The sequence below is a fragment of the Cololabis saira genome, chromosome 15 (genome assembly GCF_033807715.1).
Source record: "Cololabis saira isolate AMF1-May2022 chromosome 15, fColSai1.1, whole genome shotgun sequence".
Taxonomy (NCBI): domain Eukaryota; kingdom Metazoa; phylum Chordata; class Actinopteri; order Beloniformes; family Belonidae; genus Cololabis; species Cololabis saira.
Window position 1 is genome coordinate 19801851 of NC_084601.1, and position 107779 is coordinate 19909629.

At 42.5% G+C, this 107779-nt stretch overlaps 3 protein-coding genes across 3 annotated transcripts; 1 reads left to right on the forward strand and 2 right to left on the reverse strand.

Annotated features, from left to right (window-relative positions):
• Positions 1 to 22545: 22545 nt before the first annotated feature.
• Positions 22546 to 47009, reverse strand: tent4a (terminal nucleotidyltransferase 4A). The gene is made up of 13 exons (XM_061741053.1): positions 46351 to 47009; positions 38265 to 38388; positions 36657 to 36703; positions 36401 to 36521; positions 35480 to 35587; positions 32613 to 32741; positions 32177 to 32390; positions 27915 to 28041; positions 27732 to 27835; positions 27470 to 27651; positions 27241 to 27393; positions 25956 to 26135; positions 22546 to 23242 (listed from the first exon to the last, which is right to left on the reverse strand). The coding sequence occupies exons 1-13, from the start codon at positions 46980 to 46982 to the stop codon at positions 23084 to 23086; spliced, it is 2280 nt and encodes a 759-aa protein (XP_061597037.1). The 5' UTR covers positions 46983 to 47009; the 3' UTR covers positions 22546 to 23083.
• A 9687-nt stretch (positions 47010 to 56696) lies between these two features.
• srd5a1 (steroid-5-alpha-reductase, alpha polypeptide 1 (3-oxo-5 alpha-steroid delta 4-dehydrogenase alpha 1)) lies at positions 56697 to 64769 on the reverse strand. Its single transcript, XM_061741948.1, has 5 exons — positions 64414 to 64769; positions 63977 to 64143; positions 61349 to 61450; positions 59179 to 59329; positions 56697 to 59081 (listed from the first exon to the last, which is right to left on the reverse strand). Exons 1-5 carry the CDS (start codon positions 64719 to 64721, stop codon positions 59015 to 59017), a joined length of 795 nt encoding a protein of 264 aa, XP_061597932.1. The 5' UTR covers positions 64722 to 64769; the 3' UTR covers positions 56697 to 59014.
• A 1603-nt stretch (positions 64770 to 66372) lies between these two features.
• Positions 66373 to 90550, forward strand: nsun2 (NOP2/Sun RNA methyltransferase 2). Its single transcript, XM_061741056.1, has 19 exons — positions 66373 to 66587; positions 68629 to 68786; positions 69168 to 69272; positions 69351 to 69456; positions 71658 to 71729; positions 71846 to 71930; positions 72021 to 72213; positions 73433 to 73507; positions 73599 to 73729; positions 76772 to 76845; positions 76932 to 77062; positions 78444 to 78540; positions 78736 to 78926; positions 80239 to 80331; positions 80418 to 80553; positions 85300 to 85380; positions 87808 to 87946; positions 88937 to 88976; positions 89058 to 90550. Exons 1-19 carry the CDS (start codon positions 66390 to 66392, stop codon positions 89386 to 89388), a joined length of 2436 nt encoding a protein of 811 aa, XP_061597040.1. The 5' UTR covers positions 66373 to 66389; the 3' UTR covers positions 89389 to 90550.
• The last annotated feature ends 17229 nt before the right edge of the window (positions 90551 to 107779 follow it).

Here is a 107779-nt window from a genome sequence, read left to right on the forward strand (position 1 = left end):
ATGTGTGTGATGAATTAACACAAGCATGAATGGGCTAACTTGCCCATTGACCATCACCGGACACACATATGAGTGCCATCCATCCATCCATCCATCCATCCATCCATCCATCCATCCATCCATCCATCCATCCATCCATCCATCCATCCATCCATCCATCCGTCCATCATCTATCTATCTATCTATCTATCTATCTATCTATCTATCTATCTATCTATCTATCTATCTATCTATCTATCTATCTATCTATCTATCTATCTATCTATCTATCTATCTATCTATCTATCTATCTATCTATCTATCCATCCATCCATCCATCCATCCATCCATCCATCCGTCCATCATCTATCTATCTATCTATCTATCTATCTATCTATCTATCTATCTATCTATCTATCTATCTATCTATCTATCTATCTATCTATCTATCTATCTATCTATCTATCTATCTATCTATCTATCTATCCATCCATCCATCCATCCATCCATCCATCCATCCATCCATCCATCCATCCATCCATCCATCCATCCATCCATCCATTTTCCCCCTCTTTACTGTTGGGTTGGGTCGTGGGGGCAGTAGCCTAAGCAGGGAAGTCCAGACTTTCCTCTCCCCAGCCACTTTGTCTATCTCATCTGGGGGGGATCCTAAAGCATTCCCAGGCCAGCCGAGAGACATAGTCCCTTCAGTATGTCCTCAATCTTCTCTTTGGTCTCTTCCCAGCGGGATATGCCAGGAAAACCTCACCAGGGAGGCATCCAGGAGACATCTTGACCAGATGCCCAAGCCACCTCTCTTCTCTCAATGTGGAGGAGCAGCAGCTGTACTCTGAGCCCCTCCCTGGTGACCAAGCTTATCATCCTTTTTTTCTGACTGAGGATCATGGTTTCAGATTTAGAGGTGCTGCTTCTCATCCCAGCCGCTTCACATTCATCTGCAAACCACCCCAGAGAAAGTTGAAGGTGCTGGCCTGATGTAGCCAACAGAACCACATCATCTGCAAAAAGCAGAGACCCAATTTCTTAGGTCACCAAAGCGGAAACCCTCTGCTCCTCAGCTGTGCCTAGAAATTCCTTCAATAAAAGTAATGAACAAAATTGGTGACAAAGGGCAGACTTGGCAGAGGCAAACCCCCACGGGAAACAAGTTTGACTTACAGCAAACAATGTGGACCAAGCTCTGACACCGGATAGCCCGTATGAGGGAATTTGGCACCTCATACTCCAGGAGAACCCCCCACAGGAGTCCCAGAGGGACACTGCCAAAGCCTTTGTTGGGTTATATATTTTTGTATTTCATTGCTGAAAACTACATACAGTGATGTGCCTTTTATTGAGTGGGATGACCTGAAGAAGAAAGACAAGGTCAGAAGTACTCAGGTATGTGGTATGATGAGCTGATACAAAGGTCAGGTTAACAGAAGACAACTCCAGATTGAACATACACATAGCAGGGCTTGTATTGCAAGACTAACAGCATGAAGAGGTAAATTCATACCTAGAACAGAGCTGCTTGCAAGGGGAAACCAGTCAGAATCAGTTATGTCATTACAGGGGACAATGCAAATGGTATGAACGACTGATTTACAGAAAACTGTTTTTCCACTGTGGTCAGGTAAAAAGGTATTGTATATTGAAAGACGGAGTAGGTGTGTTCACTTCCAGAACAATGAAGTAAAAGAAGAAGAAGACGGGATGAGCCAGAAGCCAACGAAGAGAGAACTGAGCCTAAACCATGATCACTCCCCAACAGTTTAGTCTTGTCACATAATTTTATTATAATCTCTTCCCAGGCATCATACAGTATAAGACTGGTGTGTATTTCTTTGTTCTGGATCCACATCTGGGAGGTTGGGATCCAATTAATAACTTGCTGGTGTTACTAGTGTAAGCCATACAGTCGTGGATCCTTATAAATAAGCTTGCCTTTAAAGCTCAAATAAATTGTAAACCTGAGGAATATTCTTAATCATATCATCCCGGCTGCACAAGTCATGGATGTATTATAGAACTGGATGGTACACCGAAAATGGCCGCCCATTCATTTCAATGCATTTTGCTCAGCCAGCGCATATGCCGAAAACATTTCTGACTTCCGGGTTTACTTCCGCGTTTACGGGCCCATAGAGCATGCGCAGTTGAGTCACCTCCCATGATGCTCTGGGGCCTCCCATCATGCCCCGGGGCAATGACGCGAATATTAATATAATATGTATTAATATAATATATTAATTAATGTATATTATTACATGTATAGTATTACATATATTATTAATGTATTAATATAATATAATTACATAATATATATTAATATAATACATCCGTGGAATGCACAGACACGGCTGTGACGTCAGCCGTGACGTCACGCCCAGAAAAAAACTTTTCTTTGACTTTTCTGGCCGTTATAAAACATTTTTGACGGATATAAAGTCCATGACTTAAAAATATAGAATACAAAGATTAGTAATTGCGATTACAGCTGGAGGTGTCCTGTGAACAGTTTTAGAGGCTTCTCTTTTACTATTGCGGTCTATGGGGAAAAAAGCTTTCTGGGCCCCATGGGATTTTTTGTTGCAGTACCGCGGCTGGCCACTGGGAAAAATCGGCGTGCCTTCTGAGCGCGAGATTCGGGGGCTGGCACAAGTACATGTAGACTAGCTCATGACCCCTAGCTGGGGGGAATGATCAAAATGGGATTCAGCATCCTGGACATTCATCAAGGACATTTTGGCCTGTGATGGGAACTGAAGATTGATTTGGAGATCTTCCGGTTGGAGAGCAACCGACAATTATTACATTTGTTTTCCATACTCGCTTTGGTCCTGTTTGGGCTCACAGGGGTCTGCTGGAGCCCATCCCAGCTGTCACCTGGACAAGCTCACCTGGAGATAATAGTATGATAAATAAATAGGGGGTTATTATTAGATAAACACAGTGTTTTTGTGCATGCAGGCTGTCAGTCATGATGGATACATGTTCCCATTCTTCTGAGTTAGTGGAAATGTGCAGCCATGACGAAGTAAAGTACCCCTTCTCATATTTCTAAGATTGTAGATATCAGGACATTATTTTGGAAAAAAACAAAAACAAACAACATTTGGGTTCATTTGTTCATACACAGATGCTTAAAGGTCGTGCTACATTTGAGTTGGACTGATGGATGGACTTTGAGTCTTTGCAACATTCTCAGTTCTTTTCATTTCCATTCTGTTGTAGATTTGCTGCTGTGCTGGATACCTGTGTTATTTTGTGTGACCCAAGAGAAAAGTTCAAGGGTGACTCGGCATCTCTCCAAGGCGCTCAGGTCCTAAAGCTGCAGAGAAAAAAACTAAAAAAATGAGGTGTCCTGAGATGTAACACTATTGGTTACTATTCAGTGTCTCTGCACACAAGTACCTCTGAAAATGTATGGACAACGACTGACTCCATCCATGTCCGCATACAGAGTAGAAAGTGCTCAAAAAACATGAGTTTTTGTTTCCAGGAACAACTTTTGGTGTTATTTTTAAATACACAGATCAGTTCATCAGTTTGGGTAAATACCAAATTAAACTTCAGGCATTTGACAGGTGGGTGCCTCACAAGTACTTTGGGTTTTATATGAACGGCAATAAAAACTTGTCTTTAAACTGAATACTTGAATGAGTGTGAACAAATTGTCAAACTGCAATTACAAGATAGAGCTATAACACTGTAGGTTTAATCACAGCTACGCAAAGGTGATCAGGGTTTTGCGACATTCATCTTAAAGCTCTAAAATGAAGGTCTTGAATACTTTACATCATGAACTCAAAACCAACCACATCAAAAAGCTGCTGAACTGAGCAGGGTGAATATACTGTGTCCAGTTTCTCCTGTGGAAATATCAGCAGAGGAGAGTCATGCTCTCTGTGTCAATACCCTTGTGAATGTAAATTACCCTGCCTCCTTAGGCCAGCAGCGGTCCAAATATTTATTTAATAAGCAGGAGAGATAGCAGGAAGACAGAGAGAATGACTGATGAGAGGACTCACACATCATAATAACCCTTGACAGGCCGATAGCAGTATGACATTAAGTGTGATGCATTTACAACTGCTCAGTGTTGATCATTGTGCCTCGTGAAGCTGTGAGGCTGTGGCCCGGGAGAAATGGCCGTGAATCTGTTTCATTGTCATGTCAAATGTGCATCAAATCCGTTACCATCAAATTTCAGCAGTAACAGAGGCGGCGGACGAACTTGTGATGAATTCATGATCTGCCTGGTCTGGGGTCCACATCTGTTTTTCTCCCAGTATGGGTGTGCTTTCTGATTATGCTGAAACATATGCTGCCTTCTTGGTTAACTTGAAAAAAACCGGCCCGTCTGATCTAATTAGGCCTGCACTGACTCAGCAGAGGCAACATGCCTGAAGCTGGATGCAGATACAAGCACACACAATGAGACATGAGCCGCGGGTTTGATACCAAAATAAAAAGGTACATGACACTTCAGTTCAAAGGCATCTGGACAATGAAAGAGTTTTTTATGTGTTTGCCTTGGTTCACAACCACCATGGATTTTAAATAAAACAACCAACATATGATCAAAGTGTCAACTTTCAGCCTTAATTTAAGAGGTTTCACAAAAATATGAGATTTAACCTAAAGTAATTAGAGCCATTTTATTGTCAGAGGATCAATAGTATGGACAAGCAGTAATTCTTCAGGTGTGGTCCATTTCCTAGTTACCTCAAGACACATCAAGTAAATAAAAGGTCTGGTACCAGCGACTGAGTTGGTATCTGGCAACTGTTGGACTGGAGCTACCATCCACGGGGATGTCAATGCAACATGACAGATGTAACATCAGACTGAGTCTGACGGCGAGAAAGCAAATCCTCAGAGGTGCCCAAATATTCTTGAAGAGAAAGAAAACATTTTTATTGTCCAAACAACTGAGCAACGAACTGTGTTCGTCGTGGTTCCTGCTGCCGCTCCAGATAAACCATGGAACAAAAACCTGCCCTCTCGCCCACTGCTACTCAAGCAATGGGGATCATTAGCATGGATCTTTTCCATCCATCCATTTTCTATACCCGTTTTATCCTTCCCAGGATCACGAGGGTCACACACACACTCACACCTATGGGCAATTTAGAATCATCGATTAAACTACTATGCATGTTTTTGGACTGTGGGAGGAAGCCGGAGTACCTGGAGGGAACCCACACAAGCACGGGGAGAACATGCAAACTCCACACAGAAATGCCCTGCCGGGCCAGGGAGTCGAACCGGGAACCTTCTCGCTGTGAGGCAACAGTGCTAACCACTAAGCCTGGGCCGTGCTGCCCAGCATGGATGTTTTAAATAAATTACATATATGGATTAGTCTTTTTTTTTTGCTGATTTCTTCAACATTTTCCTCTTAGATAACTGAATCCTGCACAGTTCCACTAATCTGCCGAGAACTGTCTTCTGCACAAGCAGCCGTCGGTGTTCTGATTGTGCAATCAGTTTCCTGACACCTTTTTTTCCAAATTTCCAGTGTTGAATCAGTGCATTGATGGATTGTGGTGGGTTTGTGCGTCAGTAATATGTTGTAAAATTACTCTCATTTACATAACCGCACCATCTGGATGCAACAGTTTAACGCTGCGTTGTTTCCGACTCAAAATGCTTTGAAGGATAGCTTTTTATCGCATTAGTGGGTCTCCGAGGTGACCGAAATGACATTTTGGACACATTTCAGTTATTATGTAGGGGCTACATTCGGCTTGCTAAAAACAACAGCTTTTTGAATGACCGCTGTGGCAGGGTGGAGGAGCTGCAGCCACTCAGGCTGATTAGGGCACAGGTGGGCCCAATCAGCCTCTCCACTCTGCCAGCCTTCATAAGGCATGGCTGCCCAGCAGCAAAGGGGTCGGAGGAGCTGCTGTCATGCTGTGTGCTTTTGCACTGGGTTGGGGTGTTTTGTGTGACAAATAAAGGGTCTGCACGAAGCTCTGTGTCTCTCCATCCTTCGGTCGGGCCCCCGTGGCACGCACCCTGCCACATCTGGCTCCCAACGTGGGGCTTCGAGGGACAGACGGAGAGAGGCATGGAGCGGCCCTGGACGCGCTCGCCCAGGCCATGGCGGGCATGACGGCCATGTTCCGCGACCAGGGCGAGCGGCAGCTGGCCGCAGTGGAGGCGCTCGTGGCCGCGGGGAGACCCAGCCCTGCGCCAGCAGCGCGGGAGGAGATGCCAGCGCCGCAGCTAAGCGGCCGGGAGGCAGGAGCTGCGGGCCGCCAGGCGACGGCTCCCGAGACGGCGGGACCGACGGAGCGACCCATCCCTGCACCCCGTCTGAGGTTCGCCGCGGCAGCGCTGGTGGCGCAGCTTAGGGGCCGCAAGGCAGAAGCTGCGGGCCGCCAGACGACGGCTCCTGGGATGGAGTCAGCGGCGGAGACGGAGGGGGAGGCGGAGTTGGCTGGGGAGGCGGCTGCGGAGGCGCAGCCGCCAGCGACGGCGGGTCCCGCGGAGACGGGGGCGGACCAGCAGCCCGCGGAGGGCTGCGTCGCGGAGGCGGAGTTGGCGGGGGAGGCAGCTGCGGAGGCACAGCCGGCCGCGACGGCGGGTCCCGCGGAGACGGGGCCGGACCTGCGGCCAGAGCAGAGTGTGGGGGAAGAGGCGGTCCTGGAGGCGGACCAGCAGCCGGCGCAGGGCTGCGTCACAAAGGAGGGCGTGGTCCGGGGCGCACCAGCTCCAGAATGGGGCTGCGCCGTGAGGGAGGCGGTCGTGGACGCACCGTGTGGCCCGAGGCCACCATGGGCCCGGCCCCGAGAGCGTCTTCCACTAAAAACAGAAATGGTTTTAGTCTCCATAGCCAGATTTATCATCCGTGCCAACTGTGCAGGGGGGGGGATTTTTATGTACTTCAGTAAGATTATGTAATTTATGCATAATTACAAGTGTGTGGGTTTTTTTTTTAGCAACATATGCATCTTAATGTTAATGTATGACGTTAATGGCTACCTGTCATCACTTTAGCTACTAATGCCGAGCAATTTCTGTGAAGTTGACATTGGAACTGTGAATTAAGAGCTCCGACAGCTCAGTATAACTCTTATTTTAAAGTAAACATGCCTTGTTTTGGTCTTCATTAGCTGTCATCGCCTTCTCAGTTCTTAGCTCTGTTTCTGAGCGTAGCTTCTGAGCTGTGAATAAAGACTCGGCAGTGCAGAATCATTAAAATTCATCAGAGGATGCATTTGGTTGTGCTGTGAAGTTTACGAACGGACCGCTGTGCGGGCCGGGCTGCGGGCCGGGCTGGGGGCCGGGCTGGGGGCCGGGCTGGAAGGGTCTTAGGATGAACCAGCGGTGCTAACAGTGCCTCAGCTAAATCCCGCTGGCATTTCTGAGGACACCAACAAAGCTACATTTGCAGTGGGAGATCCCTTTAGGTGGACCTTTAGAGCCGAGATATACTCGCTGTTGGTGCTTGCGTTCGCGTCCATTCACGTCCGTTCCCGTGCACCACCAACCGCAACGTTGCTCGCGTAGTACGCAAGGAGAGCGCGTCGTACTACGTACGTAATATGCAAACAATTTTTTATATATATATATATGTAACGTGTGATTTTGCATCCTGCCTGTACCATAAGCAGAGCAATAGTTGGAAAAGTGATTAAATATTTAGTAGTAGCGGTAGTAGCAGCGATAGTAGCAGTAACAGATTAGAACAACAAACAAGTTAACATGACAATATTGGATGATGTAGGAGATTATAACATTGCTTTGGTTGCGATCTCGGCAAAGGAAATGGCGCCAGCGACCTCCGCGTCGTCACTTGTGTCCAGCTGGTATCTGACCCGGACCAGCTGGTATCTGACCCGGACCAGTGCCACTCACGGGCACAGCGAGAACTGCAGGTCGCGTACGCGCTCAGTGTCTTTTTGAGAACGTGCACGTCGACGCGTCAAATGAACGCAGGATACGCGTGGTGGCCATGATGCGTACGCAGTCTGAACTGCAAGTATATCTCCGGTCTTACTCAACACGGTCAAGGATGAAAAAATGAAAAAACGCCATCTCTCCCCTTTTCTTCTCCGATCATCACCGCCAACACTGAAAAAAGTGCACCAGTAATATGACTACAGTAAGGGATGATGGAGGATGTTCCCATGCTTAGGCTGCTGGACCACAACATGTCGACATGGCGACACAACCAGCGCACACAGGTTATTAATCCCTTTTTAAGCTTTGAATATTGTTCTGTTATTATATAGCCAGTTTATTTCTCAACACTTAAGTCTCTCCCAGACCCTTTAAGGGTAAAGGGGGGGCCCAATGATGGTTTAATCCCCACCGAAACTGCTTCCAGACCCAAGGGATGAGGCATGTTTATTTGGGACTTTCTAGCCTGAATTAATAATAAATTCATAAGGAGCGGTATGGCTCTCCTTTATGCCCCAGCTGCTTCCTGCCCTGGAGGAATCCCTAGGGGGGGGGGCACAGTAAATTAATAATAAATAAATATTATCCTTTGATTATTTATTTATATTATTATATGGCTTCAGAAACAGAAAAAAAGAAAAAAATCTGAGTCTTTTTTTTTTTTTTACTTGTCTGCACACGTATTAATGGTTAATACCATGCTGGTAAGAACCTAAGGCATATATATGTGCATTTTTAATACATTTATCTCATTAATATATATACATATATATACGCATACATATGCATACACAGACATATATATATATACACATACAAACCTTTTTTTTTTGGAAGGGGGGGCAAGCATGCAGGTGAACGAGCCGATGTATATGTCTGTACAATGTGTGTGTGTGTGTGTGTGTGTGTGTGTGTGTGTGTGTGTGTGTGTGTGTGTGTGTGTGTGTGTCCCCGTGTGGCTATATGTGTGTGTGGCTATGTGTGTGTATGTGTGTGTGTGTGTGTGTGTGTGTGTGTGTGTGTGTGTGTGTGTGTGTGTGTGTGTGTGTGTGTGTGTGTGTGTGTGTGTGTGTGTGTATATGTCTGTGTTGTGAGTCATTATGATGCACTGAAGCATTTAAACAGATTAGAAAAAACTAATTCTACTTTTTATTTTTCTAAATGATCATTCAATTTAATTGTTTGATGATTTGAAAAAGGAGGCTGAAAAATGTAGTTTAGTCTAACTTTACACTGATGCTTAGGGGCATTACAACAAACTTCCTGTAGACCTGAGGTCAGCTCCTTCAAATCAGGGCTAAAAACATTACTGTTTACTGAAGCGTACTCTTAAATTAAATACTTACCTATTGTACTCTACTGCCCATACTTTTTAACAACTTGTGCTTTTCATTATTTTACCTCTTTTCCTATCATTTTATTTCATGTTATTTGTTATTTACTGTTTAATTGTGTCTTACTGCTTTTAATGTTGATGTAAAGCACTTTGAATGACTTTGTGTTGAATTGTGCTATATAAATAAACTTGCCTTGCCTTGCCTTGCCTTGCCTTGCCATTATCAATAACATCGATCTTTAAAATGTCTGTTTTCCTCTGAGTATGTGCACAAACACAAACACAAACACACACACACACACACACACACACACACACACACACACACACACACACACACACACACACACACACACACACACACACACACACACACACACACCGTGCAGTGAAACCGCATCTCCAGGTTGTGTTCAAGGTGCTATAAATAGGCTCTTCTGCATAGGCTCTTATTGTCCTCCAGATTAGCAACAGGTGGATGTGTTGACCACCTGCTGCCCCCCTCCGACACACACACGCATGCGCAGTGCAGAAAATCAGCACCGTGACATACTGACGGTGTCAGGACGGAAGACGAGCACAATAAACGCTGATTGAAAGATGCCTTCACGGGCAGTAGAAATTCGTACTTCTATTATATACACAAACATGACTTCTTCATCCAGGTTTTCAGCTTATGTTCTTGTGAAATGAAATAATTTTAGACAAAATTGTCATCTTCTTAGGTAGATATGATCAGCTTGTAGTGGAAATGAAACAGTAGTCAGAATCAGAATCAGAATCAGAAAAGCTTTATTGCCAGGTCAGACATAAATCAGACGAGAGAACTTGACTCCGGTTTACACCGATGGCACCATTAATACGGACGCCATAGTAATATGGTGTTTCAAGATAGTATTTCGACTGTATTTAGCAACAAACCAGTTTATTTCTATGCTTGCTGAACATCCTTCAAAAATGCAATGTTTATTGATCTTACTAGGATGACATACACATTCACCAAACAGCATCCTGTTAATTCTCCATGTTGTTCACATGCTACACCGGGGCTGGTACACTGGATTAGATGAGCTCTGGAAATCCTAAACGCTTCTGTCTGAAATTACAGAACAGTGCATCTGCCTTGTGAGGAGAACTGGGTGTTTCCCCAGCGACCAATTTGTTTTGCTCTCCTGCGGTTTGAGTTGGTCGCTGCCTGTGGTTTTGTCAGTGTTCACGCTATGAATTTCCCCAAATTCAGCGTAAAAAATGTGCTTCTGAATGCAGCGTTGAGAAAGTCCTGCAGGCTCACCACATGGTTAACGTATCACATGTATCAAGTCCTCATCTCTCCTGCTCTGCCCTAATTGATTATGAAGTAAAAACATACCAAAACAGATCTGGATATGACTGTCACAGGATCTGGTTTTGGGTGATAGATCACCAGGTCACGCTCCATTACAGATCAGAAACTCTGGATTGTGGTGACAAGCAGAGGCAATGTCTTGAATCTCCAAATACTTGCGGTTTAGCCCCCGGTGAGGAACAGACAAGTCAGTGGATTAAGGTGAGCCCTCAGATTTCCAGTAAGGAAAGGATGAACGCTGCAACTCCAACAGAAGAAGAAAAAGAACAGAAGAACCTTAATGTGACAAGCTGTATTTAAGGAGAGGAGGATTTAAACCACGTCAGCCTGCAGAGACCCAGGACTCAGACGTGTGAGCGGTTCTGGAGTAACTTCATTAAGCTCGCAGGCCTGCTGAGAGAAGTTTGAAGTTTGTAACTTGTGCTTTGAATTTTTAAAAAAAAGCATGCTTTCATCTGTCTTGATCTTATTTGTGATGAAGAAGAAAACACTTGCAGGTATAGTATATTTTTTGACGATTAAGTTATTGATAAATGCGGATAACGACCCGAGACGTGGATGAGCACGAACAGCGCTAATTAGAGGAGGACTGAGGATGTGCTTGAAATAAACCCAATATTCCACCTTGATGAAGGATAAGTGGGCCTCAACGCTAACCTGGTCTCTCTCCACCCAGCAGTGATTAAAACACACCCACCTGACCTAGATAAGTGGCAATCAAGGCGGGGGAGAGGCAGCGTGATGGAGAAGAAGGAGATTCCACCTCCACCTCTGATTCCTCATTAACACACACGCTGAAATTCACTAAGCACTCGTGACGTTTTTCCTCAATCAAACACAGACCTCATAAGCACCTCACAAGCAGCTTTTATCTCTTAACAACATCACCTCATTGGAGAGATGCACTGTGTATTTGGAAGCTGACAGAATACAAAAGTTAACGCGGCTTTTAATTATGCCTAATTGGTGTTTTTATTTTTACAAGGCTTGTTAAAATGCTGTTTGGATGTTTCCCGCTGCAGAAAACCTCGAGGTGGTTGTTTAAAGATTCCCTGGGTAATCACTTAAGCTTCACGACGCCGCTGAACGCTGTTGATGAGGATCTCCCCGCAGTCAAACAGCTGAAAATAGAAACCTGATCCAAAACCATCTTCTCTGTCGTGTGATTGAAAACCCTGCAGCACACGCAGGGATGTTTTCGCTTGTGTCCACAGGTGGGACACTTATGTAGCGGAGTAAATAGTTATTATTTTATTGTTTATTGTTGTGATATTGTAAGTTACTGCATTGTGTGTGGCATGTTGGCTCTTGGGTGCCTCCTTCTTGACGCTGGCGTGGTGACGTCGTCAGCTGATAGACGTCAGTACGGGTCGATAAGTCTGAGCTAAGTCCAGTCCTTTTTAGCAGTCGGTATGTGAGAGTATTTTTAAGTTCATAAAGGTTCCTTCATTAAATGTTTCCATTTCCCTGTAGTATACGTGTGACCCGACTGAGTGCAACAGTGGCTGACCAGAATTCTCACGTTTTGTGCAGGATAGAATAAACGGCGAAATCAGACAAGTCTCAATATTATTCTTTTTTTTAAATTTTTTATATTTTTATTAGGGGTAAGGCACAGTAGAACAGGAATCAATGACACAGTTACATTGAGTATCACATTATTTCTGTATGGCAATTTACAATATATAGATAATGACACCACAAAAATACTGTGCATCTCGATGGGTTGAGAAAAAAGATATACAGTCTCCTCCTAGGATGTTTTTCTTAATTTATGGACGAAACATTACACAATTAAATGATTCAATAATAATAATGATGATAAATAAATAACTGAACATTCTATTAAGTAATAATTAAGTATTACAGCTACACAGTAGGCCTATAAATTAACAAATACCGTAAATAAATGAATAAAGAAGAAAGAAAAACAAAGAATAAGTAAATGAATAAATAAAAAGGAAGAAGAAAGAGAGAAAAGAGAGAGGGGGGGATCCGTTAATCAGGGGACAGGGACTGGAGAGAGTGGAAGAATGTAAGAAAGGGAAGCCACTTATTATAAAATTACAGCTACCTTTCACTGAATATCTGATCTTTTCCAGCTTCAGAAAAGACATGGTGTCGTTGAGCCACTGAGTACTAGAGGGAGCCTCAATATCATTCTTAAAACACAACGCAGGCTACTATCAGAGAGACAGAAGTGAACCTAGCAGTACCAAGTACTGGCATGGTTGCACTTAGACCACCTAAAGTTTTAGTTTAGGGAGTTTATTCTTCAAATCCCATTTTTTTTTTAAATTTCATGCCAATCGCATGAAATGTACATTCAGATTCAAATATCAAACTTAAAGAACAAACTCAGTGTGAGCACCGAGGAGAGATGGTGGTACAAGGTTAAGGCCAACATTTTTCACTTACATTCCACCTTAAAAGCTGCACTCCGACTACCAGTCTGACGTCAGAGTAACAGCATGCGAGACAAATGCCTCTAGTTAAAGTAATTGTAGGTGTGTTTGCCGAGGACGTAGATGATGATGAGTAGATCAGTAGCGTCTCGTAGGAGGAAATGAAGAGGTCGATGACGTAGCTGCTAAATCGATGAACCAATAAAACAAACATGCATAAACACAAATATTACACACATATTCAATCAGCCAATCGCAGAGCAGCAGCTCGGTGCTTTTGAACGATGAAGGTGACCCTCTGAAGCTCAGACTGAGCATCGGAGCGGGAAGGAAAGGTTATCTAAGCGTCATTGAACGTGACATCTTAATGGAACACTGAGTATTTCACAGGCAGTCAGATCTACTTGTGGCGCGTTTCCACAAGTACCTACTCAGCCCGACTCGACTCAACTTGCCCTCGTTTCTTTTCCATACCTGGATCAGAAGTAGGTGGGGTTGGAGCGAAGCTGCTGTGACGTACTCGATTGTGCAACACAGCTTGTGTCGGCACTGCTGAAAAGTGCGTTTGTAGCCCTGAGCAGACATGGACAGAGAAAGCTCCGGATATATATTTTCTCATTCCTCGTCGCCCCATCTTGCTATCTCTGAATATTTTCCTCAGGTTTAAGAACGTCTCCACCTCGGGATTAGACCACGGAACAGACTTTTGTGCTGCCGTTGTTCTTCAAAGAAGCGCCGAGACGCTCTTGAACTGATGTCACATCCCGACTCAGACATCTCATTGACCAACGCCGCGACCAAAAATATCTACTTGGCACGCTTGGCCCCTAGTGGAAAAGCACCAAACTGAGGCGAGGGGAGTCAGGCTGAGTAGGTACTAGTGGAAAAGCGCCATTGGATTTTCACACCTACCGGTAATCATGTTCAGAGAAGGGTCCTAAAAAGAAAGGAAATGTCCAGTGAGAACGGCCCAGTTGGTTGGAGATGATGGAGAGAGCAGGCGGGTTACTGCAGGACACGCTTGGTGCCACGTCTGCCGGCTATGAACTGGAAACCAGGACCCGGTTCACCTGAAGACTTCTGGTGTCATGCAGCTGCTGCTGCTGCTGCTGCTGCTGTAAAGGTGTGGGGGTCACTTCCTGGCACATTCCAAGGCTTTTAGTGCACATTAGGTATTATGTAAACACCACAGCCTACTTGAGCATCAACTTAACAGTTCACAAACAAACAAACAAACAAACACAGAGTACCTATCCATTGATGCAACTTCAGCAGAACCAAGTTCTGCAACTGTGTGATGTTTTCTCAGTATGGATCGAGATCTTTGAAGGGTGCTGCCAGCAACCTGTGACTCTGTGCTATCAAGAATTTAGGCATTTTAAAATAAAAATTAGGTCCAAGCTGGTTCTGGCTGAAACTTGAGACTAGAAAAAGGTTTAACCACCTATAACTTGGCATCTAATATCCAGTCATAAATGTCGTTAACCTGGGAAAAGGCAGTATGAGACCATGGGGGAGGATGATATGTGTGTATTAGGAATGGGCGATATTTTACCGTTCACGATTTACCGTCAAAAAAATTCCTCACGATAAGAATTTGTCATCTCGTGGTAAAAACGATAAAAGGAAGGAAGGAAGGGAAAAAAATGAAGGAAGGAAGGAAGGAACGAAGGATACAAGGAAAGGAGGAAGGAAGGGAAGGAAGGAAATGAGCCAGAAAGAAAGAAAGATAGATAAATTCCCGTTGTTTACGTTTTTGGTTAACAAACATGGCGGATCTGAGAGCGAGATAGATTTATAGTTGAAAAGGTGGAGTTGAATTGGTATTTTTTTATCGTCATTTTTATCGTTATCAGGATAAATGCCGGAAATTATCGTGATACATTTTTTAGTCCATACCGCCCATCCCTAGTGTGTGTATATATATATATATATATATATATATATATATATATATATATATATATATATATATATATATATATATATATATATATATATATATATATAAAGAGAGAGAGAGAGAGAGAAGAGGAGAACTAGTATTTTAAGGAGCACGGATGCACTCTCTTTATCCACAGCAATCTAAATGGGAGCAAATGTAAGTGTCATCTTTCCACATCTGGCTATACCTTTTCACATCTGAACAGGACAATCTGAAGCACTTGAGCCAGAACTGTCTCCTCTGATCTGCCTCCTCTCTGCTCTGCTTCTTCGGAGAGTCAAACCAAGGTGGAGGCAGCCGATCTCGTTTATTCACCATGTTTGAAGAGTTTCCACCCAGGAGCGGGTTCCCGTCAGAGCAGGCCTCGCTCCGTCACGTTGCGAGCCTGCTGATCCTCAGGAACACCAAAGCCACATATCCTTCTGGTGGGAAGTTTCCTCTCCAGCATAGCAATTATGAGGACTTTTGCGTTTGTTTACTTTGAGAGCACTAGAACTCTTAAAGATGAAAGAATAGGATCAATATAATCAACATCGTCATCAAGGAATAGCCCTTTACTTATCAGTGTCGTCTGTTCTTATCTGCGCCCGTAAAAGCACTCACATTACCCCCCAGGATGTCCTGGCTCTCTTCTGCTGCTCTTTCCCCCCTTTCATCCTTGTTTACATTTTTCCCTTTGCTTCACTTTGGCTTTAAACCCTCCTCTGCATGTCTTTCCCTCTCGCACCAGCAGCTGCTTTACAATTCAAATCCACTTAGAGCTGACACACCTTCTTCAATCAGCACCGACACATCTTTTCCAGCTCGCTGCAAAGTTCAGCTTTATTTTCTTTATTTTACTACACGACGGAGGGACAGAAAGACGGATCAGCACGGGGCCTGAAGCCTCCCGAGTATGTGTTTCAGATGTGGCCAAAATATAAATCACCGCCACAGACAGTACAACTAATCCAGCACAAATCTGCTCGAGTGCAGACAACTGATGCCCGTCGAGGCCCAACGTGAAGCCGGGGGACCAGATCTGGCAACGTGGGGCTGGCGCCTCTGAGAGTGGTTCCTGGGTTTGAGCCTGCTGAAAACACCAGGGAGCTCAGCAGTGCATGTGCACCACCCAGTGGATCAGAGAACCATCACAGTATTCACTCGTTTTTTTATCTTTATTTTTAAAAGCATGCAGATTTTTGGTGCCTTTGTCTAGGTTTTGTTGATCCTCAGAAGGGAATGCAACTTGTCAGGGATACAAATCTTAAAATACGCAACAAAACCTAAACATTTACTTCATACCAGGTTGTAGACTTATAGTTCTCAAGACCACTTTTTTGTAGTCTTGGTCTTGTTTCGGCCTCGACAGATTTTGGTCTTGGTCTTGGATCTCAGGTCTCTCAATCTCGCCAGGTCTCGGACTTGGATAACTGAGATGCCGTTGCACACCAAGGTGACAGAATCTGGTGATCACCAGTTCTTCCTGTTGTTAATGTACAGTTTTGTAAACTATCTGTATTTTGCATTTGATTTAATGTTTTGGTGCATGTATAGGGGTGCTCAGTGAGTATGGAGTTCGGGGCCCTCTATTAAGGGCTGTCCGGTCTCTGTATGATCGGACTTGTTCCCGGTGCATGTTGGACTCCGGCAGGGCTGCCCTTTGTCACCGGTCCTGTTCATAATTTTTATGGACAGGATTTCTAGGCGCAGCCAGGGGCCGGAGGGGATCCGGTTTGGGAACCTCAGGATTTCATCTCTGCTTTTTGATGATGTTGTCCTGTTGGCTTCATCGGACCGGGACTTTCAGCATGTGCTGGGGCGGTTTGAGGCCGAGTGCGACGCGGCAGGGATGAGAATCAGCACCTCCAAAACCGAGGCCATGGTTCTCCATCGGGAAAGGGTGGCGTGCCTTCTCCGGGTGGGTGGAGAAGTCCTGCCTCAGGTGGAGGAGTTCAAGTATCTCGGGGTCTTGTTCACGAGTGAGGGAACGATGGAGCGTGAGATTGACAGATGGATCGGTGCAGCGTCCGCAGTAATGCGGTCGATGTACCAGACCGTCGTGGTGAAGAAGGAGCTGAGTCGAAAGGCGAAGCTCTCGATTTACCGGTCAATCTACGCCCCTACCCTCACCTATGGTCATGAACTTTGGGTAGTGACCGAAAGGACAAGATCGCGGATACAAGTGGCTGAGATGAGTTTCCTCCGCAGGGTGGCTGGACGCTCCCTTAGAGAGAGGGTAAGGAGTTCGGTCACCCGGGAGGAGCTCAGAGTCGAGCCGCTGCTCCTTCACATTGAGACGAGTCAGCTGTGGCTTGAGCATCTGTACCGGATCCTCCTGGACGCCTCCCTAGGGAGGTGTTCCAGGCATGTCCCACCGGGAGGAGACCCCGGGGAAGACCCAGGACACGCTGGAGAGACTATGTCTCTCGGCTGGCCTGGGAACGCCTCGGACTCCCCTCGGAAGAGCTGGAGGAAGTGTCTGGGGTGAAGGAAGTCTGGGCATCCCTGTTGAGGCTGCTGCCCCCGTGACCCGGGAATGGATAAGCGGAAGAAGATGAGTGAGTGAGTGAGTTTTGGTGCATCTGCATATGTGTCTGTATTTAGTTACAGTTTTGTGTTTATAACGGCCTTGTTTGAATAAATATATGGTATAATTGGCTTTTGAATAATATTTGCATATTGTTGGGATTGATTAAGCATCAGGTCTATGCATTTCAGTGATGCTGATATATGGTGCAATCTGGCTATTATAATGGTAAATAATGTAATTTCAAGTCAATAATTGTTTGTATCTTTAATGTTTAAAATTCACGTTTCATCTCAAAAAAAGTCAAATTTAATGTTCAGTAACATTTACTATTCCTTACTTTTCTGAGGTGGAGGGGGGTGTTGGAGGCTGGTTATTCTGTTAGATGACTTGGGGACTAGTTAGTAGTTGTGTCAATCCTTAAAAGCACTGAAGTCAATGCAGAAATAACGGTAGTGCAGCCGCCACACATATCTGATCTCAGCTGATTGATGAAAACATTTCTAGTGAGTTCAACTTAAGACATCCACTTGTCTGTTATTGTGCTGCAGTTGAAAACAACCTCATATGGAAACTAGCTGAACCAGGATGGTGCTGATGCTCTACAACTGAAATAACTAGGTTTCTTTTTGGTCTTGGTCTTGATACTCATGGTCTTGGTAGTGTCTTGGTCTCGGTTTAGGTGGTCTTGACTAAAACTCTACCAGGTTGGGTTCAGAGGAAACGTTTCCATGGTGATTGACATAGGCTGTGCTGCTTACTGAGTTAATTTAACCAGGTAAGTCTCTTGATTGTCTTTGAAACAAATCCTCCCCCTAGTCTGGTCCGAGCCCCGCCACCTCACAGCTTTGTCAGTTCAAATCAGTTCCTGAGTTTCCAAACCACAAAGAGGTGAAATGTCTTAAATAACCGAGAAAAGGAAGTGCAGCTACTTATTCAAAACTAGATGCCTGAGAATCACCTGCTGGGGCTTGTATGGAGGGTTTTTTCTGGTTCGGTAGGCAGACTGCCTATTTTATTACACCTGTTATTATTTACATGAACAGCTAGAAATTAGTAAACAGATAGTAAATTAATTATAACACCTTGAAAAAATTGACCTTAAAAATTGAATGTTTTAAAAAAAATAACCAGAAGCATCGTTAATCAACTCAAAATAATGAAAAAGAAAAAGGCTCAAAAGCACACATCTGGGATTTGCACATTAATCTTGTATTCACCTGCAATAAGGTGCTTGTTTCATGGTTTTATTTGCAAAATGCAGAGCATAAAATGTAGGAATGAAAACCTATTCCATTTCAAGTAACCTCACACGTTTGTGATCAAAAGTACGAGCTGCTGTTGGTAAAGCAGATCAGGGGTTCAGATTACTTTTTTTAAACACGGTTTGAAGCTATATGTGACAAAATGCTGCTGTTATTTTGCCTTCACAAACAGCACCTGATAGAAAAAATTTTACTTTTCAGTTTCAGCAAACGTGTAACCACGTCTATAGGGGGAGTGATGAGGAATGACTTCCTGTGCTCCTCAACCGTTGTAAAGTTGCCCTCTTTGAAGTAGAAAGATGATTTATGAATGAATGAATGAATGAATTGTTTATTTCGGTTACATTACATTATGTGCAATTCAAACTGTGTGTGTGTAAATGACAAAACACTTTCATACAAGTTTACACTCATCAGTTTCACACAAAAAATAATAATAAACTCTGTAACCGAAAAAGGAATAGGCTGAAGCCAAAGCTTATATTTGCCTACCCTGTACTTTCCAACAGAAAACCCAGATTATCTGCAATATGAAAAGAAACAAAAAGAGAAATTTACCTTTAAATTGTTCTGCTTAACCAAATTATACTCCAATCATTTAGCATTGTAATCCTTAATTATTTTACTTTTCAATATTTTTTTAAAATTCAACAGAGATTCTATATTTAACATTAGTCCTCACACGACATCTTTCAAAAACCCACAGCCTTCTTAAATTATAATTTGTTTCTCTTAATTTAAAGAAATGCTGAAAACAAGCGGGAAGGCTATTATTCTCAACTCGAAACAAAATTTCTAATGTTTTTAAATATACAATATCTATGAATTTTAATATGCATGACTCTACAAATAATTTATTAGTAGTGTCACGATAAGAAACTTTATTTATTATTCTTACAGCTCTTTTCTGGAGTTTAACTATAGGGTCTATATAAGTTCTATACGTATTCCCCCAAACCTCCACACAATATGACATGTATGGCATGATAAGAGAGAAATACAGTATGTGCAGACATTTTTTATCCAACAGATCCCTTGTTTTGTAAATTATACCAATAGATTTAGACAATTTCTGCTTAATATAATCTATATGTGGCTTCCAACAAAGTTTATGATCTATAATTACTCCCAAAAATTTAGTTTCATATACTCTTTCAATTTCAACTCCACTTAGATTCAATTTAATTTCACAATTAGTTCTAGCACCACCGAACACCACAAAGTCATTTAAATGACTTTCACCAAGTTTCCACGACTCCAAAGCGAGTAATGGTCATACAATGTCCTCCGTGGTATCACACTGAAACAGATATACTGAGAACAAAAAAAAAAAACACACATACACAGATGGCAGTTTTAAAATATTTATTAAAAATAAAATAGAAAAAAATATATTTACATAAAAATGTCAAAGAAAAAAAGCTGGGCAGTGGTTGCCTCTGGCCACTGGGAGCCGAGCGTTTGGAGGGCCACCGCTCACATGAATCAGACAGGACAATGAGAGGCTGCCGCCTCTCTCCAAACAGAAGCCGTCACTTTAAAATCCCTCATTGTATTCCAGTGGGAGGAAGGGGTACTATTACATTGCATCTACTCCGAAATCACAGCGGTCCAAAACGCCTGCATGCTACCCTTTTCCTGGTTACTGTAACATCAATTCTGTCATTACCACCCCCCGCCCTCCCACACACACGCACTTTTGGGTTAGAGAAAGTAAGACATGAAGAAATGGTTGCATTGGACCGCTGAGATGCACAGAGATGGTAATCCATACAGGCTTCTAAAGATACTGCATTTAGGTTTTTCGCCTTATAGATACAGGCAACTCTAATCCCGCAAAGCACCTTCCAATTTCAGCCAATTTCATTTCCAGTTTTTTATTATTTCAGGATTTGGGGTTGGATGTGTTGGGTTACCCAGTTTTGCCAATTGCATTCACCTTGTCATCCAATTTATTTTGAGCCAGGATTGAGCATAACTGAGCATTTAATGCATCATCTTCATCACTTCCCCATAACTGGAGCATAATTGTCTATGTGGGGTAGAGAAAAAAAAAAAGAAAAAAAAGAAGGCAAGTGTTACATTTTTATGTCTGGAAACATCTCTAGACAACACCAGTGGTGCCAGTGATTCTCTCCTTTTTTCTTTTTTTTTGGGGGTCAAATAATGATAGAATAAAAACAAATCTAAGCTGGAAGTGATGATTAGCAGCACGACCTGCTTTGGCTGTAACTCTCCAGTCAGAACAGAAGAGTCCCGGTCTGGACTTGAGGGGGACACCGGTGCAGTTTGGACTGACGGATCAGAGTTGCCATGCTTTCGAAAACATGACAAAAACAGAAGAATAATCAACAATGGTGAAGGAGTCTCTGTAAAAAAAGTCAGGAATTGCTGATGGACATTTTGGCCCCTTCTGGAGCGAATCCCCAGAGTGCAAGTCGCTCCCTGGATGCACCCGCTCCCGAGCGCTCGGGTGTCCCGTTAAAAACCTCTGATGGCATCAGTGTCATACATTTTTCCACACACGTCACACTACACAGACCCTGAAACAACCACTGACATTAACACCCACCCGCCCGCCCGCCACCCGCCCCGAGTCCTTAGATTTCACTCACGGATGTAAAAAATTTGACGTGGAAACACATCCGGGCCTTCAAACAAATACAAATGGGTTTGGGGATGGGGTTGGAGATCACATGGGTTGGCGTTACTTAGGTCCAACAAGCAGTGATTGTTAACTGAAAATAATCCCAAAACTGAAAATACAAGAGTCCACACAATTGCATAGTGATAAAGTGTAGCGTTTCGTGGCGCGTCGCGGCCTCCGACAGTCCTGTCTGTTACAGAGTCTTTATGAGACCTAGCGTGCCCGCGAAAAACGTACACACACTCCAAGTAAACAACAGAAAAAGGCATTGCAAACATAGCGGAAGTACCTGGCAATCAAATATACACAAGATTCCCGAATGGAATCAAAATATAATTCCCTTTCACTAGGGTCCTTGGTTCAGGGAGAACCCCCACCCTCCCTCAGTGTTGGCCTGCACTGATTCCTGTCCCTCATCTAGGAGGAGCTGGGATGTGAGGAGGTCTCGGACCTGGAAGTGGCTTTCAACTTTCAGTCCTCTATTCCTATTTTCGATCTCCAGTTTCAAATCGGACAACCAGAAGATGCCTTGGCTCCGACTCTTGTACACAACAAGGAATAAATGGGGAAGAGCACAAATGTAATAAGAGAACAAGCCCTCTTCGGCCCAAGTCCTGCGCTGCATGAAAGCTTCTCTAACAGCTACCTCCAATGGAAAGAAAGACAGCTAGGGGCAAATACAGAAGGCTGCTGCCAGCCCCCCCCACCCCTCACTGACATAAATATGGCAATATACATTTCCATAAGGGAGAGGCACAAATACACACAATCTCCCGGTGGCACTGCAGGAGATCTCAGAGCCTAAGTTTGAATCACTCCGCTTCCCTCCATCCTGTCTTACCCCGACTGGGCCGAGGAACTCCATTCCACGGGGAATGTGTAGTTTACCTCGCCCACTTCGACAAGAAAAAAAAATTTAAATGGAAGCGATATTGCAGTATAAGCTTTCCCTTTTTACGAACCCTTCACCTAAAGAAGTTGGTCAATAACTTTAAATAGAGGAGAGGGGGTCTTTGACCCGGGGTCCTTGCCACCCCAATGACAAACAGGCGCACATGGGAACACAAACGGGTGACCGTTTACACTCGCCCAGGTGCTGCCCAGGGGAAGGTGGTAAACAAACTTTAAAACTCTACAAAAATAAAATAACTGTATAAAATGCCTTTATATATATATGTATATATATATATATATATATATATATATATATATATATACACACACAAAATTAAATAAGCATTTTACTTTAATTCCAAAAAAGAGAAAAGAAAAAAAAAGTATTGCACAAAATAACAAATTTGTTTTTAAGTGTACTGTAAAAAAAAAAAAAAAAAAAAAATTAAACAAAACCCCCCAAAAATCACCAAACCTCAAGCAGCTAGGCTGCAAGGGTCAAGATGAGGTCATCTGAAGCTGGCCATGCCACCACAGATCCCAAAAAATATAAAAGGTAAACACCAACAGACCTGAAAAGTAAATGTGGAAAACGATACCGAAAGAACAAAACTTGTGGGTGAAAAAAAAAAAAAAAAAAAAAAAAAAAAACATGCAAGAATAGAAAGGCAAAGATAGTAGGAGGAAGATGTAGAGTTGAGGGCTGCTGCTCCGTGTCACGGCAGCAGCCCCCACTAGTGAAAACTGCTGGTCCTGCTGGTCTCTGGTCTTCATCCCCGACCTCCTTCCACGGACAGAGAGCCAGGGTTTATAGCCAGAGGAAGGGGGGGGGGGGGGTTTCCTATCTGCTGAGGCTCACTGGCAGGCTGTCCCTCTTTCTGCGTCGCCACGAGTTACGATGGTACTGTGTGTGCGTGTGTGTGTGTCCGCGATTAACCAGAGCAGCGTTGTTGACCAGGGGTGGGTTGTGGAAGCCCTTCACGTTGAACTTTACACCATTCTGAAAACGGAGCAAGAGGGAAAATAATGAGAAAAAAAAATGTCATTTTCTTTTTACAGATGGGACAAAAGAGGGCACATTTTGCTGAGCTTGTTTGTTTGAAGGGAACTTTGCTTTGAATCCTGATGGTTCACATCTAGACTAACACCTGGGGCCTCAGTGAGTTACTGCCTGTTTTCAGATGACAGAACTGTGCAGGCAGAAAGGGAGGGAAAAGGAGGTCTGGGATATTTGGGAACAACCACTACCGTATTTTGCGGACCGTTAGGCGCACCGCATTATAAGACGTAATATCAATCAACGGGTCTGTTTTCATACATAAAAGGTGCACCGGGTTATAAGACGCATGATGAAACATATGCAAGTGAAAAAAACAGTCAGGTAAGTCGAACTCATTCACAATAACTCAGAATATCGTTCAGTTGTAACTAAAGCAGAAAAACACATTTTAAATGATTCATCTTCCACAAATAAAAGTGGCGGAGGTAAGCGTTGTACTACGTCCTGTTCTCTGATTGGTTCATCGTTCCCAGCGATAGCGGACACCTGAAGTTAGTGTGAGGCTGGAACAACGTTGTATTCCCACATTTGATGATGATACAGATTTGAAAATTGGGTTTATGCTAAAAACCTAACGCTGGCTTGACGTCTAATTACAGTAAGGAAACGTTGACCAGATGTTGGAAGATGGTTGCTAACGCTACATAAATAGTTATCTAACGTTGTCTGACATTGCAACCCGTATCCAACCAAGGACTTCTAATGTGTCAGCTGAACGGTCCGACCATCAATCAAGCAGAGCGGCTTCGTCGCTACCAAAGTCGAACTAAAACATTTTTTACAGATTTTGAGCGCGATGTACCACATAAAACTGGTCCAAGGTCAGTAAGCACAACAATATTCAGAGGTGGACAGAGTACTCGACCCCAGTACTTGAGTAAGAGTACAAATAAATACTACTGGTCAAAATTTACTCCGTTACAAGTAAAAGTAGCTCAGTCAAAATATTACTCGAGTAAGAGTAGAAAAGTACTTGCTTTTAAAGGTACTTAAGTATCCAAAAGTAAATGCTTTTAAATTTACTTTAAGTAAAAGTAAGAGTAAGAGTACATTTCTTATTTTCCACATCAGTAAATTACTATATTTTTTCTAAATTAATTTAAGGATCTTTTAACTCTTGTTTCTGAGAATTGCTGCTTCGGCAGACACAATAAACATTTGAAAATAAATGTCTGTGGTTTGTCTGTGCCCTCGTTTTTTACTCGTCGAACTCAAACATTGAGTTAAGATACGGCCAAGGGTTTTGTGAAAGTCCCTGCTCCGAGTCCGGCTCATTATCAGACTCAGACGACTCAGCGGATTGTCTTTCTTCTCCTGACGCAGGCGTAGCCATTGTTGCGGCTCTGTCTTGACAAACGCAGGCTACTTTGGCGGTATCGTTTTGAGGAGGCTTGACGTATTTCCGCTTTACGTACATCCCAGTGGAAAGCGTGCACTGTGATAGGTCTCATCCTTTGACAAAAACAGCTTGTGTCCAATAGGATTTTAGGGAAGAAGAAAAAAGAGCAGACCTGAAAGTAACAAGTACTTTTCAGCCTTCCTAGAAATTTACTCGAGTAAAAGTAAAAATATTTGTCTTGGAAATGTATTCAAGTAAGAGTAATAAGTACCAAAGAAATCTAATACTCAAGTAAAGTACAAATCCTCTGGATATGTACTTAAGTACAGTACTCAAGTAAATTTACTCCGTTACTGTCCACCACTGACAATATTACATAAGGCGCCACTGATTAAAGGGTGCACTGCCGATTTGGGATTTTAAGTGCTCCTTATAGTGCGTTAAATATGGTAAACTAAAATGCCAGGAACTTACTATATCAAGACTTTCAAACAACACAGCCTGAATCAGCTGAAGCTGAAGAGGAGAGGGTGCAGCCTGACTTCAGGTGCAACAGTAGGGGTCAGCACACCGACAGAAATGTGTTTGGAGCTGCTGCTCAGACCCAGCTCACCAACAAAACCCTCTAAAGTCAAACCACACAGAAGCTAGACATTTTTGAGGAACTTCTGTATTATTTTTCCTTTTTATGTCCCTTATGTACCGTGGAAAACGTTATGCAACAGATTCTTTTATATCCATCGGAAAAGCAGATCACCTTTAATTTAACTTTAAGGAGGAAGGCCCCTTCTTGGCTGTGACCACGCTTTCTACAGCTTCATGTGGAGCAGACCTAAGCTTTGTAGAGTGTGGTTGAAATGTTCCAGCAATCCACGAGTTAGGACCTCTATGAATTTAGCTGAAGCGTGACGCCAATTAAAACAACATGTTCAGACGTGGTCGCAATTAATGAAAAGGGCATCATATCTGAGAGGGAAAAAAAAAACTAGAACAGAATGTAACGTGCTCTTCTGTTTGACAGTTGAGAAACAGATGTGCACCAGATGTTGGGACATTATGAGCGCTAATAATACCATTATTGTCATTTACTAATTTATGGAGCAAAATTCATGGGAATTAAAATCCTTTTGAATCCTGTTACACAACTAAACAGCAGAATGTGTCAGTGAATACAGAAAAAAACTACAGTGAGACAGAAGAGACACCATGAGTGCTGAAGAGACAAAAATATGAGATGGACGAGTGTAAGCGTGTGAGACAAGCTTGCCTTGATTGTGCATTAGTGTGTGTGTGTGTGTGGGATCCAGCGCCTACCTTGTGTATGTGGCTGGAGTGGGGGCTGGGCAGAGGCTGGGGGCTGGAGGGGGCGGGGGCATGAGCATGAGCATGGGCTGGGGGGGGCATGTGGAAGAACGGGGAGAGCCCAGTATCCATACACACCTGTCTGCCAGGTATAGAGTGCATTGCTAGACCGCCGGGGAGTGAGACACGGGCCTGGAGGATGAGAAGGACAACTAAGTATTATTGGAAAGACAATTCATGCTTCTTTTCTTTTTCTTATATTTTTATCCCTGATTTTTTTCCCATTATATCACCCAGTGCTCCTACCCAAGTGTCAGCAGGCTTCTTTTCACCAGACAGGGTGGGGTTTCTCTGGCCGAACGTAGCGCGTGGAAGGATCACGTTATTCCGGCCAGATCCTCCCCACCCCTTCTGGCGCCCCGGTTGGCCAGAGGGGGCATGTATAGTAGGGCTGCACGATTAATCGTTAAAAAATTGCGATCTCGATTCATGCTTGAACGCAATCTCATTTCCAAATGACGACGATTTATTTATTTATTTTTATTTTTTTGGATGTTTGTTTTTATGTTCAATGTCAGCTGTTACAAAGTTGATGCCAGTCTTTTATCAGGCACCATCATATTTTTTGTAACGTTTACCTTTTGTATCGGCAGCTTCTTAATAGCAGCAAAAGGCAATGGGGGGTTCATCCCAGCCAGAGGAATAATTTGTTGCCTCAGAACTACAGGATCTGTTACAAGTCCCCTTTCTGAAAGGGTGTTCAACTCAGGGAGGAACAAATATTGTTCAAAATTGTTATTATTGTTTAAATTATTCAAAGGTTTGTGTAAAGAAGACAAGAGATGTTATTATATTTTTGTTCAGCTGTTGCAAAGTTAAAGTAATAAGTGCAATAAATTTTATATTGGAAAAAAATTGTGAGACAAATCGTGATCTCAATTCTAAGCAAAAAAATCATGATTCTCATTTTGTCCAGAATCGTGCAGCCCTAATGTATAGCCCAGGACTGTTGCATGTTTTTGTGAGGGTAGCTCACATTGCTACCCAAGGGAACACGGGGAGAACATGGAAACTCCACACAGAAAGGCCCTTTCGCCAACCCCACCCAGGGTGTGGGCACCGAAGTCATGCCAACACGCACTTCAGCGCCCACAGCGTCCCCGGCGGGAATCGAACCCAGGACCTTCTTGCTGTGAGACAGCTGCACTACCAGCTGCGCCACCGTGTCCCCAATTCATGCTTTTCAAAAACACTTTTCATGCATGGCTCATGCCTGCAGTGGTTCCGGTGTGGGTACCTGTGAAGGGAGGAGCAGGTGGTGTCCCCCCAGGCCGTGCTTCCCAGTGCCCATGTTGAGGCCCGGGTGCAACGCCAGGCCGAGCGGCGGGAACGACGGGTACGCCGGCAGGGGTTGTTGAGGGGGAGGACATGGCAACGCCGAATCAGAGTCCTGGACAATCAGAGGACACGACTGTGAGCAATTCATTCATTGGTGCGGGAAATCCTGCATATACGCGTTTCCGTACGTTGTCAGATCCAGACAGTGAGGAGACTGATGAGGCTGACGAGTGCTGCTGGGGGCTGGAGATGGACATGGGAGAGTCTGCGCTGTGGGGTGACGCCGAGTCCCTTTGCTGCTCTTCTGAACCCACGGTACCCGTTAGTACACACGACTCCTGCTCCGTCACCAGCTCTTTAGGAGGCGACACTGTAGAGACACCATCATTGATGATCAGGACCGTATCAGCTCGCTTAAACATAAACAACACATATCAAAGCTGCTGGTACCTCTGTTGTCCGTTCGCACTGAATCCCTGCCGCCCCACTTCTTAATGATCCATTCCCTGTAGTCGATCACTTCCTGGGTCAACCTGATGATCCTCCCCAACGTGCTGCAGGCACAGAAAAGGATCGTTTTGAAGAACCGAATCGCTGGATTAGAAAGCACTTCTGAACGGACCGAACTCTCACCTTTCACAGTCTTTGTTGGGATACGATCGTGCAAGTGGCGACACAGCATGACTCAGGACAGTGTAGGCGTAGTCAAACACCTGCTTGACGTGCATGGCACCGTAGGAGCCCCTCCCCACATCATTACCTGCATGAAAAGAAGGACAATTGGTCTGTTGAGTGTTGATTTTAAAACTTTTTTTTTTTTTACTAAAACTGTCACCTGCAATCATATTAAATGGAAGTTGATTAAAAAACACAAATATCGATCCTGTCACATCACAAGGGGAATGTTATTACGAAGCTACAACTACATTTGCCATCTACATGCTCAGAGCCCTTTTAAAAGTTGGTGGAAAACTGGTGCAGTGTGCGGTTTTTAACATTCAGGATTCCTGACATCATCCGATGATGCAAAAATAAAAATATTTCACATACTTTGCTTCTTTCAATGTTTTGGCTGGTGAACCCTAAAATGATTTTTATGCAACCTCTGTCAGAGAAGGAACTTTCCAAAGACAATGGCATTTGTGACTTGAATGTTGCGACATCCAGAGTTCTCGGTCCCTGTCCCCAAGGGACTATTTTTGCAGCCGTCTGTTATTCAACCATGGCCTAAAGACAAGTGAGGATTCAGCATGAAAGTATGTGGTGCGTGTGAGAGGAGGACGACAAGGTCCCTGCCTGTCCTGTACAGAAACGGAGCAGTGAGGCCATATCAGGCAGCTACAGTCACACACAATCTGACCACAGAGCCCCCTCTCCCCCTCCTGCAGGGGTTTAGAGAGATTTATTAGTGCATTGGAACACAACGTCTCCCAAACAATCAGAAAACACAGTTTTATCTCTCTGATTCACTGCTTTGTTGTTACAATCCCTGTCCCTCTTTTACTTCAGCTTCTAGTTAGTTCGGCTCCCACTGTCTCTGCCTCTCACCCATGCAGCCACATGCCCTCTTGCTTTATTGTCAGCCTTCGCTACCTCTAAATAAATGGCAGCCAGGGGGGGCAGCTCTCATACAGTAGATTTGGTTTTTTTCTTCTCCTTTCAAATCCTATCAATCTACAAAGATTGCATGAAAATACCTACACGCCACAATGAAAATTTGTGAAATCTGTTTTACAAAATCACTGTTGCAGCTAGGGCTGTTCGATTTTGCCCAAAAATAAAATCTCGATTTTTTTCTCTCAAAATCCGATTTTCGATTACGATTATTTTGTGAATTGACAAAAGGCAAAGAAATGATTTTAAATATGCTGTTTTTTTATTGAACATTTGCCCCATTGGGCTTTAAGTGCAAACTTTGCTCTTATTAAACCAAAAATGAATGAATAAAGTGCAAAACTTTAAGTTTTAAAAAATATAATAAAATATAAAGTTTTATCTCTGGAAAAAAAAAAAAAAAAAATCAGCAAATCAGCACTTGCAAACATACAATAAGTTATATTTCCAATTAAATAAAACAAGACATTTTCTAATTAAACTAAACTGGGTCTTTTACGATTTTCACGTTTTAACATTGTTCTAATTACATAATCGCGATTACGATTTAAAATCGATTAATCGAACAGCCCTAGTTACAGCCATAGAATACAAAAGACTGGCTTCAATGAATCCAGTGCACTTTGGTAAATACTTTCACCTGGAAGCCCTGGAAACCTGGGATTATTAACTGATAACACTCCTTTTTAAACGATACTCAACAATGTTTTCACTACATTCATCTTAATCCTTAAAAGCTACATGTGCCGTTTTGCTTGAGACCATTTGGAGTTTTATTATCTGGTGACGTTAAGTACAAAACTAAACTATTGAACATCTGAGTGATTTCCGCTTACAATATATCATTTTGAGTGTAGTGCCAGTGGTAGAATGGAAATATGTTCCCGGGGGTCGCTGCATGCACAGAATGCACTGGAAATCAAAACTGGGCTGAAGTTAAACAACTGTACATCAACTAGGAAAATCAAATTAATCAGTTGTGGAACCACAGCATACGAACGGGTCCATAAAGCAGCTGTTTACGCAACTTTACTTTTCACAGTTTGTAATTATTTTTGGCATTTAAAAGACTTTAGGCCTGGCTGGGACTTTGGTCGATCTGGTGCCCTGCCCGGGTCTACCGTTGGACAGAAAACACAGGAATGTGACACAGCTGGCATCTCTTCACACCACACAACCATTTACTTTTGTGCTGTAAAACCTGGTAACATTATGGGACAACTAGGAGACTCACATGATACCGAGCACCACGACACAGCAGCAAAAGCAATTAGGGAACCCCCCCCCCAAAAAGAAATTGAAATGTATTACATTAGCAGACCTAAGGCTCTGAAAACAACAGTGGAGGAAGACGCCCCATCGCCTTGTTTCCCTCGGGTCAATAGGATTTTATTAGTCCCTGAAGGGACATTATATCATTGCAGATAGTGAGTAAGAAACAAAATCACTCCACAAAGTCATTGGACAAGGTGACGGAGAGCAGGAATGACTTCCTGTATTGCAGCAAAGGCATTGACTAAAGATCTCCACTGTGTGCACGTTTGTCCATTATGTTCATATATTTTTATTATCTTTGAACATTATGGTAATATAATCACGATTCAAGGATAAGAGTATTGTACCCTGGGAGCAATTTGTTTTACAGATAGTAGAGACAAGACGACAAATGCAAGACAGCTAGAAAACAGCACTTTTGTTGAGCTGAATGTTCTCTGTGGCAGAACTTCAACAACGTGACGGAGTTGAGTTCAAGGTGAATTGAATATTGGAAGAATCTTTAAAACTTGGCAGATTTTAGCAGAAAGTCTGAGTAGACACAGTTGAATATTTGAAAAGCATATGTAGGAGTACTGGTAGATGAATTTAACTGAATGTTTTTTAATGTTTAAATGACACAAACTTGCTTTAGAATGTATGAAAAGCTTTTCGATTTACTGAAAAATCTGACGAAATCAGCAGAAACACTTTCAGTTACTATTTAAATGACGACATGTTAAAAATGTTTTTGAATACTGCTGACAAACCTTAATTTGATACACGTGAAAGATTTGAAGCTTTTATATGAAGTAACAATTCAAATCAATCAAAATATAAGAAAAAAATACACTTTTATTTTGGAAATCTGAGATATTTCACATGATTGTAAATCATAAGTTTAGCTGAGCCTCTTATTCTTTCTATCTTTTTATGATGATTAAAAACCACAAGATATTGCTAAAAACACACTAAAACGAAAAGAAAATTGAAAGAAAAGACAGAAAAGGTTCTTATTTAGAAAAGCCATAATATCTCACGTCTAGTTTAACTTTTGATGATGCAATATTTCTAAGTAATCTTAAACACTTATTGAAAGTTTCAGAGTTTTTATGTGAAAATATTACATAAAAGATATTCTTGTACGGATTAAGGGACTGTATAGTGAATTCAGTTGAACATCTCTTGCTTATCTCTTCTTTATGAGTTCTGATCCAAGATGATAAAATTATGTTTGCTGTCCAATATTGTTACTTTCAAAGCCTCAACCTTTCTCCAGTCACACATCCATCAGCATGCACACCAATAACAAGGAGAACGAGGATCACCATGGAGGTTTCTCACATTCACACAGATATCAAGAGGCTCACTTCGACTTGTTCTGAAGGCCAAAAGCAGCAGAAACAAATACATATTTAAGCCCACTGGTCCTCCACTACAATGCAATATCTCTGCAGCTGGTGGGAGGCAGCATCAACAACTGGATCAATAAGCCAGGACAGCACCGGTTTTCTTCAAGGTCCACACATTATAGAAGTAATTTAGATTGTTTAAGTTACATCTATAATAATAATAATAATAATAATAATAATAATAATAATAATAATAATAATAATACATTTTATTTATATAGCGCTTTTCAGGGCACTCAAAGACGCTTTACATTAAAACAAAACACATAATACAAATTACAATTATACATCTGTGATTAGATGGTAGTAATTACTGTGATGCTGTGCCTGTGTGTGGCTTCATATCACTAGACTGTAAATATCCATGATTACGCGCTACACACCCCAACTATCCCTTGGCTTGAACATATTTCATTTGGGCTTTTCACCTATCTTGTTAAAACCTCCAATATTATGATGATACATTTTTGCAAACTGATTGTTTCATGAATACAATAACATAAATCCGCTGCATTCTTCTTTTTTGGGACTGTTGTGTAAAGTTATCCTTATTATTTTAATGGAAACAGAGATATTTACTTCCTAATGGGGCTGTATAGTAGTAGACGAGCTTACCTTGAAGTAGTGGATCCTCTATGCAGAGCATGGATGGCCTGTATCCGTTGGGCATGGCCTTCATAATCTCCTCTTTGGCTACATATGCACCTCTGTTTGTGATGCGAATCCCTGTTTTCAAATAGTTGAAATTGCGGCCGTACAGCTCAAAGAACTCTATCAGCAACACGCCCAAGTTCCCACTGAGGTTTCTGGCATCAATACGAGGATGGAGCTAAAGGAAGGAAATGAAGGAGAGAATTTCAGGGAGAACGGACTTTACAATTGACATTGTTCATTGATAAAAAGGTTAGAATCTATTTCAGTCTGTTCATGAATGCCAATGTTACTGCTGCTGCTTACAACATCACTTTCCTAACTGTGGCTGCTTAATATTAACTAATAATGATACTACATGTATAGTAATGTACCATGTGGTGGGAATATGCGGGTTTACCTGCAGGAAACTGATAACCATGAGGATGAGGCTGTAAGAGCTGATGCCCCCAGTGAAGACTTCATTTAAGTCTCTCTGCAGCAGGAACTGCTTCAGTACAAAGATCAGGTAAGGCAACACAGGATACCTCTGAAAGCAGAGACACATGTAGAATCAGAATGACAAATTCAGCTGAACTCTGAAAGGAGTCTTTGGAATCTCTAAAAGAAGAAATATTGGCATTTACTATTTATCATGTTGAGTTGACACAGTGATTGACCATGCAAATAAATCCACCAGGAAAGATTTTACTGAGAATTTACTGAGCTTCCTACATTCTCAGTGGCACAGCCATTACAAATCCTTGTTGTGTGTGTTTTACATTAGTCGCACTGCACTGTTAGGATTTGAGTAAATGCTTTTCTAGAAACGCTACTGTTGAAGCTAGGATTGCTAACAAAACATATTTTTGATTTTATTAGCATTTCTTTATCTGGTCAAGTCAAATAAACCATTAAATTGTACAATAAAAGTGCCTGCTCCAACTTCTACCTGACCTAGGGCTGTTCGATTTTGCCCAAAAATAAAATCTCGATTTTTTTCTCTCAAAATCCGATTTTCGATTACGATTATTTTGTGAATTGACAAAAGGCAAAGAAATGATTTCAAATATGCTGTTTTTTTATTGAACATTTACCCCATTGGGCTTTAAGTGCAAACTTTGCTCTTATTAAACCAAAAATGAATGAATAAAGGGCAAAACTCTGTAAAATAAGATGAAAAAAACTTTTAAAAAATATAATAAAATATAAAGTTTTATCTCTGAAAAAAAAAAAAAAAAAAATCAGCAAATCAGCACTTGCAAACATACAGTAAGTTATATTTCCAATTAAATAAAACAAGACATTTTCTAATTAAACTAAACTGGGTCTTTGCATGCTAAATAATAATGCAACCCATGAAGGAGGTAGAGGTGTGTAATGTCAGTCATTACATTTGCTATTCACATTTGCAAGTTTTTTGCAAGGAACACGAGCCGGTCTACCGCATCTGGCTTGAGGGATGCCCGGTGGCATGTTACAACGCCCCCTCCTACACTAAAGAGCCTCTCCGATGGGGCACTTGTCGCAGGTATTGAGAGGTATTCCATCAATCATTAATATGGTATCAATCATTAATATGTGTGCAGACAAGGTAAAAAAAAAAAAAAAAAGTAAAAAATCGATTTTACGATTTTCACGTTTTAACATCGTTCTAATTACATAATCGCGATTACAATTTAAAATCGATTAATCGAACAGCCCTAACCTGACCACATTGATGCAGGCTTCCAAGTGAGCCCAACTAAGTGAAAAGATATCAATATAAAGAGCCTTTGAAAGTGCCAGGAGCTCAGGAATGGGAATTACAAAATTCATATTTTCTAATCAAAAGGCCGAGTGCAAACATGTCTGAACCGGAGGAGGAGCAGAGCTCTGTTTGCGTGCTTCCCCCGTGGAGAACGAGACTGTGATGCACGTTGCTCCAACCAGCTGCCTCAGAACCTGACGTGTGAGAAATTAACTTTGTGGCGGCCTGCTAATGACAAGACCACACTGGCATCTGTCACACCCACGCATTAACAACATCGACTATCACTGCATTAGTGCCGAGTGAAGTTGTCAGCAGCAGGATTTCAAGCTGGGACATGCGTTGCTAGAAAACCAGACTGCGGCCTGCAAGCCGGCAGACAAAAGAAACAATCTGACAGCCGGCTAGAACATCAGCTTCTGGAATTTCTTCACTGCATAACAACACACCTGAAACTAAAGCCGCTGAAGATCCACCTTCTACGAGGTTTTCTACAGAAGCAGTGAACAGACTTGGGTAGGGGCACCGTTGCTGGGGTCTGTTCCAGCCTCATTGAGTAAGTGAGGACCAATTCAACTCTGCAGTGGTGTGTAATCAGAGCCGCCTGGGAGATTTGCGAGGCCCTGTGCGAAATTTTTGAGTTTTTCGGGTCGGATTGAGTGTCTATATGTGCAATTTTAACTCTCCAATTAGCAAAATACTGGATACCTTCCGCTGCCTCATCATCATCTCTTGCCTCGACGCGGGGCCCCACGGCTGCTTGAGACCCGGTCGGATCGGTGATTTTTGTAACAAATTTATCAAACAAGCCTTTCAGAGAGGCATTAAACTCTTCCATTTTCTTTAGTTTTTTTCTTTTTTCATCCCCTGATGGAAATTTTCTGAATCTGTCTCGTTCTCTCGACATTGTGTGACAGTTTGTTCCAACTCCACCGTCTGGATCAGAGCAGCTTGTGTCTGCGCTTGGTCTGATCAGTTGTATGGAACAACAGACACACGCATCATTGCACATATTTATTGATATGCACAGACTAGTACACATTTAGGTCTGTAATGGAACATGTCTGTTGATATTTATAAGGGAAAAAACGAAAAACAAAAGCGAAAAAAAAATAAATAAAAATTTTGAAAAAGAATATTTTTGAAAAAAAAAAAAAAAAAAAAACGGCCCATAGCGCGAGCCCCCGTGCGGTCGCACGGTTCGCACACCCCTTGCGGCGGCCCTGTGTGTAATACTCCAGATTGCTGATTTGTCTGATTCCCAGGGGGAATTTCCAAAGTTCTATATTTAGGTCCTACTGTAAAATTGTAGATTAGCGACTTCTCGCATCTGTGTGCGTTTTTTTTTGTTTTGTTTTTTCAAAAACAGGACATTCTCCTCCCCCTTTCCTTCTGTGTTTATTGCTCGTCTGTTGCCTAATTTGATTTAGTCTGTGACTTGAAATCAGTTCTCAGGCTCATTTGTCACCTGATCTGGTTTGTTGATGAAAAACACAACAAAACGAATTAACATCTCCAGCGCTGAAGGCATCTCTTACCTTCACGTAATCTTTAATGAAGCTTGCCGCCTTGACTCCGGTCTCTACGTTAAAACTGATGTCCACCTTCACCTCAGTCTCCTGGTCGGTCAGCTTGATGATTGGCACCTGAAAAAAAGGAGTGAAAAAGCATTTAAAAAAGACAATTCTCTGCATCTATAAACATACTGTACCACACATGCTTTGCTTTTTTGGTCTGTCCCAAGTTACAAGCTCTTAAAAGAAAAAAAGAAGGGGTTAGGCATTTATTATTACAGTGTCAGTTTCCCTGGTTGTGTGCAGACCAGACAGGATGTAACTCAACAACCATTTCCTAAAGTACTGCACAAGTGTTGTTACTGTGAAGACTTCCGAAGTTGTTGCACACATTTTCCTCAGCTGCTGAATGACTGCTTAAGTTTGACACAATGAAGGGAAGTTATGGCAGAAAGGCACAGAGTCAAAATGTGTAATAAATCGTACTTCAGTTGAAAAGATGATGACAGTTTTTTGTTTTGTTTTGTTGGAAGTGAAACCAAGAAGGTGTAAACTTTGTGAGGTGAGGTTGAAAGTATTTGTTCAATGCTGTCAGCTAGAGTAGATTTCTTTCCCTACATCTTTCCACAGAGATATTAATGTTACCTCAAAGCTCTTTTTCTTTTTTTTTTAAACTGACCATTCTTTAGGAAGTTACTGAGGTAGTATAAATCTCAAAAAGCGGACAGGGAAAAAAAGAAATTCTGTCAGAACAATTATTACCACATCAGCAGGTGGATGAGCCTTTTTTTTTTTTTTTTTTTTTTAAATAAAAAGGTATTTTATTAGATATAGATTTCTTACTACACACCAGTTTGGTTTGATTTAGAGTAGAAAACAAACATCACTATGAAATATGTCTGCAGAGGAGAGCCCAGAAACATGAAATGGGTTGCCTTTACTCACCGTAGCCTTGTCCAGGACTTTTATGGAGAAAGGTTCTGCCACATTGTGTTTACGCAGAGCTTGTTCAAGTTCTTGCAACGGGGGACGCTCCCACTTCCCAAAAACCACAAGGTCAATGTCACTGTAGAAAACAAATAACAAAAGACTGATAAATAAACAAAATAAAGACCTAAGAACATTCAATTATTGCATAGAGAAATATACTGGGAATACAACTGATAGCTGGAAGGGTTGGTCTATAAAAATGAGGCCATACCTTGTTGGAAGATACAGCCCTGTGCTAAAGCTGCCAAAAATCTGAACCTGGTGAAGAAAACGTTAGACATGTTAGAAAACTATTGACAACACGACACGCTATTCAAATGTTAAAGATAATCACACACATATTACTTTAATGCCTTTCATATTACATGCTGCTTAATTGAACCATATGTAAAAATATATCGATCCCATCCATTAAAATAAAAATCCTTGTAGTGATGCTGTATATATGCATTCATGTTCCAATGATTACAAACGACCAAGACAACAGTATTCCTGGGTTACTCTTCACAAACTCTAACTTGGTAGTACTAAATACTACCAAGTTCAGTATGCTGCTAACAGAAAATACAATGTTTTTTTTGGGGTGGGGGTGGGGGGGGTTGTACTTTGCTCTGCAAGAAAAAAGCTCTCCAAAGAAATAAGAATAGAGCCATTTCCTTTTCCGTCTGCTAAATGCGACAAGACAGCAGCACAAGGGCATGCCAGGATAAATACACTCAAATGAAAAGGGAAGGCTGGTACAAATCAGAGCCTTGATCCATTAACCTGACTGTGTGGTTCAACTGGCAGCCCACAAGTCATTGCTGCTACTCATATGTACATGATTGAGTCATGAGACATGCATTTCTTTAACCTCACTACAACATTGAAACTATTTTTAGTATTTAATAATCATCTTTATAGGTTAATGACACCGAATGAGGGACAGCCACAATCGTGTGACCGATCGACTGCGACCCACATGCGCATTTGTCAACAGGAGCGACACCTAATGAACGAGGTAGACGTGTGCGTGAGGGGTGCACCAACTCGAGGAGCCTGAGAGCGAATGAGTTTGTGTGCAAGCCGGCCAACGGAGGAGTTCACAACAGAAATGTGCCACCTGGAAAATAACTCGTATGCTGCAAGTCTTCTTTTCTATAAATAAATGCCATGGGGAAGGACTTTGCCAACTTGACACTCAATTTAAAGTGTGTGGCACAGCTGAGGTCTCCTGCATGCCGTCATGATCATCCCTTAACAGCCAAAAGAACTGAAACATTACTGTTAGAGCTGGCAGCCACTGGAGTGTGCTGGAACTGGCTGCTTCCAAAAGTAAAAGAAAAATGAACCTAAGTGAGATCGAAAAGCGAGAATCCACCTAATGAGCGGATTTTTTGGGGACGTTGACTATTCTGTTGTTCATGAGTTTTCTAAGGCCATTTTTGCAAACAATATCTTGATTTCTTTGGGGGGGGGGGGGTGCCTTTGGTGTTAAAGGAACAGTTCAGTGACAATATCGATACAACTCTCATATTTATTATATATGATAAATATATTTATTTATATATTATCTCATATTTATGAATTAAATGTTAGCTTAGTTTGGCATAAAAGGTTGAAAATGACAAGTTAAATAAGATCAAGTCGGGGTTTTGCAACTCTAATGTGACAGATTATATCATAAGTACAAATATTTAGAGTATTTAGAGTTTAGCTACTACTGAAGTTGAACTCCAAGGAAAAATAAAATAAAAAGTAAAATAACTCAATACTTAATTCCTGAGCTAAGGAAAGGAATGATCTATAGTAGTAGGACATTCCTGTGAGTGTTTCTTACATCTGCAGTGGGCCACAGCTCCTTGATGATCATTTCTATCCGGTTCACCACCTCCTGCCTCATAGCTGCCTCCTCAGGTCGTGGAGACATGAAGTTGTAGAAGTCCATCACCTCTTCGTGAAGTCTGAATGGAAAGGAGAATAAGTTATTTTTACCACGCTGGTATTCAGAGTCCCCTCTGGCCCTGTTCGGACCTGGTGCTAACTTGCCTCTTGGGTCATCAGATCACAAGTAGATGGGGATAAATACAGGTGTGAATGCACTCTAAATTTTAGAGCGTCTTCAAAACATCCCATCATCACCACAGTATAAAGGAGGGCCCAAACTCCCAAGATGCATAATTCATAGAAAAGTTCTTGCTCATTATTTGTTAATTGCAGCACAGACTGTGGACAAAGCAGCTGTGGACTGATGTCCTGCCACCCTTTCTGTTCTTGATGATATTCGGATGATATCCCACACAGCAAGAACAGCTTCAAACAGCATTTCAAAAACATCCCCACTCTGCTGTCGTGGTCACTTCAATTAAATGTAAAATACGTTAAGTCTGCTAGCAGTGCAATATATTCACATATCAAAGGTTTTGCAAGGAAGTGCAACCGTGCGGAATGATATAGACCACAATTTTTGTAACAAGATACAGCTGTAACATAAATGAAGCAACCTCACGGCAACTAAAGTAGAGTCCACGAGCGGTCAGATGTTCTGTACTACTTCTCATAAAAAAGAAGATCTAAAACGTTGCAATTGATCTAACATTTACTGGATTATTTCATTGGTTGTGTGTACCACCTCAAATGAAACCAAATAGTATAAAAGATAAATATATGATGCAACAAAATCTTCAAACATTAAAACTTTGTGAACTATATAAAGTCAGGAAAAGCATAAAGTTGCACATCTGTCAGGCAGACACATCAAAATCACTGAAGGTATACTGACAACTGACATACTGACATCGTAACCGAATTGAAAATACCTAAACAGAGACTAAAAGTCAGATTATCAAATAAATTAATAAATAAATAAAAATTAATGATTCAAATATAATCTCAAATGGTTAAAAACAGTGTATTCACTAAAAAAAAAAAACTTTTTTTAATCCCATTTTTAAAATCACCAAATTTAATTATAATACAGTTACATCTGTTTAGCATTTTAATTCATTAAACAGTTGATCTACCATGTCTTAATCTAAAATAGAAAATCCATCCTTTAAACCTACGTGGGTAGAAATCAGTCCTTTGGACAAAAAGTATGTGTTGAATTAACTCCAAATACTGGAACTTGTTGACCTGTTTTTTGTCACGAACGAAATTTTGCAGTTGCAGCAAAATGAATGGCAACATAAGTGTACTGTCACCGTAGGAACCATGCATTAGTTGGTGACACAGAATAGGGTATATATTTTCATATTGTCCCCATTTGCCCAGAGGATATTTCTACACCAATAACTTTGGATCTACAAAAGACTAGAAAGTTATTTATTCCACATAACAGTGAAGAAACTATTCCACATGATAGGTGGTGTCAATAGGCTAAACAAACTTCCTGGAGTCTATCCCAGCTCATCACAGGCGAGAGGCAGGGGTTCACCCTGGACAGGTCACCAGTCCATCACAGGGCCACATACCGGTACATACAAACAACCAGACACACTCACACCTACGGGTAATTCTTAGTCATCAATTAACCTAATATGCATGTTTTTGGACTGTGGAAGGAAGCTGGAGTAACCGGAGAGAACCCACGCAAACACGGGGAGAACATGCAAACTCCACACAGAAAGACTCCCGCTGGGCCCGAGAGTCGAACCAGGAACCATTTTGCTTTGAGGCCTAAAAAAAACATCTTAAATCAAAGTAAAGAAGAATAGCACAGCTTTTCCACCAAAAGTGTCAAGTAACTTACTTGCACAAATTAAAATGTATGCAGCATTCCTCTTGCCTTAATTCCTCCTAGAGTATTGCCTTTAGCTGAATTCATTTTTATATTCTCAAAACTTCTATATTCAAACAACCTGCCCCTCTTAGGAATTAAGTGCCATGTGATCAGTGTACTATGTGCAGAAATCACTGAAAGAGGCTAAAAGTGCTCCATTTGATTGAACAGTGGACAGAGTCCTGCACATGAAACCATGTTTCACAAAGTGAGATCAATAACACCTTTTATAGTTCTGTTATCACTGAGAGAAGTTTTGAACTTTGCTGTATTCCATCTTCTGTGCAGCAGCACACACTATGTGGATCACAATAACTTGCCCAGGTTATCGGTGATGTTTCATTCAGTTAAGCACCTCTTGGTTGTTGTAACCCGTCATGCATGGTACGAAAATCAGTGCATTAAAAAAAAAAAAAAAAAAAACAGGAAGAGTCGAGGAAAAAGGAAAGAGGAAAAACTTACTTCTATCTTTATAAGTCTTTATAAGTATCTGTATGACCTACTGTAACTGTAAGAAGGCACAATTTCCACAGATGTTACAAAAACAAACACTGCTTCAATATGAAATAGAACAGTTGAAACTCTGTAGCTATAAATGTGTAGGAAGGATACAATGCTATTCAACTCCCTCAAGTCTTCTTGCAGTGTAACGCTGTCTAGTTGGTGCGATTGCATCCTTGTCCTGTTGCATGATAAGTTTTACCTGTAGAGCAGATGATCTCACGCTTGACTCTTGCGTATATTCACTTACAGTGGAGTTCATGTTTCACTCACTAACTACAATCCTGAGGCTGCAAAACATATTCAAATCACTCCACCACCAGCACCTTGCTTGACAGGACTTAAGGGGTTAAAATGAGGTGTTGCTTTGCCAAATGTGGCATTGTGTATACGACTAAGCATTTACACTTTGGTCAAACATGTCAATGTTTGCCTTGTTTGTCTAAAGGACACTGTTCCAGGAGTCTTGTGGTTAGATGCAACTTTGCAACCTAATCTGTGCTGCCATGTTGTTTAGAGAAGGGAGGCTTTTTTTTCTGGCAACTCTTCCAAACAAACTGTATTTGTTCAGTGTCCTAATTGTGCTGTCATTAACTAACATTTCACATGCTCAGTGAGGCCTGTAGGGTCTGAGATGTAGCTTAGATTTTTTGCAAGTTTCATGAACATTAAACTGTGTAGAATAAGAATGAACTTGCTCGAACTTTGACTGTTTTGAAAAATGTCCCAATCTCCATCACTGTTATCCATGTGAGAACAATCTTTGACAAATGACGAACTCAAAATTGTTTGGAAATGTCCTTATAACTCTTCTGAGAATTAAACACTGCAACTTTTGCTGTTAAAGATCATTGCTGATGTCATTCCTCCTTGGCATTATAATAGCTGACACCGAATCCTGTCTGAAACCTTTACAAAGGTCCTGACACTACTCAAATTGGTTGATTTTCAAACCCACATTAAAGTGTTTCCTATTAAAGTCTAGAAGTGTCCTGAGCAGAACCTGGTACATTTCTATCGCATTTTGACAGCAATGTACATCTACAGCCTCCTACAGCTGGAGCAAAGGTCTACTTGAAGGTTGGGTAGGAGATGCTGGAGAAATCAGAACCAACAACATTTGGATTCCTCCAGTAATTACCAAGGAAAACCCCTTTCCTTCAGATCTGCTCCCAAGGCCACACCAGCGCCTGGTTGCTGAAGAAAGAGATGAGTCAACAATTCAATAACTTCACTTGGGCCACACACAATGATTAGATGGTTCTTTTTAAGAGCCCTATCCCTTCAAACGGTGATTAGTATTCTTCATTTTGATGCAAGAGCATTTACTTAATTGTTTGCTATAAATGTGTGAAGAGAATTCCAGGTAATATAGTATGGCCCCACTACATTAGGAACCCTTGCGAAATGCATAATTGTAATTAAAAATTGAGATGAAGATATGACTTCCAATATCTATAAGCTAATACTTCAGTGCACTTTGATAGTAATGTCTTCTTGCAGCTAAAATTGAAAGAAATTAGGGCTGTGCGATTAATCGATTTTAAATCTAAATCGGATTTATTAATCAAAATCGATGTTAAAAAAGGAAAATCGGAAAATCGATTTTCCTTTTTTGCAGCTGGTTGCAGACAGAGCTCGTCTAGTCATCTTTGTTTGGTCAAGAAAATTGTAAATGTTGTCACTTTACTAAAAGGAGGATTTACAGGATCTTTCAATTGCACTTCATTCCCAATAGGGAAATTTGTTTGCTATTTTTCTTTAAAAATAAAGATAAAATATTTTAAACAATTTATTCCATTGTCTTTTGTAGTTTTACCAAAAAAATCGAAATCGAAAATCGGGTTTTCAGAGAAAAAAAAATCGGGATTTTTTTTTTGTCCAAAATCGCCCAGCCCTAAAAGAAATAGAAAAAATATAGAATTTCTATTCCTGCAACAGTTTTATAATATTAACTTGAAAAAGTATGGAGAATAATGTATCATCATCTATTGTGATATTTTTAGTTCTTGCCATATTTACATTGTACAAGTTGAAACTGTTAAAACCACACACACTCTTTGTGCAACCCTATAGCAAAGCAGAAAAGGACCACCTTCAGAAGGAGCAGGAAGACAAGAATTCTTATCTTTATTGTAAACATTTGGCTCACGGCGTATAGGGAGCTTAGTAAAACACTTAAAACCACACACCCTACAACATCGAGGCCTTAAGAATTCAACTTTTAACGCTGCTATCGTTACTTGCATGACAGCCGAAGGGTATGTTTGAAGCTTTTCTCATCCGCCAAATGCCTTCGAACAGTGAAAGTCTGTTCAACTCTTTGGCCATTGGCTCTTCTGTATTTCACATCATGGCATGCATTCTTAGAACAGGGGGACTGTCACAATCAATTACCAGAGGCCTGGAGGAAATGCAGTCAGTCCCTGAACCCACTCCTTAGTGAAAACAGCAAACTATTCAGGCCAGGGTGTGTCCATCCCAATAGTCCACTACCGAGAGACAGTATAATTAATACTGGGCACTCCACTGCCAAAACAAGAGCACCTACCACAGCCATACTCTAATAAACTAGTTTCAAGTGGAAATGTTTCTCATGCTTCATACTTCAAACACACTTCTCCAACTTTAGAAAAATCAGCAACCTTAAGTGATCCAATTTACCTGTACATTTCACACATAATATCAGCTTACGCCTCAACTTTAACCGTAATTACTATGATATATTGTAAATACGGCATTATTTCATCCCGCAGACAACTGAAAAGTGCACCCCCGAGGGAAAACCACAGAAACAACATAGTACACATGTTGAGACGTGAATCATGACCTTTTTTTTTTCCTTTTGTTTGAATGAGAAGATTACAAAATTACAAATACCCAGAAAAACGCAGACTACAAATCCTCACTCTGAAAGGATATACAGCACCAGGCACTACGTTAGGAACAATGACTCAAATGTTGAACATTGTTTGATAGGTGGCACCAAATATGACAAATATAACAGCTTCATGGAATATATAATTGTAAGATATTTGGTCTTTGAACACAGCTTTTAACAGAGGTATGTTTCCCTTAAAATTAACAGTCACTGTGCATTTTTGTTGTGCACTTTGTTTTACAGCAACATTGAGTGACACATTAATACAACATTAAGTAACACTTATAAATGCGAGCAAAATGGATTAATTGTAAGTGTAACCACAAGCTACACCCAGAATTTGAGTATAAATGCCAGCCAACCAACTTTTACCCTCCTCTTTCACGTAATCACGTAATTCATTTGAAGAAAAGCCGCTTTAAAAGCAGATGTTGCATAAATGTCCATGTAATATGAATACTTTATTTCTAATGTGGTTCTTTCCTGAACCTTGAAGTTTACAAACGTGAGCCTTAAGTAGGGTTGCCAACTCCCTGAAAAATATATAAAGGGACATCGGCAGGGCCGGCCAACCAGATTTCCTTCACCTTTCCTGGTGTGGTGAATTTTTTTTGCCCCTTTTTTTGTGAGTGAAAAGATTTTTTTAACTATTTGACTCAAACCTGAATTGAATTAGATGCATATTTTTTAATGCGATGAACACATGGAAAACAAATTATTATCCAGCAATTCACTTTAATACAAAATAACAAAATGAACTGAATAAAATAAGTATCTTTCTTAAACAGAAACCTGTCCTGCTTAACTTAAAATGGTATACATTAATATAAAACAATAGAAAGAGAGCAGAACATCCATTCTGTAATAGTGCACATTTTTAGTGCAAACAGAAAGTTTGTAGAAAACTTGCAAACATATTTGTGCCTCAAAGGCCATGACTGTAGCCTACAGTTGTAGTAAAACAGAAAAAAATTACTTATAAGCAGAGGTGGGTAGTAACGAGTTACATTTACTCCGTTACATTTACTTGAGTAAGTTTTGGGAAATTTTGTACTTTTAGGAGTAGTTTTGAATCACTATTCTTTTACTTTTACTTGAGTAGATTTGTGAAGAAGAAACTGTTACTCTTACTTCGCTACATTAGGCCACGTTGAGCTGTTACTTTTCTTTTATCCCTTTTATCTGCATACACGTCAATCTCATGACATCACTGGGTGATCCTTTGGGAAAAATATTTGCTTTTGCATGTTTTGTCACATTTACACAGACTCAAACACACACAGAGTTTCTATGAGTTCATGGGCTTGTTCTAGTTCTGCCTGGTTTAAAAAAGAAAAGTACAAAAGCTTGAAATTTTGTGCTACTTGTGCTTAATTTATTTTTTTATTCTGTTATTATTTTATTATTTATTAAAGTACTTTAATTTACTTTAAGATTATTTTAATTTAAGCTATTTTTTATCCATTTTAATCTATTTTATTGATTTAATTTGCCTGAAGATGATTATTTTGTACTTTTGTCTGTTTGAATGGTTGTGTTAAAAAAATAAATCAGACGTTACTCAACAGTTACTCAGTACTTGAGTAGTTTTTTCACCAAGTACTTTTTTACTTTTACTCAAGTAATTATTTGGATGACTACTTTTTACTTCTACTTGAGTCATATTATTCTGAAGTAAGAGTACTTTTACTTGAGTACAATCTTTGGCTACTCTACCCAGCTCTGCTTATATCCTCAACAGCTCAATGCCATTTTCCATTGTCATTTTATGACTATTGTTTTACTCTCACAGTAATACGGGACAAAGTGCGTCCCTTTTCAGCTCTAAACGGGACGATTCCGTTTTTCAAGGGACGGCTGGCAACACCAGTCTTAAGGGAAATGTAGTTTCTTTTCAGTGTTATTCAAACACAATTATAAAGCGCGTTTCTTTTCCTGCATTAGAGTATGTTTTGGTTTAAAATATGTGGTTACTTCAGCTCCAGTCGACAGAAATCACGACACTTCCGGTCTAACCGTCCACCCCTGTGACGTAGCCGTAGCTGTAGCGACGAGCTAGCAGCAGTGATGGGGGCGTCCAAACCTCGAGTGTACAGTCTCCCACAATGTCAGGACAACTGTCACGAACCCATAAACGAGTCCACCGTGTTAAAGTAAACTCCCTGCTGCGATTAAGGGCAACGGCACAAAAAAAAAAAAAAAACGTGACAAATGTTACCCAACTTTCAGCTGCTTATAAAGGCAACGCAGAGCCTACGGCGTAGGGTTACGCGGGCGACGCGCACCGTACTATCGAACGCCCTGCGTCGACTTAACGCTGAACCATAAATCAGGCTTTACAAGCGCATCAGCCTGATGCTGCGTTCCATTTACCTCGGAAGTCGGAACTCGGAACTGGGAATTACGTCACAGCCGAGTTATCAGCGTTCCAGTTACAAAGTAGGAAAACAAGTTTGTAGTTCGCATATACCACATGAAAAATGTAAATTACACTATAGCAGCATATATATGCCGAACAATACTTGTATACGACTGATTTAGTGTGACCAAAACTAGAATGAAGTGCTACGAATTTTTACAGAGCTCTCTTCTACTGTTTACAACCGGGGCAGCCATCTTGGAATGTGAACTCGGGGGTGGTGAAGACTCTCCCACTTTCCCAGTGGGAAATCCCACTTCGAGGGGCGTTCCAGTTGAAAAATCCAACTGGGAACTGGGAAATCCCCACTTCCGAGGACAAATGGAACGCGGCATGAGACTCACCCGAGCACGCCGGGGCTGTACTTCCTCGTCTTCCACGGCGTCCAGCTGCTGGCGTAGTTGCCATTAGTGCAGTTCGAGAGCAAGTAGTTCATCCCGTAGGTGCTCGCCTTGTTGTCATTTTTCCTGCGGCCCGGGTGGTGGTCGTGCGTGTGGTCCACGGGTCCCTGCTGCAGCCGCCGGCCGCACAGCTGCTGCAGGCTGCAGGCGGCCGGGGGCTGCTGCTGCTGCTGGAGGTTTACACTGTTGTCAACGCTGCTGTCCACGTTTCTGTTCAAGTTCCCAAGTGCACCGTGATTAGTCCTCTCCAGTGAGCCGGAGGGCGGGCTGTCCGCCCCGGAGTCCGTCTCCCGCAGCCCCGGCGCGGCTCCGCCGTGCATGCAGCCGTGCATGACGCCGCGATGGCCGCTGCTGCTGCAGCCGCAGCTGCTCCGGCTCGCTGCCACATCCCTCAGCCCGTCCACAGCCGCGGGATTCCCGCAGCAGCGGTTCCGGTTCTGGTTCTGGTTGTGGTGGTGCAGCCGCCGGTGATTGGGGGGCGTCCGCCCCCCCTGAGAGGTCTCCCAGGCGTGCATCCATACAGCGTTGGCAGGTCCTGTCTGTTCGGGCTGGATCCACGCCACCCTCGGATCCATTCAGCGTCCCGACCGACCGACCGACCCCCCACCCCCCCGCCCCCCGGACCAGTATCCTCACCCCGGGGAACCCGTCCTGGACCCGGCCGCCGCTTCCCTGGAACACCCCCCCTCCCTCTCACGGACGGAGACGCGGCTCGGGGTGTCGAGGCGAGACGGAGCTGCACATGTGCGCGGTGTCGGAGCGCGGACAGAGCGAGAGGAAGCCGGAGACTCCTGCGGGAATGCAATATGGCGTATTCTCTTCAAATCCGGGCGCATGCGCACTGGCAGGGGTTTCTCAAACGATGACTGCGCCCCCCCCATCCATCCTCCCACTCACTCACTCCCTCACCTCCTCTCAGTACAGACCAGGGGTGCAGATCTGATGTCAGGATTGGGGGGGACACCAACGTGATTTTAATTTTAAATTTTTTGCCAATTTGCAACTCATACCATGCCATAAATTGATAAAGGCTCGCCAAAAAATACTGCACAGGGAATTATTTATTGTGCTTACCTTTCTTGTTTATTTGTCCTAAACAGCCAACAGTGTGTGTCACTGCTTACTAGGGCTGTTCGATTTTGCCCATAAATAAATTATAAATCGATTTTTTTCTCTCAAAATCCGATTTTCGATTACGATTACGATTATTTTGTGAATTGACAAAAGGCAAAGAAATGATTTCAAATATGCTGTTTTTTTTATTGAACATTTCCCCCATTGGGCTTTAAGTGCAAACTTTGCTCTTATTAAACCAAAAATGAATGAATAAAGTGCAAAACTCTGTAAAATAAGTTGAAAAAAAGTTTTAAAAAATATAATAAAATATAAAGTTTTATCTCTGAAAAAAAAATCAGCAAATCAGCACTTGCAAACATACAGTAAGTTATATTTCCAATTAAATAAAACAAGACATTTTCTAATTAAACTAAACTGGGTCTTTGCATGCTAAATAATAATGCAACCCATGAAGGAGGTAGAGGTGTGTAATGTCAGTCATTACATTTGCTATTCACATTTGCAAGTTTTTTGCAAGGAACACGAGCCGGTCTACCGCATCTGGCTTGAGGGATGCCCGGTGGCATGTTACAACGCCCCCTCATACACTAAAGAGCCTCTCCGTTGGGGCACTTGTCGCAGGTATTGAGAGGTATTTCCATCAATCATTAATATGGTATCAATCATTAATATGTGTACAGACAAGGTAAAAAAAAAAAAAGTGAAAAATCGATTTTACGATTTTTTTACGTTTTAACATCGTTCTAATTACATAATCGCGATTACGATTTAAAATCGATTAATCGAACAGCCCTACTGCTTACCTAACTGTTATATTCATAAATCATAATTTTAAGGGTTTTGGGCATGTAGTGTCTACTCATCTCAAATTCTTCTCACCATCTTCCTTTTATCCTATGGGACTACTTTATGCACGATCAATTGATATATGGATGAAATATGGAGCCCTAAACAAGTTGTTTAACTGATCATGTTTTAACACAGTTATGGTGGTAAACAGTTCTAAACAAAAAAAAAGGACCCATTGCTTTCATTCTGTACACCTCAAAACGCACCGTGGATGTATTATTTTTTTTAGAAATATACTTTTAATAAATATTCTACATATTCAAGCTTTAAGTCTGAAAATACATTTGTTCAATTTTGAATAATTTAGAGTATTTTTATTGGGGGGGACAATTCATGTTTTTCAGAAATCCCCCCCGGGATCTGCACCCATGTCTCAGACATTAAAAAAACAGGGTTTATTTTATAAATATTTGATGAAACAAATTAAAAACCAATAATGAATTATAAACCTGGGGTCCGAGGTGCTCTGAGGAGCTGCATTCCCCTCTCTTCACCACTGGGTGGGATCACGGTTGGGTGGGTTCAAAGGGGATACCCCAATTCCAGTGCCCTTATCGGGGCTGTAATCATAAACCAACCTGTCAAGTTTGGGATTTAAAAATAAGGGACATTTTCTGCCGCTGTCCCACCAGCCCAACCGAGGTCCAGTATTACATTTTAACAGTAATTATAATAACACTATCACAGGCTGTAACAATGCACCTTCCAACAATAATCATGTCTGCCTCATTCACTTTCACTTTCACTTTTAAAAATTGTATAAGTTATTTTATTCAGAGCCGTCATTACCATGTATACCTCATACTGCTGCACCTTTCAGTTTAAAAAAAAATTGTACATATGTTATTTTATTTCATTTTATTTAGAGCCGTCATTACCATGTCAGAATCAGAATCAGAAAGGGGTTTATTGCCAAGTTTGTTAACACACACAAGGAATTTGTTGTGGTGATTGTTGCGATACAATAAAAATAAAAATATAAAAAAAAACAAATATATAGAGATAAAATAAGAGATAGAATAAAATAAAATGTATAAACAGAAATAAACAGAAATGTACAATATGAGGTTATAAAGTGCCGGATATGAGTCTTTACAAAAAGTGACGTAGGATGACAGATGACAGATAAAATGTATAAACAGAAATGTACAATATAAACAGAAATGTACAATATGGGGTTTTTAAAGTGCCGGATGTGAGTCTGTACAAATGTTACGGGGTTGGAATATTTACGTTAATGTAACGTAGAGTGGGATGGGGGGGCAGTCCTTGGTAGACGGGAGGGAGGGGGTACCGGGGCCTTGTTGATGAGGCCAGCTGCAGACGGGAAAAAACTGTATTTGTGGCGTGAGGTTTTGGTCCTGATGGACCGCAGCCTCCTGCCAGAGGGAAGAGTCTGAAACAGTTTATGTCCGAGATGGGAGGGGTCTGCTACAATCTTTCCTGCATGCTTCAGGGTCCTGGAGGCGTGCAGGTCCTGGAGAGATGGGAGGTTGCAGCCAATCACCTTCTCTGCAGAGCGGATGATATGCTGCAGCCTGCTCCTGTCCTTCACAGTGGCAGCAGCGTACCAGACGGTGATGGTATTTACAAGATTTGATAGTGCCCTATGTTCCTGGCAGAGCTCTCCGCTCCCAGGGTGCAGGTTTACTCGTAGTTCCTAGAGTATCTAAATGTAGATTTGGAGGGCGGGCGTTCTGCTATCAGGCACCATTACTTTGGAACCAACTTCCAATCTGGGTTAAGGAGGCTGACACCACCTCCACCTTTAAAACTAAACTTAAAACCTTTCTGTTTAGTAAAGCCTATACTTAGTGTTTAGTAAACCTCTAGCTGGTGTTGGTAAATCTCTAGGTAGTGTAAACTCTAGTGTGTTAGAGTCAGTAGTCATAGTTGCAGCTATAGAACAAAACTATAATAGTTAGTCTCAAATATAGCTTCGCGGTAGATATGCTGCTATAGGCTTATGCTGCAGGGGGGCACCGACATGATCCGCTGGGCGGTGCCTCTCACCCTTCTTCTCCTCTCCTTTTCCCTGCCTCTCTTCTCCATTACCAGTTTTATTTATTATAAATATCTCATAGCTATCATTTTTGTCCATCGTTCCTGTAGTTTCTTGTGCCGGCCCCCCTTTTTTCTCTTTTGTGAATGTTTGCAGGCTGGAGCCCCGGGAGCTGCGTTCTGGCCTGTGTATGATGGAGGAGGTTTTGAAGCAGGCTGGCACATTGCATGCCTCCAGGGAGGTGTTAAAGATGTCCGTGAACACCGGAGACAGCTGATCGGCACAGTGCTTCAGGGTGGATGGGGAGACAGAGTCCGGTCCTGCTGCTTTGCGGGGGTTCAGTTTTTTGAATATTTTATTAACGTCCCTCTCCAGGATAGACCCCCCCCCCCCTCCCTGCTGGGGAGGGGGGGGGGGTGCAGTTGGAGGGATGGAACTGGGGAATGTGAATGCAGTCCCGGGGGATGGTATCAGGACTGTCCATTTGTTTGTCATATGGCGCTTTTGCATTAGTACCGCCTTAACTCGGTTCTACCCGCCACGGCCCCGTTTTGCGCTTTTGCACTAGGGGCTGAGGCGGGCATAGCCGTTCCAAGCCGATACTATTTCTGTAACCATTCTGGCGAGGTTCTATCCAGGCTGAGCCGGGACTATTTCTGACGTCACCACCCTCCACGCCTCTGATTGGTCGGGGGGCGGGGCCGTCATACGTTTGAATCAGGAAGCGGGAGTCAGCGCGAGAGCGACCCGCGGCTCGCGGCGATTTAATTATAAAGCGCAAAACGTCTGTTTGGTGATCCAACTCTGAGGTGCAGATGTTCATAAACCTGGGGGCTGACGAGAGAATTAAAAATCAGCGCCGACACGAACAAAGCGGTTGCGCAGTACGTCACAGCAGCTTCACCCCAACCTGCCCGCTTCTCCCCTGGCAGTGCGAAAACACACGGGGACAAACGGGAAGAGCCGCGACGAGCCGCGCGGAGCCGAGCCGGGCTAAGGCGGTACTAATGCAAAAGCGCCAAAAGCGACAGTAGAACTCGTTCAGGTTGCTGGCTAGGCGTCGGCCGTTTGTAATTTGTGATCTGTCTCAGTCCCTTCCAAACTGAGCTGGCATCGTTATCTGATGGCGCTTTTGGACTAGTCCCGCCTCCACCCGGCTCGGCGCGGCTCGTCGTGGCTCCACCCGTCCTTGTCCTCGTTTGTTTTTCCACAGCCAGGTGAGAAGTGGGCAGGTTGGGGTGAAGCTGCTGTGACGTGCTCGATTGCGCAACACCTTTGTTCATGTCGGCGCTGATCAGAAATCAGCTGGAACCACGAGCGGCTGAGAAAAAAACAGCCCGTCTACATCCCTTTTTTAATTTTCTCGACAGACACCAGGTTTATGAACATCTGCACCTCAGAGTTGGATCACCAAACAGACGTTTGTGCTGTATAATAAAATCGCCGCGAGTCGCCTCGCGCTGACTCCCGCTTCCTGATTCAAACGTTTGACGGCCCCGCCCCCCGACCAATCAGGGGCCTGTAGTTTGATGACGGCCCCGCCCCCCGACCAATCAGTGGCGCGGAGGGTGGTGACCTCAGAAATAGTCCCGGCTCAGCCCGGATAGAACCTCGCCAGAATGGTTACAGAAATAGTATTGGCTTGGAGCGGCTCTACCCGCCTCAGCCCCTAGTGAAAAAGCGCAAAACGGGGCCGTGGCGGGTAGAAGCGAGGTGAAGCGGGACTAGTGCAAAAGGGCCAGGAGAACTGTTGGTGTAGTTTCTCAGAGTACAGTCGTTTAGCTGCTCTCACCTCCTTGCTAAACGTGTACTTTGCCTTTTTGAGCCTGTCCTTGTCGCCACTCCTGAACACTTCCTCCTTCTGCAGCCTCAGCCTTCTGAGCTTAGATGAGAACCAGGGTTTGTCTACCTCATACTGCTGCACCTTTCAGTTTTTTAATTGTATATATGTTAATAAGTGCCACATTTGTTTATTTACTGTTTGCTATTTTTAAATCTGGGTACAGTGAGCAAAATAACCGGAGTCAAATTCCTTGTCGGACAATGTTCAAACTTGGCCAATAAAGATGATTCTGATTCTGATTAAGAAAGATTTACGAAAAATCAAATCAAACTTTATTTGTATAGCACCTTTCATGCATAGAATCCAGCACAAAGTGCTTTACATTAATACAATACACAGACATAAAACTTATTAATGCCCCCCCCCTAGCTAAAAGCTAAAAGAAAGCAGGATAAGATACGCTATGAAGTTAAAATGCACACTAAAAAAGTATAGAAGTTTAATAAAATCCTAAGAGTAGGTCTAAAAAGCAATAAATTAGAAACTGAGAAAATAAAACAATAGAATGTATAAAATAGGCCATAAATAACGACTAAAACATTTAAATATAACATTGAGATAAAACAATGAGATAATAAAACAGGATAAACTAAACTAAAGATTAATATAAAACAGAGTAGTAAGATCCAACAAAAATAGGGGTGAGCATAGAAAATATTAGAGGTCAGAATCTGATAGGACGACCTTTGTTGACACTGAAATGCTGTGGACATTCCTATGTATGTAATTCCTATAATAGAGCCCCAATGAAAACACAAGTGAATTAAAGTACATTTATTTATTTTAAATATTTTCAGTTTATATATGCATTGATTGTCTTCAAGTGAAACATTTACATTTTATTTTAATTTGTCATTTTCACTCATGTGGCTCTCCGGTATTAATGACTGATGACACAGACGCATGTTTTCTGTGTCTCTAGCTGAAATAACTTTCAGAACTTGTGACTGTTCCCTGTCCTGCTCCTGTTTAGGAAAGTAAATTCAGTTTCCCATTTTTAGAGATATTTACACGAAGTCTTCACTTTTTTGGCAGAAATGTCCTCTCTCTTTACATCCATCTGATCCATCCATCTGATTTGTTCCCGTTGTCGCCACTGACCTCGCGAGAACTGCCACCCAGGCTACAGCAGGTGGTAGTTGTCGCGAGACTAGTGACAATTAAGTTTGCAGTTTAAAAATTATTATATTATAAAACGGGAAATTTACGGGAAAATACTAATACGGGAGGACGGCGGGTAAGAGGGATAAAATACGGTAGTTTCCCGGCCAAAACGGGAGACTTGACAGATATGAGCAAATGTTCAGGGGTGGAAAGTAACAAATTACATTTACTCACGTTACTGTAATTGAGTACTTTTTATGAGTAATTTGTAATTTTCTAAGTAGTTTTTGAAATATGTAATTTTTACTTTTACTCGAGTACATTTTGACCCAAGTATTTTACTTTGCTACATTTGAGCCCCCTCACGTTACTGAGTACAAAATTTATGGTGAAAATCTTGTGGGCATTTTATTTTGGTTTATTAAAAGTTAATTAAAACAACTTGTGCTGGATTTGATTCTTGACTCATCTTTTTTTTGCATTAAATAACTGAAAGTAACTTTTACTCAAATTACATTTTAAATGAAGTACTTTTGTACTTTTAATCGAGTACATTTTTAGATGAGTACTTTTACTTTTACTTTGAGTAGGATTTAAGCAACGTAAAGATACTTTTACTCAATTACAATTTTTCAGTACTTTTTCCACCTCTGCAAATGTTTGCATCCTATAAAGGCGCTCTGGACGGTATAGTACACCTTTAATACTAGAGGGATGTAATGTGCAAACCAGGGGCGTTTTGCATTTGAACGTGATCCACTCATAAATGTTCTGTGACACCTACCGCACCAGCATCTGCATGCTTCACAAGGATCAGCAATGTTTCAACCCAAAAGAGAAGGGGGCAGCAACAGGCTGGATACCCCATAATAATAGTACCCTCTGGGATGTATGTGCACGTTAAAGAGTGAGAGTGTGTGCCTTGCATAACGCCCTCCCTTGCTCACGTGCAGCATGTGACTGAACCAAGGAAACCCCCCCCAACTCTGGATGTGTAGTCGGGCACATGTTCAGCTGCCGAGCCCGAGGAAACCAGACTCTTCTTTACGCCAGTCTGTGTATCTCACACCGGCATCTGAGTTGACATCCCAGACTGAGAAACCTGAGTCTCCTGAGCGAGTCTCAGCTCCGCTCGCAGGCACAGCAGCAAGGACACACAGCAGAACTCCGCTCGGAAGCTGCATGTGGCTTGAATGACAATGAAGGCTGATTTATGGTTCCGCGTTACACCAACGCAGAGGCTACGGCGTAGAGTACGCAGCGACACGCACCGTACGAATCGCGTCGCCGCGTAACCTCCGTCGTACCCTACGGCGTAAGCTCTGCGTCGATTTAACGCAGAACCATAATTCAGGTTTGAGGCTGCAGCATGTTCCAACTGTTTAACCCACATTAGTGAACAACTCTATTTACAATATCAGAAGTTATTTAAAGCCTTTTAAGCATAAACAAACAGCAACCATTGAGCTGGTTATCTCAATAGTACTGCCAGGTCTGCCATCAAATTAGAGAGCAATGGATTCCTCTCAGGGGCGTCAATTGGGTATGGCAAGGTATGGCAGCCGCCACACCTTGGCTTCAGGGGAAAATGTAAATGTTTTTTTAATACATTTATGGAATTACTCTGTGTCTATTTGTATTGATTATTCTATTACTTAATACATATAGAATAACTACAAATGCAAATCAGAACAACATGATCGATTTCACTAGTAGTTATTATACACTGCAAAAACTGAAAATCTTAACAAGAATATTTATCTTATTTCTAGTTAAAATGTCTAATTTTTAGTCAAAAAAAAATCTCATTACATTTAAGACAAGACTCAAAAACAACCATTTTCACCTGTTTCAAGTAGATTTTCACTTAAAATAAGTGGAAAAATCTGCCAGTGGAACAAGATTGTTTTGCTTGTAATGAGAAGATAAATCTTGTCCCACTGGCAGATTTTTCTACTTATTTCAAGTGAAAATTTACTTGAAACAGGTGAACATGGTCAAATAACAAGTTATTGTTCTGGTGATGCCTCTTGTTTTAAGTGTAATGAGATTTTTTGACTAAAAATTAGACATTTTAACTAGAAATAAGACCTCCTTCCTTTTTTTTTTTGAGTTTTTGCAGTGAGCGAGACTGCATTTGAAAAAGTTCACATTTTCTTGACCACACAGATAAGCTACATAGCAGACTTCTGTGATGAGTATTTGCTGGACGTGTTGATTGATACTCTGCTGGACGTGTTGATTGATACTGAGTTCTGTGACTCGTAACCTTGCCATACCTTAGCTTCAACTGTATTGACGCCACTGATTCCTCTTTAGATTGTGGTATTCATAAGTAAGGATGACACTTTTTTTTTTTTTACATCTAAGAACCCCATTCATTTTGGTTTTATTATTTTAGAATCTTGAATATTTTTAGAGGCGCTTCCAGAGTAGGTTTATGTGCTTTGTTACTGAAGAAGAACCCAAGCACCTACTGTCACCTTCTCTTAGAAGTGCTCCATCTAAGCTTGTCTCCTTTCAGGCTGTTCTCCACAAGTCCAAGTTTAAAGGGATTCATCAGCTGATTCTCACAAAGTGGGGACAAGACAGTGGTTCCTTTTATTTTTTAAGCATGCAAGCCTAGGCATAAGAAAGGAAATATGCAAATAGAGTTTATTGGGATACAGACAAGTATCCCAATAAGAAAGGAAAGTCTGGTGATTTTATAGTTGTAGAGATCAGCTGCAACATGTGGAAGAAAAAGAAGGGAAAAGCCCAAAGGGACATAACGTAATGTCTTCTTAATATGGTGCTGATACAAGTTGAAAATGTTCCTAAACTTGTGTAAATATAGTGAGCTCTGGCATGACATTTTGCCAATCATCTGTCCTGACCTATTTGTACAGAAAAATACCACATAAATTAGAATTACACAACCTAAAATCGATGCTTTGTGTTATTTATTTTAAAGCTTAAACCTAACTAGTACTGTTCCGTCTCTACTAGCAATCGGGAATATAAAAGAACAGCTTCTCTGACGTCCTGAGTCCTTCCAGCATGAAAGAGGATGAAGCCATTTCACCCAGAAGCTTAGTGTATAAAAAGGAAACCCACTGGCATCCACTTGAAGATGAGGGGTAGTGTAGTCAATGGGCAGCCTCAGTAAACACTGTGTATAGTGATGCAAATACAAGGAGCACAGATGAAGAGGATGTGCAGAGGAAATGGCCTGGAAGAGAAAAACGGAGGCAGTAGGGATTGGGAACAGGAAGTATGTCAGTCTGCACTGACAACACAAAGCCATGCGTTTTCATCGTACCCAGACGTACCATGTGTATTATTTATTGATGAAACTGTGAGTGAAAAAAACCAAAACAGCAAAAACCAAGACAAATACATTTCTTTTATATACAACATATTTAATAATGACAAGGCCTTGGCTGCTACTGCTGTTGGAGAATGGCGTCCTCTGGGAAAGAGACGCAACAATCCTAAGAACAAACTGCAACTGACTCTGAAAACTCAGCTGTAAATCCCACACATGGTCGTGGACAGTGTGTACTGGTCTAGCTGGGGGTTTTGTTTCTACAGAAATCTAATCCAATAAAGATCTTACAAACGTGGTAAGGCAATTGCACTTCTTTTAAAAGTAAAATCATCGAGACAAATTGAACTTCGGGCAGACCAAAATCTTTATAAGGACTGAGAAGGGAAATGTTCTGAAAATAATATCCTTACAACCCTGACCAGACTCAGCCTCATGGCAATAGTGACTATAAAACAATAACAGACAACAAGACAAAGGCAGATATTTATTTTTTAATTTATTTTACAAAATAATATGTTAGTACTTTTACATGCACTAGAAAGTCGAATTTGACCCTTTGTCAGCCTTCTGATTGGTCCCTGACTGACCAATCAGAAACATCATTCTCCGTTGCTACATCTGGTTCAGAATGTCCGGTTGGACAAAACAGCCGTCTCTCTCGTTCACATCAATGGAAAAAGCGTACCGGTAATTTTTACTGGCCTTGTATCGACATCTAAATAAGTGGATTATTTTTTTAAAACTTTGTATTTGTAAAAGTAACACTTGAGAGCAAACTGCACACAGTGTAGTGAGGGTGCAGCGTATTTTTATCCCCAAACTGGCAGAAATCTGATCCGTACTGGCAGAACAAAGTCTGCTCGGCAGCAGGCTACAACCCATAGCTACAAAGTGTTTTATTTATTTATCTTAAAATGGTTAAGTGGTGTCTTGGGGCACTTGTAAAAGTGACACCCACCACCCAGAGAAAATCACAGGAATACATTTCATCCCAAAACTAACATTAAATTCCAAAAATATCTGCTTTAGATAAAGCTATGTAGACGGCCAGACTCTGCAGTTCAACCCTTCCACCGTGCTATCAGCTAAACTCATCAAAAGATCTTTTTTTTTCGCCGAAAAACTCCTTTTTATTATATCTAGTTGCTGTTGATTTTCTTTGGTCCAATAATTAGAAATAAAGTCATGTAAAACCCCGTTTTTACAATGGAAGTGGACAGGAGAGATGACAGTTTTGTCCAACCTAGCAACGGGGGCTTGACAAAAGGTCAATTGTTGCCTTAATCCGACCGATATTGAATTATCGATATTGAACAGCCATGTATACACCCTAACCGTGCTGTAGTCAAACCCAGCTGAAGCTCTTAAGATCGAGCTTTTACTGCCAGATAATGCGTCTTAATTACAGTTATTTCGGCATGTACTGTATACACCCACGCTTAGCCGAGGAAGCGACTGCTCCGGGACTCCCCCTTCCTGAAGTGACGACACAGCGAAAGCCAAAATATCAACACAGTAGGAGAAGAAGAAGACTCCAGTTTAATCCTTAGCTAGATTGTTGCCAATAGCTTGATTTAGATGTGCATGTAACCCCACTGAGTGTTCTTTTAGCCTGTTCAATTACTGCACAACCCTATCTTTCGGCAGTGATGCTGCAAACCTTGACACACCATCTACATTTTTCCTTCCCATTTCCTCTTGTTTGCTATTTCTCAGAAACCCACACATGGGTGATGTGTGAAAGCAGTTCTCTCATCTCCTTATTTCAGGCATGAATGACTTATTGAAGGCTATGCTTGATCTCCAAAATTATTTCCCTGAAGCTCTTTTGCTGGGGACAGACGTCAAATAAAGTCTCAGGCTTTACCTTTTGTTGCAGAGACGCTTCACATCCAAGAATTTTGAGATGATGGGGTCATTGATATTAAAAAAAAAAAAAACTCTTATCACACACATCAAAAAACAGCAGTAAGGCAGGCTGAATTTCATTAGAAGTCCCTTTGCCAATCTAATTCCAACGAATGTCAAAATATTTGCAACAGTTTCAAAGCTTCATATGAAAATGTAAAACCCTGCTTTGAATTACTAATGTTATGCTCCATCTGGAAGAGTATCCAGATCAGAAGACCACCTGGAAGCTGAGGCATGTTTGAGCAGTCTCATAAATCCAATGTAATACTGTTCAAGTGATATGTTCAGCTGAATGCTGCCCTGCTGCAGCGCGTGCAGTTCATTTACTTCACCATTGTTGACATTCTTTGGTGCTTTATGTATGTTATCACCAAAGTGATTGCAACCACAATGGTAACTCGTAACCGTTGCTCACAGTTCTCAGTTCTCAGTTGTTAGAAATGAAGAAATAAAAGGTTTCAACAGGTGCCTGGAACAAATGTAATCCCTTGCCGTCAGTTTCTGGTGCTTTCTAGAACAGAAATGGAATCAGCGCCTTCCTGTTTCTTGGATAGTCTTCAAACTTAGCAAGGTACCATCTGCAGAGCAAGAAAAAAAAGGGGAGATATTTTCTTTGAAGAATGAGAGTGCCCCACATGAAAGCCTCCCAGCAGATGTGTATGTTGTTATTCCTACTTGTGGTGGGCCACAGCCCTGCTGGTGAGGACCACTGCCGTAAAGACGGCGAAAGCTGAGCTGTGAACCGAGTGGCCAGCCAGAGCGAAGCCAGCCCACTCAATTATCTCTCCCAAGAAGTTGGCCCCGGACACCAGTTCAAACATTCCCCCTGTGAGGTGGATCCCAAAGAAACAAGGGTCAATATCAGTGAAAATGAATTAATAGATCCACAAACAAAGAGCACAATTTGCAAAAATGTTAACTGTCTTTATACAAACGATGAGAGTGCCCTATTATTCTTGACGTTTTGGAAAAATTGGCCTTAATAGAGCTTCAGGAAGCAGCGAGTTAGTATAGCAGAATACAAACACGGAGAATGGCTGACCTGCCAATGGAAAAAGTCTACCTGGTTGTTTGAACACTTTGATTTTTGCATGGAAATCCTCTGTCTCTCAAGCCAGGTTTCCACCAAGGTCAGTCAGGTGTGAAGTTAATGGATTTTCACAGAAAGAAGGGTATTAAACAGACTAATCAATGATGTGTCCCTGAGGCATTAGAAGCAGCTGCCGGACGGATATGGAACACCATTTAATTCAAGTATATTTTACTTTTTTTTACCCTTTCCCTGCATGCATGTGTTGAGTGTACTGCTGCTGCACAAAGTGAATTTCCCCATTGAGGGAGAAATAAAGGACAATCTTATCTTATCTTCAAAATGAAATAAATGAATACTTAAATTATTAAATATATGACAATAAAATAAATGCTTAATAAAATCTTTATTTTTTTTAAATGACAACATTGATTTCATGACATTTATTTTGTAATGGCATATTTTTTTAATGGGGAGAATTTTATTTTGTAATGCCTCATTTACGTATTTCATGACACTTATTTTACTTTGCCACTTTTATTTCAGGGCTCTTTTTATTTAATTTTCTTATGTTCAAATAAAGGGGCGTGGTTTTGTATGTGGGTGTGGCCGGTCGTGAACTTCAGCGGCGCCTCATGAGGGACAGGAAAGCCGGAAGAAAACAGAAAACCGATAAAAACATCAACGAAGAGGAAAAACAAAACGTAACAGAATACTGGGCGGACTTGGACTTTCACTTATGTTTCAGATTGGACTAGCGTAAAATATCTGAGAATAAAAGCATCTCAGATGTAATGAGAGAGGCTAGACCAAACCTGCACCAGCCTCACCGAGCCCCGGAATCCCTTTCCATGGCCACTGTTACCAACTCCAATCATCCTGACTGCAGGCCAATGTTTGAGTCTCCTTAAGTCTTCAATAATCCCCGAAAGTCACTAGAGTAGCTGCTAATCGCTTTTTGGAAACTAACAGACAAGCAGACAAAAAAGTTGCCTGAGGGGTCTGATAATTAATGGATGAATGATGGAAAATGCAGTTAAGTGGTTGTTTAGCCTGACAAGTCGGAATTCATTTTGCATCTGGGTCCTTTGTTAAATATAAATAATGCGCAAGAGTTGCTTGCAAATGTACTGATATACAAAATAAATGCTTGAGAAAAATAAAGGATACACGAACAAAAAAGAAAAGAAAAATATCATCTGGTGTTGAAAAGACTTTAAAATTACATCTCCAAATGAGGAAGGACAGCGCATGACATGTTACTCGGTATCGTTATGTTACTAAATGTAACCCAAAATGCTTAAAACCAACACCACAGCGTCTCTGACGGCAAAGCAGAAACAGAACATGCTCCAAGTTGAACCTTTCTCCATGTCAGTACAGCGAGAGCGTTTTTAACAGTAATTAAAGGGTGTGCAGAGTGTAAAGCAAGGTTGAAAAGATAAGTAGTGACATTTTGTGATCCAGCATGTGGTGTGGTGCTCTATAATCATGTAACCACACAGGATCATTTGCAGCTCCTGTAAAGAGACCGCAGCATTCACTGCCTTGATTTCACCTCAGTGCTAGGGGACAAAAACAACTAAAAACTATCACACAAAAATGAAGGTGTGGTACTACGGTATTGTAGAGTATTTACTGTTAACTATGAACGACCTGCATTGAAAATAGCAATTTGTGTTAACACTTTGCCCGTCTCAGTGTTAAAGATCTGAAGCAGGTCAGTTTTACTGTAGGACGGCAAAGAGGCTAAATGAAACGTAGCGAAGGTACAAACGTAATATAGCAAATTTACAGGCCTGGTAAAAGCCATACCTCTGGGAATCTTGTAGCCCGTCTCGCCCGGTTTTCTCAGGTTCCTCAGGATGTGGTCAGAGTGCAGATTCACGAGCCAGCCGACCAGCCACAGAGCAGACCCTGGAGACCAACCCAGAGCTGCTTCAGCACATTTTACAGACCAAAGCCTGACATGAAAACTATATTATTGGAAGCAGGTATGTAAATATAATACACATATGCTTAGGTAGAATTCTACTATTACTTTTTTTATTCTTTTTTTGTTTGCCCTGAAGAACATAGCTGGGTCTGGGGCATATCGGACTTGGATTGAACAGTCTGAACTGAGATGATGATACGTAGGTGCTGTGTGCGTGTGTGAGAGAGAGTGAGAGAGTGAGAGAGAGATCTAAAAGACCTATGTAATTCTCACCACTCCTAAAACAAGAGTGTTTTTAGCTTCCAGGATCATCTGTTGAACCAGATGGGTGTGAAGTGACACCTTTACAAGACTTAAAAGGCTTTCAGATAGGCTGCGGAGGATGCTGAGCTCCTCTCTGGAAGCCAGTCACTTCTATAAAGTGTCCACCGTGCACCGAACTGAGCACAGAGCAAAAAAGCGAATGCCTGAAATGCCACCAATTACAGATGACCTGACGGACGATAGAGAAGATCTTTCTTGAGCGGTGCAGCACAAGTTTAATGGCTGCGGGACATGAAGAAGAAAGCTTTGATATGTAAAGACATTTTCAGCAACTTCAGCTCCACATGTCCATTTAAAAAGTGGTAGAAACTTGATTTATTTTTGTTTTGACAGTAAAATGTACTTTCAGAGTGGCCAATAGCCTGATGTTTGTCCCCAGACTTGTGAGCCCCTGTCAAACTGTAGTGTACAACTTCAGCTCCCGGATGACCTTAAAGGGGACATATTATGAAAAACACGTTTTTTCTTGTTTTAACATATATAAAGTGGTCTCCCCTCACCCTGCCAGCACAGGGGAGACAAAATACCATGAATTTCTGCAAGCTCTGTGACCCCCGCCTTACAGAATCCCCCAGTGTCACGTGATTTTTTTTGAGCCGATTAAAATCTGCGCCTAGGGTGACGTCACCCAAGGCGCAGAGGTTCGGCCTCCGCTGCTGAAACCACGCCCACAACCAGCTCTCTCCGTCGGCTCGAGTAGAAATGAGATTTTGCATCGACATTTACCCTCATAAAAGGATCAGTTCCCACAGCACGGAACCGGTAACTGCACACGAGTCAGCGGTATGTTCCAGTACCCTCGACGGCCGCCGTGGTGAAGGGTGGCGCTATAGAGTCTCATTTCTTAAAAGGAGCCTCATGCTCCTTTAACATGATTCATTTGTCTTGTAACATAAGTGAAATTATGAGGAATCGGAGTAAATAACTGTGGTGTACCTGTTTAGAATTAAATTCAATCTTCCTGTTTGAAGACGAGGTAACTAAAGGCTGATTTATGGTTCTGCATTACACCAACGCAGAGCCTACAGCGTAGGGTACGCGTCGATTTAACGCAGAACCGTGGACACGCTTTGCTACGCAGCCGCTGCTCTTCTGCCCGGAGCGACGCTTTGTCTCCTCCCCTGCTACACGTCATTCAAGCAGCCAATCAGCGCAGAGCCTCATTATCATAGCCCCCCCGCCCTGAAAATGAAGCACAGAAAAAGGCTTTAGAAGCGGAAAAAATAAAAACATGGCCCAGAGACTGAATTTCTGATTTATGTAGAAAAAACAAGCTTTAGATTGTTTTTAAGACATTCAAGGCCTGTTTAAAATATACATTAAATGCCATAATATGTCCCCTTTAAACTACCCCATCTCCAGTATGTGAGGACCCCCACCCTCCTCCCATCTCCATGAGGGCCCCCACCTTTCCCCCCTTTGCTGCAGACTGTCTCCTCTACCTCATCAACACATCTAAAGCCAGAGCATAAAAAGAGAAATATGCAGCGCACATAAAAGTCTGCAACTTGAAATACTTGCTAATATTTGCCTACTTGGAAACCCTTTTGGTCGGCTAGCAACTGGGACCATCAGTGGATTTAATTTGCACATGTGTGAACAAACAATTTTTTTTATACAACACAAAAAAAAAGGTATCTTTGTGTAAGTACATAGGTCTATCCAGATCCTACAATTTATGTCATGAGAATAATTTCACTTTGTTGACTAATGTCCAAATACAGTTATTAAAAAAAAGAAGCCTATTGCCCAGATGTTATGACTCAAAACTTAGCATTTGAACATTTCTGTCTTTATTAAAATCGCTGTACAAACTGAGAGAGACTGAGCTTGACTAACTAGTTTAACTAAAGATACACTGGGCTGATCAAAGTCCTCTCTATAATTAATGTGTGTTAGACATAGTTTAGAGCTCTGAAAGGTCTACAATTCCAGGCTATCAAGCTATTTACAACGTGTGAGTTTAGAAAGACAATGCAATCTTATAAAAAGACGAAGATCCAAAAACAGATGCATTTGCAGGCCTCCCTGACATTCTAGGTATGTATGAAGGTGTGGATGATGAATGCATGTAGAGATATGTCAGGGCAGAGACACAACTTTATAATACATCAATTGCATTATTTTCTTTACAACTCATGCCATTTAAAATCGCTTCAGAGCGAAAGGCAGCAGATACCTACCAGCAATGAAGCATGGATGTGTAACCCAGTGTGCAGGATACTCGGCATAATGGCTCAGATACCTGACCTGCATGTAGCCATTATAAATGCAGAAAACAAAGGCCAGAACGAATGAGACGACTGGTGTCGCCTTCCCACCTCTGATTAAAAATGGATAAATGAAGGTTCTGCAGAAAAACAGACATATTTTTTATTGCACATGTATAGGTATTTATAGTGCTTATTTAAAGTGAAAGGTTTATTTTAACATTCTAGCCTTTTCTTGATTCAAATATTTATTCAGAAGAACTCATCTAACTTAGGGGAAAGCTATGAAATACTCCTTACATAAACAGTGTACATTGTGAAACACTTGCTACAATATTATAACCTGTAATTCATAGTTGCTTACCAAAAGCAAACTTTGAACACGTCAAGATTTCAAATAAATCACCTACCTTTGGAAATAGTGGCAAAAAAACATGGCAATAAGGAGCTGATTAGGTAATAACGACGTTTTGGAGGAGGCTGACCAAAATATCAAATACATAGGCATACAGAAGGCGGGCAACTCCTGAACGAACCAGGCCAACTTTACATTAACAGGAAATCCATACTTGTTGGTCGCATATCTGCCGTACGGGACGTTTTCAAAGAGCAAGCTCACAAAGGTGCAGGCTGCCATGATAAACATCAGATAAGCCATGCGGTCCAAACCGTGCAACTCTTCCTCTTCTGAAGAGAACCAGAAAAGAGGGGCTTCCATCCTGACAGATCTGGCTACCAAATCAAAAAGTGTACTGTATTTGCGTAGATGTCATTTGTGCCTCGTGGGTATTTAAACTACACACCCAGGCTCAGCTGATCGTATATATGTCAGCTGATCACGCTGCTCCAGTGCGACCATAGGCTGGGACCAGAGCAGTGGATAAAAGAGTGCGACCATTGGCTGGGATGCAGATTGCTGGAGAGAACTGGGCCAATCAGCTTTCGAGCGAAATCAAACCGACCAATCAGAAGGCTCGGTTTGACAACGAAGGTTCATGAGAGGCGTTCAGGAGTCTGACGTCAGTATAGTTATGAAAACATTACCATTTAAAATTACAGGATAAAGATATTATTTTTTCATTGAGGGAAAGTTATTAGTAAAAATTATGCATTTTATTTTGAATTTTTTCATTTAAACTCTATACACATTAATGCACGTGGTTGGCTCAAAAACCCAACAAAGAGCACTTTGAAATTATATTATGCTTTATTTGCAAACCTTGCGAGATTTAACACGTCCAAAGACCTGAAAGGCTCATAACATATTCAATGTTTTAGAAAACTATTTTTGAGCTCAATGAGCTGTGATTGTAACCAGTACTCGAGTTGTAAAAAAAAAATCAGGGGGTTTTGGCTAATTTTGGCTGATTACAAATAATATAATATATTACAAATAATAGCACTGACCAAAACACCTGCAGAAATACTGCAGGAATGACATAGCAGCAGTTAAATGCAGCCTTCTGTAAGCTTTAAATATCCACTGGGCTTACATCAAATACATCAAAACACAAATAAAAAACAGTTTTCTGTCCTTCACAGGATAAGTAAAATGGATCACTGCAAAAACTCAAAATCTTAACAAGAATATGTCCTATTTCTAGTTAAAATGTCTCATATTAGTAAAAAAAATATCATTACACTTAAAACAAGACTCATCACTGGAAAAAAACAACAATTTTCCCCTGTTTCAAGTAGATTTTCACTTGAAATAAGTAGAAAAATCTGCCAGTGGAACAAGATTTTTTTTGCTTGTAACGAGAAGATAAATCTTGTCCCACTGGCAGATTTTTCTACTTATTTCAAGTGAACATTTACTTGAAACAGGTGAAAATTGTCAAATAAGTTATTTTTCTGGTGATGACTCTAAATGTTGAAATAGCAATAAAACCACATGAATTGATGAAATGACATAAGGGATGGAAAGGGGGGATGGCAGTTTTACAGGGGGGATTTCCTTTATCTGTCTTGTTTTCTTATTTTTTTGTATGTTTGTTCATTTCTACAGGAATGAAAAAATATTATGAGTGCTTTTAAGTCTGTCTTTTGTGCGGTGAAATGTATATTTGCACATTCGAAGAATAAAGTTATTTTATGAAGAAGAATGTGAGCATACAATTTATCCCGTCTTTCTTGACTACATTACCCGGCGGCCACTCTGGGCCACATTCAACGTAAACGTATATAATTGTCATTTTAACGTTAACATTTAAATACGTTATAATATATTATGTCAATATAAGAATCAACATTATTAATTAAAATAATATTTAATTGTGATCATATTTCACACTTTCTCGGTGGAAATGTGTGCATGTTATTTTCAGGCAAACGCCGCGGCCACCTTGAAAGGTCCTCGTTCACGTGGGTCAGCAGTAGCACGTTGATGCACACAGAGGCTGTCCGTGTTTTTATCCCTCTACATTCACGCTTTGCTGGGGTTTCCGGCGTGTTTTCTCCTCGTCCACGAGCAAGGCTGATCCGCAGGTTTATCTCCAGAGTCGTCTGCTGTTCCAACATGGGGAAGAGAAGCAGACAGAGGCAGAAGAACCAGAATGCTGGCAGAGACAACAGAGACAACGCTGTAAGACTTCTGCTTTAGCAAATCCGGCTCGTTTTAATCTATATTACCCATATTTTTGTTAGAGTAAGACATAACTGGTAGTTTTTCATGCTTTTCTATTCCACTTAACTTGAGCAGATGTCATGCTGGGGAAAGATTTACGGTTAGCTGTTTTATTTAACCCTTTAGTCGTGGTGTAGATGTGCGCACTGCCTGGTATTATGATTATGTCTTTAATGCAACGTAGCCATGCATGACCCTAACACTGGGTTACATCATTCAGGACTCAAAACACAACCAAAACCAGAAGCTGGCGTGAATGAATCCATCCATTCATGCCTTGTTCTTGCCCGGGTTTGGAGGAGGGATCATCCTAACGAGATGTCCTCAGTTGGCACTTCTCGATGCTGGATGATCAGCAACTGTATTTCAAGATGATACAATGCAATACACTTCATCCCTTAAGGCAGTGGTCTTCAACCCTGGTCCTCAGGCCCCCCCGTCCTGCATGTTTTAGATGTTGCCCTGCATCATCACACCTGATTCTAATTAATGGTCATCAGCTTCTCATCCATGTCTGGACAAGTCTGGACATGTCTGGACACAGTCCTTTTGTATCAGGGTGTGCTGAAGCAGTGTAGCATCTAAAACATGCAGGGCAGGGGGTCCTGAGGACCAGGGTTAAAGACCACTGCCTTAAGGGAAACTTTCCTTGAACTCATGCTGGTCATACAAAAGTATGGGCAGAAATATGTGCCACTAGAAACTGAATTTGAATCATTTATATTTGAATTTGAATTGCTCAACTTGAATAATTGCATTAAAAAACTGAATCTGAATCACATAATTTTAATTTGTATTGTTTAATTTGAATCATTGCATTGAAAAACTGAATCTACATTCTGAAAAACTGAATCTACATTCAGCTCTCACAATTCAAATTCAGTTCTTGCAATTCAATTTCAATTCTACTGTGCCAGACATCCGGGTCTTCCGCAGGAACAGCAATCGTGAAACGTGAAAAGGAGTTCTTTGTATCTGCACTCGATTGCTGTTCCTGCGGAAGACCCGGATGTCTGGCACAGTGAAATTTGAAATTGAATTGCAAGAACTGAATTTGAATTGTGAGAGCTGAATGTAGATTCAGTTTTTCAATGCAAGGATTCAAATTAAACAATACAAATTCAAATTATGTGATTCAGATTCAGTTTTTTGATGAAATTATTCAAGTTGAGCAATTCAAATATAAATGATTCAAATTCAGTTTCTAGTGGCACATATTTCTGCCCATACAAAAGCCTCTGAATTGTATCTGATGAAACAACAGTAAGGAAATAGATAAGAGTCCCTATCTCTAAGTGAGAGTACAGCCGCCCAGCAGAGCAGATCCATCTGCTTGTATTTGGAGTCGGTCACTACCCACAGTTGGTGACCATAGCTTAGGGTAGGAGCATGGATCCACCAATAAACCGAGGGCCATGAAAACCATCTGGGTCACCCGAGCACCCAAACTGGTCTCCAAACCAGGTTTTCTCAACAAAATGCTTTAGATTAAGTTCTGTCTTCCCCACAACTGATGGCACTGAGTCACGCTACCACTCCCTCTTCCTTCTTCGCCAACTTGTAAACAAGAGCCTGGGATGGTTGAACTCTGCAATGTGGGGCAGTAACTCACCCCAAACCTGGAGAGGACATTCAGCCCTTTCCCAACCGAGAACTATGGCCTTAGATTTGGAGGCTCTGATTTTTATCTCCCACTGCCACATAGTTGGTTCTGAACTGCTCCAGTGAGAGCTTAGTACGACCAAACCAGACCCTCTCCTGCCACACGGTTATACCAAAAACTGCTGTCCATTAAGAGCAGGATCAGTTCACCAAGGGCAACCCTGACTGAGTCAAACTACCTGCAAGGACTAATCCGACAAACAAAGCAATGCTGAGCGGAGTCACTTGGTTTGTGTAGCAGTGGATTCAGTGGTTGTACTTCCAGTTTCAGATGTATGTTGAGACAAATGCACAGGGGAAGGAGCTTGGCTGAAGTCCGAGCATCGATGTGTTTCAGGGCTGGGGAGCTGGCTATGCTGACATCGTCAAGGAGAACAAGTTGTTCGAGCACTACTATAAGGAACAAGGCCTGGTGCCTGAGGGGGAGTTTGAGCAGTTTATGGACGCCATGAGGGAACCACTGCCAGCAACCATCCGCATCACTGGATACAAGAGGTACGCTGCACCCACTTATAACTCAGTCTCGTGTGCTGGTTTCTTCAGGTTTGACATTATTCAAGAGGTGTTGAGTCTCTTTACCCGTTATATCACAGGCGTACATAATTAACAGGTCTTCATTGTATTTTTAAAATATTATGAGCACTGTTGAGCTATTGCCAAGGTCTTTGAATGTTGCTTAATAACAATCCACCTGAGTGTTATGATAGTGAAGTATGGGCATGTTAGCTCATCTGTGCCATATTCAGTTCTCTGTTGACTCGAGAAGCTTTGAATCTGTTTTATTTTAGGGACGTAATGCTGAGTCAGTGCTACCGAGTAGAAACATTAATCATCACTTCGGGATAATCATTTTTCCTCCCTTCTCCCGTCCTTCAGCCATGCCAAGGAAATCCTTCACTGCCTGAAGGAAAAATACTTCAAGGACATTCTGGATTTGGAAATTGACGGCCAGACGATTGAAGCTCCGCAGCCTCTCAGCTGGTAAAGGAGCTGATGATTTTTCTCAAGTTGTGCAGATTTGAAATGACAAACTCGGCACAGACTGCGTTTCCTCTCCAGGTATCCCGATGAGCTGGCCTGGCACACCAACATGAGCAGGAAGATCATCAGGAAGTCTCCCCTGCTGGAGAAGTTTCACCAGTTTCTGGTCAGCGAGACCGAGTCTGTGAGTCAAACAATACAAAAGACACAACACGATGACTAAAACGACTTTGAACTGATGTTAGCAGCGCTTGATAGATATGCCCTTCCTAACCTCTTCTTCTTTAAATTTCAGTAACTTTCATTGACAGAAAAAAGTAATACTTGTACATCTCATTAAACATGTGTTTTAATAATAATAAATAATAATACATTTTATTTATATAGCGCTTTTCTGGGCACTCAAAGACGCTTAACTAATGTTTTAACATTAGTGAACTCATGTTTGTTTAATGAATAATGTGAACCTGATGTGTGTTAGTATCTGAGCAATGATAAAAAATGAACAGATACATCAGTAGACTTTGTTCAGATTGGACATCTCAAAGTTGTGCTGTTCACACTATGCAGGGGTGATAGCGCTCCGGCGTCACGCCGGATTTCCGGCATACCGAGGTGTTTGCGAGAAAAAAATAAAATAAAATCAGGTTTGCCGTTTATTTTTCTTATGATATTAATTTTTCATATACCGTAATACCGGTGAGTAGCGCACACAACGTTGGGAACGCCGCGCGGCGGAACGTAGCGCCGCTGGACCCTGTTTGTGTGGGGACTGTTTAGCCAGTGAGCAGAGCCGGCAGGGAAAAGTCAACAGTGCCGCGTGTCCGCGTGTAACCTAAATCTACCATGGACTCAGCGTTAGGGCTCGGCCAAGTTAGGCTTTATAAATATATGGGCATTATAAATTTATTAAATATATGAGCGCGGAGTCGGCGAGGAGCTGCGCGCTGCGCGCTGCGAGGAGTACCAGCCGGGCGCTGTGAAGCCTGATTTATGGTTCCGCGTTAAATCGACGCAGAGCTTTCGCCGTAGTACGACCATACGCGTAACCCACGGCGTATGGTCTGCGTTGGTGTAACGCGGAACCATAAATCAGCCTTAAACCACACCTGCAGCCCGTGAGCTCATCAGGAGGTTAGAGAGCGGCTGCGAGTTCATTGCTGGTTCGTTGTGTTAACTCTGAGAGCTTTATTGGTTTGTTTTTTAGCTTGCTGGTGTTTTTTTTCTCTCTGGGATTTTTGAGTTATTTATGAAGAAGTTCTGAGCTCCGTGTGAACAGTAGCCTACTCGAGTTGAGGGGGGATGAGGGGTGATGTGATGGCACCCCCCCCCCTGAAATAAAAACGGTCCAAATCACACCCCCCTGAAATAAAAACGGTCCAAATCATCCCCCCTGAAATAAAAACGGTCCAAATCATCCCCCCTGAAATAAAAACGGTCCAAATCATCCCCCCCTGTAAAACTGAAGTGAAGTGAAAATCTACTTGAAACAGACTGATTTATTGCTTGTGTAGTTGAAAAATACATGAGAACAGGACCTTGAAAAAAAATAATCACATATTAAATCGCAATCGTAATATTGAGGAAAAAAATCGCAATTAGATTATTTTCAAAAATCGTTCAGCCCTACATTAGAATCATAAGTGCTGCCATCTCATTGTAAACGGCATCATTTTTTGAGGCCATGTAAACCTGTATTTATACTAGTGTGGACATTAATGTTTTTCTACAATATTTCCTCCTCATGACAGTAAAATAGGCCATTCTAAGCCAATTTACTGCTTCACATGCGGTTGTGTTTGTGTGTGTTTGGCAGCGTGGAGGCATATCTACAAAAATATGGAAAATCTACAAAAGTCATCAGAATATTCAATTTAATGAACTATTTATCAAAATGTCCCAGGGAATCACACCCCTGGCCTATGTTGTTCAATTTACTCATTCTGTTTTCTATGGGCTGCATGTGGTGAGCTTGAACAGGACCATGGGTCAATTTACACCAGACTTACACTTTAAGAGGACAAAAAATGACAATTGTGTTGATCGGGGCATATATCTTGGTTTAGGGGCTCGCTTACCTCCCAGGGAAAAAAAGTTCAGGCTCAGGATTTTTTTTTACTATCACCCCTGCACTATGTGACGGATCAGCGATGGGGGTCTGGGCTGAAAATGACTAACTGGTCTCCAAACTGAGTTTTATCAACAAACGCATGCCAGTGACGTCATAGAGAATCGCACCGCAAGCACTTAAAATCATAACACACAGTGGGGGTTCAGACCGATTTCACAAAATCTTAAAACATCCACCAACATGCCATCAGATCACTTCCTCAGATATGTAACTGTGGTGAAAGATGCAGCAGCAAGCTCTTTTTGTCTTTGCAGGGCAACATCAGCCGTCAGGAGGCCGTCAGCATGATCCCTCCGCTGCTCCTGAGGATCGAGTCCCATCACAAGGTAGAAGCATTGCTTTTTTTAAGAAAGTAATAATAACAGTAGCTCAGAGACTGTTTCCTTCTTTTAACCTTTTAGAAATACTTTAAAATAACCAAAGAACTGTGTTTTCCGTGTAGATCTTGGACATGTGTGCAGCACCGGGCTCAAAGACGGGCCAGCTGATTGAGATGCTTCACTCCGACATGGATGTGCCGTTTCCAGGTTAAAATATTTAAAGCTAAATGAGACATCCTACTCTCAGCCTTCTCTGTTTTATTTGATGACCTTTCAATCCTCGTCTGCCGCTTTCAGAGGGCTTCGTGATCGCCAACGACGTGGACAACAAGCGCTGCTACCTGCTGGTCCACCAGGCCAAGCGTCTCAACAGCCCGTGCATCATGGTGGTCAACCACGACGCCTCCTGCATCCCCACACTTCAAGTGGAGTCAGACGGCAAGAAGGGCAGCCTCTTCTACGACCGCGTCCTGTGCGACGTGCCCTGCAGGTCAGCTGTCGCGCCCGGCTCGTGTCTGCATCACGCAGCCTTGTTTAAGTTTAGCAGCCTTGTGAATAAAGTTGCTTTCGTCAACGAGAATCATGACTAAATATCGTCGTCAACGAACCTTTATCACCTGAGGAAGACGAGACGCAACGAAAATGCTGGTCATGTGACGATGAGGGTAATTAAATGTAAAATGCAATATCGTAGACGAATAAAAATGAGACTAAAATGTAGATTACAAAATAAAAACTTTGCTAAAATGTGAAAAATCAGATCCAGGAGATGCAGCTGCAGGTTAGAGGCTGATGCCGTTAATGCAGAGCTCTAGGTTTACGTCAATTAAAAACAAAGTTACATGGAGAAAAGCGGGGATCTTCTCTGGGGCTGGGAGAAGAAGAAGAGACCATCTTTGGATACACTTTCCTACATAGATGTGGAAAAGAAAACCCAATGTGTCGTTGAAAAATAAAAAAAGGGGAGAAATGCGGAAAAATAAATATGTTGAGAGCGTCTTCTGTATCTGGAATGAATATATTCTTGAGTCAATAAGGTAACAATAATATAATAATAAGATAACCTTGATTGAATTGTAAAATGGGTTGACTAATTACAATCTGATTAAAATGGTCCTGGACAATTCTGACTAAAATAAGACTAAAATGCTCAGACTTTTAGTCGACTGAAACTTGACACGACTAAAAGGAGAATGAACGTGACTAAAACTAATACAAACTAAAATGATAGCTTGACCCAAAGACTAGACTAAAACTACAATTGAAACACTACTAGTAAAGAGATTTGGATGAGGAGCTCGGTATCATGTGGCTGGTAAGAAGGTCTTTTTTGTCTGCACTTCATGCGCCTACACGGTGGTAGGACATGATTTATCCACATCTGTCTCTCTTTGAAATCTCGCATGATTTTTGTGGCCAAAACCAAAGTGCAGTAGTTAGCAAACGCTCCCTGGAGTTCTGGCAGCATTTGTGCTGAAGCTGAGCGGCTCCTGCCAAACCCGACAAGGAGGGGGAGGGCAAGAAAAGCAGCAGTTATGACGGGGGGGGGGGGGTAGACGGCAGTGATCCCGAAGCTCAGCGTTCAGGCAGCTTCTGCTTCACGGAGGCTTTTACTCTGAGGAATGTCGGGGATGTCTGGGGGCTTCAGCGCCTCGGGCCAGAGCGGACCCTTGTCTGACCAGCGCTGTGCTCTGCTCTCTGCTCCGCAGCGGGGATGGTACCATGAGGAAGAACATCGACGTGTGGAAGAAATGGACAACCAGCAACAGCCTGCACCTCCATGGGTAAGTGACGGCGAGGCAAGTCGTGCTTTTATTTTGTAGACTATTCAAAAAAAAAAAAAGAGGTTGAAAGTATTACACTGTGTGTGTCTAGGCTCCAGCTGCGTATTGCGGTGCGCGGCGTGGAGCAGCTGGCTGTCGGGGGCAGGATGGTTTACTCCACGTGTTCACTGAACCCCTTAGAGGACGAAGCCGTCATCGCAGCCCTGCTGGAGAAGAGTGAAGGTAAACACTCTCACAAGGCTGGACTTCACGTTACGGAGGGAAATAAGTTCCCAAATGTGGTTACTCACAAATACACGATATGTTGAAATATACGCACGATCTTCAACGTTTGTAAGAACATTATAAGCTGAACAAATAATACAAATGCGTCATCTGGGAAAGAGATTTCTGATGCCTCAGCATCCCCCTAATAACCTGTTGTATGAAATTAATATTTATAAAACATTGTTGTGGACAGAAACGTTCCCCTTTTAGTCACTAAAAACATTATTTTAACATGGTGATTAAAAAAATGTTTTGTGGGGTTTAGTTAGAGGTCTGATTAATGCTTTGTATAAAAAAAACTATATATATATACATACATACATACATACATACACACACACACATATGTGTATTTATATATTTAAAAAGTGTGTACATATATATATATATATATATATATATATATACAGTATATCTCAAAAGTGAGTACACCCTTTAGATTTTTGCAAATATTCTGTCATATCCTTCCAGGGGATAACATTATCCTACTGAAACTTTGATATAACTTAAAGTAGTCAGTGAGCTGCTTGAATAACAGTATAGATTTATTGTCCATTGAAAATTACTCAGTACACAGCTGTTAATGTCTAAACAGCTGGCAACAAAACTGAGTACACCCCATAGTGAACATGTCTAAATTGTGCCCAAAGTATCAATATTTTGTGTGACCACCATTGCTATCTAGCACTGCTTTAATCCTCCTGGGCATGGAATTCACCAGAGCTGCACAGGTTGCTTCTGGAATCTTCTTCCACTCCTCCATGACGACATCACGGAGCGCACAGATGTTGGACACCTTGCACTCCTCCACCTTCCTCGTGAGGATGCCCCACATGTGCTCAATTGGGTTTAGGTCTGGAGACATACTTGGCCAGTCCATCACCTTAAGTTTCAGCTTCTTCAGCAAGGCCGTTGTCATCTTGGAGGTGTGTTTAGGGTCATTATCTTGTTGGAAAACTGCACTACGGCCCAGTTCCCGAAGAGAGGGGATCATGCTCTGCTGCAGGATGTCACAGTATATATTGGAATTCATGTGTCCCTCAATGAAATGCAGCTCCCCAGTGCCGGCAGCACTCATGCAGCCCCAGACCATGATGCTGCCACCACCATGCTTGACTGTAGGCAAAACACATTGTCTTGGTACTCCTCACCAGGGTGCTGCCACACACGCCAGACACAATCTGACCCGAACAGGTTTATTTTGGTCTCATCAGACCACAGGACATGGTTCCAGTAACACATGTTCTTGGATTCATTGTCTTCAGCCAACTGCTTGCGGGCTTTCTTATGCATCGGTTTCGGAAGAGGCTTTTGTCTGGGGCGACGGCCATACAAACCGATTTGATGCAGTGTGCGGCGTATGGTCTGGGCACTGACAGGCTGACATCCCACTTCTGCAACCTCTGCAGCAATGCTGGAAGCACTCGCACGTCTATTTTTGGTAACCAACCTCTGGATATGACGCTGAGCACGTGGACTCAACTTCTTTGGTCGACCCTGGAGAGGCCTGTTCCGAGTGGAACCTGTCCTGGAAAACCGCTGTATGATCTTAGCCACTGTGCTGCAACTCATTTTCATGGTGTTGGCAATCTTCTTATGGCCAAGGCCATCTTTGTAAAGCGCAATAATCCTTTTTTTCAGCTGCTCAGAGAGTTCCTTGCCATGAGGTGCCATGTTGTCCAGCATTCAGAGAGAATTGTGCCCAAAACACCAAATTTAACATCCCTGCTTATCATTTACACCTGAATCCTTGTAACACTAACGAGTCACATGACACCAGGGCGGGAAAACAACATCATAGGGCACAATTAGGACATGTTCACTATGGGGTGTATTCACTTTTGTTGTCAGCTGTTTAGACATTAACAGCTGTGTACTGAGTAATTTTCAAAGGACAATAAATCTATACTGTTATTCAAGCAGCACACTGACTACTTTAAGTTATATCAAAGTTTCAGTAGGATAATGTTATCCCCTGAAAGGATATAACAGAATATTTGCAAAAATCTAAAGGGTGTACTCACTTTTGAGATATACTGTGTATATATATATATACGGTGTATATGTTATAAAATGGATTTATATATTAAAATGCATTTATATGCTTTACATTTTTACCACCTTTTGTATTAACCATTAATATGTATGCAGACGAAAAAACTCTAGTTTATGTCCGGCCTCACAGGGCTGCTGTTAAACGTGCGTGTTTTAACCTCAATCCCCCAGTTGTATGTGGTCGTCACACAAAAACCTCCCTACACTTGTACGTTGTTAGATGCTGACGTGCACGGATCAGGTTACACTTGTACATGAAACGACTCGTTTTCAGCCCCCGCTGCTTTAAAAAACCAAATCCTGAAGGCAAGTTGGACATTTTCCAGGTCACCCGTTGCCCTTTCTGCCTTAAAAATAAGTAAATCCCCTGTGAAACACTGTACTCACTTTGGGGGCACTTAAAGTACAAGTTTATCACATGGCCACAACGTGTAACAGTATATAGTCCACAGTTGGATATATGCCTTTTCTGATGTGCTGAAGTGGTCAAAACTGGCTGCTTCTGTCTGCTTCTCCTGGGTCATTAATTATTACCATGTTGACAAAGAAATGGATGGATGTACAGTAATCACGGTCTCGCTGCTTCACAGATTTGTATTGTGCATCGTGTTCTGAATTTTCTGATTGGCTAAACAGTCTCCCCGCTTCTTCACTTCCTGTGTGTCAAAAACGTTACGGTTTAATATGTACTGTACATATTGAATAAAAAAATAGAGGTTACTACTTCACAGATTTCACCTATCATGGGTTCTTTTGGATTGTAACTCCTGTGAAAAATGAGGGATTACTGTATAAAGACACAAAAAATATATGAATAAGTGCAATCCAGTTTCTTCATCAGCATTTTTGTAAACCGTGGTCCTCCAAAGCATCCAAACGCTGTGGAGGACCATGCTTTTGTACTGAAGTGCTTCACATTTCAACCTAATCCAACCCCACCAGGAGCCCTGGAGCTGGCCGACACGTCAGCTGACCTGCCAGGACTGAAGCGGATGCCTGGGGTCACTTCCTGGAAGGTACCATCAAGTTTAGTCTCTGACACTTATTATTATTTTCAATAGTGTCCAATTTGTTGAGACCGTGCTCTCTCTCTCCTCTGCAGCTGATGACCAAAGAGGGCCAGTGGTACTCGGACTGGTCCGAGGTGCCGAGCAGCCGCCACACACAGATCCGGCCCACCATGTTTCCGCCTACAGACCCGGAGAAAGCAGCCAGCATGCATTTGGAGAGATGGTACAAATAACAGCTTTACTTTTTTCTGTTTAGAGATACTTCTTAACCCTGAATTATGGTTCTGCGTCAAACCAACGCAGAGCACACGCCGTCACCGTGACGCCGTCGTGAACCCTTCGGACTTCTCCGTCACCCCATTTCGCCGCGGTGCAGTACCCCCCGTGACCGCTAATTCGCAATCTTTTCCTGAATGGTTTATCCGATTTTTTTTTTTTTCCTTTTTCTTTCTCCGGTCACAGTAAATCAAAGAGATAAGGACAACTACAGGGTGCTTGCGCAAGTCTTGAAAGTCTTAATAAGTATGGAATTTTGAAACACTGTTTTCCAGACCTTGAAAAGTCTTGAATTTTGTGTGAAAGTCTTAATAAAGTATGGGGAAAAAATGTATGGTAGAATTTTACAGTATGCTCAAAGGCATTGTGAAAATGTAAAATTCATGTACTTGTGATTTTCATGTTTTGAAACGTTTTCATCAGTAAAAACATAATTTACTGTGAATAATGCATTCGTTGATTGAATACTAGCCTATAAAAAATTCTAACAAACATTTCTAATAAACACAATTGGTACAATCTCAACCAATGAAGTAGGCAGTGGGCACACAAGTATACAAGTACATAAAGTTAAGGTCTTGGGGAAAAAAAATATCAGTTTTAAAAAAAGTCTGGGAAAAGTCTGGAATTTTAATTTGGAAAAAGAGCAAGCACCCTGAACTATTGTGCAAAAAAAATCACACATACATGAAGAAAAGAGCGCTGAAAGTTCACGACTGCTTCAATCCGGAAACCGGAAATGCGTTGCTTCCAAGCGAACCAATCACAGCCCTCTCGGTCAGCGTTTGGTCTGCGTCGCCTCGACGCGTAGTTACAATTTTCGGGAGATGCACGTCAGTGACGGCGTCAGTGACGGCGTCAGTGACGGCGTCAGTGACGGCGTCAGTGACGGCGTGTGGTCTGCGTCGACGCGTAGCACACGCCGTAGGCACGGCGTCGTTTTGACGCAGAACCATAACTCAAGCTTTACTGTTTTTATGGTCTGGTATGTTCCTGCAGTTGTTCCCTATTTTCTTTAGATGCCCAATTCATTAGCTGTGCCACTTTTCTATCTGCTGTTGCCAGAGCCTTTCGTGAACATGCATCCGGTCTGTAGAAATGCATATTCATATTGTTGCTCTCTCAGACCGTGTGGGATGATGTCATTCAAATCAGACTTGGTTCGGCCAGCAGGGGGAGCTGTTACTCCACGTTATCAGCATTTTCTTTTCTTTTTAAATCTACCCCTAATTTAAGCACTGATTTCTTTTCTCCACAGCAGATGGAACTATAAAACTCATATAAAAATGTGGGATTCATGTTTTTCTGTGTTTGTGTTCTGATGTCAGTATGAGGATTCTCCCGCATCACCAGAACACTGGAGGGTTTTTTGTGGCTGTGCTGGTGAAGAAAGCTCCCATGCCTTGGAACAAAAGATACCCTAAGGTACTTCTAACGAGCGCCGGGTGTTCACGCGTCTTACTTTAAAGGTGTTATGGATCACAGTGGCCCCGTGTTGTTTGCTCTGTTAAACCATCATAACTGTCGGTTCTTGCGTCATTCACCTGCTCAGTTTCCCTCAGTACGGCCGGGACCCTTTGCCCTCGTTTGTCCTCTCATCCCCGTCACTTTCTCCTCCAGGTGAGGAAAGATGTCTCATCCAGCTCGGCGGTCCAGACCGGAGTCTCTCCAGCGGCCCCGTCTCCAGCAGACGCCCCCCAGCCGCTCCCCAAGGCCTCCCCGGAGGACGTGGAGGGAGGCGGCGCGGCGGAGCGCGAGGCGCCCCAGGGGGCTACGCAGGAGGCTGCTGCCACACAAGAGGTGGTGTGTGGGTGAGTCACGTTTGTCCGGTGGGCTCAGAAACAAAGGGAAGCTGTTGACTGGATTAAAACTGATGTGAAAACAACACAGACTTTCATCAAATGATCATCGGACTCATGAAACATGGTTCATTCTGATGATTTAAAGGGGACCTATTATGAAAAACAAGTTTTTTCTTGCTTTAACATGTATAAAGTGGTCTCCCCTCAGCATGCCAACTCAGAGAAGGAGGAAAGCAACCAAATTCTGCAATGTCTGTACAGCCGCCCGGATGAGCCATCCAGTGTGATGTGGCTTCTATGAGCCGTTCAGATTCTGATCCCGTCGTTACGTAACGACAGGAGCAATTTACATAGGCCCTTTTCCACTAGTACCAACTCAGCTCGGTTCTACCCGCCACGGCCCCGTCTTGCGCTTTTCCACTACGGGCCGAGGCGGGTGGAGCCGTGCCAAGCAGATACTTTTTCTCTAACCATTCTGTCGAGGTTCTAAGCGTGCTTGTATCTGACGTCATCACAATACACGCCACCGATTGGTCGGGGGGCGGGGCCGTCAGACGTTTGAATCAGGAAGCGGGAGTCAGCGCGAGAGCGACTCGCAGCGATTTTATTATACAGTGCAAAAGTCTGTTTGGTGATCCAACTCTGAGGTGCAGATGTTCAAAAACCTGGTGGCTGAGGAGAGAATTAAAAAAGGGATGTAGACGGGCGATAAGAACGATCAGATCCACAGGCGCTCTGTTTTACTCTCAGCCGCTCGCGGCTCCAGCTGTTTTTTCTCATCTGCGCCGACACGAACAAAGGGGTTCCGCAATCGAGTACGTCACAGCAGCTTCACCCCAACCCGCCGACTTCTCACCTGGCTGTGGAAAAACAAACGAGGTGGAGCCGGGACGAGGCGTGACGAGCCGTCCCGAGGCGAGTCGGGCTGAGTAGTTACTAGTGGAAAAGCGCCATTAGATTGGCTTCCGATGCGTGAAACCATGGCCACAACTAACTCCGCCGGCCGGAGCTTCCGCCATTTTTTCGTAGCGGTGTATCGCGTCATTCAGGCAGCCAATCAGCACAGAGCTTCATTATCATAGCCTCCCCGCCCACTCAGAATCCGACATAGATAATGAGGTTAGAGAATGGGAAGATAAAGACATGGCTCAGAGGCTGAATTTCTAATTTATTTAGCAAAAACCATCAAAAGCTTGTTTGTAAGACATTCAAGGCCTGTTTAAAATAGGTATTAGATGCCATAATAGGTCCCCTTTAATTAAAAAAACGTCAACATGAGATATTCTTGTGACATGATATTTGGGTGTTGTTTCTCTCCAAGGCCTCCTCCCTCAAAAAAGATGAGGCTGTTTGGGTACAAAGAAGACCCGTTTGTGTTCCTGACTGAGGACGACCCGGTCTTCACCACCATACAGTACGTGGCTCTGTGTATTTACTGTAACAATGATCGTTTTCATCGTTGTAATTTAGCAAAACAATGTCCTTCCCGCTGTTCCTCAGATCCTTCTACGATCTGCCTCTCGACTTCCCCAAGCTCAATGTCCTGACCCGGACCCACGAGGGCAAGAAGAGACACCTGTACATGGTGTCCAAGGAGCTGCGGAACGTGCTGCTCAACAACAGCGAACGCATGAAGGTGAGCAGGGGGGGGTTTCAGAGGATTAGTGACTGGTCGTGTTCAGATATTCAGCTGGGCTTGATCCTACCTTGGTGTGGTCACGCCCATGTGGCCGGGTTTGGGATGTAAACAAACAGATGGGAGTCTCTGTTATCCCAGATAAACACCTGCGCAGGTGGGCGGCGTGTGTTTCTCTTTGTTCTCCTCAATCTTTGTCACTTTCTTCAATTTGTGAATTTCAGTGAGTTATTTGGGAAAGATTTGTTGAAAAACAGGAAACACCGTTTAGTTCCCCATAGTTCTAACTTGTAATTAATGTTGCTTTCGTCAACGAAAATTATGACTAAATATCGTCGTCAACGAACTTTTATCACCTGAGGAAGACGAGACGAGACACAATGAAAATGATGGTCATGTGACGATAACGATAATTAAATACATAATGCAATATTGTAGACGATTTAAAAATGAGACTAAAATGTAGATTACAAAATAAAAACTCTGCTAAAATGTGTCTTCATTTTCGTTGACCGAAACGAGATGAAATGTTCTACCAAAGATCCTTAATCTCCATGTTTTCAGTAGTTTCCTCTGGTTTAGTTCTGCTGCTGGGTGACGTCACGTCCTCAATCCCAGTCGCTGCAGCGGGGAATCAGATCCAGAAGATGCAGCTGCAGAGTTAGAGGCTGATGCCGTTAACGCAGAGCTCTAGGTTCACGTCCATTAAAAACAAAAGTACATAGAGAAACGCGGGGATCTTCTCTGGGACTGGGAGAAGAAGAAGATCCATCTTTGGATACACTTTCCTACATAGATGTGGAAAAGAAAACCAAATGTGTCGTAGAAAAAGAAAAAGATGGAGAGAAATGCGGAAAAATAAATATGTTGAAAACTCAAATTAGAGTCTTCTGTATCTGGAATGAAGGTATTCTTGAGTCTATAAGGTAACAATAATATACTAAAATAAGATAACCTTGTTTGAATTGTAAAATGGGTTTGGCTAAATACAATCTTTGACTAAAAGAAGATTAAAATGCTCAGACTTTTAGTCGACTGAAACTTGACACGACTAAAAGGAGTATGAACGTGACTAAAACTAAAATGATAGCTTGACCCAAAGACTAAATTAAAGTTGAAACAGGCTGACAAAAACAACACTAGTTGCAATGAAGGATGTGGGTCGGCGTTATTTTCCCCCTGACTGCGAGTGTCTCCTTTATCGTTCTCCGGGATCCGGGTGTCGGTGGTTTCTTGGACAGAGAGCTCTGTTCCCAGGATCCTTTGGTGCAGGTTTTTATGAGGCTGGTGCAGACACTTCTGAGGGACGGTACTTCAGTCTCGTGCCGTTGCTCAGGAAACCAGTAATAAGGCAGAAATCGATGTGGAAATGGACCCGATAGGCGAGACTGGTAGAAGCAGTACATGTGTGGAAATGAAACAAGGCAAATGCAGCAGGGGGGGCAGGATTTGGAGGTGAAGGGGTCGATGGACTGTAGATGGACACCACAGAACGTCGAGCTTTAAAAACCACCGACCCTGCTCATCTATACAACATTTTTGCAATAAAAGTCATGGATTTCCTGTTTGCTTTTTTTTTTTTTTTAAATATAAATTCAGTTGATAATCCTCATGGCCCTGTGCACCAACAACACTTTATTATTTTTTCCTGGGAACAGTTTCTCGTTTAAGGCCCCCACCGGCTCAGACTCTTACAAACATGAGCCGTTTGCTGGTCTCCCTTTGACAGGAGGTTAAAGATTCTCCTGAGCAGACTTCCTCCTCTCCTCGTTACCGACATCCTGATTAGCGTCATTAGTATCACACCGCATCGTGGCGGATTTTATGCCCATTGATGTCCCCCCCCCCCATCAAACTAGAGACCAACATCTACATGACCTTTCTTCTCTGAAGTCCTGGAGAAAACAGTTTTTAATCAACTCCAGACATCTTCACACGTTCACAATGTGTGAGAGGTGCCGTGTTTTAAGGCTTGGAGCTCTTGGGTCAGGAAATGCTGCAGTTTTAGTGCGTTTTAGAGCATAATTTGCCTCTGGATCACTATATAAATACATTTGTCTTGACTAGACAGCAGTTGTGAGTGAGGAAGAGAGAGTGGAGGAAAGGGAAAGGTTAACAAGCCAGGAGTGAGGCCACACCTTCCCTGTGGCTTGGACATTGCAGACAAGGAGACGGAGAGCAGAGCTTTAGGTGGCAGCGCTGAATATAAGACTTGCTTGGGAAGATAAGAGGATGGAGAGAATTAAAAACACATCAGAGGAACAGCTAGAGGTTTGGACACATGAGTGGAGAGATGGTCAGTATTTAGAAGGGAGAAGGATGCTGGAGATGGAGCTGCCAAGTGGAAGATTTATGGAGGTTTTTGAGTTTTTACTTTAATTTCAATTCGAGATTGTGGCAAATTTGCTGAATGCTTTATGTTTAGCACTTTTAAAGCAGAAGATTCTCTACGCTTTTACAGTAATAGTATTTAATAATGTTCAGCCAACATAGCCAGAGGCTCCGTACGCAGGGGGAATCCACAAAAACACTTGGAGACGACCCTCCGTCGTGGAGAGCAGCTGGACAAGCTCGTCTCTTCCTCTGTTAAAACGTACGAGCTCCAGTCCAGCTGCAGCACCTCTGTGTGGTGGCGTCCCCACCTTCAGTTTTCCCGTCAGCAGGCTGCATTGTGGTTTCAGAGCAGGGTAAGTTCCTGCTACCTGGAACGGCACGCATGCACCTGAAGGCTGAATTATGGTTCTGCGTCAAATCGACGGCGTCACCGTGACGCCGTTGTGAATCCTTCGGACTTCTCCGTCCCTCCATTTTGCCGTGGTGCAGTACCCCCCGCGACCGCTAGATCGCGATCTTTTCCTGAATGGTTTATCCGACTTTTCCGGTCACAGTGAATGAAAGAGATAAGGACAACTATTGTGCAAAAAACCAAAACAAAAAAAAAATCACACGTACACGAAGAAAAGAGTGCTGAAAGTTCACGACTGCTTCAAACCGGAAATGCGTTACTACCAAGCGAACCAATCACAGCCCTCTCGGTCTGCGTTTGGTCTGCGTCGCCTCGACGCGTAGTTACAATTTTTGGGAGGTGCACGTCAGTGACGGCGTCAGTGACGGTGTCAGTGACGGTGTGTGGTACGCGTTGACATGTACCACACGTTGTAGGCACGGCATCGTTTTGACGCAGAACCATAACTCAGCCTTTAGGCTGCTCCACCAGGCCCATCACTGTCTGCACCGATTGGCAGCTCGGTCATGTCGTGGACACAAAGTCAAGCAGGTGCAAGCAGGGCCAGATGAGCTGGAGCACCAGTTGTCTGGTTGCTGTAGCAACAAAGAAGACGTGCAGCGTCCAGGCATGTGAAGTGGTGAGCTCTGCTCTAGCAGCAAGTCTAACACTTCCATATAAAGTTCAGGTAAGAAGACGAGGTGTGGAGCTGGACTCTCGTCTCCAGCTCGTCGGAGAGCAACATTTCAGCACTAACAACACTAACCACAGCAGAGCAACTTCCTGTTGCTCTGCTGTGGTTAGTTCAGAGAGCTTTAACAGCGTCACGTCTTGCAGCCTCTCGTTCGTCGTGGATTATTCACCTCACTGAGGATCCCGTCGTCACAGGTCTAAATGCTTTTCCTTGTGAGGATGATTCATCCGACGGTGAGCCGATGGGCGTCCAAACACTTTGATGTTACCTTACATCCCTTTCCAGCCTCAACTATGCGGGATTGTTGAGCTCCTCTTAGCAAGCTGCGGTTCACACGAGAACAGGCTTCTTACGAAGAGCACAATGAATATCAAAGTAGCTGTAAATCCCACCTCCGTGCTCGAGTGTACAAACTACCCACTCCGAGCTCTTCTTCAGGTATCAAGTCCATAGCTTGGCTTTTCCTCCAAAGATGAATGTTTAAAAGGTGGGATCAGTGAATTCATGAGAAATTGGAATCGCTTGAGATGAACATCAGAGTCGCATGATTTCCAAGTGGTTTACAGGTTTTTATCTCGCCATTGTACCGACGTGAGAACCAGACTGAACAAACAGGCTGGAAGGGCCCTGGCATTTGAAATCACAGCATCGCGATTGCTACGTTGTTACCGCAGAGACGCAGGCCCAGAGCTGGGTGATGCGATCACTAGCAACAGAAAACACATGTGGTTGACCTGGATGCTTAAATGGGCAGCTGGGAACTTCCTTGGAAGCTTTTAAGCCGTTTAAAAATATTATTATTATCATCATCTTCTGTATCGGTTGCTGTGGTTGATACTTTTTGACAAATGAGTCGTCCATTGAAACATTAAATGATTTGAATAACGAGACCAGATTTAAAAATAAGTTCTGCAAAGATGAAGCGGGAGCAGCTGGAGTCAGACAGCTGTGTGTGTGGTCTCATTAAATACTGATATAAATGTGCTTAATTTCCCAAAGGTTATCACAATGCAGCCTGCATATTCATCCTGATGTTTATTTGGATTTTAATATGCAAATCGCCGGCATTTGCCGCGCTCCTGCGGCGACACCTGCTGCGCACTTTGCCCGTGTCTTTCATTGTTGGCGCTTTCAGCAGAGGTAGTTTGATGTGTTTACACCAACACTACCAATAATCCTCCAGTAATGCGAGTAATATAATTACATGGTGATTCTAACTTGAATGAGCAGCACTGGTGGTGATTTTTTTTTTTTTTTCTAATTTGACGTCAGTGTTTTTCCATCGAGTGCTTTGATCAGGCTGCTTTTCCTTTGTTCTGTTTCTCAGGTCATTAACACGGGAGTGAAGGTGTGGTCCCGCAACAGCGACGGAGAGGAGTTCGGCTGTGCCTTCAGGCTGGCTCAGGAGGTACGTGTTTAGCAGGGGCCAGATGTCGGGGACACAACCCATCCTCATCTGTGGAGGACAAGTTGTTTTTTTTTGTTTTTTTTTTCCTGCAACGACATCTTGCAAAATCTCAGCTACAAATTGAGCCTTTGTCAAGACCCCGTTGCTAGGTGGGACAAAACTGTCATCTCTGCCGTCCTCTTCCATTTTAAAAACGGGGTTTTATATCACTTTATTTCCAATTATTGTACCAAAGAAAATCAACAGCAACTAGATATGAATAAAAAGGAACACTTCAAGCACTGTAAATAAATTGAGTTTTTTGGCAAAAACGATATCTTTTGATTAGTTTGATTGGTTTTGGGATGAAATGTATTCCTGGGATTCTCTCTGGGTGTCACTTTCACAAGCGAGCACACCGCTTAACTATTGTAAGATAAATAAATAAAACACTTTGGCTATGGGTTGTGGCCTGCTGCGAGCCGACTTTGTTTTGGAAGTAAGGATCTGATTTCTGCCAGTTTGGAGATAAAAATACGCTGCACCCTCACAATACTGTGTGCAGTGTGTTCTTTTAGTGTTGCTTTTAATAATACAAAGTTAAAAAAAATAATCCAGTGATTTAAATTTTGATACAAGGCAAGTAAAAACTACGCTTTTTTCACTGATGAGAACGAAAGAGACGACTGTTTTGTCCAACCGGATATTCTGCCCGGATGTAGCAACAGAATGATTTTTCTGATTGGTCAGTCAGGGACCAATCAGAAGGCTGACAAAGGGTCCATTTCCACAACCCTCATAGGTAAATCGGCGTAAGTTGGAACAACATGAAATACAGGCACAGTGACATTAACTTTAACATTCATGCCTTTGCAGTCTTATTTTTTTTTTTCATCTTACCTTTTATCATTTTATCTGGTTTTGACTTTCAGACCTGCTACGTATTCTGAAAAGGTTTGGACGTGAAAGCTTTTGTATCGCTGCAATGTTGCCGTCTTGGACAGGGTCCATACTCCAGACAGAACCGTCCTCCCCCGTACCCTAGTCTTCCTCGGCCGAGTCTTCGTGATAACGTGTCCAGTGTGGTTTTAAAAAGATGTTGGAACATCCCTGGGAAAGATGCGGTCTGGGGGGCAACATTTCCCACTCTGAACTGTGAGTGATGGTGTCTGCGTTGATGCTGCCCCTCACAACACGGCACTGAAACAACCTCAGACCATCACAGAGCCCTGCTCGGCCTGGTGCTGATGAGTCTGGATGGTCCTGTCGGTGCTTGATCTGCAGGACGTTTACATTTATGTGGACTAAAAACCATCGAGAAAAGAGATTATTTTGATGACGATACATGTCTAGTACGTGATGCTGCGTGTGGGAGACCTCTGAGACACCGATGCTACCTCAGGACGAGGAGGACATGTGAGCAAAGGCTTCCCAAAGTAATCCCTGATTCATGTGGTTGTTCAAGGAAATTATACCTCTTTCAGTCTTTCTTAAAAACCTAAGTTTGGTTTTTTGGGTTCATATTGTCTGGAATGTTTTTTTTGGCTTTTTCTTTAAGGGGGACCTATTATGGCATCTAATACCTATTTTAAACAGGCCTTGAATGTCTTAAAAACAAGCTTTTGATTGTTTTTGCTAAATAAATTAGAAATTCAGCCTCTGAGCCATGTCTTTATCTTCCCATTCTCTAACCTCATTATCTATGCAGGATTCTGAGTGGGCAGGGAGGCTATGATAATGAAGCTCTGTGCTGATTGGCTGCCTGAATGACGCGATACACCGCTACGAAAAAATGGCGGAAGCTCCGGCCGGCGGAGTTAGTTGTGGGCGTGGTTTCACGCATCGGAGGCCAACCTATGTAAATTGCATTTTGGTTACATGACGACGGGCGCAGAATCTGAACGGCTCGTAGAAGCCACATCACACTGGGTGGCTCATCTGGGCGGCTGTACAGACACTGCAGAATTTGGTTGCTTTCCTCCTTCTCTGAGTTGGCAGGCTGAGGGGAGACCACTTTATATATGTTAAAGCAAGAAAAAAACTTGTTTTTCATAATAGGTTCCCTTTAATTGACTCTTTCCATGTTGTTCCAGGTTGTAAGAAAACAAAGCTTTAAAAAAAAAAAAAAATGCAGCGCCCTTCATGTTTTGGGGGATTTATATTTTTTGACAAATTCACTGAACCTGGAGGATAGAAAATAACAATAAAACCGAAGGTTGAACCTCTCAAATAGTTTAAATGTCGTGCTTCTGTCCTCTTAGGAAGCTGAAACCCTGAAGGTCTGAGTGGACAGCTTTACGTCCAGAAATCCTTCACGCGTTGATTTTGTGCAAAAACAGTCTAGTGTGATCCCGGTGCCAAGTGGCAGAATGAGATGATGAATGATTTTATATGCACTCTGAAAGTGTAAAGAATCCCAAATAATGTCTTCAATCTCTGTCCCGCCAGGGTATTTACTCGCTGCAGCCGTACATCCGCGCCAGGATCATCAGGGTGAGCGTGGCCGACATCAAGGTGCTGCTGACGCAGGAGAACCCCTTCCTCAGCAAGCTGGAGGACGACGCGCACGCTCAGGCCAAGCAGACGGGTACACGCCGCCGGAGGGTCGGGGGGTGGGGGGTTCAGAGGTTCACGGCGTACCTGCCGGCAATTGAATGTGACAAGCAAATTCATGAAATGCTGTGTCCTTTTGAAAATAACTGCCTCTAATGGCACTTTTCCACTAGTACCTGCTCGACTCAATTTGGCCTGGTTTCTTTTCAATAGCAATTTAGCACCTGGAGCCGAAGTAGGCAGGTTAGAGCGAAGCTGCTGTGATGTATTTGATTGTGTGATTTAAACGAAAAAGACAACAACACTAAAGAAATGATATATGTGCTGCTGGGTCTGTGGCTTGTGTTCAATATCAGAATCATGTTTATTTGGCCAAGTCAGGTCAAACAAGACAGGGAATTTGACTCGGTTATCAAGTTATAAAATGAGAGAGAGTGAGAGAAGCTTCAAGCAACGACGCTTTTTAATTTTTTAGTTTGTCTCTGCGCTGCTGAAAAGTCAGCTGGAGCTGCGAGCAGCTATGAAGTGACAGAGCTCCTGGTGGATCTGGTCGTTCCTTATCGACCGTCTAGATCCCTTTTTTAATTCTCTCCTCAGCCACCAGGTTTATGAACATCTGCACCTCAGAGTTGGATCACCAAACAGACTTTTGCTGCCACTGCCTGTCGGATAAAATGAACCAGAAGCCGCAGTCTCTCTTGCACTGATTTCCACATCCTGACTCAGACGTCTGACTCCAAAACCCCCCGACCAATCGGTGGCCTGTAGTGTGATGACGTCAGATGCAGCCGACTCTTAGAACCTCGGCAGAGTAGTTACAGAAAAAGTATCTACTCGGCCCGTTAGACCCCTAGTGGAAAAGAACGGAGTGGAGTGGAGCCGAGCTGAGTTGGTACTAGTGGAAAAGTGCCATAAGCAACGGCCCGACCCAAAAAGGAGCTGAACATCTCAGACAAAGGACTTAGAGCAGATACTTGTGTTTGTGAGTGTTATTAATCATTATTACTGACCCTTATCTCCGCAGGGATGGGTAGCATTGTGCTGAAGTACATTCCAAACCCCAAGTAAGAACATACTTTTTAATTTCTTTATGTTGTCTGGGTCCTGCGTAGTTCTGACACCGGCCGCCTCCCTGTGCTTGTCAGTAACTCCACAGAGCCCCAGTGCCCCATCCAGCTGTGCGGCTGGAGAGGAAAGACGTCCATCCGAGCCTTCGTGCCTCGCAACGAGCGCTTCCATTACCTCCGAATGCTGGGCGTGGAGGTGTTCAGAGAAAAACAGGGCCAGGGGCAGAGCAGGAAGGACGGAGCGAAGGAAGGAAACGGAAATGCCGAGGAGGATCCGGAGGACCAGGCTGGAAAGAACGCTGAGGAGAAGGAAGGGGCAGTGGCGGGAAAGGAAGCGGGTCTGGATTTGGGGAACGGTGAAAACGGATCATCCGAGCCAGGGACTGACAAAAAGGACGCTAGTAGCTGAGTATCTGGTGAAAACGGACGACTGAAGAAAGCTTTAATGGCGGTTCAGCAGGTCCTTAGCCTGGTGGACAGAGGCGGCGATGTGCCAGCAGAGACAGATGCCCTCCAAGGGATGGGGCCTTCATTTCTGGCCTCCCTTTAGGAGGCGGCTCTTTAGTTAAATGGCTGGTCTGATTTTATTTAGTAGTTTTTTATGTTTTAACAAAGGCATCCCGTTGAATCAGTGGCATCACTTTTGGTTTGCTGCTGATTGAAGAGGTTCTTATTAATTGCAGTCTTGCAGTTTTTTTTTTGTTTTATTTTATTTTTTTTACACTTTGTAATCAAAAAGGAAATATGTAGATTATTAAAGACATTATTCTGTGTGCAAAAAGCAAGTTTGAGAAGGTGCTGTTGGGAATTAAAAGGATGCTAAAGTTAATCTGAGGCCTGCAGCTGCAGCTCTGCAGAAAGGAGGGTGTTTTCTTTAAATCCCTACATACAAAAGATAATTAGTTGAACGTGCGTTGACATCAATGCTGTTAGACGTGCTTGCTGTAGCTAAGTGAGAGGCGGCAGAGGGTCGCCAGTGAAACTGCTACAAGGTTGGTAGGACTTTGTGCGTGACATTTTTGTCTGTCGCCGGTCTTTCCAATCTCCGCTAGACAACAGTGGGAACATCAGTTTAACATAAACTCTCCGATCACCCGCTGAATTCCCACATCTGCATTCAGCTGGAGCAACAATGATTAGCACGGAAGTGCTGCAGTAGGAAATGACTGCCAGGTGTTGGTGCTCCGTCAAATACAGCTGCTTATGGCGTGGTCGAGTTCAAGTGGTCAGCTTTTTTAACACATTAACATTCTTAAGCACACATGTGCACAGCATTTGTTTTTCTTTGTCCGAAGCGACTCGTCCTCCAGCCTACACCAACTTCTACCTGAAAGGTACTCGCAGCTCTAAAGTGGCCTCTAGTGCGCTGCCCCTGTTACAGATGAAACAACAATCACTGTTGTAGGAATTCATGTCATTTTGGTGTTGTTTCTGCATGTCATGTATTTAATTTTCCGAAACATGACAGATGTAAACCGATGTGGGAAAGTGCATCTTGCTCCAAATTGATATTGAACTTATAATAAAAATCTGAGGATTCATCTGTGATGCACGAGTCCAGGTAAACTGCATCGGTCTCCCGTGTTATTGTTCTGAACGCCTCATTGTCGTGAGATGGGAAAGGGCTGCATTTGGGATCTGCATGTTTCAGGCATGGAGGAGGAGGAGGAGGTGTGGTGGTATGGGGTTGCTTTGCCAGTGATGGGACACTTAACAAGAACCAGTACCAGAAAATTCATCTGTGAATCCATCCATAGTTTGCATCAAACAGGATCATCATGTTTTCCAACAAGCTAAATGACCCAAACACACTGTTCCAGGCTGAGAGCAAATTAACCAAAGAGGCTGAACGTTTGCGTTGCCAGGTAACCCAACCTCCTCAGACATCCGACCTCAACCCAGATACGATGGTTTAGCGAGCCGAGCTGCACAGTGAACATTTAAAAGCTCAACATAGGAACTCCTATAAGAGTTTTTAGTTTGTTTGGTTTTCTTGAAAGAAAAGAAAAGCTGTCAGCTACTTGGAAGAATGTGACATATTAAACCCTTTTTTTTCAGTCTTTTTTTTCTTTTTGTTTTTGCAGTTTGGATGTCATCGGATGATTTAAAAAAAGAAAAGAAACCGTGGGTTGTAGCCTTTGGTTGTTGCTGTTTTTGTTGTTGCTGTTTTTGTTGAATAACAGACAACTAATAAACCCAAACTTTATCGAACTGAAAACTTCTTCAGGCAAACCCAGCCGAACAAGAAATAAGAAGAAAATCAGCTTTTAAATGTAAACATTTGGATATTTTCTGCAACTTGTCAGCAGTTGCCACGGTAGCACCGGTGCACTGAAAAGATAGACCTTTCCTCCTTTCTGTTTATTAACCAGTCCCGCTGCCATGGCAACAGCTGTCAAGACAACCCGGCCCCTCACCTCTCTCTGGTGACGGGAGGGAATAGAGGACACGGGGACCAGAGAGCATCATGTACTCCCCTGCTTCTTCCACTTCTTTCATGTTTTGCTTTTTTCCTCCCCTTCTGTATTTTCTCCCGTGACCTCTGGAGTGCGTGGCGGTAGACGGACCCGTCCTGTCAAGCCCATTTCCTCGTCTCTGGGTATTCCAGGACAGATCTGTTAGAGGAGGCAAACGTCTGACGCTGGAAGACTTAGTTTCCTCTAACTAGACTGTTGCCAAGGAGAGAAACTGAACAAATGTGAATCTAGTGATTTTTTATATTTGTTGAGCTGAAGATGTGAACATGGAGACCTTTGGGAGGATGAGGGGAGGTGAGTGATGATGACTAAGGGCGATAAGGCAGAAGCTGTCACTAAGTCTCAGGCTCCCCTGAGTGTGGGAGAACCTTCCTGCAGCCCGTCTCTGGGTCAGACAAACGACATCAACTCTTCTGAGAACATGCATTAACTTCATGGGTTCTGTCTCCGTAGTCGTCAGACAAGCCCCTCACCCCCCCTGCCTTCTACTTATGAGTGACAGTCTTCCACTAACTTTTTCCTCTCTATTTTAGATTATGTGGAAAAGCTTTCTGAAAGCACTCTGTCTCCCAAAGCTCCCACTCTAAAGAGATCTTACACAGTCGGAGTTTAAGCAGCTCCTTTTAGTCACCTCTCAACACGGAGCCGTATCTTAAGCGCTCATGTTTGGGTGATGCCCTGAGATGTGGAAGTTACTCGGATATTCTCCCCTGGGAATAACGTCGCTTTGGCACCGTTCCTACAAACTCCTTCATCTCGTGCCTCTTCTTGTGTGTGAATAATCTCTAATAGTGTCGTTTTTCTCTGTGATGTACTGCAGAAGCATTTTTAGAGAATTTAAGGGGAATATATTCAGATTTAAAAAAGATTAAATTACCTCAAGAATTTGATGCTAAAGCGAACAAATTTCAAAAGACATGGGTTATAAATTACACTGCAAAAACAGGGCGTCTCGAAATAAGTCCATTATTTTATGAATCTAGTAAAGTGTCTTATATATTAAGCACATTTTATTGACGTAATAAAAATCTTCTTGGCAAGAATTCTTAAAACTCGTAAAATAGTCTTCCAATTTTCTTGAAACAAGGTTTTTTTTCCCCCCCTTTCTTAGAGATGAATTTGTGTAGTGTAAAATATGCAGATTTGTTAGCATCCCATTTAGAGAAAGAATACATTTTATTTTACATCCATCCATTCTCAGTCGGAAAGTTCAGTTATGTTTTAAGTTGGAGAACGCTCGCCAGCCTGGACCTCTGTCAATTTACGCGTTATTAAATCCTTTGGGACATTTGTAGCTATTGTGTCTGCTGGTCAACCATTACCCATGTCATTTCTGTTTATTTATGCGTGTATGTATATGTGTGTATATATATATATATATATATATATATATATATATATATATACACACACACACACACACACACACATATAGAGAAACAGAGACAAATGTGTTGAAATAACTTGAAACTGACAAAAGTAATAATTGATAATTTACTGAACATTTACTAATAAAAACAGAATAATTAAACACAAATGAAACTGATCTCAACAAAGTAGTTGAACTAAAGAAATATTGAAAATAACTTGACTATAGTGACATGTTATATTGTGTCCTGTAAATGACACCGCAGGTCTTTCAATCTTCAGTCAAACCGACTATTTAAGGGCGAAAAGTCTTCACTCTGCTGTTTGGTGTCATGGTGGTCATCTGAATCAGGGAATGTCCCCAACCCTGTGGGCCCGTAGAAGTGTATTCCTGGGCTAAATATAAGGTTCTATTTTTCTAAAAAACATATGGGTCCTGCTGGATTGAGACCCGGTCTTAGGTGCATTTAATTCTGATGTACACTACTGTTCAGACCTTTGGCTGATCTCACTCATCATCACTTGTGGCAAATATAAGCCAATGTTAAATGTAAGTATGTGAAGTTATTGGAGATTTAATCCAGACAAGAACAGAACTCATAGTACCAGGATACCCCCCCTTCACACACTTTTTCTTCCCTTCTTTCACTCCTCCTTTTTTCCCCTCCTGCTCGCCGTCATCAACCCCCCCCCCCCTCTTTGATTTGACGCGCTTGCATAGTTCATGCCCTGTAGCGATCAGCCTTGTGGAGATGCATATATGCTTAGGATTATATAATCTGTTATGCAACCTAAAAGAGACTGCAGGAGGCACATTCACGCACACACACAAACACAAACACACACACATGGTGGTGTGTGAGACGGGGTGAATCTTGTGTTTCATGTTTGGATTAAAACAAATCCTGCTCAGTGCACCACACACACAGCTGCTTGCTCTTTTAAAATCCAATGCTAAATCTCTGGTCATGGCTGTTGCCTCTCTTGTGCAAAGCCTGTGTGTGATTGCATCCATGAGTGGATGTGCACCCTGAAAACAAATAAGATCCTTTTTTTTGAAGGCAGCTTCCCCTCTTGCTCCGCAGCTCGTTCTGAGTTTTTTATTCCTATCTCCGATATACACGTTCCCTTCTAACACGTGACTCTGCAGCTTTCACAAGCTTAAATCCTCCTTTCTTCTCTCATCCTCTGCCTCTGTCTCATGCAAAAAGTGCACGTGCACGAGTGTGTGCATATTTGTCCGTGCGCGCCCCTGAAACGACAGCATTAGTGCAGGGATGTGCCATCTCCCAGGATTGGATCAAGGGGGTTTAAATCCAAATTCACCTTATATGTTTTAAAATCCACTCACGCAGGTTTGCAAACACCCATTTGCTTTAAGAGGCACTCTGGAGGCTTGTGTACACACACTGTAATCACCACGAACAGGTCCCACTTTAGCCTGTACCCGTGCTCACAGATAACTCACTGCTACTGAATGAAGCAGGTTAAACATCCTAGTGATCCCAAGGCCACGTTGATGCATGAAGGAGGTCTAAAGGTTGTCCAAAGGTCACATTTCCCTCATCAAATATGAAATGGAAGGCAATCCTGATGATTACTGAAGTGTCTAAAATCATCACAAAATCACTCTTGGCACTTAACACACACCTGAATTTTCCAGAGCAGCAAAACACCAAAATATCTGCATGTATATACTTGTACACACTTGTCTATAATCAGAATTTGAAAGCATAATTTAAAATAAAATGCTTGCATAAAATGCTTGCACAGAAGGAAATGGGTGAGGGTTGGGGTTATAGGTAGCACTGCAGAGCCTGCGAGACTTCTCTTCAAAACAAGGAAAAAACGTGGGAGACGATTAACAAAGACACCTTTAGTCCTTGACAAGTCTGGTCCTTGTGATTGCCGCCACCGCTGTTGAGAAAACGGTCGGAGGATGAAGGCATCGCATTCAGATCCAGATGCAAAAGTCACGTGTTATGATTGAGTAATGATACAGGACATCTGCATCGTATTAATGAGGCCCAACACAGCTGCACGATAGATTCAGATGACTTTAGATTGACAAAGTGAGTGAGTGGATTATCCACTCACCTGAAAAACCACCTCCTGGAAGCATAAAAAGGTTTGTGTGATATTTGGCACTTTTATCAAACTAGTGTCATTTCTATTACATCTTTGTCGATATTTGGTCTCCTACAAATCTAGGGGTAATGGAAACACGTCTTGGGACAATATTTTTTTAAATATCATGGAATATGGTACCATGGCAACTAAACTCATTTTTGATTAATTGTCTGTTTTAGGATTTGAGGAAAGCCCCTCGGTTCCTCTCTATTCACATTTCTGCAGCTTGGGTTTCAGGCAGTAACCCAGTTATATCATGAAATATGTGGAATTTAAAATGTTCAACCTTTCTGAAGAATGTTACTTGACCCTTTTTTTGTTCACTATTTTGAATTCTTATGAATGGTGCTGGTCTATTAACCATCTATCACTATCTAAACTACCCAACAGATCCAGACCACCCTGGGACACTCGAAGGGGTCAGGTGACGTGCACGCTCTTGAGGTCCTTTCATCCTTGTTTAGGAAAATCAATACTCAATAGAACAGATACAATCCAGCTAATCCTAATCCAGTGTATATGTTGCGTTTTAGTTGATCAGCAGGTGAGTAAAAGCATTTGCTCGGCAGAAAACCATCTGTCCGTCTGTTCCTCAGCTGAACACAGACAAGGGCCTCGCTCATAATATGAGGAAAAGGACAGTAACTGTATCTTGGCTACCGTTTTATATGCAGAGGTGAGTTATTGTTGGTTGCTGCAGCTTTTGTCTGAACAAACAAAAGCTCTACAAACATGGGAGGGATTTAACCCACTTTTATATCCATATCTCTAACCTTTCATCATTATTATTAGGGCCTGAGCACTGACAGTGCGAAGTGCGAAGGCCCTATTGTATCTGTAGGAATTTTTTTTTTTCCCCTCGTTTTTATTTTTATTTTTCCGACGAAAGGACGGCCTTTTTGCCCCCCTAAACGTACCCCAAAAGTCACCAAATTTTGCAAGCAAGCCAGGCCTGGCGAAAAATTTGATATTTAATGGTTTACATTAATGGGCATGGCCTAATGGCTCAACCGCGCCTCCTAGAAAACTTTGTGCCTCAAGCCCCACAATACGGTTTGACGTACATGCACGAAAAATCGGTACACACCTGTATCATGTCGCAACTAAAAGAAAAGTCTCTTGGCGCCATGGCAGAAACCGAACAGGAAGTCGGCCATTTTGAATTAATCGTGTAATTTTGCCGCAATTTATGCCATTTCTTCGGCCGTTTCTTCGCCCGAATCGTAATGTGAATCCAGGTGTGTTACATCAAAATGTGCGTGTCGATCCTGCGACGATGCGCATTCTTTTCTCAGTCAAAAGCGTTACCATGGCGACGATAGACACCAAAAAGCACGCCCCCCCCTTCATCTGATTGGTCCATATTTGATAGTTCTTATTTTCTGCCATAACTTTTGAATGGTTTGATATAGAGCAGGGGTCACCGATCCTGGTCCTCGAGGGCCGGTGTCTTGCATGTTTTAGAGTTTTCTCTGCTTTAACACACCTGATTCTAATTAATCATCGTCATCAGCTTGTCATTGAGGTCTGCACAATTCTCTTAACGACACAGTCACTTTTATCACGGTGCAATGAAGCAGCGAAACATGTAAAACATGCAGGACACCGGCCCTCGAGGACCAGGATTGGTGACCCCTGATATAGAGAGTCGTGGCTGGTGTCATCCGCTTAATGTCCAGGCCTGAAGACATCTACATACAAGTCATACAAGCGCTTCCACTGCAGCACGCCTGAACGTGCACAAGGGTGCGAGGACCCGTTCATCGCTGCTTGCAGCTTTAATTGTTTATTATTATTTCTGTTTGGTGTCAAACCCAGAAACCCTTTCACCTCCCTCTGAGGTCCTGTTCCAGCAGACCAAGAGGGATGATGATGGAGGAGGAGGAGGAGGAGGAGGAGGAGGAGGAGGAGGAGGAGGAGGAGGAGGAGGAGGAGAAGAACAGTATCCATGAGGAGAAAGTAATAGGTGATAGGGTGATGTGATGATGGGTCCTGGAAAGTGAGAGGAGGAATGAGAGAAGGAGCCACAGATGAGGAGATGACTATGGCGCCAAAGTGAGGGTGCGGAGCAAAGGGGGGTGGGGTAAATAAAGGGTACAAGGCTTTATTTAGTGTATCGCTGCAGGTGTTGCCTAGTAACAGACATATCGAGGGAAACACATGGAGGGGAGAGAGCTGGGGAGCAGACCTCTCTTTATCTTTTTCCTGCTCTTTCTGTTTTTGCTGTTGCCCCCCTCTCTCTTTCTCTCTCTCTCTCTCTCTCTCTCTCTCTCTCTCTCTCTCTCTCTCTCTCAAAATCCCAATTCAGGCCACTCTCACAAACAGACACACACAAACATGCCACCTCGCTCTGTGTTTACCCCCCCATCCCTCACCCCACCCCCCTGCCACTTGCGCTCAGCGAAAGCCTCGTCCCCTGATTAGCAGTCAGGATGGCCGCCGTCCTCCTGTCGGCGTGGCGACGAGGAAAAAGGAGGGCAAGTAAAGGCAAGTGGACAGAAATTGATTAAGGAATAGAAGCAGACACAGAGTAGGGAAAATGTTGAAGAAGAAGAAAAAAAAAACTCAAATTCACCAAGGTTGTTGCCATAGCAGTTTTTTGCTCTCTTTCACGTCTGTTCTGTGTGTTTCAGACGAGTACAGCAGCCAGTTGAACCGGCATAACGAGCTTGATTTATAATCTGCATCTTGCTGGAAAGGATGTAAAACGAGTAAGGAAGGAAACTCGATACGTAGCTCAATGTGCTATTGTATCCCGATCAACACTCTTTGTTTTATTGATCCCTGGCAGGGAACCCCAGGAGGTAGTGAGTTTGTGTGTGTGTGTGTGTGTGTGTGTGTGTGTGTGTGTGTGTGTGTGTGTGTGTGTGTGTGTAACCACAAGTTAGAACAAGAAATGCCTATGCTAACAGACCGTTATGTGTCTAACAGCATACGTAACCCCTGACATTTTTATTAAAAAAAATCTTTTCTATTAAGGCACATCCGAAAGGCTACACCAGGTACAAGTATGGCTGCTGGTTGCAGCTCATGTTCATGCATGTGTGTCTCGGTCACCGAGGGAAGGGTGTGCTCTGCATTTTAACATCCGTCCCTCACTACAGACGTACCCAAAATATCCTTTTCCTCCTCGTCTTCCCGCATGTTTAGCATCTCCTGCTCCCAGTGTGGCTCTCTGTCTGTCCTTTGAGAGCGAGGGATAGTCTCGGGTTGAATCCTAAAAGATTCAGGTCCTTGTTGGGTTTCAATCCAACACAGAGTACCATTTCATCTATAAAGAAAGAAAAAACAGGGGGGGGGGGCGACTGAGAATCAATGCTGGCTGCAGTTGTTGCCTGTGGACAGAAGTCAGAATTGATCAGGTTGATCGAGGCCGACCTGAGTGCACATGAACATGCGTAAGTGGGGACGTCAGATTAAAGCACAGCAGAAGCTGCACGGCTTTCACAGAAAGCTGGGTTCATGGTGAAAGCGCTGAAAGAGGCTAAAAATACATTTTTCCCACATGCACTGTGCCATATAAAATATTAATAGAAAGCCCTAGCTTGCTAAGAGTGGCAAAGATGCTCCTGTGTGAGAGAGAAAGACAGACAGAGAGATAGAGAGAGAGAGAGACAGACAGAGAGATAGAGAGAGGGAGAGAGAGAGGGGAGGGGTGAGGTTTGATGGGGGGGCTAATGCTCACTGTACACTCCAGTGCCAAAACTTACATAAGAGCTCGACAGACAGGACGACAGTCTTTACTCCCTCTAATGGTATTTAGCGCTTGCACGCTAAAACAGAGTGACAGAAAAAGAAAAGGAAGCAGTTCTTTCAACTGGCATCTATATTTAACAGCCTCCTTTTCAGTCTGCCACAACTTGTTACTGCGTGATTGTTCTGTGCCTGGACTTGTGGGTGTAATTCATTACCCAGAGTAAACAGTTGGCAAACAGAAACACATGTGAGCGGCGGGGCCGGAGCCACGGCTCGGAGGGCGTCGCACACCAAACCCAGTCAGGTCCGGTCCAGCAGGATTGGCAGATTACCTGCCTGTTGACAGTCAAAGATCACCTGTCAGGAAACCTTGTGTGTAGGAAAAACCTAATGTACAGGCTTTATGTTGTTGTCTAAGAGCAGTAATAAGCCACCAGGGGAGGGTTTGACGGGGCTGAAAGGGCAGATCACCGCTGCAGCAGGGTGGGCCTCCTGGTGTCGCAGGTTGAGGGACTCCTGGTCTCAGCAGACTATTCAGATTAGCTGCTGTGAAACTGCATGCCCTTTTCCAAACGTAAGAGTTGCAGCTGGTCCTGTGAAACAAACCATGCAGCACTACAGGTTCAATTCAATTCAATTTTATTTATATGATATTTTTTATTGCAGTTCAGCACGCAGCTCCTGGAGCTCTGGCCTGCAACACATGTACAGAAGAGAAAAGGGGGGGGCAGACCAGCACAACAAACTACAAGAACAATGGAGAACATTGATGGTTATGATCATGTTGGTGCCCCCCTGCAGTGTAGGTCTATAGCAGCATCTAGGACAGGGGTCGGCAACCCAAAATGTTGAAAGAGCCATATTGGAGCAAAAACACAAAAAACAAATATGTCTGGAGCCGCAAAGAATGAAAAGTCTTGTATAAGCCTTAGAATGAAGGCAAATGGCGAAAGGGAGAAATGTTGAGAAAAAAGTCAAAATGTCGAGAAAAAAGTGGAAATGTTGAGAAAAAAAGTCGAAATGTTGAGGAAATAGTCAAAATGTCAAGAAAAAAGTCAAAATGTCGAGAAAAAAGTCAAAATTTCTAAATGTCGAGATCAAAAAGGAAAGGAAAAAGGAAGAAAAAAAGAGAAAAAAGGAAAAAAGAAGAAAAAAAGAAGAAAAAAAGAAGAAAACAAGGAAAAAAAAGGTCAAACATTTGAAAAAGCTCCAGGAGCCCCTAGGGCAGCACTAAAGAGCCACATGCGGCTCTAGAGCCGCGGGTTGCCGACCCCTGATCTAGATTAGCTCTGTTTCAGACCAGCTGCTCTAGTCTGGTCCTGCAGCTGCAGCTAGGACTACTGACTCTAACACACTAGAGTTACACTAACTAGAGGTTTACTAACACTAACTAGAAGTTTACTAAACACTAACTAGAGGTTTACTAACACTAACTAGAGGCTTTACTAAACAGAAAGGTTTTAAGTTTGGTTTTAAAGGTGGAGGTGGTGTCAGCCTCCTTAACCCAGATTGGAAGTTGTTTCCATAGTAACGGTTCCTGATAGCAGAAGATTCACCTCAACAGTGTTAGCATCTGTTTACAGATGCTATGATAACTCGTTACCAGCATAACTTTGCTGTTGTCTTTCAAAGCATGCGGGCGGTAGCAGTAGCTGATCCAGCTCTGCATTGCTGTCCTGGATTTCTGCCACACTGACTTCTGAGACTCTGAAACACCTTCAAATGGAATTTTATATATGAAGCCGTCCAGACTTTCTGACACCTAACCGGATAACACCAAAAGAAAGAAGAACTGGTTGGTAATGGAGTCGATGTTCCTGCAGCAGCTTTCACCCTCGTGTCGTCCTCTAATTCGTCAGGTTCATGAAAGAAAGAAAACAAAAACGCATCTTCTTTGCTCCATTTGTGCACACACAAACACACACAAATACCCACACATACTCACAATTCATCTTATCTATGGATCTTTGAATTAGCACAGATAGAAATGTGAATTATTTACAACCATATTCCCATTGAAGACGCCATCGTACGGGCGAGGAAGAATGTGTGACTATACAGCTGCATGCATTATTCTCACACGTCAATGTCCCTGCAGAGGGGAGCTCGCGCCGCTGCCTTCCTTATCAACACAGTTTCTATTATTTCTCATCCTGCTGCTGAGATGATGCTTCCCTCCATTTTAAAAGAGGAATCTGCAAGACCGTCTGTATCCTCCTGTGGGAGTGAGCACGATTAACGGATAATACTCTGTGATCCATATGTTGTTGAAACATCAGCTCTAGTGTTTTATGCTGTCCTGATAAGCTGCATTCATCATGGTTAAGCTGGTGCATGGAGGGGGGGAAAGGGAAAACACAAGCTTTTTGATGGCATCTCCCCAGACATTTATTCCCCTGTGGTTTGTCCTCTGACCGTTTCCATCCCTGTCTCCGATGAACCTCGACAGTAACTTCATCTTCACACCGACAGCTAGTATTTTTGAGAGAATGACAGCTTGGAGGCTGTGTATCTTTAAGCTCATTGGTGTGCTTAACAAGCTGCCAGCGTGCCCCCGCGAGGACGCGACGTAGCTGGTTTCACACAGAGATTCTGGGAAATCTCCTCAGAATCGTTCATGTAAGCGAGGATGTGGTGGAGGGAATGGAAGTCCATAACTAAATATAATCTAATGATGCTGATATGATTTAGTTGGAAAGAAGAAGCGAACCACTCTGGCTGCTGGCTGCTTGCCATTGAATGACATTCAATTTCATTTTATTTCTTTGCGTTTTTACTGTGAGGATCATCATCATCATCATCATCATCATCATCATCATCATCATCATCATCATCATCATCATCATCATCATCATCATCATCATCATCATCATCATCATCATCATCCAGACCCACTGGTCAGTTAGGCTGTGTGGTCTTAAATCTGTGGACCGATTAATAGTAGTCTAATTTAAAGGGGACTATTATGGCATCTAATACCTATTTTAAACAGGCCTTGAATGTCTTAAAAACAAGCTTTTGATTTTTTTTGCGAAATAAATTAGAAATTCAGCCTCTGAGCCATGTCTTTAGCATCCCAGTCTCTAACCTCATTCTTTATGAGGGATTCTCAGTGGGCGGGGAGGCTATGATAATGAGGCTCTGTGCTGATTGGCTGCCTGAATGACACGTAGAAGGGGAGGGCACAAAGACAGAATACAAACATTTGTGTTTTACCAACAACAGAGCACGATCACGATACACCGCTACGGAAAAATGGCGGAAGCTCCGGCCGGCGGAGTTGTTGTTCCGGCCAGAGTTAGACCTGAGATATACTTGCAGTTCAGAACGTGTACGCGTTCATGTACACATCATGGCCGACACGTGTATCCTGCGTTCATTTGACGCGTCGACGTGCACGTTCTCATTAAGACACTGAAGGCGTACGCGACCTGCAGTTCTCGCTGTGGCCGCGAGTGGCGCTGGTCCCAGTCAGATACCAGCTGGTCCCGGTCAGATACCAGCTGGACACAAGTGACGATGCGGAGGTCACTGGCGCCATTTCCTTTGCCGAGACCGAAACCAAAGCAATGTTATAATCTCCTACATCATCCAATGGTGTCATGTTAACTTGTTTGGTCTTCTAATCTGCTACTGCTACTACCTCTACTACTAAATATTTAATCACTTTTCCAACTATTGCTCTGCTTACTGCCCCCTATCAGTCACCGCTGGTACTACACGCTCTCCTTGTGTACTACGTGAGCGACGTTGCGGTTGGTGGTGCACGGGAACGGACGCGAACGCAAACACCAACAGCAACTATGTCTCAGCCCTTAGTTGTGGGCGCATCAGAGGCCAACCTATGTTAATTGCTCCCGTCGTTACGTAACAACGGGAGCAGAATCTGAACGGCTCGTAGAAGCCACATCACACTGGACGGCTCATCCGGGCGGCTGTACAGACACTGCAGAATTTGGTTGCTTTCCTCCTTCTCTGAGTTGGCATGGTGAGGGGAGACCACTTTATATATGTTAAAGCAAGAAAAAACGTGTTTTTCATAATAGGTCCCCTTTAATCTTAATTCACAACTTTAAACTAACCTTCCACTTTGTGTTTTAGTTACATCTCAGTGGTTTGAACCCCCCATTGATTAAAATTTGCTAAGTGATAAATCATAAACTTTGAAACTTCTGGCCAAGAAGTGACATTTCTAGCTAACATTAAAACCCCACACACTCATAGCGATTCTACAGATATGCATAGATTTACATTAAGGTTAAATATATAAGAAGCAATAAGACGTATATATGATTGACATTTCGTTTTTGTTGTCCTGACAACCAAGATATATGAGCCTCAGTGAACTGTAGGATGGCCTGGAGGAGCACTAGAGGTGTTGGAGGGACTGGAGGGCCGAGCGGACAGCTGAAGGGAGTCCGGATGATGGGCAGAGGTGCTAAACGGACAGGTTGGGCCAGTGATGAAACCTATCCAAGGACAGGGAAAGGAAGCTGGCGCGTGGACACCACTCCGGGCTGTTTAAGAGGTCCGTGATGTTGACATTAACATTACCTCAAGCAGTGGTGTAAAGTAACGAAGTACAAGTACTTCGTTATTGTACGTTATTGTAAGATTTTTGAGAATTTGTACTTTTATTGATCCTTTCATTTTTCTGTACTTTTACTTTTACTTCGTTACATTTTCAAGGAAAAAATCGTACTTTTAATCCGCTATATTTAAAATTGGACACGTCGTTACTCGCTACAAATTAAAGAACAGCACAGCGGGGGCTGATTTATGGTTCCGCGTTACACCGGCGCAGAGCTACGGCATGGGGATGCGGGGACGCACACCTTACGCCGTAGCCTACGGCGTAAGGTGTGCGTCGATTTAACGTGGAGCCATAAGGCGGACGGGAAGGAAGGGGGGCGCGTGAATATACAGAAAAGGAGCCGCAGCTCCCGGGAGAGTTGTGCCGCAGAGGCGGGCCGGAAGGCCGGAGGAACCGCCGTCGCGTCGAGTACCGAGGAGGACTGAAGCCTGAATTATGGTTCCGCGTTAAATCGACGCAGAGACTCGCCGTAGGGTACGGGCCCTGCGTTGGTGTAACGCGGAACCATAAATCAGCCTTGAGCGGCAGCCGACGCGTGTCCATGCGCACCATTCTTTGATTCCACCCCTTCTAAGGTGGGTTTGGCATTTAAAAGTTCAAAAGTCTCATCCTTTATCAGCTGGGGTTGCTTAATGTTGTCAATGCATAATACAGGCTGGGGGTGGACCTGTCAGCGGGGCCAATGGGGTACAGCAGCAGTGATGAGCAAAGGGAGAAATTAAAATGGGGTAATGGAAACAAATACTAAAGGGGTCAGAATAATATGACCATTATTTAGAGTTGTAAGCAAATTCTTGGATTCTTCATTTCTTTGCAATCCTTTTGAAAATAATTTTGTACTTTGAATTTTGTACTTTGTACTTTGTACTTTTTACTTTTTACTTTTGTACTTAAGTACATTTTACACCATGTACTTTTGGTACTTTATTATATTTAAGTTGAGGTACTTTTATACTTTTACTTAAGTAATGTTCTTAATGGGTACTTTTTACTTTTACTTAAGTAATTTTCAAGCAGAAAATTTGTACTTTTACTTAAGTACAATATTTTTGTACTTTTTCCACCTCTGACCTCAAGTTAGGTAGGTAAACCCTTCCACAGCTAAGGATCTGCATTTAGGTTTTACCGGGCACTACATCCACAAGCCTGAACAAAGAAAGAAACCTACATTTACAACTAATCTCATTCTACTTAAGCGTACTCTGTGTTTGGGAATTACGCCACAATCGTGCTTTGAGAGTATTGTTTATGTCTGCGTGACAATATCAAGGTTTCTCGAAGATACTGTGACCTTAGGATGTTGAAATCAAAACCAAAGACACTTACTTGGTGTTTACTGTAAGAGAAGCTCGTATGCAGAGGATCTTGTCATGTTCACCAGCATAACCTGTGTCTCCTGTCCGCCTGCAGTCACCTGTCAAGGTGGACGGGCGAGTGTACAGGTACAGGTACAGGTTGACTTCTTCATCGATGGGCGAAAGCTGGTCGATTTGGATCTCATGGTGGTTATTTCAGGACTAAACACAGGAGGAGTACTGATCACATGGAGGGATATTTCCCCAGATAAAGGGACTGGTGAGAGTATAAAACATGAAAATGGGTGACCACACGTATGCATCCTTTTCACTATTGTACCACTATTTCATCATGCTTACAAAGGGTTTATAGTTCTCTTTTACTTTTCACTCCACCAGGGCTGCATTGGTTGGAATAAAAGCTGTACGTTCAACATATGAACACTTTGGCACTCATCTTTCCCTCAGCGCCCTTTTTTTCCACTTGTTGTATTTATGACTTCACTGCGGTTGTTTTCAATCGTTTCAGTTACAGACAGCAAAGTGACCTTGAAGGTATGGAGTATTGAGCAGAGCTAGGATAAATGCTTTGATCCCGTGCTTACCTTGAAGAGGAAGAATAACACACGTAATTAGCCAGTCAGAGTTTATTAGTTCTCATTTTGCCCACACTACAGCTACAGCGACAATACAGCTTGACTGATTTTTTTGAGTAAACTAATTTGAAAATGATACTCCTTTGTTCAGGTCGGGTCGATGACTACTGAGCAAGAGTATATATCATATTGGTTTCCTGTGGTCTGTTTGCTGCTCGGTGTCTCTCTCACCCAGATATGATGTAGCTGGGAACTACTGATGACACGAAACCCAGAGTGTTCAGATTCAATGAATTTGCTTAATTTCTTGCAAATGTATTCCTGTTATTTATTCCTGAACCACAATGCTTTATTATTGTTGATATTTGTACGAACAAAAAAAAGAAAAAAAAAGAATCCTGCATAAATCCATTGATACCTGCTTTTTCCAATTCAGGATCACAGGAGTATATACCCCCTCTCTTCAGGAGAAAGGCAGGGGTGCAGCCTGGACACCTCGCCAGTGCATTGCAGGGCCACGTGACCAACAACCACACGGACACACTCACACTCGCTCCTGTGGATGATCTAAAAACACCACTTAACCTGAAAAACATGTTTTTAGTCTGTGGGAGGAAGTTGGAGGACCTGGAGAAAACCCACACATGCAAACTCCACACAGATAGGCTCCAGTAACAGTCTTGCTGCCAGGCAGCAGCGCTAACCACCAAGCCCCGATGCTGCCCTCCTAGATCCGTTATAACAAAAAAATGTATTCATTTCTAAATGTAGGCTTACACAAAAAAAGTCAGTTAAATAAGCCCTTGACCTATTATAGGATGGTGGGACCTGTAAGTTGGTAAAGTGCCTTGAAAGGAATGTGTGTACCAGCAGGGCCTTACCTGAATGACCCCTTTCTGCTCGCCACCGTCTCTCCTCCGCTTTTTTGTTTACAAGCAACATACAAAAATACCCCCTTCTCTTTACCTACAAAGACTTGAGTCTTGTTAAAGACTTAAAATAATAATGAATTTTGACATGACATAGGTTGGTTTCCCAGAGTGCCGACGTTAAATGACATTTTTCTGCAAACTCAAAGTATACGTACCTTTCTGACACCTCTGCACCAAAAAATAAAAATACATGGTTTTATACAATTAAAAATATTCTAAAAAATAAACATATAAACAGAAGAATGAATATATTATATTCATAGAGATACAAAGAATATATTCATGAGAAAACAATTAAAGGCAAAATTGGAAGTTTTTGTTATTTCAATATTTAATTCACACTTAATATTTATATATATATATATATATATATATATATATATATATATATATATATATATATATATATATATATATATATATATATATATATATATATATATTAATATATATATACACTTTCTGTGTATTTTTTCATATATCAGGCTTACGCTAAAGAATGTTTTTACTGCTTTCCCTCTAATTACAGAATTACGGACTAAATTAAAATTTCAATTTATTTTATTTGGTAAGGAGAGACAGTGCACATCATTATGCATTTACAAAATAAAAGCAGATGCACCCAAATGTAGCCTATTGGCTAATTCCCATTGGCAGTCCCCCCCGAAGCCAACTAGCTGCTATAAGCTAGACCCACATTATGTAAATCACAATATCAAAAATTTGCTTTGTGCCGAAGAAAATAAGGCAACAAGGTACACATCACACAGCATCAACAAAAACTTGATTTAAATGTTTTCAATCAGTGGCGATGTCTCCATTTTTCCCCATCCAGTTGTTAAAGTAGCAGCACAGACAGGAAAACTGGACAAAGCCTCCGTGACATCACCAATAGTTTTACTGAAGACTGAAGAACGAACAGTCCTGCGAAGCTGGCTGGAACACAATCAAAGTTAGCCGTGGCTACCAGCTCCTTCAGCCAATCCACGCTGTGTTGTCGGGGAATGTTCGCAGCATAACATTCAATTTGAAATGGTGAATTTGGAAATGGGTGCTCCATTTAGCCGATCCAGAGTCAGCTAAGCTGCCATTTGCTTGGCTAAGCTTTGTGACGTGACTGATGAGAAACTGATAAGGGCTAACCATTGGCTCAGCTGGCTGCCAATCAAAGGTCTGGACCCCTAATTATTCAAATATCTTTTGCATCATATTCTTTTACCTGATGTGCTACACACATACTCACCCTCATACAGCTGCCATGGAGGTGAAACTTAGCTCTTTGAACCAGGCCCTATTTCCGCTGTAAGGTAGGACCTTTTAACATGTGGGTTAGTGGAGATTGACTCTCTTTTGGAGCCGGCCCCCAGTGGTCTGTCGGTGAACTGCAACTTTTCTTAGTTCCGCATTGGATTCAACCCAGAAGTGGTGACGCTCTGGTAGCTCACACGTTGACTAAAGCACCTCTCTTTTGCTGCTGTGAGAAACTAGTCAGTATGTGCTGTGTTGTTATTCATTTAAAGTATAGTCCTTCCTTTCATAACATATAATACATAGTGAAGAGGCTGTTACTGGGCCTTTGCAGGTCTCCTGGGACAACCGTCAGCTGTAAAGCGCGATAGCGAGCTGCTTGTAGGACAGGACTGAAGGGGACAATGACTGATTGTTAACTCTTTTTATTTGGACACTCAACTCTGAATGCTGTGTTTACGGCA

Coding starts and splice junctions, on each gene's coding strand:
- tent4a (XM_061741053.1), bottom strand. CDS start 46,982: ATGGATCCGAGGGTGGCGTGGATCCAGCCCGAACAGACAGGACCTGCC. Junction 32,742..35,479: donor TCATTAAAGATTACGTGAAG/GTAAGAGATGCC, acceptor CTCTGCTTTCAG/AGGTATCCTGTGTTGCCTTA. Junction 28,042..32,176: donor AGAGGATCCACTACTTCAAG/GTAAGCTCGTCT, acceptor CTTTTCATGCAG/GTAATGATGTGGGGAGGGGC.
- srd5a1 (XM_061741948.1), bottom strand. CDS start 64,721: ATGGAAGCCCCTCTTTTCTGGTTCTCTTCAGAAGAGGAAGAGTTGCAC. Junction 61,451..63,976: donor ACATCCATGCTTCATTGCTG/GTAGGTATCTGC, acceptor GTTGGTCTCCAG/GGTCTGCTCTGTGGCTGGTC. Junction 59,082..59,178: donor AGGGCTGTGGCCCACCACAA/GTAGGAATAACA, acceptor CTTGCTCTGCAG/ATGGTACCTTGCTAAGTTTG.
- nsun2 (XM_061741056.1), top strand. CDS start 66,390: ATGCACACAGAGGCTGTCCGTGTTTTTATCCCTCTACATTCACGCTTT. Junction 78,541..78,735: donor GGAACAAAAGATACCCTAAG/GTACTTCTAACG, acceptor TTTCTCCTCCAG/GTGAGGAAAGATGTCTCATC. Junction 85,381..87,807: donor CCTTCAGGCTGGCTCAGGAG/GTACGTGTTTAG, acceptor CTGTCCCGCCAG/GGTATTTACTCGCTGCAGCC.